Genomic DNA, 144179 nt, shown 5'->3' on the forward strand with positions numbered 1-144179 from the left:
GGATCTTTTTGTGACACTAAGAATAGACCTACTTCTCAAGAAAAAAGACAGTTTTCTTGCACATTTTTGAATTATATTCCGCCGTTTGGGCATTTAGTGAGGTGGAATTGAGGCGAAAGCAGGAGGATGTGTGGGAAATCACGATGCATAAGTGTTAACATTTGTATCCATCCATGTCTCAAGTGCCTACACTCTATAAACAGTCATTGCAGCGAGATTGACAGAAGGCTGCACGATTTTCTTCAATCATCGCATTCAGCAGGATGCATAATACACCTTTTGTGTTGTGAATGACTATATCTACTCTCATGAGATTTCTTTCCTAGGGAAATTAGTGAACTTGATAAGAAGTAATAAACTATTCCATTGTTGAGAAGGTGGGCATCTGTGTGCTGATGGAGATTGCAGACCCGAAATACACCGAGTTGCACCTTACCACGTGACAAAATTGACGTTGACAGCATTTAAATGGCAGGAGACGTGCAAAATTGCAGAGGCGAGGTGGGCGAGGCCGTTCAGATCAGTTAAAGAGACTGAACAGGCGGAGAGGAGATTGCAAAGCTGCGTTAAGAGTTGTCGCCTCCGCCGATGTTCAGTCAACTTCTTGAGTCCAGCGGCTCGAGAAATTCACAACCAGACATTAATGCTGACCACAAGGTACTCTGAAATTACTGAAGGCGGGTGGTGACGATTTTGTGGGGAGAGAAGTTAAGATACGCAGCTTTTTTGAAACAAAACATCCCAAGGAATAAGTTTGACAGTCTTTTACAACTCCACTTTCAGCAGCGAGGTCGTCTTGATGTCATTCCGCTACCGTAAAAGTACACCAGCAGGATGAATGATTCTGTAAGTTCTATCTTGCTGACCATCGACAAATTTATTGTTGAAGCTGGAGCAGCAGTGGATGAAGGGAAGAACAAAGGAAGACAAGTTAATCCCTTTTATTGGTAGTCACCTTCTGATCCATAGTAAGGCTTTCACTCATTCAATACCTTCACTTAATTTCAGTCCACTGCACCTTGTCTCTTTGATACTCATCCAGGGCGAAACCAAAACGTCCTGCTTCGTGAGGGAAAGTGGATAAAGATACCAGTCACTCTATTGGTAAGTTATTTAATGATTCGGACTTAATTTAAGGTGCTACAACTTTTACTTTGTATTATTTTAAGTTGTTTTTAATAAAATGAACAATAAGGACAGTTTGCAAAGGGGATTCCGAGTTAAGTAATCGGGGGTGGCTTTCAACAAGAAGTTGTGAAACCGCGGGTGGATAGGAAAAAGTGAACAGATTGAAAGGCACATTACTAACAGCAATTGGCGTTCGTTTTTGCGTGGTTTCTATTCTTTGGTTCCATTTGCAAGGTTCTTAAATTGATGCTACTGCACGGCTTAAATGCTGGCTGGCATTTGCCGCATCGCCGCTGCTGTTGATGCTGTTGTTGTAGTTACTATCGCTGCTCTGTGCGATTAGCTTGCTCATCCGTGTACCAGTTTCCCGTTCTCCGTTGGACAATTTCTGTACCCTTAAAGAAACACGACTAATGGGATAAATACGATTTCCTACCGGGCTTGTTTTACTGCTTGGCTCCTTGTTTTATCAGCGCTCTACGTTTGGGGCAGCAGGGAGAAGTTAATGACCAGCATCATGAGATCGTGAGTTGTGGTGGACGAAGAAAGGGCAGATAAGAATGAGTGGATATGAATTAATGGATCGTAGAATGAAGGATGCATTCCTGACTTATGGATGAATGAATATGAATGTGTAGATTTGGAAGTGGTAAATGGGCCGACCCGAAATGTGTTGATCCCGGTTGGAGGTATGGAGCCAGGGCGGATTAGGTGATGGACGAGCAGATGAAATCCCTAGAGGATCTGCTCATTGCAGTAGCCAAAACAACTATTAGGCAACTTCGTGGTTTAAGCAGTCTGTCCGTTTTTATTCATTGGAGTGGTCGCAAAGTGATTGCAATGGTCAAACAATTGTGATAAAGAGATAAGTGTAAGGACCAGTCTGTCTCCTTACTTCCTTTATCCATTTGGTGGCTATCCTCGTGACACTAGAAAGGGCAACTGCCATATCAACTTTAAAAATGTTTAAAATCTTTTAACCGCTACGAATTCTGATTACTGTAGTTAAGAGGTTGGACAAAAATGCAATAAACTAGAAGCTGTTTTATTTTCCTAACGCAAGAGGAGTGCACAAGGGAATGTGAACTCCAGATCCCCCTTCAAGAGGGATTGGAACACACCGCCAGTGAAAGAGCATTCAACATAGTCTAGAGTCATTTAATCATCGGTAAGTGTCTTGGCACCAATTCAGTCGGCTGAAACAACCTGAAAACCCACTTTTCGTCCTGATGGACTGATCAAATCTCTGTTTGGCTAGTCTACCACCGCTCGTCTCCCACCTACCACCATCTAAAATAACAACTTCTGGGAGCCTCAAAACAACATGAAGAACTAGTTTCCGTAGTGGTTTGTGAGACAGCTGAGACGCTGCAATGTAACACTTTGGAGACTCCATAAATATGTCCCTGCTGATTCGTATGGATACATAATTTACGTGCTCTCATTCACAAGGAAATCTGCGCACTGCACGCTCCCTAGTGCTACTGTGCGTTAACTTTCCCCGGATTTACCTGAACATGTTTAATGTGTCAAGTTGACACCATGTTGTGACAAGAAGGCGAATTATTTAGCTGGAGTGTCCGAGTGAGATTTTGTGGTACTATTTAAATCCAATTTAGATTTTCGGATCTCGACTGTTAATTGCGAATTTCAAGGCAAGGAAGAGTGAATACCAGTTACCGATAAAGCTAAACTGTTCGATTTTCTTGGTTAAGGTGAATGATATGAAGCATCCTAGAGATCAAAGCAGACTGTTATTGGTGTCGGAAGAAGCCATTTTCGATTGAATAGTAAAAAGGAATAAAAGAAGGTCTCACTGACTTATCTTTTTGCAGGTGGACATTTACCTTCCACTGGTGTAGCCTGAGAGTGGTCCTTGTCCTTCATCCTCCATTTAAAGATGGGTATTTACCTTCTCAGGGATGTCCAAATACTGAAAGCTGCGCGTAGTAGATGACACAATCCACCGAATTGTAAGTAAATTACCCATTCGCAGTAGGTGGATGTTTGTTGTTCGCCTTATAAACATCCGACTTACTTGCCACCATTTATTCGCATTTCCTCTTGGTCACCATCTTAAAGTCGCGACGTCCCCTCATTTCCACAGTCTCCAGGCCCTTCCTGACTGATGTGCATTGACAGGTCCTCAGTGATGCCTCAGAATGTTATAGTCAAGTATAATCTGGCTCCGTGTCTCTTTAGTTCCACCTTCAAAGTGACAGCTATCTTGCATCCCTTTTGAGCTTACAGTAGCACTTACTTCACAATGCCATGTAGGTAGGAGCTATTGACAGGTGGAGGGTGTGGGTAAAGATAATGTGGTAAGTAAGCGCAGTTGAAATGAAATTGTAAATACAAATTGTTAAGGTATTCGCCTTTACTATTCATTGGTTAGTTTGTTCACTCATTCATTCCTTCATTCAGTTTTCTTTTCACTTACCAATCCATTTACCAATTCCTTACCTAATCATTCACAGATCTTCACTTTTCTCAACCTGTGACTTCTATCCACCAAAAGTTAATTTAAACACTTCTGAGGGGAGAGGAAATTGACTACTGTCCACTCTCGTCCCATTGATAGAATTAACAAGAAGGAGTCACTTAAAGTAGGATCTACCTTTAACCACCCATCTCGTGATGAGTTTGCACTGATTGTCGACGTTCAAGGCGGATCTCGACTAACCTTAGAAAACAGGCCTTTCAATGAGACAATTACCTTGCAATGCTCTATGCTTTTAAGCCCCTTTAGAAGTGGATGGAAGGTGCATTTTACCAAGCACTGTTCAAAAATTTACGCTAGGATGGTTGAAGGAAAAATTTTCTTTGAAATGAGTTATTCTCATTTATTGCAAATCCTTAATTCGCTTAAACCTTAAAGGTGGCGTTAACCAAAGAGTTCAAGCACTTTTCAAATAACTTTTAGTTTTCATTTTCAAGATTCGTCACAATTGAAGCATTCCGCCTTCACTGCGATGTGGTGCCAGCGTAGGTCCTGTTCCGTTGATAAAAATGCCTTAAAGAAACGCACGAGATTGACAGCTAAGAGGGTTACATACATGACAGGGTAGTCCCTCGCAATTCAGTCTTAGTGACAGTAGCGTGGAGACTAATGGTTCCGCATCCATGTCTCCAGCCCGCGAGCCTTTTTAAATCCAGTAGTGTGAAAAATACGGAGAAGGGATGTCGTAAAAATGTGCGTCATCTACATTGTAGTTTCAATCCTGACTAAACATTTTCGCTGCAAAGTCAACATTCCTAGCAAACTGTTGAATTCTACTGCTAACTCAATGAGCATAGCAACATACATCCCTTCTGGGTATTATCATTCTGCATCAATTTATCCCGGATCCGTCAATCCAATCACTTTTCCGTCTTCCGTGTTAACCCACTCAGCAATTAGAAAACCACCGCTTAGCTCACTCACTGTCACCTATTCACCAATCATTACTAAGTTACTTTACTTAATTCTTGGAAAGCAGTAGTCATTAAAATTTAAAAACCCTTTGAAGTCATGTTGGAGAGTTGATTGAATCATTTAAACCTGTTCCAATCGTCCACTGCTTTAGATTCTTGGTTTCTCACAATTTACATAACATGCAGCTTTGCAGATCCAGTTCCCAAAACACAGACTGACATCTCGTCACATAAATCAAAACCATTCACTCCCATTCAACCACCACGTTATCCACCATGTTCACTTAACCACCTTGGAAATCCCCACACGATTTTTGGCTTCGTGGGATTCAAAAGTGTCATAACCATCGGACACAGGCTGAGAACTAGTTAATGCCCTCATTAAGCTAGCCAAACATCCACTGCATTTGATCCCAATTTCTCACGTATGGAACCACTAAAGTGATAGCTCCATTTACAAAATTGCATTTCAAAAATTAATCCTCCTTTTTGCTCCCAGGTCGCGGGTAAGTAACGACCTAGGGACGACACTCAATTAGCCTCCCGTGGAAGGATACTGGCTGATAAATCTTCCGGAAAATGTCCACCTTATATAAACCACATATATCTGGCAATTGTGCAGTGAGTTACATCCACACAAAACTCTTTCGCCCCTGCTGACATCGAATGATAGGTGCAAATGAGCAGGATGAAAACTATTGAAGAAAGAAGAATTTGGAGAGACGCTACTTTAAATACATTTGTCTGGACAGGAATCAGCCCTTCCACCCCGTCTCCACGTCCAGCTACTTACTTCTCCTTTTGCAATATATTCATCCCTCTTTTGTTGTTCTATCTCACAATTCCTAGTTAGTAAACAAATAACAGCATCTGAGTGGTTGTACCTCGATTTCCTTCTCTTTTTACGTGTCAGAATGCTACAAGAACTTGCCAACTATTTTAAAACTAAGTCATCAGAACATATTTTTATGGTAAACACCACCCCGAAATTGGCCCAACTACCACGTGCACTTGAGTCCATCAGTCAAATACCCACTGCTAGAAAACACGTATTACAAAATGAATTAATTCACATCTATTTCCACCATCACCTCATCATGAATTGTGCGTCTGGAAGAGGAAAGAGAAGGAAGCAACAGTGATAGCAGATGGACAGCGATCAAGGGAGACAAGCAAACAGTTGACAACACGAAATAAAATCTGGCCTTGTAGATGGGACAACTGGGGAGGGAGCAAAGATAACATCAAGCAATACGACTATCACTACTACTTCTATTGGCATCAGTAGTATGGACACAGGCAGGTAGGTATGTGTGCGTAAGAGTTGGCATTATGTACACAGAAGAGAAAGTTGTTTGAACACAGCATCGTTGCTGTTATTGTGGTCTCTTTGAGGTAGGTAGTGGAGTGCGAAGGACTAGGAGTAGAAGTAGGAGTGTACAATTTAGGGGGCAGTCCGTTGACCTTGTTGTTGACCTTGCTGTCGCTGTTGCTGTTGTTGCATCAAACGAAGACGTGCAAAGTCCTCAAAAATCAGGTCATCTGCGTCCATCTGCTGACACTTATTTGTCGATGCTGCGCCCTGGGTGGAACTGATCGCCAGGGCGGAGGACGTGGCCGGAGAGGAGGGAGGCGGATGACCCTGTGGATGCGTTCCGTTTGAATGCCTTTTAAGGGAGGAAATAATAAACTACCCAGAGACCTTTTTCGAACAGAACACCGTAGATTTAGGAAATAAAAAAGAGCACTTTAGGCCGATGCGTGTCGGTCAAGTGGGGATGAGTCTGGTTAATGCGCAAACTGGAATTCGACTGGTTAAGGCCCAAATAGTATTCATCAAAAACAGAGGTGGTTTGCTGTTGTTTCAACTTGGTTCTCTACTACAGCACCGCGTTGAAATAAATCTGTCAGATGTTGAGTAGACTAACTCAATGCACCCAGCCATTAGTTCTCAGAATAGGTAGTTCAACGTCATCGCTATCCATCAACCGAGTAGAAGTATGGAATATCACGGATGAGACGACGTGATTATCAGCAAAGATACCTATTCGCCATAAAAATTTTATTGTTTGTGGCTCAGATATTAAATTAGGAAATATGGAGATACAATTCAAAAGCTGTATTTAATTCACAGTTAGTTAGAGCCAGTAGTTACTTCGGGAGGCATTAACCATGACCTCCACTGAGGGTAAAGCCACTCCAAATTTAGAATTTGGTCAACTCATAAAACATTTTACCTTTTCGAGACACTTTCAAGGAAAAAAGTGCAGCAGCGTACTTAAACAAGCCAAAACGAAAGAAAATCGACCATGAGAACTGCACATAACTCCGTCCAAGCAGAGCTAACATTTGGGCACCTTAAATGTTGCATCAGTTCAGCCTCCGTGAGAATATGTGGGCACAGTGAATCACCGCGACACTAAAACCAGAGGAGGGGAATGCAGCGACAGGAACGATCTACGAATTCGCTATCACGAGTCTCCACAATTGTTCAAAAAGATCTAGATCGAGTAGCTTTCCAATTGAAGGCTCTCAAAGCGGAAAAAGGAAATGGGTCTGTGGCTTGCAAAAAATGGGCATATCTTTAAGTAATCACGCATTGTGGGGCGGTCGTGAAATCAAGTATTTGTACTGAGGCAAAAGAATGATTCTTAGTTCCAGTCACATCAACACTACTGGTCATTCAACACTTCGATAAGTTAGTTGAAACTAAAGCCTACCCCGAGACTATGCACCATAAAGAATAGATATGCGTTACCGTGTTCTCTACCACTTCTGTCTCAATTTTAAATTCTTACATAATTAACCATCAGGTGAAGTAAAGTGATGAATGACATCCGAGCTTGTCCACTACAGACAAGGATTTTTGCCTGACTCCGAATCCACAGAACTTCCTCATCAAATCGCGCGACATTTGGAGCAGGCTCAGTGGCAATTCGTATCGTCCGAAGGTGGTTTCAACACTTTGATTCCGATGACAACCAAGCATCAAATGCCGCTGCATCACACGCAGATAAAACCACCACTTTGAAATATGAAGAAGTAAAGTAATTTGAAGCTAGCCTGTTAATAAGCTGCAAGTAGTATCAAAAACAAGGTGATTGATAACGCCATTCAACCATTTGGCATGAGGAGGTCGTAATAGAAGCGATGTAGCAAACCAAGTAGGTGCTGCACGTCATGCAACAATAAGTTAGACAATAGCATTGAAAAAATATGAATGGGTTTTTATAAACGGCATGGAAAAGGACGGTACATTTCAGATTGCTGGCTGACCAACCGACTGACTGACAGGCGACGAGAAAAGACTACTATGCCTTTGTATGGCAAAGCTTACTCAGCAAACATATCGCTGGTTATTCCCAAGTGATTTACTACTGCACTGCACCACACAACTCACACCTGCCTTTGAGACACGCAACCCTTTCATCCTCAAAAGACCAACTTTGGCCCATATGTGTGGTGGATCATAAACGCAATTGTTCACCACAAATTGTTCACTCGCTGGAAGTCGAACAATTATGTTTCAGGTCTACCTACCCGATGGGTCGAGACTCTCAAACGAGAATGGGAAAAACTTCTCCCCTCTGACAAACAGCCAGGACTAGTCAACCTGTTGGAAGAAGGTCATACTCTTAGTTGCACAAGGTGATCATCGCCTTAAACTCGAAAAGGGAATTAAAATAAGGCAATTAGATGCCCACACACGAGATAGAATAAACAGTTGGAAAATAAAAGTGAGATAGAGAGGTCTACATTGTTTGCTTCTGCTGGAATCAGCAGCAAGCTTGTGTCGCCACAAAAAGGAACAAGACTGTGGATTTTTTTTTAGAAAGCTTTCTGGGATTCTTTATTTGTGCTTTCAAAAGAGCCAAGCAAACCTATTTCGCCATCCTATTTATTTCATTAAATGGGTTTTTCTTTGGAGTATGTATTCTTCCTAAAAGTGATTGGCATAATGAAAGATGCCATCTACGGAGGATAACTTCACAATAAATCTTCCTGAGTCACTTGCATCGCATCAAAACCTGAGATAGAGGCAGAAGTCTTAATGCTATAGTGGAGACCAGTATTGCGGTACTGAAAGCAATAGGATTGGAATAAAAGGTACCAAGAAGGGTGCAAAAAAGAGGACAAAATTTAAACAGTAGAACGATTTTAACCATGAGTGTACATGATTACGTTAGCCTTTCCAATCTGGCACAAATCCCTCCCCACGTCATTGGCATGGAGATCCCCTGCTAGCCCACTCACTTTTCGGACTCGGATGGCATGCAACGGTCGCAGGGGTAAAGCCAACGCTACACAAGGAGTCCATAACATGAGTTCATTTGCCACGTAATCTTTCGTCAAAAAAATGAAATTTTTGCAGGAGTTTACACCATCATTAGCGGTAAGGTGATGATGCTGAGATGGGCGAGACGGAGAAGGCGTAATAGCTTAGAAGGGTTCAACCTGCAACCTGGTTTTCTGCTTGCAATTCAAATAAAAACAACGTATTCCACCCACATGCAGTAGACTCAAGATGTCACTTCTTTCATCAAGAACACAGTCGAGGATCAAGTTGTATTCACCAATTCTTTTACGACAAATAAAAAATTTGACCTCCAACAATTCCCTCAGAATATACACCGCTTTCTTTAATTAGTCTAGGGGTTCATCATCCTAACGCCTCGTGGACGTAAATAAAGGCAACTTAGAGATTCGGAAGGTTCTACGTTTACCACAACAGTACGGCCATGGGGGATTATTTAGATGAATTTATAGGCAGAAGAATGCAGGAGAGGCGCAAAATAAAAACCTCGTCCCTCTTTTGTGCTATTTAACTATAAGTTTGCCATCTATCTTCAGACACAGCCAACTGCTACTTTCTTCACACCTCTCTGCTTTCAACAAAAGGTTCAAGCGTAAAAAGAGCTTGAAGACTGGATATGAAAGCACTCTACGCAAAAGAAAAACTATTTTCTTTTCCTGTGGAATTACACCAGCAACCAGGTCCATCAACTCGGAAATACCGATTTTTGCATTTACCAAGTACAAGCTTCCATCGGGAAAATCGGAAGTTACACCTGCCAAAATTTGCCCAACCACTAAATCTTCGGCGTTTAATGATCAAATCCACGGCTGTAGGTCTTACAAATCTGGTCTTCCAAGCGTTGTAACATTCGCTCTCTCTCTTGCTGAATTGTCTAAACTTGCGTTGGCTCGCCTTTTAACGGAGGCAATATGAAGGGAAAGCTGGCATCATTTTAGCAAAAAGCTTGCCCTTTCATGATATTCGGGACCAGTTAAATGCCAGTAAATCACCTCAAGTGGCCTTACTATCGTGGTGATGGGGTAAAACCGGATGCAAATGAAGGAAACGCGAAAAATAGTAAGACTTTTTTCCCTCACTTTTTGCCTGTTTCGTGTTTCTGAGGAAAAAGAAGCAGTGCAGGAATGTTTTCAAATTAAGTTAGTTCAATACCTCTTTTTGCGGAACAATGGGAATGTGATTTATTGGCGTGATGTTTGTTAAATCAAGCGTTCCACGCCTACAGCTTGGGGTGGAAACAACTGTGCCGCAGCTAGAATTTGAGATGGTAAAATACGTCCGCTACCAAAGTCAGTTCATATTTGGATTGAAAAATGTAATTACTTTCAGAATAAGAACATCCTGCATCTACTGTATCGTCTTAAAGTCAACCGATCAGTTGCCATTAGCAGATAATCAACGCACGTCACACATTTGTGACGTCTGGGTTTAGATATAGAGGCGTGGGGCAACAATGATTTCGCTTTTAACCAATTACACTTTAACCAAACGAGTAGAGAAAATTTAAGGGTAAGGGAACAAATAAACTCATAAACTTCAATGTTATTGCACGATTTTAAGGTGAGTAACTATTATTACGACAAGGATCTAACCAGAAAGTCAAAATGATGAAAATTTAATGAGGTCAAATCTTTGGTTAATAATATACTTCCATACATACAAATCTCAGGAATCGCATCCTTGAAACTGCAAAGAGGTAGTGCGGAATTTGGGCATCTGCTTTGGCATACAAATGCCTACTTATATCGAAAAAGCGTCTCTGTAATGTGAACGAATTCAATCAATTGGTGTAATTCGGTAAGTCATTAATTGAGCTTCCCTAAAGAGTGTGGTTATTAAATCGTAAAAAACGACTTCGCGATCTCCAAATTCAAATGATTTACCACACTGAATAGTTGTGTTACAGACTAGAATCACTGCCCTAGAATTACCGTTTCGAGCTTATGGGAATCCAAAGAGAAATGGCGGACAAGGACGTTTGACGCAAGTTCTGAGGACCTAAAGAAAGTTAGCACAATAGTTAGATCATTCAGAAGTTTCAATGAGCAAAAGCATCGCGAAAGAGAGACATGTTCTGGATGTTTACATCTGCCATCAAAACTTAGTAGAGGCAGAATAACCCCCGGAAATTTCTGACAACAAAATTGGAGGTAAAGGCGGAAAATGAGGTAGAATGCGACGAAATAGCATCTCCTTGTACCAATTTGTGGTCTGAGGCTATGCAGATACCATTCGTCGCTTGGACCCGCTCTACGCCATTGACCAAGTCCCCTTGAACCAGCACGACCTCATTGGACTGTTAATTAACCATACATAACTAACTCCACCTTAAAAAAAATATTCGCCTATCCTGTCCACCCATTAAGGAAGGGTAAACAGCGGCTTTAATTTGATCACGAAGTCGTCTTCAGAGCATACAATGGATAAACCCTAAGAGGCGAAATGAGAATAGGACAGCCTCTCCCATCCATTGAAGATTAAGCAATGGACTTACTCCCAAGTCAATTGTACTTCCTAAAGCCCACAGCAGAAGGCAACCACTCACAATAATAATCGCTTCAAAAGCCAAATTTCTTTCTTTTTCTTACCAAAAGTCTGTTCTTTCTCCGGGAATTGAGGAGAGAAATAATAATTCACTTCATCCATAATTTTATACTGAGGCACAGATGTCAGGTAAGGGGCTACGATTCCACCTCTACTCCTGCTTCTCGGCTAAGCTAAGTGTCCCATGTCCACGATGACTTTTACGCATCAGAACACAGTCAAATTTAACACAATCGAAGCCCCTAAAACGCATTCAAAAACTACTTTGCTTCCTTAACTCGATTTCATGGTTAGTTCTTCATTTTTCTTGACTATGACCCTACCCAGCTGAAAGTCGGGAATGCCATACCTTTGTTGTTATAGTACAGCCCTTGTCGGGTCTTGCAGTCCATTGATGGGGAAAGTCATTTCAAAATTGGGCACAAACACCGATGGAGAGGAAGCTGAGCCTCCACTATACACCACTCTCATTGTTTGTTCCACTCCATACATCCCAAAACTTGCATTTATATTGTTTTTCCTACCTTCGTAGAGCTTTTAAAAGCGATTCACTGATTTTTGTCACGCTGAAATATGTACTTCATGATTATGTCTTTCCCCGAGTGTTTGTCACTTTCACTATAGCTTTTAGTTAGGATATTAGTGTGACATCTATTCTCTGACGTAGTATTCTACGGGATCCTTCATTATATATGCACTTAACTATATTTAACACAGTCTGAATGACCACTGACTTTCTTGGAGAGCTCCTGTATCTCTAGTGCAGTTTAAGTGCAGCATTACCCCTAATCAAATCACCAGAAAGGCAAATAATTGCGGGCTTTTTCCCTCCACTCACCCATTGCTATTGGAGGGTGGAGGGGACTCAAGCATGCCAAGAAAGGTTTCTAAGACATCCGCAGCATCCGTAGAGGCGCCCGTGGCAGAAGGTGGAGGAGGTGCAAATGCCGCCATGCCATCGGGCATCTCGGAGGCGTGAAGAAATTCGGCAATGTGCGAATTGGGGGGCGATTTCGGGCCTCTGCTATTGCTACCGGCACTTCCACCACCCGCAGCTCGCTTTGCCAACAGGCCCATTTGTGGTCGCGAGGCTCCAGCACCACCGTTGGGTGTGAGCGGTTGGGGAGCTTGCGGAGGTAATGGGGGGAGTGCAGGGCCTTCTACTCCCTCCCCTCCACTACTCTCGTCGCCTGCACGACCCGCTTCGGTGAAGTGAAAGTCTTCCAAACCATCACCAGCACCCTCCGCACCACTGCCAGGAGTAGTAGCACCGGTTTCGGGATTCGGATGGGTAAGAATAAAGGGCAGCTCCAGGCAGACATCACTGAAAGGTGGAAGGATCAAAGGTGCGATAAGATCTGATTTGTGATAATAATTATTTTGAACAAATCTTGAGTCAAATGCCACATCAGATAAGTGGCTTAACCATAATAAGTCTCGTTTAGGAATAGCAGTCCAAGATGACTCCTCTTTATCAGCAGGACTGAGGTTCTGCATTATGACGTTTTTCTTTTTTTGGAAGAGATGAAAACATGAGGGTAGAGGGGGAGTAGTAACTGATCATGTCTGAGCGGGTGACGTTACCTATTCTGTCTTGCAAATTGGTTGCTTCAGTGAATAGTCGACTTAAAATAAAGAAGGCCATCAAACTTAACAGATGAACGTAGACCAGAGAGAAAATAGACCTCACACATACAGAAGTATAAATTTATTTATGACAGCACGTGTACTTCTTACAGGAGCATAATTCTCATCCTCCGCAACGAGGACGCAAATGCTAAATACCAAAGTGGCAGGGTGTACACTCAGTGCTGGAAAATATGAAGGATGTTCAAGTTTAACAGAACATTTTAGTTTCACAGATTCGCGTTACAATAGGCTTACTACCATCGCGGTACTGTACTCAGTAGCAGTAACAACCAGTACGTAAGCTATAGGCTGCTCCGGTCCAGACATCGTTCACAAAGACGGCAAGCAACAGTGCTAGCGCATCCACGCAACAGTGTGTGGTGATGAACGACGCGTTTGACAACGAAGGCGTTAAATCTGAAGATGCACTTCTGCTACAAGACATTTGGATGTAACCGTTTCAAGGGCGGACAATCGTATTTCGACCAATGGCGAACTTGAGCGTGGTGATCATGTTCCAGGCCTATTGCTTTAATTTTTTGTGAACAAACATTCAGAGAGTAGACTTAAGCGGCAAATCGACCTACGACCCGTCGTAAAAACTACATACGGGGCGATCCTCTGTATGCAAAAGGAACAAAATCATTCACAAAGACGAACATTCATAACTTCAAGAAGTCAGCACACGCTGGCTATTTAGTACAGCTATTTGGAAGCTGTCCTAGGATAATTATATTACGCAATAGGATAAGCGAATGAATGAAGCATGATACTAGGTCGGAAAAGAAACGGTTTCCGCTCCTAGAACTGCATTCCTTTCCCTTGCAAACACCAAGGTCCCTGTTCAAATTAAACGACTTTCGTCATTTTTTCATGCCAATAAAAATCAAATTCACAGTTTTGCCAGCAGTTAGAAAAACTTTATTTGCATGCTTAACGCTTGGTTTTGGCAACAGGCCACTTAGGACTCCGTCACTGCAGTGTCACCCAGCAACTTGGCCTCCAAGCCATGCCAATAGTTCACAAGCCCTTTTGTAGATCAAAAATACACATTCTACCCATTTATTATGTCTTTTTTCGTCTTCAGGAGAGTCTTGGAGCGCTATAAACAACTGATAGCTCAATGAGGACTCCTTTAAGAAAGAAAATTTGGACCTAAAGATACGTAGCTCACTTCCCGCAAAAATTGGGGGAATAAATGGGTGGAACGATAAAAACAACTTCCGCGCATTTTATTCCAGTAAAAAAGGATGCAGGTGGAAGAAGAATGCGTAATTCATCTTATACAAGAACATCAATTGACTGCCTACCATTGCATACTGATGAGACCCCCCGGAAGATTGTAGACGACTGCGAAACTTGCAGGGGAATTCCACTGAAGAGGGTCGAACAGTAGGCTAGTTCGTTTGAGCCGAAAACACAAAGTCGGAACCATCGACACAAAAATCCACTTCTGGCAGTGGTAATTTCGAAAATACAAGAATTTTCTTAACCTATGCAAAGCACTTTTTGTCGGAACACTCAACAATTGTCGAGATGAATTTTGTTCGTTTTTTGTGATAGTACCTTCTGATTCACCTAAGCAAGGAGTAAAGTCAAAAATTACTCCTGGAAACTGTTGCCAATTGCTTGAACAACTTCTAAATAAGGTTATACAACTTCACGAATACCAAGAAAATTGTTTTTGGCGCAACTTTGGGCGGAATGGAGTTTTATTTCTCCTTAAGTAGAAGATCACTTTTAAAACTACCGAAAATTAAAGCGCAAGTCTAAATAACTATTGAATAAGTAGCTCGTCCGAATGTCTGGCTCAAGTGTTTGGGAAATTTCAACTTCAAAATAATTGAACAGATTAAAAAATAGCATTTGGTAATCCCACACTAGTGATCAAGGCTGAGCTCCTTCGGCTGTGATAAGTAAACAGTCAATCCTACCAACGCCAAAAATTCATTACAGTTGCTCAGTGACTATACAAAACAGGACGATTTTGCATGACTTCAAAGTTATGTCAACATAAATGTCAATCATTATTGTTTTTCTGCCGACTGTGAACCAACAAGGGAAACTGTCAATGGAGACTTACTTCCTGGGGCATCGACGGAATCAAAGCTGCCTGGCATATCAATACAAATACGGCTATACGGGCATTAGGGATGGAAAAAAATGGAAATTTTTAATTTGCTTTTGATAACGTTAGATACTTCACTGTCGAAGAAGTATAAAATGAGGCCAAGCGTGGTTTGCTCCTATCTACGGGGAATTACCTTTAATCAACTTCAGAGGTCAAGTCTTACACTTAACTACTTCAGATGTGAGCTAAACTGGGCACAAAAAAGGCAAAAATTTCAACGATTTGTCAATTAACAGCGAAATGTTACATTATCACACTTTTCGCGCCCGTTTTGACTGCGTACTTTGACCGCCACACTTCCTGATAAAGTGGTTAATCCAAACCAGAAAACAGATCGTAAAGTTCTTACTTTGAGAAGTCACCATTTGACAATGACAATTGTGACTCCATCTCGTCAACACAGACATGGTTCTGAATACTCAAGCAGAACCAGTGAGTGCCAGCAGTGAACAGTACAGGTAAAAATGGCATTTCGCAAAAAAAAGAGAACCGCGAAAAAGCTGATAATTGGAAAAGACGTGTTGTAAGTAGTGTACCATTTACCTCCTTCGCTGCTTGCGGCATCAGCGCCAGAGGCGTGTGCAAGCCTTTGCGGTGCGATAGACCTCGAATTATGAGGGACGCATACAAATGGATAGGGTAGTATTTTATAACCTCTGGGAAATTTTAATTATTTGTTTATTCAAGGAACTATTAATATTTGTGAAAAGTACACTGATTTGCAAATTAGTCTTTACTTTAAAAACATTTATATTTACAAGACAAATAAAGAAAATTTTGCGGACTTTTCCCCTTACTTTGGAAAAAGTGGCTATTCTTACAGTTCAGTGCAAGGTTTCGCCCTCAAGAGATGTCTGAGAGGCTAAACCAAAAGTAAGTCCAACAGGGAGAAATTATGTTCTACTGCAGGATGGATAGTCAAAGGGGAAAACCTAAGCCACTAGCGCAAACCCAAGAGACACACTCGGTGGGTGGTGCCTAGACAATCGGTGAACAAACAAACGAAACCTCAGGCTAAGCTTCCCTAGGCTATAACGTCTGAGAAAAAATCCAATCAAAAGGTTATGACTTCCTATAAAAGACCACGATCAAAACTGTAGAAACTATTCTTTAATCATCTACTTTACCGTCGGTGGATAATGGACGGCGTTGGTTCTAATTACGAAGAAAATCTTGCTATCTTATAGTCAAGAAGATTTGCTTACAAACTAAATAGGGATTAGAAGTAAGGGGGTTGCAGTGAATTTCATACATGCTTATCACTTCCCACTGTGGCTAAATAGAGACCGCACTCAATTCATATATGAAGGAAACATAGCTAAATTGAGAAGATATAAAAACTTGCACTACAAAAATATGATATCTCCCCACTCACTTCTCTTGCTTTAAGGACACTTAAAGTTCCGTTTCTGTACTTTCGCCGTCTTTGGAGAAAAACTCAGAGTACTAAAACTTGATAGATTTGTGATAGTTCAGACAGTATCAAAGATAGACCACAATTCCATGAATGAAATTAAACAAACATTTAACATAACATTTATTCAGTCCCGACTTCGATAGACTGGGATTTTATCTTGTCACAAATTCATCCCTCCATTCATTTCTTCAAAAACCGTCAAGGTAACACGAGACCTTGACGTCTGCTAATAGTTGATGGATCTATGGATGTAACATCGGTAGAGGATAAATCCATATCCGAAAAAGAATACCCACACCGAAACACTTACATAATCAAACTCTCCAAATTTTTCTCCTGGTAAAGGGAACAGTTCAGATTTGCTCGGGTTTCGACTAGTGAAGGAATGAAACAGACGTGCCTAAACCATCGCAGAAATAATTTAGTGTACTTCAACACTTCATAAAGTGCAAAATCGAAAAAGAATATTTTTTTTGGAGAAAGAATAAAGAATTAAACACGATCCTTGAAGAAATAAAAACAGACGTCCCAAAACCATCACAAAATTCATTAAATTAGCTTCAAGAAATCAACAACGATCAGAATTGGGATATTACGGAAACCAATTTCTAAATTTACTGAAATTGGAGAAACGTAACTAAAACTATAGATATAATCAACAGATTAATAAATTCATGAAGTGACGATGTCGTACGTGTAAGTGTGGGTCGCTGAATGATTTTACAATGTGGACGCGATTTCTCCCACAAAACAATGAACCGCAATTTGTTGATTGAGGGGTGCATGGAGGAGCAGACGGCGGGAAAGAGTTAAGATTGGAGGAGTCTAATTACCCTCAACGGTTCCTGCTGCTGCTGCTGCCGCTGCTGCAGCTGACTCATCCCGTCTCAGAGGCGGCCACGGCAGCAGCAGCAGCAGTAACGCTACGCAAACAGCCTCGCCTAATGAGTACACAACTACCAGGCTCTGGTGTTCCGCAATTCTTGTTCTGTAGCTTCCTCCTCTTCTCAGCTTTGCAACAGCTGTTAACATTGCAAATAATTTGGGAAAAGGGATTCAGAATGTCGAACCTTCTCTGCTGAAAGGAGACGATACTATGACTCTGCAGTAGTACCAACGGAAATCGGGGCGAAATATATAGCTAATCAAAAATGCAGAAAATTAATCAGTTATGTTTGATTACTTGGAACCAAAAATTCGGAAAAAAAAACTGGCAATGAAACTCCGATTTGAGTAGCGACGACTCATTGCTTCAGGCAGCAAATTAAGCAATTCAAAGGATAAGGAAACTCCCAGACTGTGAAGGAAATTCATTTCGTAAGAAAAATTGGCTTAAACTGCCAAAAATAATGATTCTAATACTGAAGTATTCTTGACTATCTATGATCTTTTTTCAAAGTCCAGATGAGCTCCTAACAAATGCTAAAAATAGTACCTCTGAGAAAAGAAGGAATGTATCAATCTAGATAATTACCTATGCCCATAGTAGGCACGTTTGCTCGGCAATTTAATGTTTCCTCACCTTCTCCATCATAGCAGTCTAAATATGGACTCTAGGAACAGTTAATTGCATTGGCTAAAATGATGCTTAGGAGAGGCGCCTCGTGTTTTAGTGGGACTCGCTCCCGCATACATGACCCGAGAGAGGATGACCGGAAATTTTAATGATCATGTCACCTCCCCTCTCCCAATTTCAAACGCTTACACGAATCGAGGGGAGTGCTGAGAGCGTGCACACGTTAAAGTCTGTTAGGATCGGCATAAATAAAGTCCACATCAAAAACCCATTTAGTGGTTTTTGGGGGGAATATAACCGAACGCTTATTTGCCACGTTTATGGGGAGATGCGTGGACCACATGCTATATCCATGGTCTCTAATAAGTATTTTACCACCCTTTGCTAAGCGTCTCCATAGCTTAGAGTGTGATTCCATCCAAAGACACGAGAAATTGCACACACTCGGTTTTCATAAGAAGTCAGATATAGAGGTTACACGTCAAGTTGCCAAGTCACCGTTCTAAAGGGGAACACATGACTGCTACGAGTTAAGATGAAGAAGTGCAAACGTACCTCAATCCAAATCCCAAAACAAGACGAATCTTGACCTTGTACTGCACCACAATACCCAGAGCCTCTCGAGAGGAGTTGGTGGGCACGCTGAAAGATCAACCAAACTATTTGAGTTAACTCAGAAGTGTTAGTTCCCACTTCTTTTTCACCGAAAATACGCTAAAGGCATTCAGGCCAATTTCAAGTTCGGAAAGAAATGCAAAGTAACAGCGAATTAATTTGATTTAAAATCTAAAACTCTGCTCTGGAAGTTTCAGCTCGTCTTGCCAAACAAAATTTTGTCATCCAATCGACTCGTGTCAAACAGCATCAATAATGAGTGTAAATCGCGTGCCAAAATTCTTGACCATGATTACAGTAGGTAAGAAAACGAAAAAGTCATTTGACAGCAAATCAGGTGACAGCGGAACTGGTAGAGCAGTATTGTGTAGAATTCTGCAGGCAGCCAAGATGGTAATCAACTGATATGCTCCCCACAATCTTCTGACAAGAATCGTGACGTATGCCATGTTAATCGAGAACGGCACTGGAATGGGCAGTGCGACACCACCATGGCAGCATGAGGATCTGCTCACGGCGCCTATGCTACCGCTGCCTTACCTGCTCAACACTAATGCCAGACTCATAAACCTTAAACCTCCTTTAGAGGCCAACTTGGGCACGACTGCCTCAACTTCAAGCATTTGAAGGACTGGAAGAGTAGAAGGTATCACATGTTAATGTGTTGACCCAACTTTGCCGATTAATCTCGCCTGCTTATTTGCGAGTTGACCTTTCATTTTATCCTACTACTACCAGCGGAAGACATTCAATGGGTCTAACAAAGACGTGCAAAGTGAAAATCACAAAATCTATTTCCAATCCATTCAATTCATCGAGTAGAGATGGAATAGTAACGCTGAAAAGTCTTTTTAGGGGTGGACGCAACAGCTGCCTTCAATTTAAGGCTAAAACCGTCCACAAAATGAAAAATCACAGAAAAAAACGCCACTCATCAGACTAAACATGTGTGCATTAACCAACCTCCTACACTTCCTTTGCTGGCGCATGACTTTCCCAAACGATTCTAATATTGAAAATGCCCATCACTTACAAGACTTGAAAGCCGTCTGCAGATGCGCAAATTACACAGTTAATTTAGCTACTGTATTCCGATAGAGCACTTTTGATGGCACTTTCATGACAAATAAACCACTAGAAAATGTCATTCAACCGACGATATAACTCTGGTAAAGACAGAAAACGATTCATCTTTGGCAGTCGCAGACTTCACCAAACCTTCCCAGTCTAAAAAAATACATTTGATGAGTCTACATGCTCTTGAATGTTACTTCCACTAGAAAGCTCCTATCATAAAGTTAGATTAGCTTGTCTGGAGTCCCAAAAAATAGCCAAAAGAGGACATTTCCGAAAAAGGCCAGTGTAATTTTAGAAGCTTTATAATGCGTAAAAAGGAACCGGTGGGCAATCTTAGCAGGGCCCCCGACAGGCTTCAATGCGCATGAAGGCTTCCTCGGACTCAATAATCACGGAAGTTAAGTTCCCAATGGGAGTAGAAATTCAATTGAAATAGGTAAGAAATTGGCGAATTCCGACACCATTCGTTGATTTCAATAGGACTCGGACTATGATCTGATGAGCCAAACTTCCAGTTAATGGTTCTACTAACTTTATTTTACTAAATGGTCATCTCCGTGACTCATTCTGCGGAAATAAATGGCATGACGAATACCTCCAAAAATCTTTCGAAAATCAGATAACCTTTAAGAGAAGGCTTAGTGGTGTTGGTGGAGCAGATTTAACTTTTAAGTTAGTACAAACTAGACTTAGCTATTGGCAAATAAATGCTGGCGGCGCCAAATCCCAACTGAGCCAATAAAGTTGGTTAATTAGAAAGACCTTGTGTCTGAGTATCAGAAAAACAGAAACGTATACGACAAACAAATGGGTTCGTGCGTTATTTTACAATGAAAAAGTTATTTACCCATAGAGTGCTTCATAAGGCACTTTCTCCGTTATCATACAATGTCATCTAACTCTTTCCCAATGAGGCACAGGCACGCTATAAATTCTACTTTTGGGAGGAATTCTTTTCTAGAAGCAAACAACCCAGCTCTGGAAAACTCTTTCATTATTTCACTTTTGTTTCCCAACTGTCTATTCTATTTCGCGTGGAGTTGTTCAAGCGGTAGTCATAAGGTGGAGGAATATCAGGGAATACAGAGAAACATCCCATCACCACAACCTGCAAGAAGCCCTGGAACTGAATCACATCCATCAAGATGAATCGACATATTATGGCATGAGGGCTCAAAATAAGGAGAAGGTAGCAGGGGATACAATGGGGATTACTGTACTAACAGACCGACGCATCGCCGTGGCTGATAATTCATGCACATAAACATTTGAATGCATCATCAAGCCATTCCACAGAACTGTAGATTACGAACCGGTTAAGCTTTTTGGCCATTTGATGATAATGATCCCTGCCCCTGAAAACGGCAAGTACTGCTCTTTGACAGAATGGCCCACCTTTTAATTGGCTTATATAGTTTTTCACAAAATGTTACTATGGAGATGGCAACAATTCCAGACTGGGTAATAAGGTATCATAAAATAAACAAACGCGGTTTGAACGTCAAAATTAGGTTTCAGACAGTTTGCGTCTAATAATTGGAAATAAAACAGATCTGCATGGTGGAGTAAAAAGATGAAACCGATTTCTATTGACCTATTCAATTTTAAAATGAGTGCTCGACTTTGTGAGAAGGATTTCGAAGCGAAGCTGTACAGATTACACTTTCAAACCCGAATATCTCCAAAATGCACACCACTTGGTAATGAAAGATCTCGCTAAGCATGAGAACGACCTTTTCAGTGGAAACGAGAATCAAGTAATTTCTTTGACATTGAAAAATCCTCAACTCATTATTCAGCCCTCTGAGGTGGTGAGAATTCCACTTGCTCCTTTATTGAAGTTCAGGAAGTGCTGCCCTTCTGACATGGTATCTGCATGTTCTCCCTTTTAAAATCCCACTTCTGCCGCTTTAAAACCTCGTAAGGCTACAAACAGCTTCAAAGATTCAAAGAAGGTGCATAAAGTTGCACAGTTTTTCATTTAAAAAAGAATTCGAGCCATTAAAGCTTGATAAATAACGACTCTATTTCTTAGTTAAAAATGGGTTGAAAATCTCCTACAAATGAACAAAATTGAGGGGGGTAAATGACCTTTTAATTCTCAAAGACAAAAAGCTACTGTAGAATGCTTCACTGGATTTGAAATGCCAACTCGAATATAAAGTGCTGCTATAGAAGGCCTCTGTCGCATACTTTGACGAGACAATCTCAAGTTTCACAGGAGAGACAGTTTGTAAAAGAATGCGAATTGTCAGGTAAACTTGGATTCTCAAGCTAAGCTCCAGTCGACAAAATTGGACGTTGCGTGCTTGAAGCTCAAATAACACCAGCGCGAAAATGCCTACCTCCATCAGAGCCGTTGATATGCGCAAGCAATGCAAGCAATGACTTTCGCAAGTTCCATATTCCAAACGTACGCTTTCAAAACCGAGACGAACTATCAATCGTGAGTATGAGACTTCGAAATCGAATTAAGAGTACGTCAGCGTCGAACAAAAAAGGAAGAAACCTCATGCTCCTCCCTTCAAATTCGGTGCCACTGAATCTAAAAGTTTTCTAACTACAACTGGGACAATGCCACATTCATTCAATGTTGCAACAATTTACCTTCTTCCAGTCTCATTAACTCAAGTTCTGCCTCATTACTATCTGTGAATGGCACAAAAACAACTTTAAACCCCTTTCTAGATATTCGTAATCCTTGCACAACTCAAATTAAGTAATTCTCAAGACAATCAAAAATGGCATCTTTTATGATTCAGTAACGGAGATTCCACCTGATACCAGAAGATGCCTCTCAAAGCATGGACAGGATAGGCTTCACAGTAACGCAAATGATGGCAAGGGCAAGTTCGCGGTTAAGAATTCTGAACTCTCAAGCCAAATACTACTTGAAGCAATCCCACACCTCGTGCTCAATGACTTAGTGACGCAGGCCTCATTAGCTAAACATGATGCATCAGTGCTGCAGAATTTGACAAATTCAACGCACATAGTGGAGGAGGCGAGATTGGTGTCCTCATTTTTAAGATCGCCGTCCAGCGCCAAACCCGACTTGTCCCGATTGTCCGCGAGGAGGGGGCACAGGCGGTACACCTTACACCAGCCCGTTTGACTTGGCCATATGGGGAAGCCCTCTCTGTGCAAAGAAAGTAGAAAAGCCAGTAAAAATCGCCATAGTCCACTGATTAACCACTGATCATACGTTCTGATTTTGGCTGAGATAGGGAATTTATCACCAGTCTTTTGAGGTTAGGAGACCAGGCAGCTCCAAAAAGCGTAGGGGAGAGACGGGGAAGAGGATGACTCATTGGTTCTTTTGGATTAGTATTTCGAGATAATACAATGGGTAAGTGATCCCTTTCATTATACCTAATTATACCCCCGCAGAGCTTTGAACATACAGCCTGTCTTTCTAGCCTTCTATCTTCCCCATGCATCCATAAAAAGTTATTCAACGACTCCGACGTCTTAGTAAATAGTCAAAAGTAAATTTGATACTCCAGTCCTAGGTGCCTCATTTTAAATCTACAAAGTGGAATACTAAGAAGCTATATACGTTTAAGTTTACTGCTAAAACAAACTACAAGGTAAACAATTTCATTGACAACTATTTATGTATTCCAAGTGTAATAGATTATAAAATAAGAGATAGGGCCTCATGAAAAACTCCACTAAGGCGATCTTATAGAAAACAAAATCACTGAGTATGATTCTAACCTCTCAAAAAAGCGTACTCCGTGTCAGGCACGAACGATTTAGCCTTGTTAAGAAGACAGCAAATTTGTACCATGAATGGTTTATTATCGGGGCTGAGTGTTGTCTACAAGTTTTCCATATTCAACACTTTCGTCACCAGGGCCTCAGGGGACGATCGACAATCACTGAAGCCCAGGTGCTTTACAGATCTTACGGATAACACCAACCGTCCTTAACCTTTTTCATCCTCACCCAAATTTAGGTTCCTGTAATCGAACGCGTCATAAATATGTGACGTACCGCCTAAGGTATGAAATGCGAGGCCTCACACATATGTGATGCTGGTGGGAAGCATGTTAACAAAATTCCAAACACACGATGGGTTCCACTGCTATTCGATACTTGTCAAGCAGCTTCATTGACAATAAGCATAATTTACTGAAGCAAAACCAACGGAAAAGAATGTCAATGATTCGGTTCGATTCTTAGTCATTTCCATCCATTGGAATTCTTTCAAAATCCCCCATTACAGACCAAGACTTGTCCTAATGTTAACATTTTACACAATTTTCGGTCATATTTAAGCAAAATATGATCAAATAATGTCCAAATAGATGTCAAACTATATTTTTAAAGTCCCAATTGATCAAAACACTGGATTTAGTACCACTGCACTGACCGTTAAGCCGAAGCAATAAGGAACGCAGGCGCCCCCTTAGCCAATGGCCTCACACCCGGTGGAGAGGAACGAAATCTTGTCGAGGAAGTAATAAATGACTTTGACACTACTATAGCCGTCAGTTCATAGGTTGCAAGAGGAAAAAAGGGATTCTAAAGTCAAATTTATATTCTTAATCTATTTCGTAGCTATTGGGTGAGCACAGAGGTTGGTGCGATGCTGGTATTGAATCAGCAGGTAATGAAACCCCATGCGGGACCAAATGTCCTATTGTTATTGACGAAGAATCATAGAGCATTAACGAGAATATCAAGAGTAACTCCCAAAGCTGTTCATCGTGAATGACAAAATGGCTTGTTCCAATGAAGCAGTAGTCTGCTAAACAAATCTTTCTCTTGGATACGCTGCAAAAAAACGTCGTACATTTCAGACTACTGGCTGACCAACTGACATGCGACGAGAAATGGCTACTGCACTTTTTGTGGACCAGAGTTAGTTTAACAACTGAGTATAACATTACTTGCTCTCCAAAGCACCACTGTCCAACTACTAAACCACGTAACTCACACCTGTCTTTGAGGCACGCAAACCCTCATCCTCAAAAGACTACCCTTGCTCCGTGTGCGTGGCGGTCCGCACACAGTGGTTTACCGTAAATTGTCCACTTGATGGGGGCTGAACAATTGCATTTCAGGTCTGTCTGCTCGATGGGACGCGACTCGAAAGTGTGTACAAAAACTTCTCTCACCTCATGCGGCCCACCATGAAACATACTCGTGAGATCTCATACCCCACCTAAGGATGGAAGGGAAAGAAACGCTGTCTCATCGCATCCTCTCCCTCCGCATTACATCCTGGTGATATTTCTCCCAAGTTGAAGCGATTATCAACTCTTCTTGGCACAATCGTCAAGCAATCGCAGACGAAATGGAATCAAAAAGTGGGGAAGGAAAGTACAATCGAGCTAAAAGTGATTGAGGCTTGATTTTTTTTGCTTCCAGAGACAAACAACTATTTGAAGTAGGATTCGCGACCAACTTTCCTCGTGATTATTTTAATAACAATCATTTAAGCAGCTTTTGCAGTTTTTCTTCCATCATCAAAACGACGCGAACTTGTTGTCGCTTTACCTTGTTTGCAAAAAACCAGCCAAAAATGTACTTGGATTTAACAGCAACTTTAAACAAATGGCTTGGATAAGACAGACTTTCCAAATATTTCATTCCACTTTGTATTTTGAAGTAAAGATATTTTTTAGCTGCAACAATTGTGCTATGAATATCATAATTGAAAAGTAACGTTACTTAAGGATGGAGATAGAAAATGCTAAACGGAGTAAATGTTCATGCAAATTTACCAAATAACAAAGTCGAAATTCACCGAACAAAACACAGGCACCATTTTCAGCTCATTTGTTTACCATAAAAGATGCAAATTTTGCAAAAGACGGAGCAAACACCGCAACCTTAGAAATGATCGAGTAAGACTAGAAAGCTTGTTTGCACAATTTCTTTCAATTAGGAAAGTTACATTTAGACCTCAAAGGTCCTGAGTCTACAATTTATTAACGGGGTAAGTGGTACGAACAAGCAACTTTTGATCAGGCTGTTACAAAAAGTACTGTCTGGCTACATGTGTTGTAATTCAGTAGCATGAATAGGGTGTGCTGAAATGGTTTCTCAAAAAAGTTTTAATTTGTTTACTACTAGCCAGTCACCCGTGGTACGATCGGAGTTTACACTACGCAGTAACAGCTGAGCAAACGCAAAGTGGAACCAATCAAACCTACTTCTATGAACGGTTTGTGGGTTGAAAACAATGAAATAGATATAGGATACTCTTTATTTGGGAAGAGTAATTGGATGCTTCTAGCTTTTGAGTAGTAGTTAAATTGGTCACTTCAGTGATGCAGATGTTGATTTCACCTCCGAGTCGTGGTGGAGCAGTTTTCTCTGCGAGTTTAGGAGAGAATGTTAACTGAGGCATCCTACCTAATTTCAAATGGGGTTAACACAATGTTGCATTGACGACACCAGCCTAGCTGAAAAAGGACAGGTACAAAGGCGCACACTCCGAAAGAAAAGAATTGGCATTTAACGTGGGGGATGAGGGCAGGGTGAATAACTTACTCGGAGTTAATTTCGGCGACATTGCACTTGTAATGGCCCGCGTTCGGAAGACAGATGACCGTGTACTGTCGCACTGAAAAGGTCGAACGCAATGGAAAGGGCGATGGGAGACAAAAAGCGGCTTCTTGATAGAGGTTTTAAATGATATTTATCAGTTATTGCACCTTCAGGTACAGTTAATGCCATCCTTGGTACCTGGCCTGCTTCGTGTTCAGTGTTAGAAAGGTGCTCTTCGTCTCCTCCGAGAATTCCACTGCTACTGTTCCCAAAAACGGGGATGTCGTGAGAGGATGCCGTCAAAAACCCCAGTTCGAGAATTCCACAACATCATAAACGGAAGTAGCAAAACATGTCGTTTTTTTCCCCTTTCGAAGTCGGAAATAATGCAGTAGTCTAAATCTTGACATGAGAGGAAATTACCAAGTTTTTGACCATGCCAGTCACTCACGAGGGAGCATACGTGATTTGGTAGGGCCACTTTAGCTGCTTGCATGACGTGGGAGTAGATGATCGAAGGAATTCCTAACTATGGCAGACCTTGCACATTTAGTCTCCTAGCTCTCCTGATTTGAATCTCTTGGTGACTACTATGCTCGAGGTGTCGACAAGGAAGGGCTACCAGAAGATATGCCCACAATGCCAAGAGCTCTTCAATGTCTGCTACTGAGAGCGTTGTGGCTGGCACGAATGAAAGGCACTCAAAAGTGGAGCATAGTCGATTTAAAAGCCGCAACAGAGTAGATGATTTATAAAATCATCTTTTGGCCTGTTTATTCAACGAAATATCATAAAGTTTTTAACAATGCATTCATCTTTCTTAATAATTAGCAGTGTCTCCAATAAAAGGAAGTAACTCAGGACAATAATAGCAAACTTTTCCGGTAAAATTCACTCCATGCAAGTTGTTCACGTCTAAACGGGACTTCTGATACCTCCGGCTCAGTGCCAAAAGAAAACTGCAAAGGCAATGCCACCAACCACGTCCCACTTCCACTCACGGTGATCGGCGCACATATCGTGCATGGACTAGCCTAGACCCCAATAAACAGCCAGCCCTCAAAGCTGTTTGTGCGATACCTCGCAATGAAGCCTCTTCACTACTCCAACCAATCTAATTGGAAAGATGGATGAGAAAAAAAAAGACAAAAAAACAAACATTGTAAGCAAAACAAAGAAATGTCTTCAGTTAATTAATGCGAACATGTGGTGGTTAATAGAAGAAATTTACAATTGTAAACCTAATCACAACAAATGAGTTATAAAAAGAACGCAGAGGAACCCCGGCTGCTGGCTAAACCTTGGTCCGACCAAATTATTAAGCAATATACTTTCATTCACATGGACAGTAATTCTCAAGTTAGGAATTTTAGCAAAAAAACTAGCTTTTAAAGTGCTCCTGGAAGAGGTGGATGTAGTAGAGCACGGATTCATCCCCACCGGCACGAGTGCCCTACGTGAATGGATTGAAGATTTCGAAAATAACGCTACTAATGCGATAGATACAGAGACGTGCGGACACTCAGCCAACCACAGCCACGACCACGGATAGTGAAGAAACCTAAAAATCACTTCCTGAAGGGAGAACTGCAATTGATGAAACCTGATGGGAGACGAATGCGAGTAATAGATCTACCTTCGTTCCAACTAAAATAAGTAACGAGGATTACATCTTTTTTGGGAGTGATCGAAGTACTGATTGGTCCCTCCAGCATCGTTGTAAAAGCCAGTTTACTACCTTATCACTTCATAAAAGATGCATCATAGGGGATAATTCATACGCCCTAAAAGTAATCCCAAGTTACCTCGAATGGGGTTCAATTACATCAAAAATCAAGTAGTTTGAATGAGTGGAATCATTCTGCTGTATCAAACAACGAAACACTATAGATTGGGAGGAACTAGCAAGTCATAGTTATGAGCGAGGTTCTTACAACAGATTCTCATTTCGTTAAGTTGATACTTATTGACACTTCACCAATGAACTTCCTGATCCGCTACTTGAGATACCAAGCCATCTTTCCGAACGGAGTCAAAAATCCCACTCGCTTTGTAACGCTTTGCAACGGGCTCTAACTCTCTCCGACAAGTATGAATGAAAGCCCATATAGCGGTCTTAAAGTGGATAATACTAGAACACAATATCAAAGTGATTATAAACCTGTATGCTGGTTCGGTAATTCCAAATGGAGGCAACGGGCGTTTAAGTTGCGATTTGGTCTTTAAGGCGTCCAAATTCAAAGGCGGCTTTAACCAGTAAGAGGTGACTTGTCACTAGAATCTATGATTGCCGTTCGAATGACAACCAATGACGTGTTTAATGACTTCTTAATTAGTCAATGCAACGTGTTAGTCCATGGAGAAAATGAGACATTGTGATTTCAGTTTTTTCAATGCTAATGTCCATTGTTATCGAATGAAGCTTAGAGACGACGAACTTGGTCAATATCGCCGCTAGAAATTAAAAAAAGAAACTTACCTATCAGTTTAACCTTTTTGACAGTTTTCGTGGAGTTATTGTCCACAAGCACATTGACAACTATCGATTCGCCGTGGAAGTATTTCTAAAAGAAATATGTAACAACTAAGAGGTTTTCTAAGGAAATGTGCCCATTCCTGCCTCCATCGAATTGTTCGCCACACTAATGGCACGACTTTCTATTCATGATTGCCATACTACCATTCCTACCAGTCCTTCCGTACGCTGATAACAAGGCAGTCCACAGACTTACATGCAGTCCCAATTTTGCTAACTGCATGCCACACCAAATGAAGAGACACCTGTAGTGGGTAGATGAATCTATGGAGACTCGTAAGAGAAGGGCTATAGCAATCGCGTCAACTTTTCGTGACTACTGAAATTTTCGGTCCCGTACTATGCTCAGGAATGGGGGGAGACCAGATTGGGACAGAGTGAAATCTGCCTTAGCAAAGTTCTTACAATATTTTAAGAATAAACTTAACCATGATCAAGATCTGAAGACTGAGATAGCTTAAAATCTTACCACACTGGACACAGTTGTTGAAGAACATCACTTAATCTTCAGAAATGCGACAAATAAATACCCACCATGACATCCGTAATTAAAACAACCACCATTCATCGAAATCCATGGGATGCATCAATTTCGACGAATCTGAGTCTCTCCACCACCGCAGAGAATCATTGCGTGACCTACTTGCCTATTTCACCCAATTACTTTGTGAAAGTCAAAGTAGAAGAACGACCACGGAGAACATTAAGGGTAGGAGGTAGGAGGCAAGATGGGAAGTGCCTACGCAGAACTTTTCACCCACCTACGCTGCTCGTCTCCCAGCCCCTTTGCACGTTGATGGTAAAGGTACTTCCAAACATTCGTGACTAGTACATGCTGGGAGGTTAACCGGAGAAAAACTACGTCAACGAATATTCGTCCTTTTACGCAGAGACAGAGAAAAGTTCTGCGCTTTTTAAAGGTCAAATCTTCGACTGAGCATCGACGTAAATGCAGTAAAGTAAATTTGCCTGCAATAATTCAAGCACAGCGCACCACCTCAGTGAAATCGCAAATTGGAGTGAGCCTTGAGCCGGGAAGGACCTACTGAAGCCGTTTTTAACTCATATAACAAAACCAAAAGTTACCCATCATATAGGTGATGGAGTTTTGGTGATCAGAGAAAATGAGATACCAACCTGCTTGTCGAGGGAGGCTTCGACGCGCAAACTTCCAAGACTCATGAGAAAGTCGCGAACAACCTCTGTTGTCGGTTGGGGACCTGCCTCATCGGGTGCAAAGGTCAGCTTGCGCACAATCATGCGCACCGAGTTCCTACAAATAAAGAGACGAAAGGAAAACAAATGAATACTTCAATGCATCACCACGTATTATTCAGCTATTGCACAAAACGCTGTGCAGAGACAACCTGCCCGATGGCAAAAAAATATATCTGTGACAGTAGGACAAACACTATTTTTGCAACCGCTTCGAAAGCTGCCTCAAGACCTACACACCATACTGATTGGTACTGCTATTATGCATCTGACTTTACCTCGCCAGAGCTCATTAGCATCCGCCACCTTGGTCCCACCTCAGGCTCCCTACAACACAGCGGGCGCAAGTTAGCTACCTACGTCCCCGCTAGCGCGAACGCACACTCAAAGACTTGAAGATTATCAGTCTACTTTTGTGGAAGAACAATGGAGTGCTGATGTGGTTCACCACAATTTTAGGCCCCTAAGTCACGCAGATTGATCAAAGATAGCCCATATTGCCATTAGAATAGTGATAGTAGTTAACTCTAGTGTTTTGTGAAGGTGACTTGGATGGGCAAGAGTACAAAATTTTACGCAATATTTGGTTCAAGTGTGGCATTTGATACTCTGCCGTTATTATGTCAAACACCTGTCCAGAATAGTTTGCCTTTTGCCTTGTAAAGGCATTAAAAAACTCTTCTACTATTTGATCATTTAATTCAATACCTCCAATATTACCGATGGATGTGACAAAGTTAACCCTTGTTTTCGCTAATTTCTGAGTAATTTACCTATGTCCATGCTCAATTCCACTGCAAATCTTGGATATCCAATAACTCCATCTCACCTCAAGCCTATGGTGACGTATTTTCTCGCCCACTGAACAGTTACAAAATCATCAGCTTCGTTCCTGGATTCTTTGAGTTGTTTACACCACCAGTCCGTGAGTCTGTGACAGAATTCATGTTTGAGAATGAGGCAAGTAGATTGAGAACACAGACTACAAACTGAGGTGTGGAACCGAGGTAGTGATGAGAATATATTGAGTGCTTGGGTTACTTATAGCCTAGTGGCTTGCAATGCTAGGTCATTTGCCTCATAACGCTGTAAATGAGATCCGAAAGGGGGAGGGGAGGAATTGAATCCATAAAAAGACATTTAGCCTTAACAACAAACGTAACAACGTTAATGGGAGTTGAGTATGCAATGAACAGGACTAGACAAAAAAGTAAGGTTTAATCTAACATTACTCAGTCATTAATAACAAGCCATAGTCGAAGGAAATGCCTCATTTCGTGGATGAATAAGACACGGACACGTACCTCCAACCTATCGTTACGGCAAGACAAACTACCTTTCTTTAAACCTTTACTCGTTTAATTCAAGGCCTCCTTACAATTCAGAATAGTTTCACATTACCAAAAATCATTGCTGGGATAACAATGCACTCCGAACCTCGTAGCTGCTAATGTGTATTTATTTCATCCTTCTGTATGTCATTAATTTCTAGCATCTACCATGCCTCAGATACAATGGAGCCCTTGACTTATCCATGTTTTGATCTATTTGTGCCGCCAATTATGTGATAGAACTCACATTCACAAACATAGGGAAAACCGACTTTTTCGTGTTTCCAATACAAAATGTTCATTAAATAAGGGGCTATTCTGCAGCCAAAACATGAGTTAGTTGCAAATGTAATGTCGGTAAAATTGCCGCGTACAAGCATATTTACCGACAAAGGTGGGTATTTTGAGCACGACTACTAAATGCCTCATAAATTGGCCATGAACATCTGCTAAGGGTGTACGATTTCAGGAGCAAAAGTAAAGTACACTAACACTCAATGATGAAAGAGGAAGCGTCAGTGTAGCATCAACGGGTAATAAATATGATGATTTCTCCTTTGTCATCTGCTCCGTTAATTCAAAACTCCTTGGCTCCATCAATTAGTTGCAGCCACTAAAACAGTAGCAGACGCCAAGATCGGAAGCAGCCAATGGACGCGGGTTTACGACGCAACGGTTTCGTTCAAATTTAGGGCCTTGACACTTAACCCTTTGATCTTAACCCAGGACAGTCTCCTGTGCAATAAAAACCTCCTACTAATTCATGGTTTAAGGCTTTATTAAGACATTTCAAAATGCGCTACTGGAGCCCAGTAGATCCATTTAGTGTATAGTCTTAGTTAATGCCAAAGCCGTGTTTTCCATGCAGCATTCTGCATTAATTTTTAATGACTAACTATTTGCCTCCTGATATGACTTTATTGCTTATGATGGAAAGAACAACATTCGCTCTCCGTGGAAGACGAGAAAACGATAATGTGGTGTAAATACGTCATAAATGGGATTAAATTACGTAATGGTACATTTTTATTTATCCCATGGACAGAAGGGTCTCTGATCTAGCAGTTGTGAAAGGAAAGCGGATTCATATTTCACTTGATACAAACATCTTCCTACCTGTCAATATCGCCTAGGATACGTGTTAACCCTTGGTCGTGAATACTATCTAGTAAAGATTTGGGAAACGAGAGCTCTTCACCAAAAAACAAAATACCCAAGGTTGTGATTAGCAACCACGATAAAAATATCTACATACTAATTAAAATACAGCGAGCCATTTCGGTCTGCCGTAATTCAACCTTCGCAACGATAACATGAGGCGTTCCAGTTCTTCGCTGTGTGTAAGAAACCTACGTCAGGACTCATACACCTTATGAGGTCTGCAAAGACGACTTGGGCACTACTATTGGTGACAGTTCGGGAGGATGTATCCTGGCGTTTCAATTTTTGCAAAGAGCATCCTTGCTATCACTGGTGCCTTAAAGGGCGCACACTCCTAAATGAATGGGAAAAAAGACTATAAGAGATCATGGAAAAGCCATTAAACCCAAGCCGACATTTGATGAAGTTGTACATCACAACTAGTAGTGGGAGAGACTATAATTAATCGACACGAAACCATTCACAGAGGCTACTTACAGCATCTCTATGGTAGCAGTGAAGCATGAATAAACTTCGAATATGGTGGGGTAGCAACGAAGTAGAGCAAAGACACGAAGTCTGAACGTAACTTCGGCAAGTCATATGGTAACATGTATCACTGTTACGAAAAGCGAAAAGCACACAAAATGACTCCGCTTACGAAAATTGTCCAATCTCGACCCATGCATACCAAACGAGTCGTTCCAGTAGGGTTAACATAGGCAAACCCAACAAAATCAATTATGCACAACAATCGCTAACTCCGAAAGCTTTCTTGCTGTGACAAAGGTTGATCTCAACATAGGCGAGGAGTGCCAGAGATGATGCCTAAAACGAGGCTGCGACTATGTAGGAGGGCGAAATTTGTTCTACCTATGCACACGGGTATTTGGCTCTTTCAAAGTTCTGTGGTTCGACATTGAACCATGAGATGATAACAGTAAAGTGAACACCAAATATCCTATGCCATTAAACGTTTGACAGCTGAAGTTAGTTTCTTCAATTTGTAGGCTCAGTGCTGTTTTGAATTTGCTTTTAAAGTCTAATCTATAATCTTGCTTCATGGGACGAGACGACTGGAGAAACTCAGCATTTATGCCCTATGAAAGTTACGCGTGGGCTGTAATTCGACCACTAGCAAACAGAAGAGTTAACAGCATGCGAAAATCCACCGAAGCAGTCAACGTCCGTGGTGTCGACTAAACGGAACATAAAATTATGACATGCGGGCGTCCATTAAAAGTCGGGGCCATTTATGGGTGATCTGGATAAATGAATGTCTCGCAGCCTTCATATGAGTAGGGTAAACAGCATGGTTTCCTACAATTTTAAATAGGCAGAAACTCAGCTTAAGAGAGCAATATGTGAGAGCACAAGATGCTTCCGACAGGGAATCAAAAATGAAGACGATAGTCTGCCCTTTAGCATTACATTATACGAAAGTTTGCCTCGAAAAGGACTTTACTCAACTAAATGCGCCACCTTTGCTAAGTGCAAAGAATTTCACCACTAGCCATATCAAGATATGGTCATCGAGCGTTAAACACCACATTAAGCTAGTGTGTTTACACGTTCCCCGTATCTTTAATGCAGCCATTAACAAAATTAACCCATCACAAATGGACTGCTTTAGAAGACCTCTGGAACCTGCAACTATGGTGGACTTTGATCCAAATTGGACGATGATTTAGGAAAGAGACAAATTAAATGAAACATTCATGGCAATTTTTGTCGAAAAATCGCTGATGAAACATAGGTTACCTTGGATGGTTGAGAGAAAACTTTTAAACACCAGTTTGGTTTTAAAGCAAATTTCATCTCCCTCTCCGGCCTCCGCATAAATGTTTGATGTATAAAACTGACATCATTCACATTGCTTTAACCACTAATCATAGGGATTATGGGATTGAATTTCTTCTAAATGACACCAAATCTTGCGTATTTAGTACCAAGAATAGTTTGCCACATACGTTGCATGGTTATCGTTGTGGCGAGATAAGAAAACCTTTCAAAGTATTAGATATTACCAAAATTACCAATCTTCCTCAGAAAATCAGAATGAACTGCTAAAAATGGTAATTTCGCACCCCACATTTCCCCAAGAACTTAGAATAAACGTGGCGCCCGATATCAAAACATTCGCAGCAGTTGCCTACCTCTAGGTTCAAAAAAGCACCCAAGAGACATAAGTCTGCTCCTTCGCGCAACTTTCATGATTAAGAGGCGGATAGTCGAAAGTATGCACAATCATGCTACTACAAGTGCTTTGCTTCCTAGGTCCCCTCATTCGAAATTCGCTACCAAAAAGCGTACAGAGTTGGTCCTGCAACCATGATGCATTTAATAATGCGTCTTTCTCAAATAATCTTGGGTGATTTTCCGCTTTGAAAGGCAAATAAGAACTCATTATGCCTGTCATAAAGGTATTTCCAAGGGCATGGAAAAAGAAGCACCACCGATGAAAGCGGACATGTTTGCGTTACCCATTATTTATGACAGTCGAGGCAAATTAGTGGGAACAATGTTACAACTCCCACATTCCGTAGAAGATCTAATGATCCACATACTTGGAACACTCAAAAGGAACCATACATGCTTCAGCGAGATAGCTTCATCACTTACAGCATGCATGGATTCCTAAAATATTACACCATGGCTTCCCAATTTGATTTAGGTGACACTAAGAATACAAATTACCTATCGAGAAACTAGATTGCAATAGAACTAAAACTCGTGACCCAGGGAAATCACCAGTACTCAAGGAATTAATCAAAACGTTAATTCTTAATTGCCGACGCAAGAAAAAAGGAGGAGGTGATCGAGTGTGGGTTAATATTGTCGTGTACGTATATCCTCTATCCCACCAATTTCATAGCGTGGGCGAAAAAGGAACGGAGGGGAAACAGAAGACAAAGCACCATCGCAAACAATCAAGACAGCAACCGCCGCTACCGCGGGAGCTTCAAATAACAGAACATATAAAGATCAAATAACTCACCGCTTTTGTACTCGGGAGCCATCCTCGTCTACCACGTAGACTTTCAGTTCGTAGTCAACTCGGCAGGGCTGAAAGGTGAGGGACAAAATATGCCAGTTCGGGATTTGCGAATGTTCCTGTCCATTTCAAAGGAAATAATGCATAAATTTCGATGTGCATCTTTAGGTCTTGCATATGTCCTAACCTGCAACTCGGAATCAGGTGTGGTGGTGGTGGTTGTGGCCAGTTTACAGTCATTGGCACACCAGAGGTGATAACTCACACGCGAATCTACATGCTAAAGGCCGCAGACAATTTGTGCAAACAAAACCAATGTCGTTATTATGGCTACTGATAGCGCTATGGGAAACATGAAAGGTGGAGCACCTAGCCCCTCCTCACAAAGAAATAACTCACGCTTTTGCTTCCTTACTTGCTTAGAATAACGCGTTAACACATCAAGAGCTAGAGGCTGTGGCAAAGTGTTTCAAACTAACCAGACATGCGAAAAGATGAGCTAACGTATACAGTAGGTGGGAGGCACGATCCACCAGCGGGAAGTATGCCTTCACATTCTAACATAGCAGTTGATGATGTGATTTCGAGAAGGAACTGATGAGAGGTTAAAGAACCTACTAAAAAAATGCCAACCACGGAATAAGAACTGTTAAAAAGGGGACCACAACAAAAGTGAAATCACTATTACTACTGGAAATTGTAGGGGTAATCACAATATTTTTATGCCTGGCAAAAATTATAGAGTCCTAATACATTTGGTCATTCCAGCTATTACGTTTAATTTTTTGCTTTCTTTAAGCATTGACTTCTGCAAGTTAATTCATGCAGATTGCAGAGTGGATGGTTCAATGATAATAAATCTGTTTTTCGACCTCAACAGAATCGCTAATGATATACCTTCCTTCATTCCTCAATCACATATCCTGTCAGCAAGGGACAAATTCTGCAGAATAATGACGATAGGGCTCTTCTGTAGGGCACTCACGGTGAAATTAAAGCCGCTAGTGATGAAAATGAGCGGCGAACTTAATCGTGCCAACCGAATAACACGGAACTGGCAATTTTGGCTTCTTCAGAGGAAATTCTAGCCCACAAGCCTGTTTACGGGCTGTAAGACAGACGGTGGACGAATTAACTGTTATAACGACCCGGAAAGGTGTTTTTAATCCACTCAGTTAACCTTTCGCTATACCTCACCTCATACCTCGTGTAATTTTGACAATAAACCGGAGACAAGGCAAGTGGACATGCAGAATTCCTAAGTTCAACCGTATATGGAGTCGAAACGCGTAGAAAACTCGAAGGAGCGAGGATGATGAAAAGCGAAATCCTAAAAGTATTATGCTGATACATGAAAAGGACACTGGTAGATCTAAAGAACATGGGAATGAATTCAAAACCGGTAAATGAAGATCAAAAACAGTTCCAATGCTTCGATTGTTTGCTTAACTCTCTTTTGGTCATGCTCAGCAGCATGGCCATCGGGGAATGCCGGCAGCCCCTCACCCTTTCTGCATGGCGATAATACATATTCTACCCCAGTGTCGCCTTTTTCCGTCTTCAGAAAAGTCTCAGGACGCTACAAAATGATGTAGTCAACGCACTTATTTCGCCCATTCTAGCCTGCCCACTGAGTCCAAATGAGAAAAATTCGAAACAACGATAGCAAACATTTTTGCCACGGAAAGCATTAAGTGGCTATAAGTTAATAAATAGCACACGATCAGGTAACTTAAATGAACTCGCAGCTTCGACACAGGACTACCAGTTCCTGCTTCCGGTCAGCTCCTTTTAATGTCCGAATCTTTTCGGTGAAGTTAAGCCCACGACTGTCAAAAAGTAGCTTCCAATGCACTAAAGCGGTGGTAGAAGGGAGAATAGATGATTTAGCGATAACGAATCTAAGCTCAAATCACATCTGATTAGTTGGCACAATTTTTTTGACCAGGAATTTCAAAATACACAGAATTTAAAATTGCCCTCAAAGAAGAAATTAAAATGTAAACGAAGTTAAAGAGGGTTTCATTGACCACAAAACAAGGAAAGAAGAAACCTCATAAAATTTAACGGCTAATTTGCCTCCTTGTCTACCTAAAAACCAGCAATAGAACCACTTTCATTCGTTTGAAGGAAATACCAATGAAGAAGGGCTTCGAACAAAGAAAAATCAAACAGTCTAGATCAGATGAGCAATGGATACTGTGTTCAAAGTGTTTCAACCAAGAAGAGTCAAAGTAGGATAAAAAAACCACGGAATGGGGATACTGCACAAACAACAATCTGGTAGAGTCATCCTGGCAGCGTTCTCAACTTGTAGAGACCAGCATCTGAGACTAGTTGAGGAAAACGCAATTACTTGGGGTAGCCTCAATTTTCACGCCATGGTGACTTAAAATGTAAAGAATTTTGGCAGAATCGCAATAAAAAAGTCTTCAGGAAAGTAAATGAAGTGAAGACAAATTTTTTTATCGCTATGCTATCGCTTCTTTCTTTCGCCTACCTGCAGTCAAATAGTCATTTGGGAAAAGCCTAAAATGAAGTATTTTCGAGCTGCTCATGAATACCTAATGAGTAAAATACGTTTAAGAATGATGAAAAAGGAGCTTCCGGTGCAGCGAAGCGATGGTGCAGAGGTCAATTTCCAACCACGCATCAAAATCCCAACAAGCAGTTTTCTGAAAGCTCCTGAAATAGTATTCCTAAAGAGTTTGCAAAAAGTGCCCTTAACTTGTCCGCACATACAAAACAAATGTTTATGAAAGCGACGCGTTTTTTAATGAACGAAGAGCACTGTGAAGTACGTTCCAAATAAACAACCGAAGGTTTGAATCAGTGAGATGAGTGATCGTGCATTGACTGGCACAAATGTGGACAAGTTCAACAACTTATCCTGTGATAGTAAGAGACATTCAGAAGTGCACTAAATAGAAGTAAAACTGCTGCTTCTACGAGGAATACAAGATAATGACGATCTTATTGCTCCCACCGACGATCACGGAACACCGGTGAGTCAGTAGTTTTGCTGTACTAATCGTCACATAGTTTGCGTGTGTGCTTGAGTAAAAAAACCGCTTACAAAGTTACATATGGACTAAGCATTTACAAAAAAGAACACGGACACTTGAAAGCAAAAAGCAGTTTCTTTGGATTCGGGTGTGATGGCAGAGGTGGATAAAGGGTGAGATGGGGGATAATAACTAGGTATTCAAACCTCAACAGTGACTCTTGACAAGGATATGCAAGGATAGGTTCAAGAAACACGTTGGAATCGCAAATTTTAATCAAAACGCAAGTCAAGACACGAAAGAGAATTTGTGACAGCCAGAAGCATGGGGGGTACTCTAAGGTGGAATGAAAGTGAATGAAAAGGGGCTAAATCAATGGGAGACGTGAGACGAACAGATAAGCGTACTTGTCGATGACAAGACACGTGAGATATGGACAAGTCTGAGGCTTTATCAGCATCCTAGAGTTTTGGCAACCGCGGTTCCTAGCAGAGACTTGATAACAATAACGCAAAACGTAAAGTTTCTGGATGAAAAAGACTCGATCAAAGGTCTTGAAATGGCTGCATAATCACCATTCCAAACGTGAGTCAGTTAGTCGGTAGCGGTAAGTTGGAATGAGACCGATTTCTGTGTCAGAACAAACACCACAAAAAGGGGCGCCCCTGTAAATGTGCACACGACAGCGCTGCTGTTTGGATAGGGTCTTGGCATAAACGCTTACTGTAAATGTGACATCTAGAGTTTCTCGCCTGAGCTCGGCACCACAAGCATGCTTTGTGTTCTTTGCCAGCTTATGGCGACCGACTGCATAAAGCTGTGCCACAAAAAAGGAGAGCAAAACAATAAGGTGGGTGCAGAAACGCTTTGGACTGAAGATAATCATAGTCTAGCAGTAACCAAACTGGACTCCTCAACACTGCGAAGGTGGAAGGCGGTGATGATGATTGACTCGCAGATAGCAAAAAAATTGGCACTACGATATCAAATGCGAAACCGATATTGAATGAGGAATATGCGTTGATATAGTATTGTCGCGTGTACGTAGCAGAAAAACTAATTTTTTAGGAAAAAACCGGTCAAACACAGGGGGAATTGGAAAATGCAGTCGTTCATCCATCCACTCATCGGAATATTTACCAGTTTTTTCCACCATTCGTCCACTTAATTTCGTTCAATTTAGTCATGCACCCGTCAACTGAATGCCTAGTTAGTGACAATCAGCTACCATTTGAGGCAGATGCCACACACACATCACGTGGGAGACAAGCATGAACGTTAGGAGCAATGAACCGCAGTAAAAGTGGATCAGACAGTCCTACAGTATCACATGATAATGTCGATGATTGGACCACGTCAAGCGAATCAGCAGTGTCAGAGGAGAAGTCTACCTTCCTCTTCAGCGAGGTATTAAGATGATTAAATATTATTATCACTTGGTGAATGGGGATTCCATCAACGGGCAAAAGCGAATGACGCTGATAACGATACATGGACGCAACAGTTCAATTCCTACATTTGCAAACAAAACACGCTCCATAACAATTATCAAGAAGGGCAAGTATGCATCGTCAATGACCCTGAGATGATATACTAAATGCCACTGAACGAAATGCAATTCGCTTTCATTACACATAGGATCGCAAGCCTGGAGCGTTACATTAGTGATAGTGGAGTAAGGCAGTGTCCGATCACTACAAGTCGAGGACCACACAGGAAAGGCGTCTCCCATGGATGACTGTCTTACCAGATACACAATGGAAGGGTATTTGAAACCGACTTCAGATATCCAAATTGGTCCATAATCTTCACCATAACAAAGGAACAAGACCAGATTTGGAAGTACTATAGGCTTCCATAAAATTGTCTACTACAATGATGGGAGCATAGTTCGCAAGAATCTGATAATGATACCAGTAGGCGATTAAGCGGCATTGAAGCAGCGAAGAAAGTCGAAGACGAAATGGAACATGGAAACAGCTGCGAGAAGCCACGGAAAATTTTTGAAGCTTTGTTTACAGGAAAAATTTCCTCGAAAAACGCTTTGAAAACGAAATATGCCCCAGCTTTAGGCATTACTTAAATATGGTTATCCGTAGTCCAATTCGCAAGCAGGACTAGGTGATCGGATTCAGTGAAATCGACGGACTGCCAAATGCCCTTGAATTGGGAAGGCTTCTCGTTGCTATGCTAATTTGTTGAATGGTCCTCGTTCGCACCTCAACGCCTTCAACCGCAGTACAAAGCTCTGGTCAACCCATCTGTGCTATAAGTTTCCCTATGCTGATGCAATTTTAAAAAATCTACTTCCAGAACTATTTCGTATTGCGTCTTCAGAGCGAAACTTGGACGCTGCATCCCTGACTCTGAAAACAAGGGGAACACAAGGCACTCCGTACAGGTCCAGTCAAATGCAAAAACCCAAATCAAATAGCGCGACTTCCTGCCAATTCGCAGACTGATTCACGAGGATCAGGAGGACGAGGCATAATAAGATGGTAAGCCTGACTCATCAGGAGAGGAGCATGACAGGGGGGAGGGAGGAAGCTAAGACAAGGAAGGGAAAGAACAAGGCGAAATTTGACAAGAGCAAGGCAGACTATTTGTCTGACAAGTCTTGGAGAAATACGCAGAGCAAGTTACTTTTTTGACAGAAGTGAAAGTGGGCAAAATACTCACCTTCCCGACATCGGAGGAGTGCAGCAGAAGAGAGACTGAGGCAGGTGTGTAGGTGGGGAGCTAAAAGCGACAGAGGCATCTTATAAGGTGTCCAAATAAATGTGTGGTTATTATGACAAAATTAAATAACTGAAGAGGGTCACATGAACAGATCTTTTGCACCGAAATAACTATCATTCTAACCTATAAACTAATTTCCTCCCAATGAGGCAAACTTGCTGCATATTCCACTCTTCCACAATTTTTTATCTATGAAAGCAAACAATCCAACCGAACTCAACCCATCAGCGACCCCACTTTTATTTCCTAACCGTCTATTTCCCATGGAATCATCGGATTTCCTAACGTTAGTACCAGCAGAAGACGGAAATTATTCGGAAAAAACACCTGGGAAATACGGAGAGGGTAAGGTGGTGCCGTTCTCCCATTCCGAGGTGCAACTCCTTTCATAGACAGATTTTTTAGGACTGAGAAGAATTTCTTCTTCGTGACCTGCCTACAATAAGGTTTTCTTGGAAACCTTCAAGGTGTATCGTATCAAGTAAATGAACCTGGAGCATGAATGTTAGGCCTTCGGAAACTGAACAAATCGTCTGTGGTCCACCACCCACGAAGCAAGCATAGCCATCTGGGGATGACAGATGAAGAGGCACTTGGCTCAGAACTGTGAGAGGCAGTGGATCGCTTGAGGTTAGCCAGTGATACATTTGATGGATGGACAAACAATGGAATCCGAAAGCACAACAACCAGAAATCCACAATCAGTCAGCATGTGTGAGCGAGGAACAAATTGTTACTTTTAAGCCCATCATCTGTTCCCTCTTATTGTGTGTCATGTAGAATTTATCGGCTCAGCTGCGTGGCTTTAATCACGATTTTCTCTTCCCAAAAGGTTAGCGTAGATGCAAACGAAATTTTTTACTGACCACCTTGAGGCAAACATTGCTTACAATTCTTATTGAAACGCCGACTTCAAATTATTTTAATTCTCCGTGTTCTAAAATGGAGGCCTCTTCTAGGCGTGATGCATTATCTTATGGTAAATGGCCGTCACTAGAATCAAATTGTTTGAATCATTTCCGGACGATACGTTTTGCCACACAGCGAAATTGAAGGGAAGCTTCTGAAAATCTGCAGTCGGTTTAAGCTCAGTTCGCGAAGCTGACAACCCCGGATCACAACTATCAGTTTGATTCAACCGACAAGTGGTGATGCAAGGATAGAAAACAAGAGAAAAGTAGTAGAGGGCACGACAAAGGGCACCATACCGGACGCATAACCTCTCTGTCCACCGGGAAAAAAAAGGCAAATTGCTTAATTTTGCAGTTTTTACGTACCACATTTACGCATCAATTGTGTAAGTTGTGACGGAAAAATGAAATTAAATGAAGAGAGAAGATATGAGAGGTAAATTAATGCATGCCTAGGTACTTCAAGTATGCAGGGTTTGGGTTTGTGAACATGAAGTAATGTATGTCATAAATGCCCAAAAAGTTACTAAATATAACGTATTTGAGCCGAATTTAGGAATCAATTAATCAGAGTTCGAAGTTTCCAAAGCCAGAAGGAAAAGAAGTCTGCACAGTCTTTTAACTAAAAAGTTCACGACACCTTAGCATCTCATATAATATACAAGGTGTCCTGCGTTCAGAACGACAGGTTGGAGGTGATGCTGCCTTATTTTTTATTGGTTAAATGAACAAAATAATGTTTGGAATATGAAATATTTGAGTTAGAAGTTAGGGAGAAGAGTTCTGAATGCTTGAAGATAAAACGAAATTGGGAGCCAGTTCGGAGGGAAAAGTGAGTGAAGTCGAATATCACAACAACCTTTATATTACAACACTAGTTGAGGAAATCTTGTCTTGACTTCGAGGCAATTTTGTGAGTATGAGGAAGGAAAAAAGTTACTAAAATCACAGAAGAAGTGTTAGGAGCTGAAATGGTGCTGAAAAGCCAGCAGCCAATCAAAATGCGCTCTCATAGGCCACTCGATTCGTTCCCACATCTAACTTCGTGGAATAACACAAGATGTTCTACATCCTGGGTACCTCTGAGAGCAATCTTTGTTAACCATTAGGTCATAAATCATATTTAAGTCAGTCAGTCGGAGGAAAGGAGATGAACCAGTAAGTTTTTGCGTGAAAAGGGTCAGCAAAATAGTCCAATAAAGTCAATTTTGATAAAATTAGGGAATCTAGACGACACGACTTAAACTGTATCATTCAGATTTGGAGAAAATTGAGCAAAACAGGGAGATTTAGTGTGATAATTCTAATGGCAATTAATCCCATACATCTTGCGCAAAGTTAAAGAGGTAGGAAAAAGACCTTTTACCAGCGGGCAGGGGGCAGAGAGCTTTCTTGAAAATACTGACAGAGATAATAAAACAACACCTAATTAAACATGGTGATTGGCTAATGAAATATCCCTTTCTCTCCCTCCCTTTCCCATTCTTACACGACAGTTGTTCTATCAATATTCGTTTTCAGCTTTAGTCGCGTCGATGTAGGTCTTTAAGTCGCCCCTAATTCAGTCTTCACGACGGTGGTATGGGGCTCTGCTACCAGTCCCCCAATTTCTCTGTTCACTGAAGGCCAAAACCAACCTCCATATGTGGATATCTCAATGTTAAAGGGGTAATGTGAGAGTTACAAAACAACCCACTGAGAAGGGTGAATACTTCTCGAATCTTTTTGAGTGACATATTAGCATGACTATTCGGTTAAAAAGGGAAGCACATCCAACTTGAAATGGGTAAACAATGCACAGGAAGATAGTTTCCTTATTGTCTACAACATAAGATCTAAAGTTGGAAGCAAAGAATACAATCTTGTGTAAAACCCAAGCTGGCTGACCGACACTCTCATTCTGTCAAGGCGACATTTGATTATGGGGAAAATAGACGCATGACTACAAAAATTCGCGTGTTTCGACAACCCCCCCAGACCGCTACCCCCACAATGTTATCAGTGAAATCCCCATCATTCATAAATCTTCCAACGCCAATCTGTGTGATTTTGGGTTCGCAATCAGCCTTGAAGTAGGCGGGAAGGTGAAGCCCTTTTCTCCCCGGCAGATTACTCGTATTTCGATCTATCAATTAGGCCACCTCGAGGGATACTGAGATAGTAATTATCCAAACAAACACAAATGGACACCATAAATAGACTTATTTAAAGGTGACACAAAACTCCAGAATCCGTAATCCTCATCTTTAGCTTAATGATAGACCCTCTCATAATACCGTAATAAAAATGGATGTGTAAATAAGAACTCCTTAGTCGCCAGCCTGAGGAATGAACTTTGGAGAGAGGAAGTATTTCCGCATTAATGCAGGTGATAATTAGCACATCTGTAGATGAGACAATGAAGACAAACAAGTTGGCGGACTTCGATTTGAGTTGAACAGTCGATTGACCCTTCCTACTTATGGAGGTGGGTAAATTAACTGGATCAAAAGAGAATTTGATGACGAATATGAAAAGACAACTTGAAAAAGAGGGATAGCAGACTCGTCCCCTTGAGCCGAACTTACGGAATTCCAGCCTATCAAGTAAGTCATATTGCAAAAAATTCCCGACAATTTGAAGTTTAAATAAGTTTAAAAGAGCGTGACTATTCCATCAAATCTAATTAGTAAAGAGGATGAGCGATTTGCAAGATGAAATAATCTCCAGCCACAAAATATGGGAGATGACAAATCCCTGTTTCAATTAGATAAATGATGTTTTACCGAACATCTCACCACCTCGTTCAGAAGGGAATTTAGCCTCGAACGCGATGGGTGCTTCAAGGGTTACAGAAGACGGCTGCAGAGCCCCGTGAGCGCGTCCACGCACGCAGGGATGCATGCTGGGGACTAGATGGTCTGCAAACCGTGTTCGTGTATGAGCGGATAGGCGGTGTTCGCAAAAGTTGCCGGCAATTAGAGTTCAAGAGCGGTGAGGAAAAAAAGGCACGCCTACACTCCCTCTTACACACACACATTACATGTGAGCGTGTTCGATTACGCACCCACCATAAAAAGAGAGGATGGGCCAATTGAATGCCAGTTCAGATGCTGTGATCACCCACTCTACCCTTGCTTTATTTATAGGTCATTCCAATTGTATTAATTAGAAGGAGGCCTTGAGGACCAGAACAGATGCAAATTTCTCAACCTTTGACAAAACATCCCTTCCTCTGAGGTAAAAGGAAAACACTCAGCTTTTAGGCCGAACTTACATCACGCATAATTAGAGGTATTCTAGTCTACCCATACTGGAACTCAGTAATCCCATTCAGTTGTCAAATAAAGCGAGAGGGGGCCGTGCCATTGTCTTATTCCTTCTTTTTGAATCGAAGCCCTCAACAACATTTGAAAGAAGGCACATTTTTATTTTATTGACAAATTTGTGCCTACGAAGGCATATTAAGCCAATTTTTCCCAAGAAAGAGGTTGACACACGGGAATTAAATTAGGCAAGGGCACTATGGATTTCAAGAAAAAAAACACTAAACTGAATAAAAGTTGGAGAGAGTAGAAAAAAATGAGACAAATAAAAGTGGGCAGTCAACGTGAGATATCAGTGATTTTAATCTCAAATCGGCAAAGCTAAAAAATCATGCCTTAACTCAGCTTCTAACTGGATTTAAGGGGAAAAATATTCCTTTTAATTTAAAAAGAGCAGAAAAACTAGTCCACTTTACCCAGTGTTAACAGAAAACGGCTAGATGCAACTTGTTCACCCACAGGCCCACTTTTGACTTGATTGAGTAAGAACAAGCAGTTGTAAAAAAGGTAACCACCAAGTTTACATTTAAGCACAGGAGAGCAAGTGTTTTGGACTTGTACGAATTTGGAGAGGCAAATTACAAACGTGTGCAATTGAGCGAACTTGTAAACATCTGGAAGCAAAACGCATCCAGCAGGGAAACAAAAGGACGAAATCTAGACATGGCGAACGACTGTTAGAATTTTGAAGTCGGTTAGCACAAAAATAAGCAGTTTTATTTAATAATTTTAGAAAGTGGGTAGTCAGCCACTGGTTGTAACAGTAGAACCAGCAACAACCCGTGTTAAGGCCTAAATTGGGGAACACTACACGTAGTTGATAAACCTGCATTAATGTCTCCTCCCAAATGAATTATATTAATAAAGGCCTCTTTATTCGCAATTCCACGATTCCATGCTTAAACCACGAAGTACATGATCCTGAGGTGGTGTGATGCCTCGCAGAATAATGACCAATACAAACTGTGCTTCGCTAGACCCTGAATCTTTCCGGTCACCAGTAAACACGTAGATGGCATGGCTTCTCCAAGCCACGAGACGAGAGCTTTTCATGCCAAATCAGCCAGACTGTACCCCAATAACCTTGTAAAATTCGAAAAAAAGATTGGTATTTTTCAAAACGAATACTAACGCACATATCCGCAAAGAATTATTGTGACAGCAGTCCTTCCAACACAGCTCAGATATTTTGCATTCAAACCCCAATAAAGTACGATTAGTTCAACCCTTAGTTGTACTTTTCACCGAAGATTGAAAAGCTGAGCTATTCCAACTACCTTAGTTGAAAAACAGATTTTGAGACTGTGCCCTTCTTGAGTGTCATGGCTATATAAAAGGTACTCCAGTCTACACTGCTAAAAAGGCTTCCGTGGCAAAAGCAAAGGGCTCATTCTCGACCATTATTTGATGTCAGGTACGTCAGCCTCTTGTCAACGAAACCGATGAGAGTTGTGCCATGCCTTCCCGATTTTTTTGATAATAGTGACAGTTATCAAGTTCCCAGTAAAAAAATTTGCATATTTTTTTTGAGTTATAAAGCTCGGTTTCACCAATTTGTAAATACAAAAACAGATTTCAAAAGCTAGTCAATTTAGCAAAAGGGTGAAACTTTTCACAAACATCCAGTCGTAAAAAAGCACATCTGCCAAAACTCCTCCCATTTCAATGCTCAACTACTTCACTTCAATAAAGAAAGTGACATACCAAAAGAGAAGCGAATTGGGCGCTATTTTACCTGTCAGTAGGTTGGCCAAAATGAGTTCTGCAATTAATCAAGTTAAACTAGCAATCACGCGAAGCCCTACTCGTAGACGGGACGGTTTAGCGCCCAACTTTTACAAGAATGGTTACATCCAAGCCCAAAACCACGCGTCAGCAGGTTGGATGGAATCTCAACTCATTAATATGGTTTCTCACTCCTTCCACAAATTGCTCTCACCTAGAGCAAACTTCCGGTCTCCCCACTAAATGCAGAGCGAAGTTGAGGTTCTACACTGAAGGCATCGAATAGTGTTTAGAAGATCGGCACTGCCCGCCAATACGCATATCTTCTGGAAGCTGAGACAGAAAGCACGATACTGATATCATAAATCCTGCTTTCTCGATGTTTGCCACCGGTGTTAGCCTAGTCCACAAGTCAAAAATATGTGATGCCCTCTGTACCAGTCTGTGATAGCTAATATGCACCAAATTGGGATGCAAACGGCTTGGCTGAATCAGAAACAATAAAAAATGTTGGATGTTCTTGATCAGAGAAATAACTATATTTGAACTAATGGGAAAAATGAGTGAAGTTTGGTGTCATATCAAGGTAGCCAAACGCTATAGTCTGTGGCAACCCTATTTGCCTTTGAGCCCTTGGAGGCAAATGTGATGAAAACTAATTGATCAGGACTAGGTAGTGAAGATCTTTGCAGGATATTACTCAACACCGCCGACAGGGCTTCAATTCGCCAGCCCACAACACATTTGGATCGCTTGCACTCCGTATACAGGAGAAATCCACTATGAATAGTTTTTCCCTCATCCTTAAAATCACTTACCACTTCGCAGACCAAATAACCAGCCAGTGGAGCGGTGATCCAAGTAAAAAGCGGAAATGAAGCGCTTCGGTCAACCGCAAGTGACAAAATGTTGAGGCAAACTAAAAGCTCCAGGGCTAGGATTTTAACCCAAAAAAATGACTTGTCGTTTTGACAACCCACACTTTCTTCCCTCCCCTGCATAAAATTCATGTCAGCGTCTCCCTTTCCCTTAGCAAGACAAGCGACTAAAGCTAGTTCAAGCGAAGCAGATACATGGAGCTGGAATTGAATTCAGAGAACAGCCGAAAGTAAGATTGTGGGAAAAATAAGGAGTTATCAAGTACGGGATAGCCAATTTACCTGCAGAATAGGTTCAGAAGCATAATCTGTTCCAACGACTCCAAAAGTTCCCTTTGTTCCAGGACTACTTCTCAACATGTCCTAATCCAGTGCGTTAGCCTCAGGCAGTTATAACCAACGAATGTCGAATGCAGTCGGAAGGATAGGTAATACTCTTGGAAGACAACTTAGCACCATCGCTGCCCGTGATTACTTGGAGACATTGTATCCACCAGACAATGCAAAAGCTCTTTAAATTGGTGAAAAGCGCCTCGCTTTCGCTCGTAGAACTAGGGATTGCTATTTGTTTACGTTGATGAGACAGCGAAAAGCCATTTTTTCTATAATTCTACCGCCAACTTGATTCTTTTTTTTCATTTATAGTAAAGTAAATCAACCTCCCATACTCATTTTTGAATATTTTATTCCCTAACTACCTAACGTTTCAGTTGTTTCAAAGGCATATTTAGTACCGAACCTATTTTGTAAAGTGTCCTAATTAACTACAGTAGTTTCAAGGAATTCGACCATTTGACTAGCAGATGAGCGTCTGCTGTACCAGGTGCACCAGAATAAAGTGATGAAGGACAGAGCTGCCCAAACTGCATGGGGTCAATTGTATTTCATTGGAAACTTTGCCAAATGAGTGTTGATTCTTCCAGGCAGAAAATCACCTCTTGCGAGATGTGTAAAACGCCTTTCAATGCAATTTAATCACTTCCCGTTCTCGTTGCTGAGGTGGTGGCACCAAAACAACCTCTTCGTATCCTTCATTAAGCATTTTAAGTGAGATGCTCCAAAGAGCATAATATGGCGGAAAAAATGTCAACAAGCAAACGTTGGCAAAAAGCGTCGTAATTGTGAAAGGGAGATGGGAACTTAAAGCAACCGCGAGGATTTAAAATTATTTCCCCAAATTATACCACGCCAACGCGATAACGACGGTTGTAGTAGGTCACGCACGTCAAAATGTTCACTTGCCGACGCAAGGGAATCCGCGTTTTTGCCTTCAACAGCTGGCAGACCTGCACTAAATCGGAAATTTATTAAACTTTTGGCAGGTGTAATAGCCCGGATTTGGGCAGTGAAAAGCTGATTACACGGTACAAATCAAAGTTTGACTGATCGGCCCATGTTCCAGCCTAAAACAGAGCGGCAAGAAATTGTGTAACTATGTATTTGCAAATTTTACAATACGATAGATTTACATATGGAAAAACAGTTAGAGGAGCAAATTTTCTGTTCATTCTAAATTCACAGAAATCAAAGAAGTGTGGGTTGTACCAAACATTTAATTATAAAAGCTGGGGACTTTTATCCTCCCCTCAATGGGCTAATTAATACGACCATCAACCACAATTTACAAAGGTTTACGTCTAGAAAAGCCATTTGAAGAGCGAATTGCTCGATGGATTTGCCCAAACTCAAGATATCTAACTACGTTCACAATCAAATGAAATAGCCTGAGTCCTACTTTCTCCCCATACTTCCACCAGTGCTGCAGTTTTAACACAACTAGATGTAGTCTTAACAAACGAGAGATGCTGGTTAAATGACACAGACAACACAAACAACCCGACTGTCATTCTGTTTTGAAACAAGGTGCGAGTTAGAGAAGGCGGTTTTGGGAAGGCCTTTAAAGAATCACAAAAAAGTGTGCATAATAAGTGCTCATGCACACCTCAAGTGTGTTGTCGCACTTTCCCGGAAGTCCACCTAACTTCTGCTTTAGGGGGTGAGAGCGAATGTGGCAAGGTGTTGAATTACCAGCATTAGTTAGTGGACATTGTGAACTATTCCACCGTATTTCGTTGACTCTCTTATCAAAGGAATGGTCCTCATTAATGAACAAGTTAGCTGTTTTATACAGATTTAAAAAACTCTCCTGGACTTTGAAAGCACAAGCAAATGCAAACTTAACACAAGCCGTCACCGAGATCACGCCGACTCCAGTCCAAGTTCTATCAGATAGATACTTAACAAAAACAAGACAATGACTAACGCCTCCACCCTTGTGCTGTTATTTCTACAACGTCCGCAGCCTGCGAAGTAAGTTGACTTGGCGCGTCCTATACAGCTGAAAAAGTATAACTATATGCATGTTTATGTGATAAGGAAATCTGCTTTATGACCTCAAGCTCGTGGTTATGAAAACCAGAACTCTCAAGCCATAATTCGTTACACCAAAAAGCATTCGAAAGAACCAGTCTCCTAGATCATGTCAAGCCCCCTCCTTACTAGAATTCTTGTTAAAAAGACAATAATACTGTTTTTGTCATTGCAAACGCGGTAAAGAAGCAATTTTGATCGGAAAATTCGCTCCCAGCAAAGTAGTAGATGGTATTTGTTTAGGGACTAATGAGAGGTGCTGGCCAATAAATCCAACTCACCAGCAAAGGCAATGTGTAGGAAAAGGACTAATCAACAGGAATTTTAAAGAAGAAACACATGATTAATAGATAAACAAGCCCCGCTAAATGTAACGAAACACACCCCTAAGCTTGGTTTCAATACAGAAATGCCCGATTGTTGGGATTCTTTCCACCGCTTACAAGGATCAAACACGTCAAGGAAGTCCGACCCTCGGATCCCACGCATTCGTATCCAGCATCGATATTGGAGGTGCAGTACTTATGGGGAAAAGTAGAAATCAGGCTGCATTTACTCTCGGGCGAACCGGTTGTAAGATAGACCTAGGCTTTCACCAAGACTTGGTGGGAATGATTCACTAAAACGCAACTTCTACCGGCCAAGTATTAGGGCATAGTAGACCTCTTCTGGATGTGCGTTGATTACATTCTTTCGCAGTCTCAGGTGGGTGCCTTTTAGCGTATTTATGTGTGCCATTTTTGCGAAATGTACGCATCACCCTGGTGGAGTATGCAACAATCAGACAATTCTGCCTACTTGATTTTCTATTCGAGGTGAGAAAGGCTGTCGAGATGTCAAGGTGATAGAGAGTTCAGTGTTGATATCACCATTGTAAACAACAGTGTGTTATCTTACTCTACTGAGAAACCATGAAAACGGCCATTAGTGGCATCAAGTTCTCTCTTCGTAAATAATAGCGCCAATGTACTAGGTTGTGGGGGGGGGGGGGGGATCAGGCTATGTAGAAACATTTGTGCACTTCCCACCCTGTTTATGCGATTTTGGCATCAAAAAATTGGCACGAGGCACAACGAAAAGATGTCCGAAAGGTAGCTGGAATGCCATCGGGGTGGCCAAATAGGCACCAAATACCACAGTAGAACTTGGTTACTAAACGACAGTTTGGCTGCAGTGACAGAATCAACTAACAAACTGGGAAACGTTTTGTCGCATAGGCCATGAGAGATAGTAGTCAGCAAAGTATTTTTCGGTATGAACAGCTTGAATGTACTAAATCGCCGTGGTAAGCACTCTACTTAGTGCTATCTCAACATACATGGTCGTATGATTAAATACCAGAGATCTAACTGCACATTATCGGATTGTAAGATCCACTAAGTGCTTAAAAAGGACGTATTAAACAAATTTATTACCGACGCTTTGCACCACACAAGTAAAAGCCCACTCAGTGATAGGTACTTATGCCAATAATTTGCCACCGTCGAAATCCTGATGAGATGTGAAAAGCCGGCCAAAACCATTTCAACTTATCCTAAGAAGTAATGGAGATACGTAACGTTGTAGAGAATAGTGAGAACCTAGGAACAAGGTGGTCTCATTCATCGTCTGAATTCCAAAAAAAACAAGTGTAAACGCTGGAAATCAGCCACTTGGGGGGGGGGGGGGCAGAAGGATGGCAATATGCTTCTATCATCGACTTGTGTTTATTACAACGAAGACCCGCGGTATCAACGCGAATGAAAAATCGAAACGCATTACCTACACAGCTTGAGGAGTGTCATGTAACCTTGGCAGTCTTTCATTATTATGAATTATGCTTACCGACTTAACTACTGTCTTAAATTTCTGCTAGATTACGGATCAAGGAGGGGGTAGAGTTGCTTATCAAATACTAACTTTCTTAGAAGAATCGGAAGTGTAAAAAACCAGGCATCATTGAAAGATCCGGGGAGAGTGTTATGGTTGAACAAATAGATAAAGTAGGAAAGAGGCTAACCAGCCATGCGAAAGACAGACCTGGGCTGCGACCAAGGCATTAGAGGATAGCTATGATCAAAGCTCAAACCAATAAAGATGGGCGTCAAGGTTGAGTTGGGAAGACTATTGGGCAGGTCAGCTGCATAAAAAAAATAACCACATTTACATGAAAGAGCTGGTTAAGTGCCGATTAAGAACGTATAATCGCACACCTCATATTGATGAAAAAGTAAATAATTCTAAGTTTATAAACACGTTCTACAGTATCGGTGACAAATTTGCGAAGAAGCCGTCTTTTTGAATAATAACTTGGTAGAATTAATGAAGGAATGGAAGTTGGGAGCATCAATGAAGGATTCGATGGCGAACGAATGGTGACTCAAAAGGAAGAGCCTCTGTTCGGACGGGGGATTTAAATTTTTATAATGAACCAACAGCATGGAAAGCAGTTCTGAGATGCAAGCAGCTGTGTTGGAAGGAATGAACACGTTTCCCCCAAAATATGTGCGGGTATCACGAATACAATGGCCAAACTTCTCTGCCCAAGCTTCGATATTTGCACGGGAAGGGGAAGCGAAACGTCCCATTGCGCCCAGTTAGCTGCTACTAAGGTTGTGATTCCATGCGCGTTCAAATGAGTCGAAGTAAAAGGGAGGGGGGATGATTCAGAATAAACGTAACTGACGCCTGTGTGCCCACTCCTACGCACTCGCCTTCCCTCTGCGTCTGTATACCATGATGAGTCACTGCAACCTTGGACGGCCATAAAATTGTAGACTGTCCAGACAGCACAGACGCGGCACAGAGACCAGACGCACCCAAAAAAAGGCCCTCTCCTCCTCTCCGTCTGGTGTGCGAGCCAAAGCACAAACCCAATCACGCACACAGTAGAAGGGCACAGCATAAATCAAAACCCCGTCGACAAATTAGGAATAAAAGGACTCATCTGCCAATTTTTGGGCGGACTGGTTGATTGTTTGCACTATATGAAACAAGAGACGGTAGAGAAAGATACGAAATCTGGATACCGTCACGCACCATCGTGACACGGAGCTAAATGACATCATCTCATGAAGTACTTCACAAGACCCGTGAAACGAGAAGAACAACTTAGACGTGAGTGGGGTAAACACAGGTGGACGGCAGGTTTTGCCTCACTGTGCAGACAAGATTTTTGTGGATGGCTCATATTACGTGTAAAATGACCGAATATGATTTCACACTGAAGGGACACGCGATGCAAACAGCTTAGAACTATTCCTACTCGATTCTTCAAGACGTTTCTGCAGCACTTTGTGACCGAAATTATGGAGGATAGATTTATTTGCTATTAGAATTCCAAAGCAAAGTCAACCACCACAATCAGGGTGCTTTATTGCTCTAACACGACACCAACACTTGTACACTACCGAACCGACCGATTTAACCGCGGCTCAACAACTAGAAGATGTAATTATTCTTGCAGCAAGACCAAGTAACAGCCGAATGGGTTGAATCAGTTGCTGAGCTGATTGTTAATTGGACTGGCGCCAACAGCGGACTTTTTACTCATAGGGCGATTTAAAAATGTAGCATTTATTTACTGCAGGGACTATTGTAACAGAACTAGTATCTAAAGTCAAAGCCGAAATGTGACAAATGGGTACATGGGAGAGCAAAATATCACGACTGAATATAGCACTCCGTGCCGACGAGGCACTGGATTCGAATGGATTTATTCAAAAGTCTGTATCATTAAATAGATCATAAACCGAAAACAGCCAATAGACACAACAAAACGAATATTTGCACAAGTGTAGTAGCTTATTTCCGTTTACAAATATAATAAATCTACAGCAGTGATGGATCATGAGCGCAAAATGTGCTCAGAATCAGAACCACCAGAACAGCATACCATCCAGTAATTAACTGCAGCATCAACGCTAACAACCAGACACAAAATGAAAAGTAAAAGTAAGTTGAATTTCAATGACAATGAATGGTCTACCTTGAAAGTAAACGGATAACTGTCTGGACCCAGCTTCCGAATGAGACGCTCCTGGAGACGAGAAATTTTCAAGTGCAGAGTGCTTTCGTCCGCCGGACCAGGTGGTGGGTAAACTTGTTTGGTGTTAAGAAATAGATCTCTGTGCCAATCAATACCGTGGAACTCATCTCCATCGCGACCGTGTCGAAAAGCGCAGAGCAGGTGAATAAAAACCTTGCGACCTTTAACGTATTCTGCATCGACTAACACAACGCCTTCTAAACGAAGGGGACAAAAACTCTCAGATACTGGAAAGCGCAGCAAACCAAATTTAGAGGTGGAAAGACAACCAGTACGACACAGTGGTATAAAGGAGGCCTACCGATGGGATCCACGTGAGTTAGATGGTCGACGAAGTCGCGTTTTCCAAGATAAACAGTCACCTGCTATAAGCGCCAAAACCAAAATGTCTCCTTACCTTCCCATTCGGGGTAGACTTTTTAAAAATCCTTAAGAATAGCCAAATATCAATTAGGAAATACCTTGTTCCATGCCTTTTGGACTCGTTCATCATAAACAAGTGGGTTGAGAGACTATATGGGCTTCTTCCAACACCAATTGTCACCCAAGCCTGGGCAAAGCTTGATCAGGGTGTGTAAATATGTTGCTGAAAGATGAGTTAGTAAACACCCCAGTTCCGTCAAAACCCGGGACCAAACTTTCTTTAACCGTTATGGACAGTCACGACACTCCAATGCAAGGTCGAGTAAGGGCGGTCTGTTTCAACTCTTGAAATATGACTTCACGTTTTTGCAACAGTATGACGAAATTCTAAGAGACATAGTAGATCACTCATCAAAACACAATAAACTCTTAACTCGGCGTCCTTAAATGTCAAAAGCGCTTTATTAAGGAACCAATACCTAGAAGCATAGATGCAGGATAAATTAGCATTGATTTGCAGAAAATGTGACTAAAAAAAGAGATACTTGTGCAATTATTTAGGGTAAAAGCTTTTTGCCCATTGAGGTGAATTTTAGAGGTGAAAGAAGCCATAATACTTAGATGGAAAGCATATATTTAACATACAGAAGTTACTGGGCGTAATTGCAGCGTCCCGAGACCCCCTGGAGACGAAAGAAGACACAATACTCGGGCAAAATATGTGTTCAGCGTAGAGAAGGTGTCTGGGCTATTGACCTAGCGAGGTACAAGGAGGCTAATTCAAAGTACAAAAGTGGAGCCTCACTAGAACCGGGGGATAAACCACCATCGTATTACACTATCGTACTACATAATACTTTGGTTGTTTGCTTAACGGCCAGTTTTGTTAAAGAGCTACTTTGTCTTAGCTGTTGTACCTCGCTAAGTGGGCTAACTCCTAAACTATCCGGATAGCCCTAATACCTTCTGTATACCAAATATATATGTATATTCTTCCCGAGTATTACCACTTCTTTTGTCTTCAAGGATGTGTTAAGGAACTACATTCGGGGCCACTTGCATGACCCTTAGGCCAGCCTACCCGGCAATGTATGATGACTAAGACAAAGTGACCGTTAACTAAAACCGACCTCTAAAAACCACTAACCTATCGCAAAGGCATTTAATTATTTGGGATACTTTACGCTTTATGCCAGAGAAAGTATGTAAATTTTGCACAAAATAAGCACTTTCCAGAATGTACAAGCTTCACCAACATTAACTGATATTTAGAAGAGCCGTAGTAAACCAAACATCCCTAGGGTTTGGATAAAGTCGCTCTCATGTTTAGGAATGATTAAGAGGGTTTGGGTTGTCTAGGCACCTAGCGCACTTACCTGTTTAGGTGTGGGCAATATCAGTTATCTATTTTATCTTACCCAGCCATTATTAAGAGCAGGATTTACTAGCGATGCGGCTTGATTGAAGGACCCAATTCACTGAGATATTTTTTGGTTGTAAATTTGTCCTATTCTTGGGTTGAGGCATGGCTGCAGTCCGTGTTCATTTTACCCCTTCATCTATAGATTTCAAACTCTTCGTACGAACAATTTGATTCAAAGCTAACAGCAATAAGTACAAGTTAAGGGGAGTCTGGGTACTCAACTGTGATAGGATGGTGGCTTATCCCTCGGTATTGGTGAGACGCCACTTTTGTACTTTGAATTAGCCTTCTTGTACCCCTCTGGGTGGGCTGGCCTTCAGGCCATACCAGTAGTCCAAGCACCTTCTCTGTGCTAGATGTAAATTTTGCCCTAGTATTGTATCCTTTTTCGTCTTCAGGGAGTCTGGGGACGCTACAGAAAGCTTCTATGACTTGTGTAATTCCGATAACTTTCTGTACACATGATTGAAATTCAATTCACTTTAGTTCAAATTCATTTCAACTAAGCGACATAAGCACTATGCAATGGTCGCACAAGCGTAACGAAAGCAGAGTTAGAAAAAGACCATGCATTAAAAATATATGAAGTTTGTGCTACGAATAGGCCTCTTGAATCCTCTGAAAGACCTAAGGGCTACACTAGACCAACGCATTGTATCGAACTGTCACATAAAACAAAGCAATCATATCTTGTCATTTTTCCATAATGCTTCCACCCTGTACTTCGTATTTTCGAGGTGAAATTTTGCGAAATCATCTGCATACTGTCTTGTGTCCCTCAAGTCACCCACACCTTTGCCTCCAAATTCACGTTTGATAAATCTTTCTTTTTAAATTTCTGAATGGGTGTTACTCGGCACTGCATGAAATGATTTCTTCGAATTAGATAGAATCATGACTGGGCTAACCAGATGAAATACACCACCGAATAATAACAAGGCACAGGATTGTGTGTTTAGTGTGAACTGACGTCTTTCAGAGCTAATGTATGTGATAAATATTAGACGTAGTGTAACGAGTTATTTGATTTTAGGGCATACAACTCACCTTTTGGAGATGAAAAGTAGGTTTTGTTTGTTCTATGTTCTGCCTTAAGAATCATATGTGGCACCTACTTGTCCTTAGTCGTTTATTCCTTGCAACTCGACCTTTCTAATGCCATTTAGGTTCCCCAACACAATTGTTTGTTTTGGCAAAGGTGACTTTGAGTTTGGACCCCAAATGGATATTCTGGATTTTGGTTAATGTACTTCTTGGCTATTAATGATAGTGCTTCACCTAACTTTGTTATCGTTACACCGTTATTGTTTGCGAATCAGCGTGGATGACTCCTACCATGTATATGCACAAGGAGTGTTCGAGTTTTTATAGCGCATATGTAGTTTTTATATTTCATTTGAAAGAAATGCTGTATGTATTTACCGAAGTTTGCCGTTTATATTCATTTCAGTACTCAAGGTTATGCTTACTCCGGCCAAGACAGAATTCAACAGCAACAGGCTGAGGTGAATGAAGTTGTTGGGATCATGAAAGACAATGTCGCACGAGTTTTGGAAAGAGATCAAAGACTGTCAGATCTCGACCATCGAGCCGGTGAGCACCGAAAAGTTTACTGCGCTGAGTTTTGTGCTCTTATTCGCAGTCAAGGCCAATTAATTATTCAATCTTCTAATTTTTTTCATTTGTTGAATCGTCACATTGTTGTGTAAATCCATGTTTTTTTTTGCTATATTTCGATTGAATGTATATTTTTTAGATGAACTTCAAGTGCATTCAAGGGAATTTGAATCGATTTCGCGAAACATCCAAAGGAAGTACTTTTGGAGAAATATGAAGGCGAGTTAAAAAACCAAAATCTGCGAAAGTATCCTTGCTTAAAATCACCGTTACGTCCCTTTGAATAGCACGACGGTTTAAACAAAGCTTCTGTCATATTAGAATGGTTCTAGCTTCATAGTGCTTTGTTTGTTTACCGAATTTACTAACCGCGAGTCAATCAATTTTGTTTTGTCCAGATGTGGGGCATCATTGCTGGCGTCGTCATTGTCCTAATCGTCGTTATTATCAGTAAGTTTGTACTCCCAAGTCTAGGCTTAATCTTAATCTGCAGCAGATTATATCTCGCAAAGACATAGTTTTCATGATTCACGCCTGTAGACCACCTTTATTTATCGCTCAAACAATTGATGTTTCAGTAGGCACGGTTTCATACAAGCGAAATCGTATAGGCTTGCTAGTTAGAGATACAATGTGGAATACCTGTCATTGAGTGTTAACGGTAATGCCATCTGCGCATGCGATAAGTTAGTAACACATACTTCAGTATTATTTCCTCAGGGTCTGGAAAATCTTCGGCGTTAATCATTTCACATAAACCGTCAACTTATATCGCTTTCTCACGAGGCCTTTAATCGGGTAATTCGCAGACAATCAGATGTTAGACCTTCTTTTTTGCTGTCAACTCTACGCAAATAAAATATGATATATGTGTGATAGATCGATCATATTATACTAGGTTGGTGGTTTCTCTTGATGTAGTCTGACGAAAATATAAATCTTTTTTACAGTTTGGGCAACTGCGGGTCACTCGTAGAGGTGTCAGGATTTATATTAACCCACCATCATTGCCCTTCTCTCCTTGTCACTGTTTTCATTGATGCACAATGCCGGAGGACGAAAGTCATTAGAGCTTTCACAATACATCCTCCTTTTCAATTCCCATCTCTCCTCTTTCTTGATTCGTTCTTTCATGCGTTACAGACTGTAAATTGTCCTGCTTTATTATGCTTGCACGGTGTTTCTTATTGCCTCGGTTTATTCTGATTTTGTGCCGCTGGAAGGTGTTCTCTGGGCAAAATTCGAACCTTCCACTCATGTTTCCGAGAATCGCCTTCTTGCCTTTGGGTTTTTGTGCAGCTACGGAGTTGATACGTCGTAGTGGATTCATTTCATTGGTGGGCCAAAAGGGGGGGTGAGGTGCGGCGGGGGACGCCTGTACTGCGCACCTTTAGCGTCTCGTGTGGGCTTTAGAAGGATTTGTGGTTATTTGATGTTGGGTCTAGTTAGTCTTTCGTCTGCGGAGTCAGACTGTCAGCGTGAGATGCTGTAATTGTTGAATCAATCAGGTGGGGATTCGACCATCGTAAAGTTTGCTGGGGCAGTTCATGGGTCATGTGTACCACTGATATTTTAAAATGTGGGAATGGGAGGAGTCTAAATGGACAGGTTTTACTCAGACCCTCATACAAGTCAGCCGCCATTTTCGGTTACAAATGCTCTCAGGCCTGGGTGACATAAGCACGGATAGATGGGAAGGCAAAACCGTGCGTCTTGGGTAGATTCTTAACCTAAGTTTTCGTTTATTTGTGTTTTGTGTAAGAAGTATTATTAATTAGAGCAGAAGTACGGAATTCTGACTAGGATGCAGAAAAATCAGAGTAACTGCCGCCAAGTACAAATGAAAACGCAGTGAATTGAAGCAGCTCTGGGTCTTAGGTGGCCCTAATCATAGAAAAATGGCATATCCTTCACTCTTGTAAAACACCATGCACTAGAAATTGTGGCTCGCCTAATTTTCGATTCAGAATCGGCTTAATCACCAAATCTGTTGGAAATACATGTGTTGAATAGTAAGTGGAAACCGAGATTGACTAAATGATTGCCCCAATGACCTAAGAGGATGAGTCCTCGTGACTCAGAATAATTCATCAAATACTGCCTACAAGAAGAGATTACTGGGCAGAAAAATGGTAGCCGAAGTGCAGAACTTTATTTTTTCATTTCATTTAACAAAGGATTATTTGTTTATATTACACTATTTGCTTCAGGTCGACCTTTTTTGGACAGAATATTCCGCCGTCGAACTACGTATATTTTTCTGTTTGGTAATTAATAACGAGCCTAAAATAAAGATACGTATTTGCTTGCATTAGCATTACCATAAATATGGCATATATCCCTAAGTCACCTTAATTTGTTCATCTGATTTAGATTGATTTATAATCCTCTTACGGAAGCACTTTGAAATCTTCTCCATGTATGGACATCGTAAGGGAGAGCATTAGAAAGGATATTGAATCCTTGGACAAAAGCATTTTGGAGCTTCATCAAATGGAAGTTTTGTCAAACATAGAAAAGATAGAGTTTATTCGTCAGCTACGGGCCAAAAACGAGTCGATATTGGATTACTTTGTTAACTGCCGCACGGGTAGATCAGGTGACCTTTCTGCAGTAAACTTCATTTGCTTGGAACATTTTTCACTACATTTATTGATGCTCACTGTGGCCTTTAAAATTCCAGCTAATTTGTTGAATTTGATGCTACCTGTGATTTTAAAGCCCTGAGTAAAGCGGCTTGATCAATTTAGGAATGATTTAGGGGCAAATTGAAAAATCGTGGATACCAGCTTGAGTGAAACATTTTGCTCTTTATAGTTAAATCAGTGCATTTCACAAAAAAACACTTGGAATACTCTTTTTCGGCATCTTTTGAAAATCACCACCAATAAAAGTTATTATTAAGAGTGTGACTAAATAATCCATAGGAAAATCTAGATTTTGTTAAGACTCGATCTATGTCGTCTTTAGGATAATTCCAGGCATTACATAGGTCAGTTTATTACAGATATCTTGCCACTCTTTGACTTTTAACCCAAGTTCCTGTATTCATTAGAATTGCGGTTGAATGCAACGGCCCCTTTTTAGAAGCATATCCTTTTTGAAGGCAGCTTTTCCTGGGTGTTTTTAGAAATACACTCAGGGTTTCTAGGGTCTTAATCTAATGCAACCACGATTAGTTCATAACTCATTTATAAGATATTATAATCAAAAGAAAATAAACCTAAAAAAATCACTAAACGGAAGTAAACTATCTGTATGTATGTCATTTAGTGTGTAGAGACGTTCATAAAAAAGCATTCTTTAAAAGATACCTGACCAAACCACCCGTCGATCTCTAACTGAGAACGTAGTTAGCTTTAGTGAATATATTTCAAAAATTTTAAGTATGACAAATTGCAAAGGAAGTGCAAAACATTATAATGCAGTAACTATACTTTATTAACTGCATTTATTATAGAGGGCAAAAAATCAAGCAAAGCTAAGTCTGACAACGAAACTTCATCATGTCTTCAGAGGCGCTGCAACTCGCAGTAAGTTATGTCGTTTCCCACAAACAGCTTTTTGTCTCACAGTCCTCGATGCGTTAAATTTCGAAAGGAGTATTTGCAAGAGAAAGAGAGACGCGATCTCGAGGAGTTGGAAGAGTTGAGCAAAGGTGAACAATTCAAAGCCAGACCCCCGCCATCCCACATTTACCTAAGACTTTACTCAAAAATGGTTGATGAGAAGCAGAAAAGAAAGTCCAAACTTGGGGAACAGTTAACCACCGCCAAGGAATCGTGAGTGTTTGACTAAAACAAGTCAATTTTCCATAAAATGCATTTTACTTATAATGTTTAAGTAAATTATTAATAATCAGATATCCACTGTTTTGGATCAGTTGAAAGTACTGTGGTCAATAAGACCTGTTAGACACGTGTGATTTTTGTGCAGTCAGCGCAGGATTTAGGGACCCGAAATATGCTGGTGGAACCAGTTGTAGGTCTGGTTAGAATATAGTGTCCCTTTTATGCCTCAAGAAAAAGAATAGCGGATTCCAGGACTTAGTCGTCGAATAGTGTAGAGCGGAGTGCTTAAGAATTAGATTGCGAAGTCCTTCTGCAATCAAGCAGATTTTCCGCCTAAAATAAAGTGCATTTTCTGCTGAACGATGGAAACGCTAAACAGGAAGGAGGCCAGAATAGACCTCCTTTTAAAGGTCAAAATTGCTTTTCACAAGAAATGATTTGTTTTGCTCACAATGGTAAAACAAAGTTTCATGTCAAAAGCTAGCAAAAATAAATTACCAGAATCATATGTGGATTCATATTTAATTACAAGAAGTGACAAAGTAATCTGTAGGTTGACTCATTGATTTACAAAGCTTTGTCCAATGGCCTTTTATATTAACTTCGATGTAATTAAAAAAGACGTAAGTGTGAAAAAATGTTGGGAATCCAAATATATGAAAAGGTTTGAATTAAGCATTGTATTTAAATTAACCAATTTCAAGTTGATGAAATTACGGCATCTCGCGCCACACTGTTAAACCTGAAATCACCTACAATTTTGGTGTTCACTTTGTCTTACTTGAGGGACTCGAGGTCTTCCTTACTATCTCTCTAGTCTTGCAATTTAATTAACATGTATGCGTCTGTTCCTTAGGGAGATTTTCTTCATTAGGTCATCGCTCGGATAGTTAGTCTTGGGTTCTAAAATTGCTGTTTTTTCGTACAAACATTGCTCTTGTCACCCAACTTTGGGCGACTTAATATCAGTGCAAATCTTGGATATTAGCTAAAGCTCACGAAGTGAGTGCAGCCTGTGTATTTGTGGATAAATATCTTTTTGCTGGATCTTTGTATTTTATTAGCAACGTTTAATCGTATTGGGGGGACCAGGTTGGATCCCACTGAAAATGAAATACGTATGTACAGGGTTAAGCTTTGAGGAAATTTTGGATTCGTGTGACCGTATAGACCCTCAAGCTTTTTTAACTGTTATGGTAAGACGCACCATGGGAAGAAAGATGCTTTGTTGTTGATTTAGAGTAGTGGGGCTGGGAGACGGAATCAAGAACCACGGGTACTGAACCGACCGCTTAGTTAAACGGTCAATTAAAAAAGACATTGGCATTTTAATAATGCACAAATCTCGTAGTGCCTTTGTCCAGTTTACATGTAAAACCTTGCAGTTAGGTTTTAAGTCCCTTTAAGCGTACTTCTGAATTAAATTATGTTTCTGCATGCCTGAGTTTAAAAGTCAACTTTGTACTTAAAAATTTTAAAGTGGTTCAAATTTATGGTTAGCTTAAAGGAAAAAAGAAGACCACACTAAGAAAATAGCCAAAGTCAAGCTAAAGCGCGTTAAGTCTCACAGGTCTGTTTGGAACACAGGATGATTGTGCTGATTTGGATCGAGGAATAACGGAAAAGCAATTGGAATGCTTCACATAAACTCTTTTTTAGGATTTAGAGCAATTTTGAGTATTTTTTGTAACAAAAATGCTTCAGCGTATCACTCCTGCCGATTTTTTGAAGGGATTAACTCTTTCCTTTCTCAAAAGCATTAAAACTTATACTCGAGATCTATTTGAGGACGGATCAACACCCTGAAGGAGCATGAAAGAGATGCAATTTCATTCGGAATTCACGATTAATAAAACTTATTCCTTGTAATTTGCTATCATTCATAGTCTTTACAATCTCATTATAGATTTGAAGAAAGCACTTCCCCATTTAACCGACTTCCCCATTCCTTTATTATAACAAGATATCTCTTGACGTCTTCGATATTGTGTAATGCAGTCAAGAGGTTGCATTCCTGCTTTCCCTTGCCTAGTTTTCTTGTTTAGCGTGTTCATCTCCAGCGTCACCGACTTTATCATCAAAGTCCGTGCACCACAATTGTGTGACTTGGCTATTCTTTATTGCCCCATGTTAACCATGATGGCACCAAACCGTGCCCCAAGCAGTCTCTTTGGCCTTCAAACAATAAAAAAGTTGGGGTACTCTTGATCAGTCGTGATACATATTTTTTTTAGGTGTTGGGAGGTAAAATCTCGAATGGAACATATTTTTGACGATCTGCAAGATCCGCTTCCACCCAAGACCTTAGTGGAGAGCATGTTAACGCTTTGTGTAAGATTTAAGGCCACTTTTTGGGGCCAGCGACAAGGAGCCAAGTTTTCTTTTACAGTTGAAGGGCTTTTTTGCAAACTAACACTGTCAATAGACTCGACTGTGTCAGTTTTTTTTCTCACGCATGGAATTCCTGTCTTTATTCTCTAACCACGCCTTGGTTCTATTTTTAGCTGTAGCATTCGCTTTCAAGATTGGAAGTATAAAAGCTCCACATCATGGGGTTCTGGAGGCACTTTTGAAGCTGCTGAAATGCTGGAAATTTCACAAATATCCAGTATTACATTTATGCCGAAAGACTAAGAGACTAAAGCTACTTGCTGTTTACCAAAAGCCGACAAACAGATTAATACAGGTAAGTGGAAGCTCCTACAAATATGTAGCAAATGCCTAGAAAAGGTAGACTTCGAGCCAATCTTGCTAATGGCCAAAGTTGACAATTACTAAGCTGCCAGTCGGTTGCAAGCGATTGGGTCCAAACTGCTTCTTCCTCTTCTTTCAAGAGTGAATTAAATCGGCACTGGCAAAATGTCTATTCTTAACCTGCCACTCGGCAGATGGCAAGAGGGAGAAGTCGGCGTGACATACAAAAGGCTTATTGTACAAATCTAGTTAATGGCTTAAATTTAACAGGACGGTTTTCGGATGAGGTGAAAAAAACATCAGCAGGGATATTCGTCGATGTGTAAGTATTCACAAAATAAACCATGCATGAAGGGTGAATCAAATAAATTATTTTAAAAAATGGAAAAACCGTCGCAGCCCCCTAGACTTGCCAGAAGTCGGTAGTGGCCATAATACTAAGGCAGAATATGTATTGTCGGCTTGGAGAAAGTATGGTGGGGCTACTGTCACGACCCGTCTGGAATCGCATTGGGGTAAGGAGAATGTGCTGGCCATCAAGTATATCCATCCCTAGTCATGAGAACACTGGCCCAAAAGCAGGTTCATATAAAGGAGGATGAGGATTGGAATAGTTTCGTGGGGAAAAGGTTTTGCGCCTATTCCTCCTTGCTGCTTTCTTCTCACTTTAGCGTTGCCCAACCATTTTCATTTATCTGAGTTCTACCCAAATAATAGAGGTGGAGGAGGTACTGCATGTTCACTTCATTGACATCTTCGTACAGATACCGTAGGCAGATCTGTAACGACCTTTTCAGATGTAACATAGGTAGCATTTCTGCAGTTGTTACTAGCATTCGTGTAGATCACGGGGCTGGTGCAGTTACCAAAAGCAGACGCCGTTTTAAAACCCTTCTGTTTAGGGTCGTCGAAGATTTTCCCATGCGCGGCATGTCCCCTTCTTCTGTCGCGTTAAGGTTTAGCAATCAGCAAAGGAATTACGGTTGGTACCCTTTAGAATCGGATTCGCTTTCCGCTGTCCACTAATGTAGCGCCCAGAGACTTGCCTGAAGTCGAAAGAAGATATATCACAATGGCAGAAAATGTACCGCTAACGTGGGAGAAAGCTGGGGGGTCACTGACTTGGCCTTGAGTACCCTCGTAATCAAAAGGAAGAGCTAAACAGATATTCAAGTTTTCGAGTAATAAATATGAAATCTTATGCTTAAATTAAAGCATTTATCAACTCGTCTTTCATTACAAGTTGCATAGGTGCTACTATTCCACCGCAATTAGACCAATGTTACCAATTTTTTTGATTGACATGCTTACTCCGCATATTTAATAAAAGGGAGGAGTTATTGTTATTGTTCTGTGAAACATGGTCATACGATTGGACCTGAAGACGGCTTTTCACTCTATCTTAAACAATAACTTTACCTTTCCCCTATTACAAGAAATGGCTGCAAAATTAGTGCAAGATACACGGAATTTGTGTGTAAATCACTTATTTTGCTGTTCAGTCGCGGAGTCGCATGATCACGTGTAATTGCGACGAGAGGCTATTTTTAGGGTCGACCATTTAGAAGGTTGCCATTTGCCTTTTGTCCTTCACAGCCTGACGCAGTCCGACGTGATCACGCCACCTGAACACAAAGCGTGTCCGCACCAAGGTAACCCTTCCGCACTTTCATTACCACTGTTAGGCGTAAAAGCACAAATTTTTTGCTTGAAGTTTAGTGGAAATGAATATTCAAATCGTACAAACTTTAGGAAATTATTAATTCGGCTCCACTCCAACCAAACAGTAATGTTTTGAGTGTCGCGACCACCCGTAAACAGGGGACTTATTTCCTATTAACTAGAAATTCGCTGCAACTATTTATATTAACAAATGAACCATTCATGGACATTTTGCAATTTCTGGAAAGCAACCAATGTGTTAACAAGACGATTTGATACAATCAGTTGTTACAAACTGATAGCCAACCTATGTCACATATTTGTGACTCTCGTAGCGAATGCATTAAGCAACATCATGTAAAGCAGTTTGTGAACAGAAAAGGAGACAGATTAAATGCAAATGAAACCTATGAACTTCAGTTCTATCATTAAGTGAAAAATTTTGCTTCGCTGCGGTGAAGCAGAAGGACTGTTTTGAGACGAAACTTGGACCAAGGTGAAAAGACCGTGAAGTAGGATGTTATAAATATCCACACTACTACAACAGCCTTTTTTCTTCCGCTAATCAGTCTTCTTGTCGGTAGCACAGAACTCTCCCCTTCTTGATGTATACGGTGAATGTACTTCCCGCATTGCCAGCCAATGCAAAGGTCGAATCACAAAGGATTGAAAAGTCCGCAAAGCACCGAATAAAAGAAAAAAAACATTGGGATTGAACCAGTACCCATTGGGAATGTTTTTTAGGCATCTCACAGTGCACAGAATATACTTACAACTTTTTGTCGAAGTAAGAATAAATTACAGGATAGGTGAGGCTTTCTTGATTCGAATCCAAACTAATATCTGCCTGTTGGTTACCAGCGTCACATATATGTGACACGTTTGGTTAATCGACCTATGAGAATTGGTTGCAACAAATTGTGCTGCAAAAAAGGATTGACTGGGTGGGAGGATAATTACATTTTCTTCAAGTTTTTGAGTCGATAAACTTGATACGGACAATGAAGAGTCTTGAATATAGCGGTCGATTTGCCTTCGGGACCTTGATTTCGATGAAGTTTTTAGGTCCCGCTTCATAGTTATTTATTATCTATTCTGAAGGACCACTTAAACTGCTCATATAACAGAATCTAGTACAAAATCAGATACAAGACCCGCATTGCCATCAAATGATAAAGATACCTCCAAGTTCACAACCTCGACTACGCTAGTGACGACCAGGCGTCCCCAAGTCACCGCTAGTCTAATGGTGAGTGGGCACACTTGCAAGGCATTAACTACCTGAACTGTTATAAGGCGATTACTTTGTCTATGTAAAGTTAAGTACAGTCTCGAACAATCAAATATTTTACTCCACGAAATGTCAGTACGTCAAAAGCAGTCCTCTTAACCCGTAAGCCCGTAAGTCTGGCTAAGAAGGTTTTCAAAATAATCGACAGCGACTTAAAAAACCAAGATAAGACCTTAGTACTAATAAAGGCAGCAGCGCCCTACTACAATAACCTGACGCAGTTATCGTGATCAAAGACAATTTTTCACATCTTTGGAATAGTAACTCTTAGTAAAAGTCAAAAAAGTAGTTGTCAAAGCTCCAGATGAAAATATCACCCCATTTCAGTGCCCAGTTGACACGGAATAACAGTATCACTTTAAGTAGCGTAACTTTTTGCAACAGATTTTCCCCCGGAGTGACAGAAATAGAGAGCCTCAAGTGGTAGAATGCCATTCTTCTGGGACACCCGCGCACCAGAGGCATCCATACCCGGGAAGTGGTGACTCATCGGCTTTTAATGGATTCATTTCCTCCCTTCTTTTCTTGACCTTTTTTTATTTTTGAATCTTACCGAGGCAGGACGCATCCGAATTTTTTCTTAAAAAAAGAATCCCTTCATAAAACTTGACTTTTTTGCCAAAATATAGAACTGTCAAAGACAGCGCACTTATATTTTTATGTGTCACGTTCAACCGTGATGTAATACTAAAATAACTGTAACTTTTGTAAGATAGTCCCTATTCGTGTCAATTACAAGGATTTTTGAGCATGTCCTGGGAAATAAAACGATCATGCTCCAGCTCACCTCCTTCCTGTTGAACTATGTGGGACTCCTCAAGCTAATCGAGTGGAGAAGTGATGAGGTATGACCAGACTTTCAGTGATTCACTCACTGTGCTTATTTGATAACTTCAAAATTGGTGACATCATAGGGTAGTCAAAAAATAACTTAATTTCACAAGTCTGAAGGAACATACTATCGTTGGTGGAACTGCGCGCAGTTAGAAGTGGTAAGTGTAGCCGTTCGGTTATAACCGGTTCACATTTCCTGCACCAGGCTTGACAAAGTTAATTAAGGTGGCGGACGACAGCGATGGCACATGTGTGGTGAACGAGGCTTCCCGTGAACAAGTACACGAAAGCTAATCAAGTGGAAGACATCAACCACAGTAGAGCACAGTGATGGGACGCTCACCCACTCCGTAGTAAGCCATTTGAATGGCAGCTTTTGGTTCCACAGCCTTGGCAGTCGCCCTTGTGAACGCTCAACTGGCGCCTGAAAAGCTTGTCTGGCTTTATGGACGTCTGATTGATGTGCATTCTGGCGCGTAGTTGTGCGAGAGACAAAATCCGTCTGTTGGAATGTTGAACTCAAACACTTGTGGCCAAAAAATTGGTGCCTGATGAGTACAAAGATAGCATTTTGCTTGCAACTGTAATGCTATGATTACTTAACTCTATTTTGGTTTAGCGGGCTCTTAAGGCTCTGCCTTCTGTTCGCCGACAGTACATATTTTGCCTAAGTATTATCCCTTCTTCCGTCATCAGGAAAGCCTTGGGGCGCTACATAACCACCACAGAAGAGTCGAATGAAGCATGGCACTGAAGGAGCACCTTGACAACCAGCACAAAGCATCTCAGGATTGCATTATTGCATATGAAAAAATATGAGCTCATGTAATCGTCTCAGTCATGGCCTGAGCATAAAAGCTGCGGAAGCGTAGGGATCCACTGAAGCTGAAAACGTGGCAACAATTGCGTCACTTTTCTTTCTTTTCAGGAAGACAAATTCGAATTCCTATTCTGCCTCCTAGTGGACGCCTTCCCAAAATCACTGCTATAAGTAACTAAAGGACATGCTTTTGTATCATCTGCTTGATTTTACATAACCATGTGAGGACTTTTGAAAGGAGAACAAATTCTTGCTCACTTTCGCTACCAGCGGCGTATGTGTATGGCCGCGCACTCTTTATTAGTTGGTTTCACCGAATAGCGTCGTAGTCAGATTACTTATGCCTGAAGCATTGAAATGGACATGGAGAGGCTCTTGATCTGAGGGTATTTAGTTTTTTTTTTTTTTTGTAGTTTTTGAGTGGCAAATGAGCTAAGCCGTTCACACAAGGACAGCAAACTGCATCCAGGGTGTAGTGGTCGAATGTGTGGGGTAGTGTTTTAGAAACAGTCAAAAATAATAAATCCTTTCTTAAAAGGTTTAGAAAGGCAAAAATTTACCAAATCTACTGACCTGCTTCCATTACCTACTTATGAGGTCCTTTTAAGCGAAATATCCCCACAAATTTTACCACAGCCTATTTCTAAGTCTGATAATAACATTTTAAAAGGTTTTAGTAAAATTACCCCACTCACTTTTAGCAAATTTTAAGATGAGAAGTGTAATATGCGGTTGTTTTAATACATTCTCGGGCGAAACACGGGCAAATCGAACCGGTCTTATAACAGAGAGAGGGAGGAAAATTGTGATCCCCCACAAAAAATTTGATTTCTCTCATAAAATGCAGGATCACGTTCTGTAAACATTGGTTCATATCCAAATTGGCAAAATGTAGGAAGGAAGGCAAAACAAGCGGAAAAGCTGAGGCAAAACTAGTGCTTTTTTAAGATTGTATGGCCATTATGCCTCATGATGACTACAAAAATGAGACGCGCTTCTATTCGACCCTTTGTAAGTGGCCTTCCAGCGTCTTTTCTTCTTAACGCACCTCACCATTGCCTTGAAGTTGCATTCTGTATGTTGATTTGGTTACCTCTGTCAGATTCATCACGCACGACCACAAGAGCGCTACACCTCAAATGCGAACTTGTGATTATACAGAATGCACATCAAAATGTCTTCCATGAGCTTTGAAGTATTCACACGGAATACGAGTTAATGGGAGCGATTAAAACAAATTGGTGCAGTTGATGTGCAAGTGGAATTTTCGAAGCGAATGCGAGAATTGCGGACTTCTTTTGGTAGAAGGCAGGCGACTTCTCCCATTTTTCTCCATAGGTGAATTGCGTGCTTAAAGGACAAAATATCTAATGGATAGAGATTGAGTTAGAAAGACTAGAAATTGTGACTTTTTAAATGGCAAAAATAACTAAACTTTAGTAAATGAAAAGTCTATTTATTATACAAATCTCCCATCTGTGTACCTATTTATTTTTTTGGAAGTTGCAATAATAGGTGGGCACTTTCATTTTGAAAAGGAAACGTCATTTCTCGCAGGTGATAGAGATTTGAAGCCTTAGAAAACCTGAATTTAAAAGGGTGCTTTTAATTCCTTACAATTTGGGAAGCAGTTAAACCAGTTATTTTTTTTAAGTGCAAAAGTGTAACAGGAAAACTTGAAAATATAAAATAAATTTTACCAATTCGCGGCAAGCAATGCTTTTTTGCAATTATCGCCGCTCAGGAACACCGTCACATGGCGCCCATGTCTCTTGCAATGTGCCACAGTGAAACTGTTGAAAGTATTCAAAATCACCCTCAGCATGATCTGAACTTAAAAAGTACAAGCAGATCAGGAGGTTACACGTTGATTACTCGACATTTTTAACCTAAATTTGGCACCATTTCTTCTAGACATGGGACTGTCAAGAGCATGCTTTTGAAGTGTTCGACAGAGAAAGTAGTTGAGGGAATTTTACCAATCCCCACTGGTCTCGGATAAGGACAAGCAGAAAAAAAGGTATTCCTACACATTTTTAACATTAGTTCAGCCTTCAACTGAAAGAGTGTTTATGGAAGACTTATTTTTGCAGACAGCCCACTTCGTAAAGTACATAAGGTGTTGTTTACTATACATCCAAATATAGCAAGAAAAACAAAGTTTATTTGGCCCCTTTTGATGCACATAAATTTAAAAAAGAATACGCCAATTACTTAAGCCAATCCGGTTTTAGTTGTTAACGACGCAAAAGTAAATACCGCGGGCTTTGCTTGCACATTCTAAATGTACCAAAGATTGGGATATCCGTTTCTTGATAGCTGAACAAGTGGAATCTGTTTTATCAACAGTTTGACTTCACTTTTACTTAGTTACTTGGAAAATACTTCTTTTGCGGGATAATTAATACCTCAGAATTTTATCCAACCGCATTTCTCATTGTTTTATCGCTTATAGATAATTCGGTTTTGAATCCCTTCAGTTACAACTGGACGTAGTAGTACGAATATTATTGGGCCAGTCCATTTAATGTTTTCTTTTAAACAGCCTTTCATTTTGCATTTTTCATTCCTTGTGAGCAAACATGACCCCCAGATTGTCACTTTTTGTATTTCAAAAGCGTCAAGTTCGGTTTCGCAGATGTGCATGCTGTATTTCTACAACCTTTTTGCAAAAAAGAAAGACACATTTCTCCTTCTGTAAACGCGCACGTCGTTCCCACCCTTGTGCTGCGACATGAAATAAACACAGCGGAAAGTCAACACACCGGAGCTAAGTGACGGTGGGTGGGCAGGCAAGTTTAAAAATACGCATAACGAGCCTGTAGTTTGTGTGGCACAATGCCAAAGAATTACCTCTTTATAAAAGTAAAGCTTCATAGGACTCAGACGAGACACTGTGTAGTTATGCGCGCTGAGACAGTAAAGAACACCCAGACAGATTTGGGAGGGGTTTGGACAAACTTTATTTGATCATTTACATCAGAAAAAGCGTCAAAATCCATCTGAAAAGATGGCACAAGAATGGATCATTTCAACTTGCAACGGCATCCTCAATTCTAGTATCTTTGTATCCACATTTATGCCGGCAGTCACTAATTCCTCCTATACGCCAATTATAGGTATCTTTACACATAAGGAGGGTTTAAGAGGTGTCCAGGAATGCCCTGGAGTCCTCCGTTAGTGGCAGTGTAAGTAGACCCGACCTAAATGGACAACAGCCATAAACGACTCATCAAAGTGGAATTTCCTAAACCGTGGCATATTTAAGCGGGCAGTCTACTTCCCAGTTCTGTACAATTAAAACGAGATGAGGTATGCATCCCTTCAAAATGCCTCTTCAGAGCTTTTAACTGTTCGTAAACGCGGGGTGGAGGCTGTAATAGTCCTCTTTTCTGCTTGCTTGTAGGTAAACTTTCTTGCAAAAGACGACTAGCGCGCGGAACATGCTTGCTAAAGGGCATCCCTTAGCCTTAAGCAAACTTTTCCAAATAACTCCCCTCCAAGTACAGTATGCATGGCCGGTAAGGCAATAAATCATAGTCGCCTCCCTGTTCAAATCTATTCCGTCATTCCCGTTCCTGACTGGTTACGGCTGACCAAGAAGAAGTAGAAAAGGAATTAATAGGGGTAGTGTCGAGGACAGACCTTAAAAGTAGAATAAAACGGGATTTGTTTTAAGGATATATTTGTTTTTCCACACAACCCCTTCAGTCTCCGCGATTTAGTCGTCATCGTGGTGTCAGGCCTTCGGAGACGCCGCGGGGCTCATCATCCCGCTCAGCGAAGGTGGAGGTTTCAGACATACGGGATAAACACGCTTGGCGTAAATCAAAGCCATAAATGGATAATTAATTAAATTAAGTGAGAAAATAATGTCGGTTGTCAAATGAATGTCATGACATTAATTTAAGTTGAAGATGAGCGCAATAATACATTGATACTTAGCCGCTGTACAATATTTATGTGGGAAAAAACGCCTATTGCTGGATCACTTTCATCTTCGGGAAGGCAAAAATTGTTATTATGAACAGGTTTTTTAATCAGTACGTACAGGAAACCAGTGGCATTCGCGGATTCGAGGCATCTAGAGATAATAACACCGCGTGCTGCTTCTCCGACGCAGCTAGTGAAGACTTAACGGTGTTTTGTGGGCCAACAGCTTCGCTCCTTTCTCGTTAGGTCAGAAATCCCCCACCCTATAATTTTCTCTGGGCGAGTTACATCCTTGCCAGTTTCCCACGGCAACACTGCTGTTTTTCGGCGCTGGAACAAAATTCGTGTTTTCTCTCTGTGAAGGAGTAATTACTGAGAAAGCAGCTTTTTACACTATCGAATGTAATGTTACTGCTTAATTTATGGTTAGACTGACATTTACCACTTATAGAAAGCAGGAGTGTAGATGTCAAGATGGCTATACTTCAACTTAAATTTGTAACCGACCCAATTAAGTCATCATATCGGTTCCCAATGACACTAAAACAAAACATGGCGCTCGCCTTAGTTCCGAGGATATTGTAAAGGGGCGCAATTCATGAAGAAACTTTATTATAAGCATTTAAAAGGCCTGAGAGGCTGGCGGTAGCGGAAGAAATAGCGGGAGGCTGTGAAATCTCGTTTAGGCCAATATTCGATTGAGATAGGTGTCATCCGTGTGACTTGGACACGTGTTGAATTCAATCGACACTACTTTGAAATGTGAGCTTCAAACAAGATCAAGATAGTGGAAAGCATGCATACAAACGCAGTAAATGAGCTCGACCTAAAACGGCATAAACGTCTTTCCGCCAGCTGGTGATCCGAGTAGTCTCCTTTTAGACCTTGTAATCGCGATAAGACGTCTTGAGACGAATTGCCAGACCATTCATTTCACTCATGAACAACTCTGGCAGCTGGAATCTTACTCCATATTCTGGATTCAAGCCTCTGTCACACAGTTTCTGCCACTTTAAACGCTGTCTACTCCTCTATGGACAAATGGGAAGTCCAGCTTTGGAAAAATCAGTGTGCTCATTGGCAGAAATCCGGAGGAAAATTTGTGAAAGTCGGGTAATTTGCTTAATTTTGCGTTTCGGTTGGGCGGACACTTCAGTCTTTCCCTTTGAACTTCTGCTCGGAGGCATGACGTTCAGGCCATGTCAGTAGCTATTCAGCACTTCCAAAAGGCTCGGAGCACTACAGATCATCATTTAATCAATTTTATATACCTCTCCTTCCTCAAATATGTCACATTTGTGTATGATATGCAGACCCAGGCAAAAGAGGTCAAAGTTTTGTATGGGTGAGTTACCTAATGCTTGTTTGGTGGGCCGAAACTCATTTTGTTGTGAATTGAACCAGACGGACTTTTCAGTCTTCGCCGTCCCAATGGCATGGCCTCTCAGCCATCTCAGCTGGCTCCCAAAACTTCTGCCCGGTAATAGCTTAGAATTCACTTATGTACATATTACGAGTGTAGGGGCGACTCAGGGCGTTGCAGCTTCTCCCGCACATTCACTAACTAAGGCGAGGGAATAAAATGGTGGGAGTTTTTAAACTGACCACCACTTCATTTTCCAAATGCTACGAGAGACGAATATGGCGCCCATGAGACTGTAATGAAACTGATGTCGTTGAAAGTACGCAGGTGTCAGGATCAGCTGGTTTGAACCGTATGTGCCTTGCTTCCATCAGCGACACTAAATTTGCACGGTATTCTTGTTAAATGTGACATAAGATACAACTACTCCTAAAAGGAATCCTCATTTGCTGCCAGCTGATAGAAAAATGAAGGCTTCTCTTACGTTGCGACAAAATATTGTCGACGATCGGGCACTGCTGACAACATCAAGCCTGTCAAAAAATACGGCAACAAAACAGCGAAGGTAAAATGTGCAGTGGATGTAGTTTGTGTTACCAGTGCTGGGGTAGTCGGTGGAAAAGTCAAAGGCCTGTGGGACAGGCAACTTTTCATAGCACACACCAACCGCGCACCGAGTGGTGATGACGAAACAAGGGTGACCCCGTGTGTCCGGTAGATGGGTGGGGAAGGCTAATGGCCGAAAGGCTAGAGGTTTATGATTGCACCTCAGTCGTCTAGCCTCACACGATTCATCCATATTTTAAAACGCCGCAACTGTCTAGATGGGGGTCATGTCTAACCCGCATGTAACCTTGTTGGCCTACCGGAACGGCAGCTCCGTCTGAATGAGTCAGTGGTGATCTTATCAGCACCATAGAGGTATGGCGCTTGAAATTTTAATGATAAACTAGAAAAAGAAAAGATTGTCAAAACCCATTTTAGGAGGGTTGTCTCTGCAAAACTAAAAAAAAATTGCCCAAGATGTTTAAGAAACGGAAGATTGACTCCACTCACTACTACGAGAAACCAGAAAACGTTTTTTCTTTTTTTCGGATTTTGGAGTGGAAAGTCTGAATATCAACAAGTCATCAAATTCTACGAGGCACGTTTAAAATGAAGCGCGAAACTTTAGCCATACACTTGGGATTATTTTTTTCCCCTTTTTTTTTGACTTAGCGACCTTTTTGGAGTCGTTAAACCTACTGCTAGTGAATCATCACTACATTCGTGTCCTCATTACGGAAAAAATTCACCTTCTCTGGAAAACTTTTTTGAGCGGTGCAAAAACAGGCGAAAAACCAAACAATCATCAACTTAGGATTTTCCTGAATCTAAAATCCACTTCACTTTTTTCAACTAACCACGATGTCTGCCTGGGGATATGCATAACTGCAAAACTGCATCATCACGACACAGGAATGCAAGACTGAGAGCGTCTACTCCCATCTCGGCCCTAACATCCCGATGCTGCTAGGGCTACCAACACGTATTTTCGGTACAACCAGCCGCAAATTGATGGGCGTCATTAAAACGCTTGCTACTTGGGGCCCACCTCGGATGATTTACTGTACCATTTCGACAGCAGGTGGCGTCAGTTTCCCTTAGGCAAGTCAGCTGCTGCTCTGACATTTATCACTACTGAATGAGAACCAGAATCTGTGCGATTTGATGGGAACAGGCAGATACGTCGCACATATATGACGGTAAGAGTGAGCCTGTTGAGCGTGATCAAAGGCCAGCATTTTTGAAGTTGAGCAGAGACTGTTGATTTATTTGTTCAATCTTTATATCTCTCAAATGCTTATTTTCCATTCTTTCTGTTAAAATACGTGTTTTAGTGTAAGACACACTGGAAAGTCTTAGCCAATTTTCGGCCAACTGGGAAGGCATTTGTTTGGGCAAATGCCCTGAAACCTCTGCCTGTGTTTAGGCTGACATGCCATTGGACATTTTTAAAGCATTCAAAAGGGGTTTTTACATAAGAAAAACCCCATGAACAACTAACGCAGGTTACAAAACTAACAAAACTTCATTGCCTACGGTTTGAACCCGAAACTCCTCAAATTGGTTTAAGCTATTGCTTTCCCTCTTCTGCCTGCATCTTAGGTGGCAAACAGCCTGCAAGTGAAGGCACGGGTGGTGTGTTTCATCTTTTTAAGAGGATTTAATTTCAATGAGCCAACTACGTCGCTTTTTTTTCTGCTTCGAACTTGCGCGTCCTCCCACGGATTGTGATCAACTGCGAGACGATATCGTAGACGATATTATAGGTTTCCACTTAAGAGATAATACTACTTATTGGTAGTGGTAGTATATGCTGCACGATTGGTGAGTTTCCAAAGCTAGGTGCCATTGCGGGGTGAAATGCACAGGAGAAAGCATCATTTGGACAGTAGTGCTAAAAGTTGGGCTACAAGAGTAAAATGTTAAAAAGTAATTGATCTATTTTCGTGACAAGAGGATCTGTCGTACTTCACCTTCCCAACTGAAAGTGCCTCCTCCCATTCGCCCTTGCACATCATTTTACGAGTGCTTGTTTCATTTCCTCGTCAGAAAACCAGTCCATCCAGTTTTACAGTCCTGGATAGCATTTCGGCCAAATTTAGCAAGCCATAGAGAGTAGTCCTTTTCACGACACTGACAGATTTAAGTGGTTCAAATGGAAGATCTGTGATCCTTGTTTTAGTTAATAGATTAAGTGATCAAGGAAATATTCAAATTAATTCCGATTCTAGGAGGAACACTGAATACACCACATCCCACCTGTGTTATTATTGTTCAAACATGACCTTGTTTGGTGGATAGGATAGGGGAAGAGGGGTAGCCCTACTTCGCCAATCAGAGAGGGGACAACTCTCATTTTGTGGAAAGAGTTTGTGCACAATCGTAGCTAACACAAGTGTCAGGGTCGTGGCTGTGTTTTAAACGTACCCCATAGTTCCGGGCGTCTTCATGGTCTGTCGGGTCTGAAAATACCTCTAAACCCCAACCGATTGTCATCCAGACCGTCTGAAAGACCCAATAGCTACTCAAAAGCAAAGAAGGGCGTTTAATTTCCCCCATATAAAGAGAGAATTTTAGCCAATTCAACGATTAAAGAGAGTTTGAAAGGTATTGATACGTTTCAATGCTGTTTGCGTAAGCCGTTGGCCTCCTTCTATCAAGGCTAATTTAGTTATCTGGAGGGTAATAAATAGAGATGAAGTGACCTGAAATCCCCATCTTCATGATAACATCAAATCAAAAAATTATGGGGTTAGGAAAAAAATCATACAGTATTGCCGCAAAAAATTTCGTCATCTTCTTTGAGATGACTGCTCTTAATTTGTCCAATATTCTACCACCTCTAAACGAAGGTGTTGTCAAACAGAATAAGTAATTATTCAACTCCCTTAATTGCTTATACAAACTCGATGGAATTAGTGACGCCTTAAAGAGTAAAAAACTGTACTTTCCTCTACCAGTCTTTATTTTTACCCGCCTTTCTTATTAAAGCAGTGTTTCAGGTACATAAAAGGATCAAATGACTTGGCAAGTGAATTATCTGTTGTCAGTTTGAATCTTTGAAGAAGATATGTCCTCATGGAGCAGGACATTTCCAAGGCATGGGCTTGACATCTATTTGAAAGGATCGCTACCCTAATGAAGATGGAGAGGACGATAAGGATAGTAAGGAGGTTAAAGGCGACCAGGTAAGTTCAAGAAGTATTTCGTATTGAACAACACGAGAAAAAAGCTTTTGAAAATATTTTATTCAACACAAGCTACCTGGAAATCCCCTTTTTAATAGGTTTTATGTACAGAAGAAAAATTTAGTGTAGTTATAGCCCCTTTGCTATTTATCTATCCACCCATTCCGTATCCGTTCATCCTTCCAACTCACTTTTATTTCCAAACAAAATGTCTATTTCACTTCTCGCATGGTCATGGGATTGCCAAACGTTACTTGCAAGAAAATATTATCACAGCTTTGACATTGGAGACAGCGTTAGGAGAACAGGTGGACTGAATACGATTTGAGGTAATGTTTTCATTTTAAGGCATGGTATGAGTTTGAGGTCTTGTGTTGTCTCGTAAGAATAAATGCCTTCTCCAATCGACTGGTTCCAGCTGTCTTTGAAGGGGAAGGTGTTATTCCGCAACTGCGAAGTGTACCGCTTCGATATGAGCAATCCCGCCTGCGATTCATCACAAATACCCACCCGAAATGATCATGCTCTTAGGGGACTAAAGTGGAGGCAAGATAGGCGGTGAGCGGGTCGCGGAAGGTTGACCGATTATGCGTTTGTTAGCTTAAAGAGTGTTAAAATGCAAAAAAACAGCAAATCCTGACTCTGCATTTGTCATTCTGTCAGAAAACGCTCTATTGTTCACGGTCCATTCTTTAAACGGTTGTGTGAAAGAATTGGAGGTATGATTGACGGATGTCCTGCGAATTGGGTCTATTCGCATGAATTTCACAAATTGCTTTATAATTCACTTCAAAAATTACTTCCAGTTCCCGACCAGTCCATCTCAAATTACCTTTTTCATTATCAGTGAGGGAGCGTCTTCCTAATCGCGTTGCATCCTTAAGTGAGCCATCTTTGAAACCGAGTCGGACTGGGTCTACACAGCGGGCGAGTTTAAATTGCATGTGTCGGTAAAGTAAAGGTATTGGAAGAAGTCAGAAAGTAGTAGAGAGCCCAACGAGGAACACTGCATCGATAGACTGAGGCACACCTGTCGAAGCTTTGGGAGGCATGCACTGGACTGGTTATTGCGGCACAACGATGTCGCGGAATTTGAAGAGGCTAAGGGAATAACAAAAATTAAAAAAATGAATATCTATGCTAGAGCATAACGTATGAGCCTAACAGACCGCATTCTCTATAAATATTTTTTGATTAATATCATAATTTCATTTAAATATGTTTATTTTCCATCCACCACTGGAATAACCAGATTTGGGAGACAATTTTCACGCGGATTTTGTGCCACAGCTCCACGTGAAAACGAACCTTCGAGAAAGAAAAGCGTTTATTTAACTTTAATTGGCATTTTTAAAAGTAAACTCTAAAACCTTTTAAAAAAACTCATTTTCCTCACCCCATGTCGAGATTTTTTCTTTGAAAGAATAGACAACGTATAACCACTTTTTACGCATCTGCAGCACTCTTTTTGAGGGGAAGATTAGACAATAGTGGATCCTGATTCAAAACTGGGTTGATTGTTACTTTTCGTTTACTTGGGTATCTCTTCAAATAACATTTTTCAGTTTTGATGTAGTTTCTGGGGCCTTCTAAAACATTCTCCATTGTGGTCGTTGCTTGCAGGACATTTGAATCTCTCTGTGTTTGTCATAGTCAATGCAACCGTTTTTGAGTTACCTCATGGATGGATTCATTGCCATATCTATCGCAATAAGTTCTTGGGTGACCGAAAAGTTTCTTCTTTTCTCGATACAGTCTGACATTTAAAATCCGTGAGATGTTGCATATGAATGTTTCGTGAGGCAGTGATAGACATGCGTCGGTCTTTCGGGATCGTACTCCCCACTGTGGTCCCTACTCCTTACTCTCTACTAACTTTCTCCACATTCCATTAAAACAAATCTTGGTTGCGACTGGTCGGTGGATCCATGTGATTTCACCTTGCCTGCTTCCTCAACCAAGTTTTATTCGACTTTACAGATGCAAAGACCTATCGATACCGACCAAAATGCGGTAATAAATTTCCCATAGATGCAGATTTATCGTATTTTAAGAACAGAAGTAACGAAGCAATTGAATGGCTCCAACATCAGAACTGCGAGAGCAAGTGGCGGCAGCGGTGGTGGTAGTGGACATCGTTTCGTGACCAACTGACCGACTTGTGGTGGGAAATGGCTGTTGAACTGTCATATCCCATCGTTTGCTCGGCAGGTAGATTTATCCTCCCTGTAGATAACAAGGAAAACGCCGTTCTTCCTGGTACAAATAAGGTAGACTTTTTGTAACGATCTCCTCCAGGGAATGAACACTGCCGTACACCTTTAACGTCATACTTCATTCCGCCATTCAACAATATTTTAATTGCTTTTCCTTTTCGAAAACCCAATGTCGGTCAGACTGTTCCGAAGTGCGGATAATTGGGGGAAAGATTTGAAGATTCTTGAAGCTTGCCTGCTGATTTAGTCCCTTTTATCTATTTAACATGATAGGTTTATAAAAGAGTAGGTAGTTGGAATATAAAGCCATTTAATTTAAAGCCTCATGTGCCTTCAATTAGGATACGACCAAGACTTGATTTTATTCTCCTCAACTTGAGGCTAGCAAATGCTAAAAGAAATCGTCCACTGGGATTTAAAATAGGGTGTTGGGTGTGTCACAGGTAATACACCAATTCTCTCTATAGTGTGGACACAGTATAACAAAAAAGGCGAAGAATAAAAGATTGAGTCTTGGATGACAGAAGGCGTGGGAGACAGCGATTTCCCTGAGATCAAGAAGATACAGACCGATAGTAAGTGTGTAAGCATATCAGCATTTTTGAGGCAATCTAGGCCTCACAAGAATGACACCACTCTGCGATAAAGTATTTCATCTTCTCCTCCCCCTTCCACACCACATCGTAGAGTTCTGGCGCAAAAGCTCTCGGCTCTTTGCCTCGACGACCCGAGTCCAATCGCATCTCAGAAATGGTTTCTGCAGTTCTGCTTCGACGAAACTCCAAACAGCGAGAGGTCTCCCTATTCGCGATCGTGATCCATCTCGCGTTGGGAATTCGTTTGGCTAATCTACTCAGCTCCTCCTTGCTTAGGCATGGTTGGTAGATGCAATCAATGTAGAGGTACTTCAGTGTCCATGAGCGTGGATACAGTAGGTGTTCACAGGAGCTACTGCGAATTCGAAGGGAGTCTACAAGTAGACACAGGACCTCCAAATTGCGAGCGGAGAGAATTTCTTGAGTGGCCATTGCATAGGCTTCCTCGGAAATGGGCCATCTATTAATGTAGAGGCGTTTTAGCTCCGGGCACAGTTCCACAGCTTCTTGAAGATCTTCGGGATCAAGGTGACTGTCCGAAGTAATGAAAAGTTCTTCAAGGTTAAGGAAGAGACCGCAGACGTTCTTGAGGGGTTGAGTGTGTGGAATATTATCTAGACAATGACATGAGTGCCACTGAGAAAGATTGCAAAAGGCAAAAGCAGTGGGAGATGTGATAGAGACAGACTTTACTGATGAAAAGTAGCCTCGGTGATAGACTAGAAGAGCTTCAAACTCACTGTCCACATCCCTGGAATCGATCAGTTCGACAGGAAGTTCAATCACCTTTAGTGAACGGGAAGTGAGCTTTATGATAGGAAAGAGATAGAGGTGACAGAGTGTTTTAAACCTTTTCAAAAAAGCAAGGTATTCGGTCGAACTTTCAGGAACGACAGTGTGTTGCACGGTGATAATTAGGGTTTCCACCATATGACCGAACTGATTCAAAACTGCTAAAGTTGTTGAGCTAGAGAGGTTGATGTTATCTGGAAGAAAGATAAGTTCTAACATGATCAGACCCCTCCCAATAAAAGCCCTTCGACCGACTTGGATAGCTTCGTTGGTTGGAAGCGTGGAAGAGATCTCCATCGGTTGACCGAAATTAGAAAAGTCAATTTCCAGAGGACGAAAGAAGCCGTTTTTGAATGGAATGGATGTTCTCGACCTCGAAACAGTGCTTATGTTGACAGATTTCAGTTTGGGGAAGAAGGACCACTCCTCACTAAAGAGCATCTCGTTTAGAGCCTTAAGAAGATCACTCTTAGCGTGAATTTGAAGAGTTTCAAGATTGGCAAAAGGACCGACTCGTCGCAAGTACTGCAGCCATGGCGTTGCACCGATCATTCGTTCACAAACTGTCAAATTAACGACGTTCTGCATGACCTGTAACAGAGCTGGAATATACTCTTCTCTATCATCGGCTAGGAAGCCTATTAAATGGCATTTCATCACTTCGAGTTGCGGTGGCGCAAAGACGGGAAGAGGCGCTACACAGACAGGATTCTGCCCACAGTCTGGTTCCGTGGGCCGAACGGAGAGATAGCGAAGGTGGGGAAAGGCAGGAGCTGCAAAAATCGCCAGCAGACGGTCGATCGGTTGCATCTGGACACTGAGATCGAGGCGTTCTAAACAAACGAAGGCGGAAGGGTTGGAGAGGATGCACTTGTGAATGCTCCCCACTGCACCGCCTTGAGCGATGGGTCCAGGGCTGGTGAGGCGCAAAGTGTGTATGTGCTTGGTGAGACGGCGGCGAAGGAGGAAGAGGAGGAGGGGAGATCCGTTCTCGGAGAGCAGGATTTCGTGAGGGAAGCTGTAGTTCCACCTAGGGAAGGCACTGACGAATTTCAACCACTCGTCCAGTGTTAGGTAGCCCAGAAGTCGCTGGACAATCTGTGGTTGACAGAGTATTGTTTCCTAGACAGGAAGGCAAGAAGAAATCCTTTTCATAAGCCAAATTTCCTACTAATTAAAGGAGGTCAGAATGTTCCACCCATGCTCTCGTGCCTTACACCGTCCTCAATATCTTGCAAGGAATCGCCATTTATAATGAAGACTAACGTATCTAGGAATATCTATCCACCATGGATCACCAAGCACCTTGAGCATACATAATGAACCCTCTTTCGAGGATGGTGAAGTTCCTGCAAATAACTATTCTGCTTTTAGACAATCGCTAAAGTGAATTTTTCCCTGGATGGCAAAGCAAAGCGAAGCAAAGGATGTGACTTTTATCCCCCCACTTTTGACGTATATTAACAGTTGGGGTTAATGGCAGACTTTCTTAATTTGCGTAATTCGCGAACGCAGACACCGGTGAATATTTCCAATCATTTTGCACTTTTAGACCTAAATAGCAAACACGCAATTAATCCTCCAGCCGAAAGACACTTTTTAGACAAAAACAAGACTTTCCGTGAACCACTGCACGCTCATCATTAAGCACAAAGTTGAAAGGCATCATTTTAATGCGATCACCGCTTACAATTTTCAAATTTTAGTAGCGAACTTTTAGCTTTGTTGGAAACACCTTACCATTAAAGTTATTTACTTTAAATGGGGGTCATTTGCGCATATTTGGGGCTACAGCAAGAGGTATCAGACCCCTCGGAGTAAGGTCATCACTTCAAGCAACTCGTGGCGGAGAATAAGTCACCTGACAAAAAAACACCAGCCTGACCAAACCAAACATTGCTTGCGTGTACAAAACATTGCCAAACATTCCCGGTTTTTGTATTTTTATGATTCCCCTACAAAATATGGAACTGACTTTTGGCTTCTTGGTGCCAATGGCAAATTTATTATTTTGAGTTACATTTTATTTTTATTGCAGAAAAGCAAAAAGGGTGAAAAATTAAGCAGTTAAATTTAAATTCTTATTCCCAGCGACCAATTTTGTTTTAACACTGAACCCTAATCCACAGAATCTCATTTTTTCGGACAAATTTTTGGGAATATCCGAGCAAAAAAACCAATTTTTATTCATAAATTGACGGTCTCACAAACACCTTTTGTGCATTGCACAAACAATTTACATCCAATAGGCTGTAGGAACCTTGAAGTTGACCAATCAGACATCAACTTGTGAGGTCTGCTAGCTCACAGTAAAAGGCGTAGGCAGACAAGACGGGGGCAATACTTGTTAACAAAGTAAGGTATTTTTGTCAAACCAAACTTGTTACTTAAAATCCAACGCTGAAGCGACTTACCAAGCTTTTCAGGCTGTTACTATTTTCCATCAGATAGAGGTGAGTGAAACGGGCTCAGTTGCGGCGCATTTTATAGGCACGATAGCGAACACATGCACACGTCGTCCAGGGATATATAAGTAGTCGCGTGACCTTGACGTACTCGGCGTTGATTGGTCAGCCAGATGGATGCCTGTTCGGATGCTTCCCTACGTGCATGTCGAGATCTGCCATGAATGTTTTATTAGCATCTCGGTGAAATTTCGACTTTTGTCAAAAATATTCACACCCTAAAAGTGGTTTATGATTTAATTGTGATGCTATGCGCTAAAGCAATTAAAAATTAAAAATTTTAGTACCCAAAAAATAGAGGACAACTACTTGAATAGGAAATCTTTGGACGAAAAAATCGTAACTTTCCGGTGATCAAAACATTTGCGTCTTCTGCATTTATCTGACCATGCACCTGGTTTTAATAACTGGAGTAATTTTTCTACTCTAGTTCCAAATATTCTATGTACCTTTGATTATCCAATTACCCGGAAACATTTTTTGCTGGCGAATTATTTTGCACAAATTGCATATCACTCTTCTTTAGACAAGCGTAATATAAAAGCTAGTTTTATTTTACCACACGAAGAAGCGTAAATGCAAATACATTTTTCCAAGATTTTGAGTTTCCAGGAAATTCACTAATTTACTTTTGATATAACGCTTATTTTTTAACGCAGTGATGTGAATTTTGCCTATATACAGAAGCATTGCTTCCTTCTACTGACCGCTTTTCGATCCGAATTCCTTAAGCCACGTTGGTAATCGCAGTAAAAGCGAATTGTTGAAGAACTAAATGAAAATAGCGAAAAAAGTAGGGACTACATTGTAGCGGCCCAAATGCTTCCTAAAGATGAAAGAAGTCACAATACCAGGACAGAAGATGTATTACCGACTACTGGCACATAGCACAGATGCCATTCCACCCAGTGGAAGTGCAAAGGTGGAGCCTAAGGTTCCTGCGGAACCGAAACAGAGAGTTAAGTGTCAGCCATTACAATGTAGGCGGTGTTAAAAGGAAAGACACTCATGAACCGACCGCGCCGGTCGTTGAATTTGCGTGCAACTGCGAAGACATCTAACCGTAACGTCACTTATCCCTCTTGGTAATTCCACTGGACGTGGACCTTCATCTCGTTTGGGAACCGAATTAGGGGAAGGGAGAATGTACAGGCCGCCTTGTAGTTTCATCGCTAGTCATAAGAACACTGGCCTAAACTTAGAGTTATTTAATAAAGGGTGGGGTTAAAAGTAGTTTCGTGTGGCCAAGGCTTCGCGTCTGTTTTTTGCCTTTCCACGTTGTTCTTGCTTCAGTCCTGCCCAGACATACCTATCAGGGTTGCGTCCAGATAGTAGAGAGGTGGAGGAGGTATCGTGAGTTTATGCGTTTGATGTCTTTATACAGGTACGGTAAGCAGCTCCTTAATGAAACTGTTTCAGATGGTTCACGGGTGGTGTCGCTTCAGTTGTAAATAGCATTCCTGCGGAGCACAGGACTAGAGTACTTGCAGAAAGTAGATGTCACTTTCAACTCTTTTGTTAGGGGTGGCCACAGATTCCCGCATCCGTAGCATATGCCCTTCTTTCGTCACGTCAGGGTTTAGCAATGAGTGGTAGAAATCAGGCTATCTGCCCTTTAGGGTTAGATTCGCTTTCCAGTGCCACCAATTTGGCTCCCTGAGACTTTCCTAAAGACGGGGGAAGGCACGATTCTCAAGCAAAAGCTATATTGTCAATGTAGGGAAGGGCTGGGGGCTAGTGGCATGGCCTGGAGGCCATTCTACCCAGCGGAAGTTCAAAGGCTGAGCCTTAAGTCCCCACAAAGCAAAACGAAAATGTAAACAATTTATCAAAGCACTGCACACAATTTTAATTGCCCTTTTTCTCAAATAGACATGCATATACTTTTATGTACGCTTATTGTAGCACTCCTGATCATTCTCGAGTTTGTAATGAGCCCATGCAGTATGAGCGAACATGCTACTTACTAAGGTGCGGAAGAGGTGGGCAAGGGGGCTATTGGCAAGTACAACTTGCAGGAGCTCAGGTCACCGCGAAGCTAAACACACACAGTTAAATAAAATATTATATCCCAAAATTTACTTTTTCGCACTTATAAATAAACTTTGAAAATTGTAAAAACATGTCAGATTCAGGGTTAGAGGGTGCGACTAAGCTTAGAACTAGAGCTTTTTTAAGTAAACAAATTATTAAATAAACTATTTATTTATTTATTTTATGCTCATTAGAGGCCCTAGTTGTGAGTATGAATAAAACGTTATTATAAATGTATGGAAAGGCTAATGGATTGCTAACGGAAATGGGAAGAAAGCAGGGCCATACAACGAAATGGGGATCAAAAGCTCGTGTGATTTAACAAATGTTGCTTTTTCGTGTTACACATGGTCGCAAGGGTCTTTAAGATCTCTTGCAATTCCGCCCCCACCACGGTAGTCCAGGGTTCTGCTCGTACTACCCACTTTGTTGGCCTTCTAGCCCTTCCATAATCCTGTAATTAACCTGCTCTCAGATTCATGCCCGAACAGAGGTGTCTCTTCGTTGTCCAATTCATACATAATCACTTCGATTTAAACCAAAACTAATTGTCTTGGGTGGGGAACATTTGTATATTTTAGTTAATGGAGTGGCAGTGATATAGCATTCCATCTCTCCTCTGGAAGCTCTTTTGATGTGTGAGTCCGGTACGGAAGGACCGTTGGGCTGTTAGCGGGAACGACACGGGCTCGGAGCCAGACCACTAAGACGGTGGTCAATTATTTGGAACAGCCATCCCCTCGGGAACGAATTCGAGAAGAAGGGTTGATTACGACCCTTCCGGAATTTGTCAAATACGATACATTTTTCAGGCTTCTGATTTATGGGCTAAAGCCAACGTTAAATGTGGTTTCTGAGTTCTGCCGAAGGGAAAATGCTAAAATTTTTCATAAATTGGTTTTGTTAGGTACATAAGCTACTAATAGAAACGACGCAAAGCTAGTGATGAAAATCCATGAAAATTAAGGATGACATGGAGGAATGCATGCAGCTTAAGCAAGTAAGCAAGATGACCACTGAATTCTCCTATTTACTGATACGTTCAAAAGAAGAATCGCCCTCGTCAACATTGATATATAAACATTTAAAAATGGTATGTTAATTCATTTCTTTGAAATAGTTTTAATATTACCGGTTTTTCCAGCAAGTTTTAAGAAAATATTGGACTCAAGAAACAACATTTTTCGTATTTTCCTTTGGTGTCCTCCATTTTGTATTAACATCCTACAAGTCAAGTCTTCTAGATCAAAAACAAAACGGTCTGGAGCATTAAACAGACAGTTTTCTTCCCCTCCTCCTCCTCCTCTCCCTCCTCCTGTGAACGTTGACGTTCAAAACAATGATAGCTGACACTTCAGTCCACCCACCTTGTCAGTTCTGTTAAGTAAAGGTCATATGACAACCGTAAATTTCGAGTAAGGAAGGCGTCGTTTCTTCATTTACCTATCATTGCTGACTAATTTGATGGCCAGCTTACTTCACGAGGGGAATTTATTGCTCTTAAATTAAAACTCACTTATGATTTATTTCCGCAATTTTCCGTGAATGTTGTTACATTTCAGCGCATGCCTCCCAACTTCAGTAAACATGTCCTGTCGTATTCCTTTTTTACTGTTGAGAGACAGATTATTTACAGCCAGAGGTTAATAGAAATGGCCAATCTGTTTACTGAAGCACCCAGAGTGGACGCAAAAGTGCTATTTTTCGTATTCTAATTGCATTTGAGCGCCATGTGAAATTAAACACTTTTCGTTTGTGTTTTGTCCCTTCTAGTCCTTCAGGTCTTACCCAATAAAGCTGTTCTCTGATTGCTGCATCTCTTAGGATATTTTGGGCTAGCTTGGACGCTAAAAATCTCCAAGTTCTAAAGTCATTTCCAAGCCAAATTAATTAAAGTGAACGGAGGTTGGATGTTGCCCACTGCAACGAATTCTCTTACTAATGAAATATATGCACCTCTCATCCGGCATTGATAGACGTGCGTCGGTCTCTCGATGACGTACTCCTCATTGGGCTCTCTACCACCTTCATCCTCATTCCATTAAATCAAACTTCTCTTGCAAGTGGCCAGTGGACTCGCGTGACCCCACCCTGTCTGCTTCCCCGACAGACCTTTACTCCGTTTCACTGATGCAAAAAAACCTCTCTATACCGACTAGATGGTGGTGATAAATCACACTCAGGATACACCTCTACTCTCGATAAGGAAGGATTGCGTGTCACTGCCGATAAAAATGAGTGAAGAGGGTGTCAGTAATACTTCTCAGTAGTAATAGACGTGACAGAAGTAATGAAGAAGCTGATTGACACCAGGGAGAGTGGTGTTGGTGGTAATGGTGGTGACTGTGATTGTTGTTTTAGCAGTGGTTGTTGTGGATTCCATATGAATAGGGGATTTGTACAAAGGACAGGTAATAAACGCAAAAAACGGTAAATTTTTCCTCCAATTCTCCCTCACTGACGAAAAACCTACGGAATGGCTTCAAATGTTTGGTGAATAAATGAATGACTTGTGGCAAGAAATAGCTGTTGCAACTGCGTATTCCAACGTTTGTTACGCAAAGAAATGTAGCGATTCTCCTTAGGTGATTCACTCACGTCTAAGGCACGCGTCACTTTGTCCGCAGCAGACTCTGGTCGACTTCTTTGCCTCTAGGCGCAAGACGGTTAATAAAAGTGGAATTCATACGTTTCTGCCACATTCTAGATTGCAGTCGGAAGCATCGCACAAACCCATTTGATTAGCAAACGTTTAATCTAAAATAAAGTATTCCTGTGGAGGTTTTTGGGGCCGTTTTTACTAAAGATATTTTTCGTGCAAAGTAGTGACCCATGAGGTCTTCGACGTACTGCATTGCCCCTACAGGGTCAACACTTTGGTGTTGTGTCTAGATTTCCTCCATAACCGAAAGCTGTTTGTGCAGGTTGTGTATTTACCGTACGGTCATTCAGTGTCTTCAGACCCCAAACACCATTTTAAGGGAACGGCTTTCTGCTCATGTAGTTGTCGTTAAAAGTCTACCAGGTTCTCTATGTATTTGCGACGCCTTAAGGGAAAGCTATGATCCTCTAAACGCTTGAAGTGCTTTTTATTTGTCAAGAAGTTGGAGTAAACCCGGCCAGAAGAAGAATCATTATAAGTTTTTGCCTTCTTGGTACATGAAAATCGGTGGTCTTTAACCACGGCATCATCGAGCTGAAAAGGGGCTCAATGAACGATTGACTAGGTCTTCAATGGTAAACCGATGGGTTCCATTTAGATGGCATACAAGAACAGGTAATGCCCCACTCACTCACAACTCATCCAGCAATTTTAAAGCACTCCCCACTGAATCTTCACAATACTGTGCCTAGTCTATGTGTGTGCGTAGTTGACAGGCGACATACATTTTTAACTTTGTATTTCTTGCACAAGGTCGGAAGCAGTTACTCTAGAGCAGGAAAAATTTGTCCTTTCTCAGAAGCAGTCAGGACAGCCAAAACGAATGAAGAAATCAGTAGTGCAAATGCTCTACTCTTACAAGGCCGCAGATTTCAATCTTCTTTACACCTACTATCTCAAACCTGACCCCCATGATAAGATCCGCACCCATCTTCGTCTTCATCTCGTAACAAGTATTTGTTACCAAGGCAAAAAATGGCACACCTCCTACATTATTCAAGAAGATGACTGTTGTAGAAGGATGTTTGGTTTAACAATTGGGCTTTCACATCGGTAACATTGAGTCCAGCTGAAGCAACCAGCAACCAAAACCACCTATCCTTCCTCCTCAACGGAAAGTCAAAATAATATCTTTGCCTCAGTTTTGTTTAATTCTGGGTTGGCGATCAGGGGACGAAGCCCAGGGAGGGGGAATAATAAATAACAAAACACCTAGTAACGCCCTCTAGGATGATTTGGGTGCAAAAGTACCCACGCTGAAGAAAATTCAGCCCGTTCTAATATCAGTTAGTATTTTACTTCTAAAAGTTTTTCCATTCGTTTCTAAACGCACACACCATCGCGAGCAAGTGGGCCAGATCTCCTCCCAATGCGGTAGTTAATAAGCAATAAAAATTTATTGTGCATTTAAAATTCGAAAATAAGGGTAATGTAGATCATCCAAAAAAAACCATATTGATGCTAATCTATCCTTAAGATAATTTTAAATCGTTCCCACTTTACGTTTGGTTCTAAAATGGTAACGATCTCTTGGAGTCAGACCTCTCTTGTTGTTAAATTACAAAATTTGATGAAGCTACGAAGAAGATGGTCCAATAGTTTAACCTTAACGTAGACCTCTTTACAATCTTATTGCTTGAGAAAAATGTTGCTGCACAGATGACAAAATATAGCTGAGGTGAGTAATTATAAAGCGATGCTTTTTAAGTTATGCGTTTACTTACGTAGGCTCTTCACTCTCCACGTTCCATTTGTGGAGAGAGCTGACCCTTCTATGCATTCTCAGTAAGGTAGCATTTAGTCATGAAGCCAGAAGCTAATGAGGGGGTGATTTGCTTAACAGAACACTAGAAAGTAACCTGAGATAACGTAACATCTATTTTTAAGTTACTTTTTACTACCACCACCTTTTAAAGAGCAAAAATCGCCAGGCAAATATGCAACGCTACTTACAAAAATTCAGTAGCACTTTCAAATTTGTACAGTTTTGTGAAATAAAAGATTTCGCGGAAGGAACCCAGGGTTTACTAACGACCGATTTACACGCAGCATGTATCACTTTGGAACTCGCGTGTTTTTAGCTACCACTGTTAAAGCAGCAAATAATGTCACATATAAACGATGCTCGGATTTTCTCTAGACCCTCATGTCACACATATGTGACATGTGTTCTACATCATTGCATTACTAGTTTAGCCCAACCGATTGACCACTTTTACAAAATCGCATTCATAAAACATTATCTTGGATTTTGGAAAGCCTTTGAAGTTGAAATATCTAGAAATATCACTTCCGTTAAAGAATATGTATCAAGAGAATTTTGTTTTATTTTACACATTTCTGGTAGACATCACTTTCCTTTTAAAATTCAGCAGTTACAGGTACATTGGGGCCCAAATATAGTCATAATAATTGGGAACAACTGCTTTAAAGTTTATTTTTAGTTTGAAATTAGACAGCTGTGTGAGGTCTTTAAAACAAGCATGAAAATATCAGCAATCCTTGATTTTCGTGTAAAACTGCACTAGAGGCAATTGACCAAGCGACAAAGGTGCCCTGGGGATGGCGTCTTAATTTAGAGATCGAGAGGTGCTGTGTCCTTTTATTGTAGCCCATTTTGACGCCCAAAGCGCATTTGGTTGCAATGATCAATTCCACGAATAAAAAATTCTGTCCCCCCATGGCCCTGCCCCTTCTATACTTCTGTCGAATGAAAAGGACTAATCAAAGTTTACTCCATTGTGTGCAGTTGATTCTTTTCTTATCCCAATCATGCGAAAACCGTGGTTTCCGAGGGCATCATTATTTGATGACATCTCTAACCTATTCCTATTCCATTGGAGGGCAGAATATAACTATCGACGAATGAGAAATTCAAAGAATGGCATCACTAGGCAACACTACTTAAACATCAGAACGAGATGGGATTAATTCTATCCAGGCATCACTGGTTTAAGCTAAAATGAAGTCTACAAAAGTAAATTAATCACTAATTAGTTCGTTGTTTGACTGTGTCATTAATTTGTTGCTCATTTAAAGTCATAATTCCTAAGGTAGTGCGTTTTAGTACTTTGATTTGCGTCGACTGGGTGGCATTTTAAAGTGCTTCACTAAAAGAAAATTGGCACTTATGAAGATCTTTCATTAACAGCCAATGAAAGTGGGAGCTCGGTTAGGCCTTGGCGACTAAGCGGGTAAAACGTCTAATGAGGATTTCATACCTAAAAGTATGATCATGGTAGTTGTTAACAACTGAGTCACCAACCCTAACAGACCGGAGCTTCTGTGTTCGTTTAGCTTGGCTCCGACAGATAAGGACTTGAGAGGCGATGCCCAGATTAAGCGGATACAACAAGTAAGCAAAGGAGGGTACGGACATTGCCTACGCGCCTACTGACTGGCCAGCAGAGACTATCTAAATGTATGTGTGTCTCGGCAATTTCATCCAGACCTTTTTATCGTAACTGCTTGACCTTTGCCTTGGGGCGCACCTCTGACTGATACGAGCCAATCAGCTGTGGGGGTGAGCGGGAGCACGATCCTCTAGAATGTTGGGCGATTAGTCATCCGCCAGAATTGTAGTCGTATTCGTTCCCAGCGGGGACGAAGGAATTTAACCTTTACCTCATTTCCGCCGTCTAGCTTCGTCCATTTGTCTTGAGCCACTTAAACATTCCATGTGAATGTAGTGGATCATGTTCCCAAATACTATTTAATTCATGCATTCCTTGATTTTATTCGTACAAAGGCTTTGTACAGCTATTTTAAAGCAGGAGCACTAAAGTGGGAAGGTCAGATGCACAACCGTAGGAATGTTGTCGTTTGAACTGATTGCTAAACTGGGTCTTATTTAGCCAAATTCTCAGTCCCACCACAGCTAAGCGACGACTCGCTAGGGAAGAAAGGCGTCCACTGAAGATGGCTTGAATAGTAAAGATACACTGCAGGGAGTGTGAGAAAAAAAGACAAACCCTTTTAATTAAGTCTTGTTAACAATTCAAACGTGGTCTGGCATGTCAAATTTTTTCTTCACTGGGAAATCGATCTCCTTAATAATTCTGTCAAAACAAGAACCAAGATCTGCAACCTTCCAGATGGAGGCTTATCAACACTTGGTCTACTACTGGAACAGCAGGGAAGTGGGACTCGCCCGACTCTACTGCTCAGGATCACATCCTGTTGTAATGTCTGAACTGACGAGATAAGCTACCTGGTTTGGGGACTGTCGGACTGTAAAGCTACCGAAAAAGTCGGAATTTGAGGCCTTGTTCTACATTAGTGTGCCCAGCCCTCCGCCTACTTCAAGGTCAAAGGAATGCATTGCATGCATTGTTCTAGGAGTGCTCTGTGCATTAGCAAAGCAAATAGAGACGCTGAAGACGGTGTTTAAAATACAACGTGAGGTGTTTACTTACTACAATCCCGTAGGTTTTTACACGACTCTTCCTTGTCAAAACCTCGGATAGGAAAGGCCAGGGCTCTCTTCAAGGACGAAACGCGCTTGAGAAACTGCTAACTCCTAAATAAATGTAAGTGGCCAAATGTGACTATTTATGAGTCCAAACCATTCATACATTATGACTTGGTTTTGGCGTTTTCGTTGCCTGCACACACCCATTACTACTATTACCAGTCATACTGACTTACGTTGTCTGGATTGAACCAAGTGCGTCGGTCACACACTCAGTGGAAAAACGTCCCACTTTGTCCCAGTATAATTACAAGCACCAATTTGACCCGAACTTTTCAACACATTAATCACACCCAGCGAATCCAAGAGAAAGAGCAAAAAATAACTGCGCTATGAGAGAAAGGAAGATATGCATTCAAGTAGTAGTAGTAGTAATAGTAGTTACATCTTCATAGGCGGCGCGTATTGCCGATGAAACCCATTGTCACCAAAAGTATAAGTGACAGTGTTGACAGTGACAAGGCAAGGAAGATAAGAGAAATTAGTGTTGAACAGATCGGCAAGAAAAAGCAATGCTCTCATTTTGATGACGACGGGAAGGAAACAAAATCAACAGGCATAGAGGGAGAAGCGTGGGCCCTTTCTCTCTTCTACAAGACAACTATTGCCTGTACCTTATTATATGTTTGATGAGAGAGAAATACATACAAAAATAAACCAGTCTGGCGAAACGCAGACAGACAGGCGAGCTAAGGGGCGGGCATATTTACACAGGTGAGTCGTCGCAACGATGGTAGGGTGGAGGAGGAGGGGGGAGCGGCACCATGTACACGCATTTGGTGGCGGAGCACAACTAAAGGGTATCCGAGGCGCTGGTCAGAGTGGCGGCATTGGCGGCAGGGTGAGGCGGAGGCAGCGAATCGATGCGCGACTGCAGACAGGCGGAGGGAGGCGGCACAGAGGAAGTAGAAGGAGGCGGTATGGAGTGATGCGAAGTACCGCCACCACCGGAAGTGGGGGTGGTGGCGGGACTGCGACACTTCTTTGAATGCTTGCCGAAGAAGAGGTTAGTAAAGACCTTCTTGGTCTTTTGGAAACCCACGGAATTTCGGTTCACATCACACCCCGAAGACTGCAGTGAGAAGTACAATAAAAATTCCAGTTTGAGACTAAATGCAGCTGATGTTTCACATTAACCGGATAAAAGCACTGAACTGAGTATGTCTATTTTCGCACGATTGGTAGACCTCTCTTTTATCCCATCCACTACAAAGTGGGACTATTTTTTTCACCTGCCCTAAAATGAAGGTCAATGTATTCGCATAGCTTTGATGATTAATAACCGCACGCTAAACAGATAAAAAGTACAAGTAATTAGCCACTAAGGCGGAGATAAAGGACGTTCAAAGGAGCGGAGCGTTCATAGGTAAGTTTTGAATGCTTTAGCACTTCAAATAGAGGTCAAAGCTAATGAAGAACGATGAAATGACTATGTTTGTGGTACACTTTGAATAAGAAGCATTCGAGGTACGCTGGCAGAATTAATTTGAAGAGTAAACGTTGCTGGTATTCCATCTTGAAGAAACTGGGATTTAGGGACATCATTTCCGCTCTCATCCTTTTAAGGCGATTTTGTCAGATATCAAAGGATTAAAAATGTATCAAGATACCCTAGATAACTCATTCCATTAAACAAATGCTGTTTGCTAAGGCAAGATGCAAAACCAAGGTGGGCCAGTGGTGATAAGATGCGGTGATGCTAATAATGAACTATGTACAAACTGGCAGTACCAGGATCTAATTTGACCACTCTGCCAACAGTGTGGATAAAGAAAACAGATAGGCATAATAGACACCTTTCTAGAGCTCGACTTCGTTTTTTATCACAACAAAGAGATTAACCATATCAACACATCCTTACACCCCTTTTGTTCTGGGTAATGAATTAATAAATCTGAAGCACTGCCTGTACGGTCGTCGATGTTGACATTGCTTCGTTAACTGCTTCGTTGATTTGCCACGTATTCCACCTGGAACTGGACATTTCACATGGCTACAATAAACGGATCACACAATCCCCACCAAGTCAATTTCTTGCCACCTCTGGGACAAGGGACTCAAATTGTCACTTCCTCTTGACTGCCTTATGATGGCACAAAAAGCCTACAATCTTCTAAACTGCTGGTCAGATGATTTTCAATGGTTGATGAAGAGATACCTCCTGGTGATACTCGATATAAGTTGCTTCATCAACAAGAAAAACTATGCCAGAAAGATGGTTCTCTTTCCCCTGTTTATAACCCGAAATGAATAATTTGCCCCTTCTTAACTGATTGTCAGATAGATTTGGTGATTCCGGGTTTCAACATCGCCGAGTTTGGATAGAGAACGGTCGTTAAGAGCGACACAGCTTTGAGGAGAAATCAGAGATACAAGCTTACAAACAAAAGGGGTGAACTCCAAAATTTTAGCATAAGTAAAATGGTCAATTATACTTCTGACTGTTCACTATTGATGAGACGGTAATAAAGAGATTTTCCGGCCACCGACAATCCATAAGTGTCCGCCACCATGGATTCAATAAATGAGGGTCTTAAACTGTTCCATCGATTCATTTCATGTTTTATTCGTTTTGTACCTCGTCTTTAGAAAGTCACTTTGATTTTACAGCCTTTTACACAGATGAAGTAGTTCCATTGCTAGTCTATTTTCAGGCTAACTTTATCAAGATCTTCCGAGAGAACTGGTCCAGAGGATGAAGATCCACAGGAACACGTCTTAGTAAAATAGACGGATCTTAGACACTAAAAAATCCTTCAGTGAAATTTTTACATTTGGCATTCCTCACACGACCGGGATGGAAATGCAGCAAGGAATGTAACACCTCCAAACCAGTCAGCAATATGGGAAAAGAGTTGATAGATAAACATCTTCAGTAGGAACTTAATTGCCCAAGGTATTCAATTCAGGGAGGCCTCTTTTAGCCATGAATCGACCGAACCCGATAGAATTTAAGTCAACAATCGGACCAGAACTTTTGAAAGGGACAAAGATGCAATGGGCAAACTAGGTGAATTTCGGTTAAAACCAATTCCTCCAACCTTAAAATAGTAGCAGTGTCATAACGTCTGTCAATTAAAAATTTTGGCGATATTATGATAGAGGATTCCAAGATAAACAACGCTATTGTCGTTGTGCTATAATTGGGCTAACAATGAAAGCAACAAGGGGGACAAACACTCTGCCTCATTCACGAAATTTCGATATCGTTCCTCTTTTCTAAAAGGGCTGTCAATCAATCGACTCGTCATGCATACCTACGCGACTTCACCACCATAGCCAACTCTTAAAACGGTAAAGTACTATGATAAACCCTATGATTAACCCTTTTTGGAGGTTAAAAAATACATCCCCGAAGCTTTTAAATCACACTCAACTACTACTCAGAGGGGGATAGAGGTGGACAGACGGGTAAGGAAAGGAGATAAGACACCAGCAGTAGTGGCAGCAGAAACAGATTGAGCAGCAGAGGGAGTGGCGCGACAACAGCAGTAGCCAATCAATCGACCGCTAGCTCAATCCACACCACTGTGACCTTGAAGCCACGCACCAATCAGCACAAGGGCATTTTGGCCAAGCTTTGCGGAAATAATATTTATTACTATCACCGTCATCAACACCAACAATGAAGGAATGAAAAAGTTGTCACGGCCTAAAAAATGAATTGAAAATATAAGGTAAGGAAAAATATTCAGTTAGCTTGTAAGAATTCATCCAAGTTGTCTAGAAAAAGAACTAATTCTCATCTCTATTTTTACCAGTCGCAGGGAACTTTGGGAGGTAATCCCCAAACAAAATCGATGAACAAACACCACCTCTGCATTTAAATTTATCGCAGTGGTTCATGGTTCAAATTCTCGCTCCTCCATAGGATGAGCAAATTTACTCACGAATTTATTCAACTCACCTCCACCGAATCGACCCTATTCACAGCAGCCAAGCCCGGATCACACCTGCTCCCATCACCCGACCCTTTTCGATGGGGCGAGCTAGCGGAGCGCACCACAAACGGCTTGTGCAGACTGCTTGCCGATGTGTTGGTTGGTGTAGCCGGATCCACAGTACAGGCGGGCGTGGGGCTCACAACCCGATGCCTTTCAGCCGAAAAGGAGCGCAGTAGACTCCCTCCTAAACCGTCCGTACCACCTCCCCCGGTGAGTGTGGTGGGCTTTGATTTGTCCCCACCACCACCAGCAGCATTGCTACGAAGACCTTGCGTTGAGGTGGGCGTGGAGGCAGTGCCGGTGAGAGCGGAAGAGGCGGAGCTGAGGCGGCTCGACCGACGCATTGAGAAGGAGGGCCATTTACGTGTCTGATGAGAGGTACCCGAAGAAGAGTGTGGTGTCTGGGTCAGCTGTTCTCGGGGTACCTGACCACGGATGGTTGGCACCTCTGTCACTGACGCTGGTGGTGAACCTAAAGCACGTTACTGAGAGATAAGTGGATGTGTAGGATGGAAAACGTGTGGATTGCGGCTCACTGACGCCAGGCATTTTACACCTACTGCGACGACCGTGTGGAAATGGGCCACACTATCAGTGCTAATAAGCCCTTGGCTCTTCTGAAGGTCGATAGTAAAACTATCCCTAGACTCTCGAACAATGTGGCAAACTTTGAAAACAACCATATTCATCCCACTTTTATTCCTTCTCTATTTATAATTAGGTCATCGATTTATAGATGCCTCCTAGGACACCCTAGTCTAATTCCAGTAATTTCTCTTGGTGATTTCATAAAGGAGCAATTCTGCCAAATGTAGAACAGAAAAACGAAAACAACTTATTCTAACATGTCCAAAAAAAATTTGAAGGGAGTACCCTTCGTTCCATATTCGTTCATACGCCTGGAATCCCGCTTGTTCTTTACCCGTTGAGAGTGCAACCGAAACTTGTACGTAGCCGCCGATAACAAGCGATTCCAAGTGTTTAGCAACATTCATGACTAAAAGAAGTGCCAATAGGACTATTAAACTCATTTCGGAAGGTAGAATGCGCTTGTCTATGGCCTGATCCGAGAAAGTCCCAAATTACATCAAGACCAGATGGTTATCTAAGCAGCGAGTAGAATATCCCAAGAGAAAAGTCTTCGACATTTATTCCCATTTCCTAACGTGATATCTTGCGAATGATGATAAGCTCCAGCAGATGCAATATGCCTTCAGCAATATTAGCCCGAAGGCATTCCAAGGCACTTACTACGACCATGAACGAAGAAATTCAACAATGTATTTGTTGACAGCAAAACTGACACCGAATGCAAAATAGCTGTCGTACCAAGCTCCTGAAGCCTGACAAATCCACACGAGGTCAACCATCTCCATTCAGATTCTTTTGTCAAACTGAGGTTTTGACTCTTCCCGAAGCAGGGTGAATTCTGTGCACCAAGGTCAAGGTTTTGCTGGAATCTTCAGCCTTGCATAAAGAAGTGAAATGGCTTTAAAATAAGCCCTCTTCCAGCGTAAAGCGATTAAGCTGGATTGCTCGGTGTCCTAAGGTACGCTGTCCTCTCTTGACTGAAAATAGAGCAGTGCCTCTAATGGGATGTGGTAATTATACCCAGCACTGGCATTAGCCCTCCCTAAGACAGCGGCTTTCGGATCTCCAATTCCAACTTCAGGTGGAATTTGAGGTTTTGCTACGACAGCAACAAGTGTGCATCAGCATCTATCTTGAGATAGAGGCCAGAAACACTCCAAATAGATGTACGGAGTAGGAGGAAACGGAAACGGCAAATCATCTCTCGATTGCGAAATGGATTTCCGAGGGATGAATCAGCTTCACCAACCCATCTGATATTACTCTTGAAGATGAATAAGATAATGAGATTTTCTCAAGCTGAGATTCTCGCAAATTACACCAAATACCATTTAAAAATAAAAGAGCAGTTTCTAGAGTTTTTGAAACGGAGAATTGTAATTCTCATCAGGTGTCATTTGATTGGTATATGCACACAGAATGCAATACCAATCCAATGACTTTGGAACACCTGATTGGTTATGCTCCGATCAACACTTCCGCTCCTCCGATCCTTGCTTACATGGTTCATCTTCAACCCTTCTTTTTATGGAGTCTAAACTTTATTTACTCTCCTACCTAGGACCAACGATGGATAATTTAATTCCTATAAAGCCTGTGCGATAACTGACACGATTCAAGTAATTAAGTTCCCACGTCTGCATAGGTCACGAGAATATGAAATAGAATTTTATGATGAAAGGAAGGAACAAAGGAGAGAGCCAGTGAAGGAATGTGCATAAGGCCACTCCCTTGGATTAAACCGCTAATTGTAACCTTACCAGGCAAATGCGCACGCCTTCGCGAGGGCCAGAGATCACCTGTTCCGATTAGAACTACTAAAGTACATTTTTTTTCGCATGCGAATCGACGGACGTCCAAAAACACGGATTCGTTAGCCACCAAATAAACCTGAACTTACTAAACCCATTAAAAGAATTGTGGTTACTAAAGGAGATCGCTTCCTATTCACCTATCTATCTACTTGTTAATCAAAGGTGGAATGATGTCCATGAAAATGTGAAGGAACTAAGAGCAGAATCGATAGACACCAGACCTATGTCGAATTCTGGAAGATTCTAGTCGGCGCCCACACGTCTTGGCAGTATCCAACGGATGAATTGTTGATGTCTTGGTTCAAGTTGATTCGCTGTAAACCTATGCATACATGAGGACTGGGAGAGCCTTTTGGATGTTGGTCATAAATTAGATCACGGTTGGCGAGAGATCTGTCTTGAATCCCCAAGTCCCACTGGAAAACAATTCTCCTAAATTTATCTCTTAATATTTCACTTGGACTTTACTGAATTTCAGTGACCTAACCAAATATGGTCAAAAAGGCATCAGTATATCTTGTCAAAGTTGAATGACCTCTTTCGCAGAGCGATTTTAATGCGAAGCATCAAGTCCGGGTAAAAAAGCCTCGTGTCATTAAATATTTACATTAAATCAGCTAAAAATATACTAAAAATAAAGGCTTTCAGTGAATTCAAAAGTACCCATGAAGATTTCTGCATTTTTGGTCTAGCAACCCATACCGTTGGCACCAATCAAAATCGGTTTCAGACAAGGGGTCAGCACAGAATAGGGACGATTTGATCAAATGATAGGATGTGTTAGGAATCTCAACTACGTTTGCAACATCAAGATCAGCAGAAATAAACATTTATCAAGAACACGTAAGTCTTTAGACGTCAACGTGATGTTCTCTCCACCATCCCCATCAATCGGACAAAGAAAGTAGTAGAAAGTAGTTGATCTCAAAAGGATATCAATGTAGCCTTCGAAGAATGATTCCATGACTGCAATTATTTAATTTACCACCGACAGAAATCGCTATTTGGTCCTTACTTACTGGCATTACTGATCAACCAATTAAAATCAACCCCAAACAAGTGTTGTCAAATGTCTACATGCAATGAATCTCGCCCACAAAGAGTGTTAACCAGTTACTTAAATTTAATCCTCGTACAAGTAAGTAATCTGAGACACCTACATGTTTTAAAATTGCAGGAAAAAAGACCATCAGAAGTCGAGAATTGTTGCACCTTAATGACTAGCCAATCACATTCAAGCTCGCACATCTGTCCTCCAACTTACAGCTAGGGTCAAACAAGAGGGCCGAAGTGGACCATGCCTCAGATATGCACTGGTGTGTGGGTTAGTGCGGATTTGAGGGGTTAATGGCCGGCTTGACCCAGGTCACATGGCACCCAGAAAGTGCAGTGGATAGTCCAACTTGCGTAAACATTACCACCACTACCGCTTTTGCCAAAGCGGCCTTATTTACATAGGCTCACAGCCACAAAAAGTCAGAAAAAGTGAACGACAGTTCTTCCCCAACTTCCACGGGGGAAATGCAGAAGCCACCGCGACTAAAAAGTAGCGTGAATGGACTGTCCAAATGGATTTTCAACAGCCTCATTTCACGAAAATGCACCAAAAAGAAAGGGGAGGAAGCAGCTACGGGGAATGGAAGCGGATACGTGCCCAATTCATGACAGTAAGGGGTAAGCCGAACAGCTGGTGAACCCCTTTACCTATAAAAGGAAATAGTTCATACAATGCTAGCTATCTACTGTCAACTAGCTCGTTCAGAGTTTTCGTGATTGGACAGTACCTGAGGTAATTCTTTTAAATTTCAGTGCATAACGAATAAACTTTTAAATATTCCTCGGATTTCACTGATCATTCAACCCCTTTAAACCTTTGAAAGCTCGAAGAGCTGATAAACAAAGGATGTAACAGAAAAGACAAATTTCATCTAGGAGGAAAATTCTACCATCCGTCGGCTTGCACTTACAAGTTTAACGTTTGAATCCAGAAGTTAACTTTGTTTCTGAGAGGATGGAACTACACCTGCTGGTTGCGAACCATCCGTGAAAGCCAGCATTATTTGGATCTTTCAAAAATCAAGTGAATATTCACTTGCTGTAGGGATTCTAATTTAATTTCGGTGATGCTACCGATCGTCAATTCGCTCTCTCCAAATCGCCTTGTGATTTGAGGCCATTTTGAGATATACAGGTTCAAAAATTCGCATTAATGTGTGAATTTTATCCCTACCTCATCCCACTCACCATTCCTCACAATTTTTTATCAGGGAGGCTAATGGGCAAGCATTAGGGTAGGAACTATTTGCACAAAAGAATGGGATGTCTCCAAAAAGACTGAAAGCAAAGAAGGGCTTTTGGCCTTTCGATTTCGTTTTCTGCACCGATACCCAAATGCGAACCACACAAAACAACTTTTGCAAAGATGAAATAGTATCACGTAGGCATTGTTATCCCCTCTTCAAGGAAGAGGAGACAAGGAATTTCTTGCCTTTTGTCATATTTGTTGGAGGAATGTCATTTCAATACATGATGACAATAATGAACTTCCAGCTTTGTGGGGTCGCGTAGGCATTGACACCTGAAGAATGGTTTCTAAGGCCCCAACATTCAGTCTTTAATCAACAATAAAGTCATTTATAAACTTCTAGCTGCGCCCCTTATCACGCTGCTCGTACATCACGAATGACAAACAACTTCATGGGCATACATAGGGGGAGATGCAGTGGGCCAGTCGGCTGACATTGCAGTGGTGCGTTGTAAAGTTTGCTGCTGCGTTGCATTGCTTGCACGAGATGATCTTATCCGCATTCACACTCGGGTGTTGATGGCAAAATCCAACTCCAAGACGAGCTAGAACGTAGACCAGGCGCTTAAGCTAGCGCCGTCCCTCATAGGCGGGCAGGTAGGTAGGCAAACAAACCAGCTATCCATCTAACCAGCCAGATAGGTGGGTTGCATGATATTCACCTTTTCTGCATAGAAATGACAACCAATCAAAAGCTGGAAAGGTAATGGCACAATTTGACGGAGTGCTTGCCTGAACAAAACGGGGCAAAGCAAACAAGCTACGTGGGAAAACTGATTTAAATTAACACAAAAAGGAATGGCTGAATGGGATCGTAGATTTCGAGACAGTCTCCTCCTTTAACGATTATAAAACTGTGAATATACCGTCTTGAGGACAATTTGCTATTTAGGCTGTAGGAACTGTGTTTGTTTGCCTTCCTGCGAAAGACGATTGAGTTACGGATGCGTACTCGCACTAAGCATAACTACACTTTTGGGCTAAAGATAAAACTGCAAAATTTGTGTCAGAATTTTGACAATCACATAGAAGTTTTATTGCTTAACACCCAAATTAGAAGCATACATATTCAAGATAAATGTATAGCAGACATGTTTGATTCTCGCTTTTGGTAACAGGACAATTGGGAGCTCCATCACTGTGACTTTGTCGGGCGGCCTGGCCTCTGAACCATGCCAATAGCCCTCCCAGCCCTTCTGCACATCAACAATGTACATCCTGTCCGAGTGTTAGGCCTTCTTTCGTCTCCAGGGCAGTCTCGAGGCACTGCAGACATAACGCCAGTTCGTAGCAATGGTAGACTAAGGTCCCCATTTGAAAATCAGTCGCAGAGCAGTGCATTTACACAACCAAGGGAGTAATGGAGAAAGAGTGAAGTTGGAGGGAACGAGTTTAATAACTGACAGAGATTCATCCTCCGAGGATAGCTACGATAATAGCGAACACATATCATATGTCAAAGACGTCAACTTCATATTTTGCATATACAATCCAATTGAATTTCCGGTAGATAAGGGTCTCAACTACCCCTCTACTCGGTAAGTAAGAAGTGATCCCACTTTGAAGCAAATCGGTTCAAAGACTAAGAAAGATCGAGAAAAAAGTGTGGATATTTTGTAAATCCCCCTTGATTTAATCCCGCCAGTAAAGGTAAGAAATGATTACTGACCATATTAGTAAAGGATGGACCAAGTTCCGAAACTATGCGCAGCTGCTAACTCACTTTCGGGAAGCATTTTTCATACAAAATAAAAAAGGAGAGAATAAAGAGAGGCCGCTTTTTAGCTCAAATGAGACGAAAATGAAACAGGGAAGGTGCGAAATGGAAAGGAAGGGGAATGTGTCGAATACCCAGCAAATGGTTACCATATTCCATCTTATCCTAAGATAAGAAAATGGATAGAGGTACCTATTCCGGCGGCTAAAATAGGAACAAGGGATCTGTTTAAATTTTCGGTAACTGTTTTCCCATTCTATCCCCTTACAAACGATAGGGAGGTACCATAATCTACATAATCAAGGGCGGTTATCATCATTGTTTTGAATTTTCACATTCTAACGCATGAGGAAGGAACAACAAGACTAACTGACAAATTTTTACCTGATTCCATTTTATCACAAGGAGAGAAAAAGACCACAATGTCTGTCTATACGATGATCGTTTTCAAAAGGAAACCGTTTCTTCAACTGAAAGTAATGTAAAGGCGACCATGGAAGAAAGCCAGCAAATAAGCTAGGCGAGTGGTAGACATTTCCTCGATCCACTCCTACCACATGGTTACAGAATACAACGTGGAAATTATCTCGAATAAAAAATAATTTTTTTGCACTACTGAGATAGAACTGAGAGGATGAGAGGAGGGAGATGAAAATAAGACAAGTTGGACAGATTACCCTGCCTAATATAAGGGGTAGCAACTGTTTGTGCTGCTGCTTCTGATACCGTTTCGTAGCATTAAAAGCAACACACACATATATGGGGAGGAATGAACACCAAAACAAATGGCAGACAAATTCGCATAGGCAAAAGCAGTGACAGAGAGGCAGACAGAAGACGCAGCCGTTGGTTATGAACGTAGAAGCAGCACTGGTCAGCCTTCCCGACGAATCCGCGATCAATCAAGACCGGAGTTTGATATGGGTTAACAGCTGAACTCTCGGGTTCTCGGTCTCCTTAGGGCTAAGTCTCGCACTCACCAACTGATTATCCTTTCATAGTCTCCATAAAAAGCCGTCAATTTGGGAATTAAAAGTGGGCCAGCGATGTGGATACTGACAGATGAAAAGATTTTGATTGACATTGCTGAACAAGTGGAAATAAAGCAATTTTCATGGAGAGCAACATACAGATACGATGAGACATTCACGGGGAGCATCCACCGACTCAATTCCGTGCAGATGCAATTTTTTTTTGAGAAATAACGTCTTCGGATTTTATCCTAAATATGCCACATTTGTTTCTTTCGACAATTCCAAATTCACGGCTCTTCAACTTTACAAACCCATCAAAAGCGGGTGATAAAAATTGCACATTCCTGTGGTTCTCCTTCTGAGGACCATGAAGCTTTAGGCAAGGAAGGGAAATATTCACGTTCTTACCAAAAGTGCAGACATAGGGGAGCGCACAAATGCCTCTTACAGAGGCAGCACAGAATGATGCCGTTAAAAAACGGTAGTTGAATGCGCTATCCCGCCTGTCTTTTTCCCTCAATAAAACGCAACTGAAGCCGCCTTCTTGTCTGCGTTAAATCGACTCGGTGATGAGGTTTAACACTGTACGTTCCGGTAACCCGTCTAAACAAGCAAATCAGTGGCTTTTTTATGAAGTAATATATTTTGAAAATTGGAAAAATCTTGATTACATCAGTGGCCAATTTGCTGAAATCGTAGACTGAAAATTAAAACTGATTTTTTCGCTTTAAGTTTGCTGAGGGGCTTTACCTTGCCTTTACAAGAAACATGACATTTGGGGCTGACAGTTGGGAAAACAGTGAAAGTTTCTTTGCACTCCCTGACCCGTTCCGCCTCCGGTCCACTGTGGATAAAGTCACGACTTACTGCCCTTGGGTGAATCGAGGGGCAATGGCGGTAAGACCCTCGTCCCCAATCTGTTCGGCGCTTGGGAAATGGAAAGAAGGGGCAAATTAAATCAACAGTAGGACAAATTTGTGGAACGGGCTCCCAAATGGTGCTAGAAGCGTTGACAGCGAATTTCCATTCAAACCTACTTCAGACACAAGAAACTAGAAGAACTCAAATAATCACAGGATTTGAATTCGTTCCTTTCTTGTAGAACCTCTTACAGCTCCGAACAGAATAGCGAAAGAAAAATGACGTCCAAACGACTGCACAGTTAGAGGTAATACATTTTCATGAACCCGCCATAAAATTTAGGATAAAATAGGAATCAGTAAAGGAACCACGAAAAGGAGATTTATGGTGCAAAGAAGCCGTTCATATCGTAGAACAGTAAATGGAATGCGGACGCATTTTTTTCCAAAAATTTGAATCAAAACCGTCAAGTAGAGATGGCATTCCTATTGTTTACGCCAGCAGAAATACCTTCATTTTTGGGGGGGGGGGGGGGGGAAATATTTGTTTAAATTAAATGGGAAAACAGGTGCCCTATTACGGTTGGACAATTGAAGAAGCTACGCAGAGCAAGTGAGATCCAAGTCAATCGAGTGCAGAGGGAAATTCAGGTAGAGGAAATGGGTAAAGGGTCAGAATCGAGAATCCGATGAATACAGAGATTACAGAAACCCTAGAGGATCTAGAAACGGTTCCGCTGATTCGGTATGGATCTCATCACCTTACGAGGTCACTTCTAATTCAGATACAGAAAAAAAATGGACTTGGAAAGCTGCAAAATCCGTCAAAGAGTGCGATCGAAACAGATTTTTAAAATTTTAGTGCATTTGAACTTCACATTTACATTCACTACTTGAGAAAATAAATGAAAAAGGAAAGCGATTGATTCTTGAACCTGCACCAAAATTTGCCAGTTCCTAGTCTCGGCTATGGCAGCCCCTATCGCATCCAATCGACAAGTCAAAGGAGAAACGATAAACGTCATAAAAAAGAATGCAATCTCCAGGATAAAAGAAGGTTTATAATAGTCTTTTTTTATAGTTCAAAACAAGTTGATCAGTCATCCAAGAGGAGAGGGAGAGAAGACAAGAGACAAAAATCCTAGAACGAGGAGGGCACGTAAATTTCAGTGATTTGTGGTTTTACCGGTGCGCTTCAGATAGCAAGGAGGGCGGAAAAAACAACAAGAAATAGAATGCACACAGGCCAACTCGTTTGGTGCTACCACCGGTGTGGTTTTCAGTCCTCCTTTTCACCTCAAATTTCCCCATCTGAACTTTTACAAAGTTCTTAACCGCACAAACAGTCCATAAAACAGTGACCTCCGAAAAAGGCAGCACAGAATCAGATCCTCGAGTTCACATACAGAATCTTGGAAGAAGTTGATACATACACACCCACCTCGAATGTAGAATGCATGTGCGCGAGATCGGTTAAGGGAATAATAAAGGCTGGAAAGGGCAACCAAGATCCCCAGAAAGGTAAACAGTCAGGTTACTTGGGAGATCCATTGAATTTTTCTGGTCGGCTGGCCACTTGGGGTAGTGCTAGAAAACGTTTTTAAGTCTTCGGTCTTAATTGGGGATTAAAAAGAATCATTGATATTGAGAAGACTGTTCCTTGTGAATAGTCTTACAACTTTAACCTCCATGGCAGACTTTCTTGAATGGAACTCCTTTAACCATTTCGCAGCCGCTTCTACTAAAATACTCGCTTTAACCGAAGGCTAGAGGGAGAGTTTCCTTGAAGACGTTGAGGCACAAGAGGGTCAAAAAGTTAAAACTGCTGTTGTGAGGATCGAATTGCAGAAAAGTAGGCTTGTCAATAAGGGAAAATGCATCTTGTAACAATAATTCTGGCTCAAACTTCAACTAGCAGTTCAAATCGGTAGGTTGAATCTGCATTAATCCGGCCTGGCGCCATATCCAAGCCACATACGTCTTGAGACAGTAGTGAGTGCGTAAGTGAGTGAGCGGGCGAGAGTGAATAACTGGGTTGGGGAGTGAATATTGTTATTACGACAACGTCTGATAAAACCGTCAACCAAGCAGCGCTCGCGAAGATGGCAGTTGATCTCCGAAGTCGTTATTTAAGACAGCTTCCAAGTGACTGACATCGTGATGGTATTACTCGATATAACTATCGGGCAAAAAGGATCCGCTGACCCTATTATAAAGCGATAGTTGACAAACAGGAAATAATCGAGTTGTATTAATGAAAGGGACTGAATTCCCTTTACCTTTCGCTGAACCATCAACTCAAAAATTAACACCGGTATTTTAACACTCAAAATGGAGCACATGAGATCCTTGAAGGCTCAAAAAGGCCTAGGAGAAGATGGCGCAATCACGCGCATGCGAGCATGTGTAGGGGTTCGAAGCCCTCCTCGCAACGCATTCGCGTTCATTGAGCGCATGAGCCAGCACAAACGAGGGAGAGAGGAGGGAAGGAGAAAAAACCCAGCTCCCGTTAACTCCTCCTCTGGTTGGCTGGGCGGGCAAAGTACTTCCATACGCACAATGCAAAACACGGCGCCTGTCCACTTTCTCGCTTCCCACTTGCCTGCTTGCCTCACTGACACTGCATTTACACCGAGAGACTTAGAACAAATTAATCCATTCGAGTGGGCAAAATAGGTGTTGATTAAGTAGCTATGTTAATTCAGAGTTAGGGAAGCAATTCAGTACTATAATTGATACGATTCTTACGTACGGATTTGCTTACGGATTTGCCTCTACCGGTCTATAGCCTGTGCATTTCAGCAAAATCACCAAAAAAACAAGATGAGCCGACTTCCTTCCAAACAAATACATCGCATGTGGGTTACGCTGTTAGCAAACTTGTTAAGAATGCTCATACCAATTCTACTTTCCAACTGGCTATCCTATTATTTCCTCAGGGATGATTCCACTACTAAAAAGAAGATTCCAATGGGGTAGAAAATAAAGTACCCCATTCCCTTTCTCCACCAGCAAATCGTGTGGGATCCTCCAGCGCCATAAGGAGTTGCTGTTGCATGCGTTGGATGTCGCGCAGATGCACCACCCAGGCGGAGCGCGTGGCGACAGTTTGGGGGTCAATGATGTAGATAACATCACGACCCGGTGTCTGGTCCCACAGCGCAAAACGCAGATCGTCCGACGCCACGAATTCCAGGGCCGCACGCACCGACGCCCAATCAGTGCCGGAATACTGTTCATTTCCCGATACCATCGTCGCTCCAGCTGCGCCCATCGGTATCGCATCCGCTACTCCCGCTCCTGTAGCTTCCGTCGTCGCCGGCTCAGACGTGAAGGTGCACATGAACCAGTGTGGCTGTGAGAGACAAGAAGGGGCTGGCTGAGAAAAATTGTCCTGCTGTAGCCAACTTGGTCTCTAAATCTTCAGCCATTTTTCGATTATATTCGAAAGGCGACTAACCTCTATCCATCAAAATACGGCGATTCAGATGCCCCTCGTCGGAATTATTCTTATCTTTCTCGAGGAATGTAGCAATTTGAATAGCGCTGATAGAAAGTGAACTTGTGGTTGTACTCAATTGTTGCTGGGTACGCTCCGGTAGCAATATATGGTATTGGTGTTGATGTGGCGGACGTTCAAGTCAAAGCATGACTTATGATTTTGTAGATGTAGAATGGGTGTCACCGAGGTCAGGTCACATCCTGTTAATCAAGACAGCAGCCACGGTGCCATTGAATGTGTTTGTCAATGGAAGCGGAGACTATGAGTACTCGATAGGACAAGGGGATGGTAGATAGCGTTATAGCACGTTATACCATGCATATTCGTTCCGATCATGGCAGCTACAGCATATTAGTCATTTCTGCGATTGAACATTCAGCGTATAGAACGTCCCTTTGGTTTTTGATGTCTATTCTACCTGTACACCCCTGTGAAATTTCAAGGGAGATGACCTGCTCTGTGGGAACGATGGAGGCAACTTTCCACGATTATTTGCAATTTCCGAGAGTTAGCAGATTCTGGGTACCAAGACGGATCTCCAGACCACCCCATACTACTCACCGCAGTATGTACGCACAACACCGTTGCGAGTGAGACATATTAACACCTCTTCCTCACATCTCAGACCTCGCTTCAAGAGATTTCCACCTGTTTTGACCGTTTGATTTTTTTGCCGTTTAATCAACACAAAACCTTCCATGCCAAAGCTTTGTGGATGTTATTTCACCGCTGAGATAAGTTTATGAAATCAGCAAGGGACTGTGTAAAAAGTTAGCTGAATCGGTGCTCCTTGAAAGTCGTTCTTCCTTTTTCCCCATTGACCTACAAAGTCCTAACTGGGCCTGAACGATCTTCGTGGGAATGGAAAGCCATTCCAATAATGGCAAAATCTTAATAACTTATTGGCCAAGAAGACTACTGGTAGAATTTCCTCCAACTTAGCGAAACAGAACTGGTATTGTACATGTAAAAAAAATAGGGCCCTTATCATCTTTACCCAATGACGACTACTCTAGATACGTCCTGCTTAAGTCAAATTTCGGGCTTGATTTGAATAAAAACTTACACACACGCATAAGGATTGACGCAGTAAGTCTACCTGGCAAAGCTAGGTTCTAAAAGAAAATCGACCGCAGGCCACTGGATGTTTTATTCAGGGCGGCACTCCGCTGAAACTAAAGGACATGCAAATATATTTACACCGAGTAAATCCTACACCTGTTTGGGTGTGTGTAACCCAAACAATCTGTTTACAATCCGACCTAGAAAAAAACAAAAGTACACGTCACACGTATATGATGCTGACAGCGACTGCGTTTGGCCCAAGCTGTTCATCACCGACGGTGAGGCCATATGGCATGACGTATACGATATCCTTGGACGCCTGGCCAGATATACCAATCGCTCTAATCATATTCCACTCTAAAAAGTGCTAAACTTTGAGATAAAAACGATTTTTTCATCAGTAACAGACAGCCTAAAGCACCAAAAAGTTCTTAAACGACTAGTAGGGATGACCTGCTACGATTCCGACGCAACTATAATTAAGGTCGGCAAATGAATCAGTGACAGCAGTAAGATTCGGTGTAATTCCGATTCCAACAATATAGGAAGGTAAGGAAGTAACAATCGTACGGTTTCACAGATTTCATTAAAAAAATTAAATGAGTGAACTTCGAAAGTATCAATTGACGCTCTGGTTTAACCAGAAATCGTCTTCCGTACCACTGCAACAGAACTACTCTTATTCTACTTTACAACTACGAAGACTCCTTAGTCCTTGCATTTTGCATTTTCTTTGCGATGCCACGCCTATGGCCTCCAATCCTTCTTCCGTACTGGTAATGGCTTATTACGCTTTCAGAGGTGACTTGCGGCACCGCATCGTAAACTGATCACAGGGAGCAAGTGAAAAGTCCCAATTCAGGAAGTGAAAGTGGGGTTTCAGCATAAACTCAAGTATACAAGGCCATATCGCTATCCACTAGCCGAAGACAGCAAGCCCCGTTCAATGCGTATTTATAAACAAACAAACCGTAGAATACTACCAGGGAGTATGATTACGGAATTTTCACATCCAAACCGTCACCGAGTGCACAAAACCATGATCTTACCAAGTAAACTCGGCTCGCACACTCCGAGTGTTCCATTGTTCTAACAAAAAGTGTACTATATGCATTTTACTGTTTTTAAATCAAACTATCTGTCTACGATGCACGACTGGACGCCAATCAGGTTTCAAAAACGGAGGAAGGTCTCCTGCCATACACCCGTAAAACGGATAGAAAAAGAGTTAACTCGCCAGGCTAACTAACAATTTTAGCGATTACAACTAGCAAACCTGATGCTGGTGGTTTTAAATTCGACGGCTATCAGTGTATCTCCAAGAGCGTTGAAGTGTTTAGCCGTTGGCAAACTAGTTACCACCCCGGGTCAATTGTCTGCGCTTTAAAATAATTCCAACGAGTCCAAATAGCAGAGTCAATGTTGTTAGTCTTATATTCGACGGCTATCAGTACGAACATGTTTTCTATAGCAATTAGATGCCTAGCTGTTGGTGCAGAAGCGCTTCATAATAGCGCACGTACACAAAACTGACGGCGAATGAAAAACGGCCCCAAGTGGTTGGCTTATTTTTTGGGGGAAATACATGTATGCAAAATCGCACCTCAGTGTAGCGGAACCACACACATCCATGCACAAAAAAATGTAGAAAATCTCCTTGATAAGTTCGTTAGTTTTTCAATCCAAAAATGGCTTGCCGCTCACCTCAAACTTCATCTTGTTGACATTGATAGCAGCCCTAAATTGATAGGTCGACTGCGCAAAGGCGTCTGCACTTGTCCCCTTTCGTTTGGCCTTCACCTCCTCCGTTACGAGGAGCATACGATCGAAGAGAAAGAGCCGCGAGACTACAAACTTCTGGCCTCCTGGAAGTAATGGCGGCGGTGGCTGTGTCTGAAAAACCTCCCCCACCTCCAATGAGCTTCGACTTTTCTGGTGCAGCGGTAGAGACGGAGGTGGTAGGGGTGCAGTCGAAGCGTTCGGCGCGAGCGATGTAGGCTCGTTGGCGAAGGTGAAATTCACTGGGCCGGTGTCAGTGGGAGCGGCAGTGGTGGTAGTGGTGGCGGGCGCCTCTGCCTCTTCTTCAGGTGTGGAGGAAGATTGGAGATGCAGTTTGGTAAGGAGGGAGAGGCCTGAGGAGTTGCGGGAGGCTGGATTAGAGGGGAGAACGTTGAGAGCTTTGGCGTAGGAGCGCAGCGCTTCAGCCAACTCCGAGCGAGACAGCGAGGCAACCAGAAGGTCTCCGCGAATACGCAGCGTTCCTAAGGCAGTTATTACCCCTGGAAATCCGTCAATTCGGGCTGCCTGTGGGTTTGAGAAGACAAATAGATGATGTTTCTAATGATCAAGGAAAGTTTGCATGCTGGCCAATGGCTTTGAATAAAGGTGCCGCTCTGAGAGGCGACTTCAATCTAACCACGTTAGAGGTCAAGTCGAGTTCACGGTTGGAATGGGAAAAAACGACTCCTAATTGCAACGCTTTTTCGAACTGCCTAATCTCCTTTCTCAGAGATGCAGTTCCATGAATCGCCTATTTCTTCTTCACATTTTCATAACAAAGCTCCATTTTAGTCGTTCGTTCGATTCATTTCATTATAGCCACCAAGATTAGACAACCCACTTCCAATAGACTTTGGAGTATGGAATTGGCACTCGGCTCCTAATCCATTTCAACAGCGATCATTTAATCCAACCGTGGGAAATGTGAAGCTTAGCATCAGCACCCGCACAGTAACTGATCTTGTTATTGAGGGCTTGTCAGGCAAAATAGGCACTACTGTCAAGTGAATTAATCAGGTAGGGTTGAGAAACGATCATAAAACTAGGTGAACTCGTACCAGCGCCTAGCATTTAATGCGGGACCAAATGGATTTCTCTTGGGGTATTTCTAAAGGATGATGAATTGAAACATGTAGAATATGTCCTACTGTAAGGGTGGGATATGAGTATTCGCATGGTTTTCTTGCTTAACATCTACTTTGTATCTTTGAAAAATGGGAAAAGCAACATCTGCTCGACTTGAAGGAATGAGTGAAAATTAGACGAAATCCAGGAATGCTGCAACGCCAGCATGCATAGCGTCGTTACCGCAGTCGCGACCAGAACCTCTACTTTAACCTTGAGGCGCAGCGCCACAAATGGTATTCGGATGCCGTTTGTTCTTTTTACCTCAAAAGCGTAACTCCTTTTCGTTTGCCGCCTGAGATACTGTCACCGAAAGACATAATGAAGAGGTCCGCAGGACAAGCAAAGACTTGTTTTGGACTTGAACTGAATGTTGAGCACGAATTGAAGCTCGGCAGGCTGACAGATAGCGGTCCACGCTGAATAAAGCATCAGACATGACAGTTTCCAGCATCCCGACGCCAAAGAAGATTGTTCTATAGCATCAAAAATAGATGCTGCAGACGCATGCCCATATCAAAGCGAATTCCAGACGTAGAAAATAATTTCAGCTGAAGAGAGCAATTCGGATGCTTTCGCCTTCAAGTTTCACACCACTTTTTGCCACATCTGAACTCCAAAATGAAGGCTTCACATGCGAGTGGCAGTGCCAACTTCAATTCCTTTCTTGCCGTCACAGGTGAGCGTGAGGCCACCGTTTCGTGTGAAACGCTTATCACACACAAAGAACCGCAAAAACTGACGTGCATTTTGGAATATTCGCATGAGAGTATAAAAAAAAGAGGCAACATCGTGACCCACACAAATAGACGCTGCCAGTGCCATCAAATTCTGGTTCGCAAACACGACCGCTGCCAGAATCGTTGACGAAAGTCGAGTACTTTGGTCCACGAAAGGCGTGTACTATTTATAGTTATGGTATCTGAAAGGTTATTTTTAAAACAAGGCGGTTATCCTTAGACCAAGGAAACACGTCATTTGCAGACCTCAATCAGTTGTTTGGAGCACATCAGCTGGTACAATCAAGTGTCAGAAAGTGGCAAATGATTGCATAGTTCATACATTTGTGATGTTAGAAGGAGAAATGTTAGAAGCCAGGCCAATTTTAATGGGTTTCCTCATCATCATTTCAAAATTGCGCTAGCGCCGCGATCAAAACGAGTGATTGTGAATACTCAGCCAGATTTGATGGTAATTGGCATTAAAATCGGCGACAAAATCTACTCTCTCCAAGTATTAAAACAAATAAAACAGTTCAGTAATGCTGACTGCCCTTTGAATGCTTCTTACACGAATGTGCCTGACTTCTCACCTCAAGACGTGTCCAGGATGCGGGGTTTCTTGGAATGCTAAATCACTTATTTCCATGCTGACAAGCTAACTTGTAGACCTGCTATTTAAGGCTGACTTCAGTGGAAAATCCAGGGCCCACTGTTGTTAGTTATTTGATGACAATCGGCAGAGAGGATACGAACCTACACATTAACAGGCCACCTGAAATCCCCTAATTGGCAGTTTATAAGAAGCCACAGACAGGTAGTGGCAAAAAATAACTTCTGTTAAGAAACTTGTACTCAATCGAAAGCCGCTTTTTACCTGTTGTCTTGGCAGTAACAGGGGATTGACGTTTCTAGAGGTGGCGGTGTTTAGTACTTTTTCGTATTATTTCAGATAACTAGCGGTTAAATATTTGAATTCCCGAAGAAAAAGCCAGTGACAACTCGTCACAGAACGACAGTTCCGCTATTCCAGCAGTGGCTCGTTTGGATCCGCAACAAATTCTATGATCTGGAAAACATTAAACTGACCGGCACGAAGTCTAAAGTGGTTCTAAAACACCCCGAAACTTCTCCAAAAGAGCACAAACTTCCAAGACAATAACCCTCTTAAAGATCAAGACCGTTCTGCTTGAAGGAAAGTGAGGAAATCCTCAGGTTCAATGGGCTATTGATAAGGTCAGTTTTTTACTTCCACTAACTACCAATATCCGGACGTTTTGACCTCACTGACCCGTACTTTAAAAGCACAGGGCATCATGCAGCTGCACCTCTTAAGGACAGGTGGACTTTTCACAGAATACGAGTTATTGCTCCTTTCATTTCGCTAAAAGCAGGAGCCAAAATGAAATGTTGGTCAAAGGGAAGCCTATCAGCATTGTCATCTTGGAGTATATTGTAATATGTATAATGCGTTACGTTTTCTAGGAGAAAAATTGGTCGAGAAGGGTATAAGGGGCTCGCTGGGCTATTGCTTGGTCTCACACGAAAAGACAGAGAGTATTGTCATTTCAACGACTTCTGTTGGATCAAGGATACCTCACTACGGTGTGGCAAATAAACTATACCGACTTCTACAAACTGGAAGAATCGCTGAAAAGCCCATTCTCTAAAGGACGTGATTCCAATTTAGTGGCATTTCCACTTTGCAACTGTAGTGGATTGGACCTCCACGCTGGTGCCGCCCATGCCAGTACCCCCACTTCCTCCCCAAGAGATTTACTTCCAGATCTGCTAAATAATAACACGATAGGAGAAAAGACTTTCCATGGTGTGTAAAGTAGATCTTGTCCTTTTGTAATCATTTTTTCTGCCGATCAAACGTGTGAAGACGGTTTGACTTGATTCAATTTGACAGTAAAATTGATGACTTTGGAAGTGAAAAACCGGAACATTTGTTTAAATGTTAAACTTTTTTATCTGAACAAAAAATAAAAAACTCGGCTACACGTGTTTTCCTTAAAAATCAGTTCATTTTCTTTTGTTTTACCCCATCCCGAAATCCCAAAAAAGTACAAATACAAGACCGAGGTACAGCCATCGAGAGCGAAATCAAATCTGTCAAGGAGAATGATGAATTACTCAGAATAGGAAAACAAGTAGAAAGGGAGAGGTGGTTTGCGCTTTTGACACAAAAAAGGCCCCACCCAACTGCATTACATTGCCCTTTAAATTCACCAGTCTAGGACTGAAAGAAGTAAAAGTTACTGCTACTGCCCCCGCCACTACTACTACTGCTGCTTCTGGTGGTGCTATTTTTGGATTTATTTACCAAGGCGATGCCAAGGCAAGGGGGGAGGGAAGGGGGGCAGATAAGGTGGTGAGGAGAGAGGGAGAACGAGATGGCTAGTCAACTAGCCAACTGTGGGAAACGGAGTGATGATGCGAGGCTCTCGTTAAGATTTAACACACTCCCACACATAGCATACACCGCACTTAAAATTAATGAAGGCGTAGAACTGAAGACGCTTTACCTTGCCGCTATGGTGCTACATGAGGGGGAGGATTTAAGGCAGCCTGAAAATAGGGATATGCGTAGTAATACACCTCTGCTCATCAAAAATCACGTGGCGTATGACTTCATCACTTCAGGAGAACGTGTAGCAGTTCAGCATTCGAAATACAGAAGCGATTTTCCCCTAGTGTATTGATAGAACAAGGACACCTTTGGTTGGGGTTAATGCGATTCAAGAGAGTAGGAATGGAAGTAGCCACGCCCATTCATCTACCAGTCGTTGATTCAACTCTGATTGAAAAAAGGCCTTTCGTCCAGATGTGAGGCTGAAAGGAAGGACTCTAGTGTGCGAAAATGTTAAAAGTGTTTAAGGGGCGTCCAGAAAATAGGGCTCCACATCGTAACACCTCAGCCCGCCCGGTTGTCCAAGTGTCAGTTGGTGAGAAATGGCGAGAGCAATCCGCCAGTGGGAAGGGGCGAATGCTCGAGGCTAAAATGATGTTTCTGTTGGGTCATTGGTAGCAAATGAAGAACACTATACATCTATAACTGAAAAGATAGCCGATTTTACCATTGCAATAAGACGAATAGATATCAGACCGTGGAGAAACGAGTTATTCCGCTCTTGTTAGGTGACGAGGCAGTATCCTACTGCATCACTAGAAAGGGAGATTTTGACCAACAAAGGTGTGAAAGGCGTTCAGTTAGGGTTAAGGGAATAAGAGCATACACTGAGACACTTGTCTACCTGCCGATCATCAATAAGGGGAGGAAATTTAACGACGCAACGATACTGAAGGGTAGGGGTGACTGTCTACGATGAGGCAATAGAGTAAAGTGGAACAGCCTATGACCCCACCACCACCAGAAAACCACTATTCACCATCCAAAAACCGTAAAAAATGACTACCCGCGCATTGGCTAGGAAACGACTTTTCCAGCACTGATTCGCGTTATCACCAATGCTAAGGTAATAAGACTGGGCAAGCGAACTTTGACCTCAGTCCTAAGTTGAGGCGAGTCATGTTCGTAGTGAGTATCTAAAGACGCGGCGGAGGTGAATATCTTCGTCCAAGGTTGGACTAGCCAAATACAGGTACACAGGTACAACCTCGACATGCTCCTGTCAATATCAACACCAGACCCTAGAATAGTACCGTGGTGCAAGTTAGATAAGAAAAAAAGGAATTCCCTGTCAGAAATACATGCGTCAACTGGATCACTGCGTATCATCGTTTTGCCGATGGAGCGATGTAAAGCAGTTAAATTTAAATTCATATAACTCCACGAAAAAAAACCCTGGCATAGGGTTTGATTGTATTAGGTAAAAGAGGGAAGGAAATAACACGATTTCCTCTTTAATTATCACACCAGCTTATCACTTTAGTCTTTCCTTTTACAATCTATCTATAAGCATCAGTATATATTTCAAGTCCGATAGCATACGAGTGTAATATGCGACCAGGATAGCCCGCTTAATTTCGCTTAAGCAAAAGGTCCCCGAGATGATTCAAGGTGGCATTGCCCATTATCATTGAATTGACGAGTTGTGGACAAAAATTCCGATGCTACACGACGAATAGAGAAGGCTTGACAAAGCGCAGTGATGAGAAAGCTTCAGAATTAGTTAGCATTGCCTCGACGGTGGGAAAATACAACAAGCATTCTTTACGAATTCACAGTAGAAGACGCGCCAGTGTGTTAATGTGTGCACTAATAATGTGAGCCCTGCTCAAGAGCCATCAACCTGACGGCATTGACAGACAACAAAGAGAGTGCGCCAGAGCTATTCACTATGCAGCTCGGTTAACATAATCAGTGCAAGGCTCAATCACCCGCAAGAGAGCAGAAAAAGGAACTAATTGTCACGGCTATTGCTTACCACTCTCTCTCTCTTCCCCCCGACTGCGCATATGTACCCACTAACCTGCATACCAAAAGAAGGCGCGTACGGAGAAGAGAAACTAAACCTTACACAGAAGCGACCATTCAGACAGTAGTGATCTTTGTGCTTTCCACCTGATCTACGGATGATTCAACTATGAATTTGCTAGATGGGTAGCAAGTGAGGCAAATAGGGTAAGACGCCAACGCCTTTTAGTTATGAGGGATGAGATGCTGAGAGGCTTGTGGCGAAGGCATTTACGGTGTACTTTTGAGGGGCTTCGCATCAAAGTGACACCCGAGATCAAATAAGGGGCTACTTTCAAGGCTACTTAGAAAATGAGTTTTGCACAAATGAATGATCCAAACGAAACACTAAGATCGTAAATTTGGGGAGACTAAGTCGTTCTAATAAAAAGAAATAAAGACATTATTAGTTTACCAAGGAGATGTAATTGGCAACTCGGTACTGAGCTCGTTAGACAGGTTGGAATCACAGATCTCAGAAAGCATCTCCGCTTCAGTAAAATCGGGGAACCTATCCGGATAGGATTTATGCTTATGCCATGATAAGCCGAAATGTCGAGAATAAGAGACTGAGAATCCTGAAATGAAAATATCCAGGATGTGTTTAAAGTACTCCTACAATAAACTAAATGTTTTTAATGAAAAGAATGCAAATTTCCTATTTCTCTTTTAAGCTAATTTTTGAGTGACTGCGAGAATGACGTGAGCATTCAATATAGCTGCCAAAGGAGACGGAGCCCCCCTCCCCGCCACTCTCTTCCTTATTTCGAAGAGTTCCTCAATTATTCTTGAAAAGAATAATCAGTGTGAAGCCAAGCCAACACAAGAAAGTCGATTATTTACCTGAATAAGGTCAGTGAAAGTTGAATGTCATAAAAGGGGGACGACGCATTCACCCTTTTAAGATGAGAGATTCTATCCGTCTCAGGAATCAATAGCTGCTAAACACCAGCTTTCTGCATCGTCATAAATGCGTTTGTTTAACCCAACCGAACCTGCTAGGCCGTCCCTCCCTCCCTCCTCCCTGGTTGCATAAATCGCCCACATTTGAGTTCAGTTTCCCGAGAGTCCTGTAATTTTGGACACACTTATGAGTACCCAAGTTATGATGCGTGTGTGTGTGCGTGTGAATGGGTCAGAAGGAAGGCGGCAGGACTACAATTTGCCTGAGCTTCTACTCCCCTTTGAAGTAGGGTGGAAGGTATACATTTTACTTTACTGATCCTGTTCTTTTTTCCTCGGTGGGATGTTAAGCATGATTGAGCAAAGGTAGGAGATAGTTCAGCATACAATGACGAAAAACACTTGCCAGAGGTGAAATTAACACCACCGCGAGCAGCCATCAACATGCTACCCTCCAGAATTTGTGATCTTGCCTCATGGGAGGCAAATATAGTGAAAACTGTACTTAGAAGAGTCATTTCTGACAAGAGCATTACGAACAAAGTCGGCACTTCTTGACTTGCAACTATTTCCTCTTAGTAGAGTAAAAAACTGGGATGCAATTAATCACTGCACCTACATTTTCGCTATATAAATAGTAGACCGTAAACAGGATTCCCTCCTTTCTTACAACGACTAATCAGGCATACACTAGGCTTGTAATTACTGGTTGGTGAAAGAGGGAAAAATTGAGCGTTACCAAAAATAGGCCTACCTCAAGAATGAGTTGTGTGTCCTTCGGAATCTCCTTCATTATGTCCAGGGCCTTCTGCCACAGGGGCAGGGAGGGCAACTTCGCTCGCTCCGTCCACTTGACGATCTCCGAGATGGGCAACTGGTAGCGCATAATGCGTTGCACCGGTTGCATAAGTAGCGAGACCACATCCTCCTTATCCCCCACATGCACACGCCACTCATCGAAGAACTCCTTGTGTTGCTCTGCAATGTGAGCCGCCTTGATTTGATTCTCGCAGTATTTCGAGTAGATGGAGCGGAGACGAGCGCGCGAATCAATGAAGAGCTTGGGAATGCGATCTGGATCCTCTTCTAATAGGGTGCGTAACTTCTCATAGAAGCCCGTATGCCACTCAAATAGTTGCATCCAGTTACCCCAGAGGATACGCCATCGAGCCACCAAATCCTCAGGTACTGCTGGTCCTCCTGGAGGTAGCTTACTAGCGAGTTCCTCAAAGCTCGAAGGGCTAACGGGAAGAGCAGAGGAGGCGGCGGCAGTGGAACTTGTGGAATCGGAGTTTGGAGGCATCCGATAAGGCGCCGGCATGTAGAGCTCATAGACCACACGTAATCTGCGTACGTAGCTCTCTTCCGAGTAGGCCAGTTCCATGACAGGTTGCTTGCGCTTTTCGATGGCTTCCGCGATAGCCTCGGCTTCACCATTTACATCGGCTGAAGCGTTATTCTCCGTGGTAGCGGTAGTACTGGCTGGAGTGGGTGAGGGCTGTTGATCACGATCGTTGAAGGTGGGATCATCAGTGCGAAGGACGTCTGCCGTTGGATTGGGGCTGTCCGCTTTCGCACACACTGACTCACCGTCTAAGAAATGAGCCTGTTTTTCGTCTGGTGGCTTTTCTTTGACTATTTCCACCGACATTTGTGCGTGCTGAAAAATGAGACAAAATATTTAGTAGATTTGGATTCTGGAGACTATTTCTCAAAGCGACAATAAAGGGTTTTTACTGCACGAAAAAATAAACTAAAGGCGAAAACATCATTTAAATAAGGACCACGCCTGTGATTTATAAATCAAATACGGGGTTTTTCTGCTCCGCATGGGAGAAAAAACTGGATTTTGTTTAGCAAACGAACTCTATGTATTTGTTTTGTGATAAGTCCATTCTCAGTCAATTATACAAACTGGATTCATAGGATTAAGTTTTGTTGCCACTCTGCAAAAATGAGGCAATAAATCTTAGCTTTATGTTATTTAAAAATGTATGAACCAGCTTTCCCATGTTCTGGTGCACGACATTCTACAATGTGGATTGTGAAAAAAGACCAAACGGTTCATGTGGTTCAAAAATGGCTAAAAATAGATTAGGCGCACTACTTTGGAAGAGCCTAATAAAAGGGAGAGACGTTGAGGTTAACTAAAGTCAAATGTACGCAAGCGAAAAAGGCTGTTCAAATAGAACTATCTACACTAAACTTTAAACTAACGATAGAGCTGCGAATATGCTATCAATATTGTGTTAAAGAAAATATCCTAATTTTAAACAAATCTACTAAGGGGCTTGTTCTATCAAGGGGCCAAAAGGTAAAAGCAAAAAGCTACCACCGTATAGCTACGGAAAACTATGAGTTCAAAAACAGCGAGGGACATAAGAATAAATACCGGGACAGAAGGAAAATAGATGTCTCAATTTTTGTGCAACCGGTGAAATTAAAAAAAGCAAAAGTGCTAAAACCCGATTGTGCCAAATTTGAAGAAACCCATAGTTGGTACAACATAAAGCATAGTTTTAGGAACGCAATGTAGAAACTATGCATAAAATTGATGACACAGTTGTACATTGGAATTGCAATCCTGGGATATCTAAGCAAATCTGCCACGGATTAAGCATCACGCTCATGCCTGCGACGAAATATGCATAAATGTTCACCATGCTGCAGAGTGCAACCAGCTGATACAAAAGCATTTTCAGATAATATTACCAACAATGGTCGCAAACTTTAAAAAGGAGAGAGTCGGCACAAATTAGCACAAAAGTTGATGTACCCTGGGCAAAATGGGAAGAAATATCGCTTGAAAGGGGTGGAAGGTGCCAGTCGGTATTTTGTAAGGGAGCGTTTATAAACAGCTCATGAAGCTATACTACTATAAACAAATTTGTAACCTTGAGGTGTTATTTGTGTGGAGTTTGTATTAGAATTTACATTAAATTGTATCAAGTTACTTTTACTTTTGTTATCATTTTTTATTGTTTATTTTAAATACAAACTGCTGCGTGTGTATTAACTCTTGATAGGATTTATTAAATTGCATCTTGATACCACTGTCTGTATGCGACAAATATCAAATAAATTTGCAGAAATTATGTACACATCAATTTTCTTTGTGTAAGCAACTTTGTGCAGTAAATCATGCAGAACTGGGTGGTTGAAAAATTAGCCAAAAGTTGTTATGAATTTTGAATTTGTTGTTACTGAAAGAGTGCCATTATATCGTAGAGCCCCGAGACTTCCCTAAAGACGAAAGAAGGAGCGATATTTAAGCAGGCTACAGCAGGGCTTGGGGCTACTAGCATGTCCCTGAGGCCAGCCCACCCGAAGAATTTACAGTAGAGGAGACACAATGTGGTTCTTTACCAAAACCAAGAATTAAACCCCAACCTGTTACAATTTGTTTGCCACTTATGATTAGCAATACTGTCAAATTTTTGGTCTTAATATTCCTCCTCTGTAGATCCGGAAAATGTTTTCCCTTTTGACTTTGGTAGTTTTATTACAATGTTATTGTTTCTACCTAATTTTTCAGTATTCCATGTCTATTGTAGCATATCAAGTCATCGCTAGTGTCCTAATAAACTGAAGTAGCAAATCAGAATAGATGTTAATAGTGTAAATAGGATCTGGTAGGCTTTTAAAATGCCTCGAAGTCCATGCCGCAGAGCGAAACTGGGACTTGTGAAGACCACAATGCATTTGTAATTAAGAACACAATTAAGTAAACTAGAAAGTCACTATCCCCGCTAGTCTTTGATCCACCACTTTATTTACTTCTATGACTTCCCGAAGTAGTCTTTAAAGGAACCTACTTTATTGTACCTAGATGAAAAATTGCATTAAAATGCCATTAAATGAGACTACATGCTGTGCGCCCGTAGTTCATATTACCGGTAAAAGTAGTGGTTTTAATTACTATGATACCATTACTACCGTTACCATTTCCGTTTTATGGGAGACAATATTTCACTGGTTGTATTTCATCTCAAGGAAAGGAAGTTATTTTCGCATCATTACTCATCTTTCAAGCATCGAAACCGTGATTTCCGGGGCATATTTGGCAAAAAACGGGAATAATTTTCACCTACTTCAATTTCCCCCCTATTTAAATGACCATTAATGATGCTTACAGCATTAAGTACTATCAAGTGTAATCGACATTTGTTGAACAACAACGTCTGGGTAACGCTGTCAAAGAGAATGTGGTAGTGCTACTAATCTCATGGAGGCGATGTTGTCCGGGCCGCAAACTTACCTAAACAACAACAGTTATATAAATATGTATTGCATAGGTGTGGTTGAATTCCAAGAATGACAAAAATCGTTTGGGTTTATTAAAAGCTAAAATGGATTTGCACTGCAAAATAACGTAATTCTTTAATTGTTTGTTTGTTCGCAAGCACCTGAGGCACCGCCCTTGAACTTCCTTTTGGAGGCGTGGCCCAGAGGCCAAGCCAGCGGCCTCTCTAGCCCTAATGTACGTCGGCAATACGTATTCCGCCCTATCATTTGATCACCTTTCGCCTTAAAGGAAGACTTGGGGCTCTGCAGTAGCTCTCAAAACGATTTGTAACTTTGCTAAAGGTGAAGAAACAGGACTCAGACTTGCATCAGGAGCAGATCCCCCAATAAAAGGTTTTATTAAGAGGTTTTCTCCTCCCGGTTAATGTTAATTGCTGAATGCTATAGTCCCACAGCGTCTCCACTGGGTGTGTTATGCAAATGAGACGACTTTCCTACTGCCCTTTAAAAGTTACTGTGGTGTAGTCGTGTTTACTTTACCCCATAGAGTTATACATCTGTTGATCAATCGTTAACATCTATGAGTCAGGCATTTTCCCAAATTTCAATTAGGTATCATCAGGAATAAATTTTTCGGAACCGGTTACATGACTTTGTCGGTCACGGAGACTTGTCCATGTCCAAAAACCGCGGTGCTTTCAAAAAGTTACACGTTTGTCATCAAAACACTAATGAAGCTCGTGATTACTGAGAGCCTTACATGGTTTTCTTTGCGTGATTTCACGATAAAACCTATTTTGGCTTTTCCGAAACCCCCTTTAATTTTCAAGAACGCTTTTGATTGAATAATTTGCTTACCTATTTAACTTAAATAGTACGTATATTTTGGGCTTGCAAGGCGTTATTGGCATTACAAGATCACATCATTTACGCGCTGACGCAAGTACCCCGACAGTTATTTACCTCTTAAACACGAGTTTCGCACCGCATTTTTTAAGAAAGCTCTGACAGAAGTGTGCCGATAACTTAAGTAAGCTCACGTATAATCAGAGCAAATGTGGAACCACGCTCCGCCAAGACTTCGAGGTCACTCGAAGGTGACATCGATCAATTTCCCTGTGGTTTAAATCACCCGCCAGAAACGCACGGAGTGATGTGTGAATGTCGCTTGGGCGCAGCCGCATTTGGTAGCGTTAGCCGTAACTCCCTCACCACGAGTCAGGAGCGGCCAGACGTGCCCTGTGATCTGGCCTTCAAGTTCATCGAAATCGAGCAATGCTGTCACTTGACGTTTCCCGATCGGTATAACTATAACGAGTTTCCTCGCCTCTGTCCTGTCCATGGATGCCTTTCCAAACCCAATGTACAGAGAGAGGTCTCCTGTTTAGAGAATTGTCTTTTGCACTGTCAATCTAAATTGCCTCAAAAATTACCCAAAGTCGAAAATGGACTCCCTAAGACTTTTGACAGTGTTGAGAGCTACCTGAAGCACATCCATGACTGTGATTTTGCCTACCCCCAAACATCTCCTGGTAACCCCGGTTCGGCAGCAGATCCATTCGATAAACGCGTCAAGGCACTTCAGGTCGATTGCATGATTTCTCGACCCAAAAGCCCTCCTGTCATAGAAACCTTCTCATTTCGATCACGCAGACCGGGTGAAGTGGGGATGACGAAGCCCACCTTTTTGGAGGGGGTTCGCTCTCAGGCGTATAAATACTGTCGTGATCTTGGATTAGTAGACGAAACCGCCAGACTATTCATTGCCGAATTGAGACACACATTCCCCGAGGGCTACGTCGAGCGTCCCGCATGGCAACATGTAACTCTCAACTTTCGACCCAACACCCTTGAACATCTCATGCTGAGAGCCTTCCCAGGGGACAAATACTTTGTGTGTGGAATTCGATATCAGGACTTTAACACCCCTGTTGATTTACACTTTGGAGACCAGGTTGTAGAGATAATGCCAACCTGGATACAGGAACAAACAACAGAGGCACCGAGACAACAAGGCCACGCGAGTAACATGGACAACTTCCAAATCATGATTGTTCCCTCACCTTTCCTGCAAAAGATCCAACTGCGAGTCTATGATTGTCCCATCATTAATGAGTTTAACATCAAGAAGAAGACTCGGGAGAATACAAGAAGTCATCGAGATTTGGGCTTCACTATCCACCGTGGTCGCATTGTCTACATTGATAGGGCTTCGCCCGCAAAGATGTCCGGATTCGAGCCGGATTATCAAATAGTTGAAGTGGCTGGCGAATCGGTGTTGGAGTATGATGACTCCCACATCATACGACTTATTCGAACCGCTATCGAGAGGAGTTCCACGAGAGCAACGGAGTTAGCGTTGGTTCCATCGAGAATCTACGATATCCTAATGGATCCTCGAAAGGGCAAGGTCTGCACCATCGTTCGCGATGCCGAATTCGATGTAAATGCGTGGAGTGACAACAAGGTCTTCGGTGTGAGGTAAAGCTATTGTTCTTCAAAAAACATTCATTAAATAACCAAATATCAAAGGGAAACTTTTGGAAAGGTTAATAAAAGAAGTTTTCCTTGTTTGCGGGGCTGAAGTGCTCCGTGCCCTTGATTAGCAAGAAGCATTTAGCGTTCCGCGTCAGGAAGATGGACTGGGTGGCAGATCGTAGTCGTAGTTTCAGCTGCTTTGTCTGTGCTGGTCAGGGTAGGTTTTGTAGACATCCTCTCAGTGTATACGATTAATAGTTCTCATGACATGGCGATGGCTAATGACAGCTAGAAGCTGGACTGTCAGCATTGAACGGATGAATTTCGTCACGTTGATTTTTTCATTTATTTTTTTGGCTAAATGTCTACCGAGAAGTTTGTGCCGAGGTTAGTTAACTAGCTACTTATAGACCTAATCCATCTATGCATTTTTGCATAATCTACCTATCCAGCCGCAATTTGAAGCTCTTCCATCCATCTATCCAATTCGGGAGCGGTCATGTATTTAGTCATGATATCATCCCGGATTCGTCCGGGCTAGATGCATTCATAAATAATCCACAAGTCCTCCGATGATTTGCCTAGTTATCTAGATCAGTTTGACCAAACTATGAATCACTGATCGACATTTTTTGGTTGGTCTCCAAACCACCCACGTACTTTTTAGTACATCCATTCCTCCGTTCACATATGCCTGATATATCCGTAAGGTACCGGTACATTCATTCATTCATTCATTCCCAGTTCATCTATCGGTCTCTTCCTATCAATCGCATTGACGCCTGATTACTTAATCCATCCATCCCGTATCCATCCATCCATCCCGTATCCATCCATCCATCCTTTCATCCTGTATCCATCCATCCATCCATCCCGTATCCATCCATCCATCCATCCTTTCATCCTGTATCCATCCATCCATCCATTTTTTGTGATTATGAGTGTGAAGCACTTGCTCGCACTTCATTCCTTATTAATATTTGTTTCAACTCAGCTTTCCTACACGACTCATTTAAAACAATAAAATATGCCTCCCGAATTGGGCCTTTTCTAATAAACGACGATGTATTATGCATTTATTAGTGTTACAAACTAGCTGCACACTTATACTGCTTCCATGCCAAGCGTCACGACGGAAAGCAGCATTTCAACTCGATTTTAAAGGCACCCTTCTGAATATCATCAAACCAAAATGTGTTTTTGCAGCGCTGATGACGACGCGACTGACCAAATCCTCGAACAAAATTAGAACTCAAAAAATTATTTTTCACTTTCAAGCATGCCCATTGCAAGCACAAACGTGACATGGCCGTGTCTTGACGTAACACGAAAGAAGTTAAAAATAAGTTTTATTTTACCAACTCAGCAGAGTCTAGCTCAGCTTTTCCGAGCGCATAGAAACGCATTTCTGATAAAAGCTATTTTTTGGGCCAAAAAGTCTAATAACCATTCAAGCAGCCTAGTGAACTCCCCACTTGATGGCATGGACGTTCAGCAAGTCACGTTAGCCTCATGTGACTTCCATTTACTGCCTGAGGTGAATTTTTGCCTCGAAAAAGGCCTCCTACACCAAATTACGGCAGTAGATCATTTGTAAAAAAAAGCATTTTGAGATTAATTAACACTTTAATGGCAAAATTGCCAGTGACTTGTACATATCTTAATTTAGTAACTGCATGACACGTGACGACCAAACTAAACGAGAGGCAACGGATACAAAAGCGACTAATTAGATGTTTTGACACTTTAGCCTTTCCTTCAAGCTAATCCGCTTCATTCAACTATTTTCAGCTTTTGGGCAAAATACTACTGACTTGACACCATTAACGCATTACTGTTGGTCATTTTTAATTTAGCAAACGTCAACTATTGAATTAACTGATAATTGCTTTTCCACTCACTGATCCAATATACCTTAGAAACTGATTTCCCAACACTTATCTTCTGATTTAATTGAAAAAAAAATTGGGGCCGACTGCCCACCACCTACTGATTAAATCCAGTTTTGGATTGTCAAACATCACAGTCAAAACGGCAATCGATTTTCTATGGTTAATTACACCAACCCTCCTTCATCGTGCCTTTGTTGAAGCCGATGTGGGGTATAACAAGTGGCCGAGGCGCCATTTCATCCCGTCAAATTTCTACATCCCCTATTGGTTCAAGTAGCGAATGGACCAACCAATCAGATGGCCTCTGTGGGCTAAATTTAGCAGTTCAGTGATGGATGGCTCTGCGGCTGTTAGTAAGTCCTGCTGACCTGGTCCTTTACCAAATGGCAGGCAGCGCGAACTAGATACTGTTTCAGTGCACTACGTGAGGTGCACGCATAAATTTCTAGCTTTCTGAATATTAGGGTAAGGACCAGGATACAACAATCGTATAGTCATTAAACATACGCGTACCGTCCCGTGCCATCGGTAGCTTATATTTGAGACATGAAAGTTTTGCTCAATCTAACCAAAGGTAGAGAGGTGGGATTCTCGGTCTTAGTTTTGTGAGTAATAGACAGGGAGGGTGAGATGTGGATTTATATTGTTTTAGTTTTGTGGGGCGGGTAATGAGTTGCAACATTAGCGGCAGCAGCAACAGAAGGAACAAGATAGGAGAGTGCGGGCCAAACTTATCCCCTTTACTCATTCCTCTCTCGCCTCTACTAATGAGCTTACTCCTCGGCGGCAGAAATCGCCGGCAGCAGCGTCGTGGATTTTCACAGCGACAGCGCGTTCGATAACTCGCGTGCGCACGTGCATCCTGCGTGCATGGGTTGGTGCATTTGCCTGCTGGTTGCATGCACGCACCCATGCACTGAATGCGTCCCTGCAGATATGTGGACATATGGGCCAGTGGGCGTAGCCACACGCGCTTTGGCCAATAGCGTGCGGTGACTCATAGTTCAGCTAGATGCTGCTGTTACAGGATTTTCCGTCCCTCGCTTACTTGCCTATCCGCCCGCCTGCGCGCCCTCTCCCTGCGCCCACCCGCTTGCCTGCCTCTCTCACTCCTCTTCGTCAAGTCATCAGAGATGCCGAAGCATTTGCATAACTGCTGCTGCTGCTAAAGCATGCTAATTTGGCTTGCATAGGCACGAGGATTAACAGAGGGGAAAATTTAAATAGCGCTATTGCCCGCCCACAACTCTAAATGTAGCATTAAATCTCACCAAGTAAAAACACTGAATCGCATACGCCGACTGCCACCGTCGCAGCCAAGCGGTGAAAAAGCCGAAGTATCGATTTTAGGGCATCGCATTTCGCGCAGCAATAGCGGCCACTCCTGTCATCACATGATAAAGAATTATTTTAAACCTAAAAAAAGATCCTTGCAATTATTAGCCATTTTTGATTGTCACAGTAGTCTAGACGTAGGGAACAGATGTTCACGCTTGTGGGGCCTTGTCACCAGCATGGAGTAACTGCTTGGTCTGCACTCGACAAATGCTTTTTTCCCCTTTAAAAGTAAACGCTTCAGCACTGCCGTCTGAAAGTAAGGAGGCAAATCTAAGGCCCCACAAATTTGCACCTCTGGTAAAATTTAAGCACACAAGGCGAACATGCTATTCCTCCACCTGTACTTCCTTGTACTATTAACGAGAATCACTTTCTTTGTTATTTCCCATTCTAGTCCGGTGGAGAATCCAATCATTTGATGTTAAGACCTCGGAACATGCCCACCCTCCCCTGTGCCTCCCAGTCTTCATTCCTTCTTGTGGCAAATTTTCCAATCAACTAGCCAAAGCAATGGAATGTTTCCTCAGTTTCCATGCCTGCAGGTTGGTGTGTCGTGAAGCGATACACGGCTAGTAGTGTGTTACGTTTGCTTGTTCAATACATTGTGCGCTTAAAGCGTGAGAGGGTGAGATGACGATATGACCTCCATTCCAGCACGGCAGCGGCTGACCAAAAGGACTTGGCAAAATGACCTCATGGGGGGATTCAATATCTATTTTCATTTGAGGGCGCAAGAATGATAGAAATTGGCTTGGGTATGGCATTCGCATGGTCACTGGTCTCCAGCATATGCGTGGTTGTGCTTTCTTTCTTTCCCATAGGATAAAGAGAGTGCGAGAGGGTAGGCATTACTCGCATGCATTTGTCTCCTAGCGATAGTGTTGCCACGGTAACCAAAGTGGCGTTCTACACCGCACAACACTCGCCATTCCATATTTGTCCCATGATGTGGCGTTTTTTGTCCTGATGGCACAATTAGTTGGGGAGTAAGGGATAGTGGCAATAGTCGTAATAGGGGTGTTCCGCCTCCTTGCATCACTCCTTCTCCGACTCCACCCAAAGGACTTTGAGTGGGGTGGGGGAAGATGGCACGCAAGTCCGTACGTGCATGTCCACACGCCCTTTTAACAACGACCAACTGCATTAGCCGTATCAAAAACAGACCAGTCGATGGGGGTCTAGTTGTAGTGCTATTGCCATCGCGTATAGAGTCAAACGGAGTATAGTCCATTTAACCAATCATGTAGGGAGCCGTTGGATTTGGTCTTGGGCAAACCAATCGAAAACGGTATTGGCGGATGAATCCCCTCGTCTTGATAACCGATTTTGTACCGCTTTTCGTTGGAGATACCTGTAAGCTAACATTTGAATACCGACTCAGCAAATAATAACGATACTAATTTTGGTCGCCATTAAGTTTGGATTCTTGTTACCCAAAGGCTCTTGATGTCACAAAAACTTTGAAAAGGTCTGAGAAGCCCTTCGAATTCGGTCATTTTTGTGTCGGCTGAAAGCAATGTGACCACGACGGTGGGAATTTGGGCAGTTCCTCTGGGGAAATCAATCTGAATACGCTATAGCCGCCTAGTCAAGCTACACGCAGCTCATAAACTTAATTTGGGTTGGAGAAGAGGTGAAAAGGCTCTGGAACACAAATAACTTCGGAGCAGCACGTTTATACATTTACAGGGCGAGCTTCAACGCAAACAGGAAGCCATTAATATCTGTGTGGTCTTGCAAACAGGCTCTTTATAACTTAAGCCTTTTAAAGCCACGATGGATGTGAAACGGAAACTATCGCCTGCCGGTTGGTTCAGTTTTGCGGACTCGTTGGATAAGCGCCAATCCAAGAACAGGAGAAACTCAAGCCCAGGAAACCCTGGAATTGCTGCACCGTCTGTCGGGGTAATCCACCCAGAGTTCTGGGTGAATTTAAGAATTTGGCATTGGCGGTTAAACCTTCGTATTAAAAAGGTGGATTCAGTTATTTTGAGCTTTCAAAGCCCATGAACCGATTAAAATTATCTATGAAACATGGAGATGGTAAATATTCAGAGCTTGATTTAGATCTATTCGATGAGCCCATGGCAATTATGTCATGAAGATGGTTCACTTAGCAAGAAATATCCTGGGGCCGTCAAAACTCACCATTATGACTTCAAAGGCCACTCCAAAATTCCCACCTGTGTGACAGAAATGGGGGATGTACCAGGGATTACATGGAGCATGCTTCGAACAAGACCACACACGACCTCCTTCCCCACTTTAACCTAAATGAATAACTTCACAGCCGTGAAACACCGAAATCGAGACGCTTCCATTAACGGCTCAGTGGTAGCTCCATTAAGGAGACATCGACTTTTGTTTCTCCACTGACTCGATAAGGAACCTCCCTATGCAATCATCAAAGCGAAATTTTGTGTCGCAGCAAGGTGCACTGCGTTTATAGGGCAGACTAGTGCAACTTCTGTCCCTTCTTTTTTTTACCTTGGAGGCTATATCGTAGAGCGTTTCACAATTGCCAAGTCCCCAAACTCCTGAACACACCTCCGGGATATTGAGCATTGAACCCTCCTCGCAGTGATTCGGCAGTGGGCTTAGCGATGGCAAGCACGTTGGGGCACGGTAGGCTGAACGTATATCTGTTGTTCTGTTTAAGAAATAACTTTCTATAACCTCTGCAACCAACTCCACAAATCGCAGTATTGACAATAATGACAGCAGAACAGGCAAACGTTCTCCCAGAGCACATGTGCCTGGAGAATCCTCGGAACGTAGCAATTTCTAACGTAGAGATGGATTTCAAAGCTAGTGAACACCAAACTACCCACCTTGACTCATTAAACAAATCCTCAGCGACTGGGTAGCTTACCACCTCCATTAGCCCTGCAGTGGTAAGTGAACACAGGAGAAGGTGGATGGCGCCTATGCTCGTCGCTTCGGTAAGCTGCGTTTCCCCAGACGCATCCAAGCGCGATCCCGTAGACACACAAGCGACTCCGTAGAAATTATGAGCAATGAGGACTAAACTCCATGGGATGCCAAACAGCAGCCCCAACTACTCGATAGATGAGAAAACTGCTGAACAAGGAACTCAACACTAGGATTGGCTAAGGCAAACAATCGGGGTTAGATAGCAAGTGCCTCTCCCGATAACACCGTATTAGTGGATACGCAAGGGAATTAAGGAACTGACCTGATTAAAAACATCCTCCAAAGCCCCTCAGCCAAGACCTCTTTTCATAGTCTCTTCATGAGCTATGTGCACAAGAGACCGACTTACCTATCCAGGGAGCACACTGAGTGAAACTACTTACCGCCACTTAACTGCACAGCAGTTCACATTTGCTACGACTTCCAGTTCTTCCAGGTTGAAAAACAGACACCCAACTGTATCCCTACCGTTTGGGTAATGAAGTAACGTCCGAGAGCTCGGCACAATAGGGGCAGGTGCAGTACCTTGAAGCAAGAGTATAGCCTGAGAATAATCAAAATCTGGTTCCCTGACTTGATAAGAGATCCTCAACAGATCCATTCTCAAATGATGAAGGCAAGACACTGACTAAAGAAAACCGACCTGCGAACTGTCTGCATCTTAACAAGGATTCCGATTTACAGACAAATTTCTGAGTTACTGAACACCATGCATCCAAATCCCTGACAAGTACGCAGTAAGTGAGACAGCAGAAGGCACAGACGGGAACTGTTCTGCTGAGAACTGTTCCAACACAACCACTTCACGCTGCTCCATCCACCATGAAAGCGCAACGAGGACAGAGCCACCGAGGAAAGAAAGCACAACGGACACACGCGTACATTATTTTTGGGTCAACAGCTTATTATAGAATCAAATTCACCAAGAGAAAGAGGATCTAACGCAGTTTTCCTTGCTGCGGGACATTTTACAGTGAGATTGAGTTAAAGATAGGGAGAGAAAAATGCAGAAACATCAAAGGTTGTTGTGGTGGTGGCAGTGTGGAGGCGGCGGAGGCAGCAACGAAGAGGGGAAAGAAGAGACGGACGCTCTCCCCTTTCACCCTCAAGGTCACCACTACGATAACAATCACCAGAAGAGGTCTGTGAAGAGCGCGCATACACAGGCGGGGGTTAAGAAAGAACAAGAAAACGGAAAGTAGGATCATATTGCACTGAAAATTGGGCAGTGTGGGGTGTGGCAGCCATGTGAATGTATGTGCTTGTGTTTGTGTGCAACCGCGCAGTTTGTGCTCTTCATTGTGTACGTAGGTAATGTAAACGGTTTTCTTGTCAAAAATAACAACGGCGAGTGGGCAGGGTATGGGAGGAGGGAGGACCTGCATTCCTGTGTTTGCGAGGCGTTTTCTCTAAAGGACGCGCGGTTCCACAGGAAATGAGACAGAAAAAACATTTATCATTATCACACGCACACACCTACACACACACGTTGAGAGGAAAAGGGAAAAGGCACGGATTTCGGATCGCCAGTGCTTGAAGAGAAAAGAGTGCGGCTTTTTAAACCTTACGCGTACGATGGTGGGGTGGAACGATGGAACAGGGTTAACTGATCGGTCAGGTCGGTACCTAAGCACGTGTATTTTCGTCACCAGTGAAACCAAAAACCAACAAACCAACGAACGAACATCAGAGGCGATGAAAAATAAAATAAAATGAATAAATGTGAGAGAAGGACACAGAAGGGGAAAAAAAAGAGCAAAGCAGAACGACGAGGCGTGTACGCGTGGCAAAATTTACATTTTCATAGGGCGGCACACCCCCAAACACACGCAGAGAAATACGTCAAGAAAGTAGAGAGGACCAGAGGAGAGACGGGGCAAGAAAAAGCGGTGCGAGTGGAAAACAGCACCGAGGCGAGGTCATGTATACACAGAAAAAGGGTGGGGGGAGGTCAACGACATGCGAGAGGGAGGGAGGGGAAATGCAGGGCCGGCGGCGACAGGTGTGGTTAAATGGGGCGTCATCATCAATATCATCATCACATTCGCTTTACTCGAAGAGATAGAGCCGAAGACAGAGAATGTGTGTGTGTGCACATGTAGTTCGATGAGAGAGGCGAGCTAATAGCACCTGGGAGAATGAAATGTGATCGAAGCGAGTGACTGAATGAGAGAGAGTTAGCGATTGAAGAGAAGGAGGAGGAAATGAGCGCGCACACCACACGAACACACACACATGCACACACTAAGAAAGATTGAGACAGACGCCGGCGGCAGCAGCAGGAGGAGTGGTGATTGTAGTGGCAGTAGTAGTAGTAGCAGTTGTTAGCAGCGACGGTGGTAGAGTGAATAGTCTAGTTCCAAATTCGCAGAAAACTGTCCCAGGAGCCAGTGCAAACTGCCATCCCGTCCTCAGAAACGCCCAGACAACTCACACGGTTATCGTGGCCCGCGAGAACACCTGAAAGTTGGCACACACACACGTACGTGCGTAATAGTGGAGATGATAATTTTGCACGACCTCACCGCTAGGCCTATGTGGGCCACACAGGGATGCACCCGAAGGCATTTATAAAAGGTTAACTCGTCGATGGTAACTACTAGGGGCACATGACAAGCGAAGCCCCAATCCCGATACAGCGGGGGCAAAAGTGATGTAATGTAAGGATAATATTTATATTAATTCCTCACTTAATCACGCAGACTTTGGTTATCATATGTAGGTGGTATGGTATCCCCTTCAACTCACATCCAAGTCTCACCAACCCCTCTGCATCCTAAGGTTGTTCGGGAGGTCTTGGTGGTTAACACATAAATTGATTGTGCAATCACATGTCAGTAGTCAGACTCCTACAAAACAGACCAAGCACAATGTGGTTTCGTGCTTCCCGAAAACAAAGCCTATAAAATATACTGGCTAGCGAAACACAAGGCCAACATTGCGTTGGAGTTTAATGATAGAATTCAGGGATAAAAGCCAACATTTTACCTCCAAAAATTTCGTATCACGAAAAAAATGCTTTAAAATCAACGAATCCAATTAGAGAAGTGGGTCCGAAAGGGAGTGAAAAAAAATTTAACGCAATCAAGAGACAGGATTCAGTAAAACTAGAGTTAACGAAACTTTCAAAGGAGGAGGGGGAGAGAAGCGAAAAAAGGTCACACCGGCCTAACCCTTACTCAGTACTAAACAAGCTCTTACTATCTCAAGTGTTAGATATGCGGCAAGAATTTCATCTAATCGACGGATAAAGTCCAACGAGACCATAAACAAAGTGAATCCAATGTGAAAAAGGTATACTGACCAGCCCGATCTTGTTTGAGCGTGTCCCAGACATTGCAGTTGAAGTCGTCGTAGCCGCCGAGCAGGAGGCGCCCACTCTTGCTGAAGGCGACACTGGTGATGCCGCAGATGATGTTGTCGTGCGAAAACATACCCACTTCTTGGTCGGCGCGAATGTCGAAGAGGCGGCAGGTCGCGTCATCACTGCCCGTGCCGAAGGCAAAGCCGCTGGGGAAGAAGGTGATTGCATTGATATCTGACTCGTGACCGGGGAAGGTCTGCTTGCATTGACCGTCTCGTATGTCCCACAACTGCAATAAAAGAACCACTGACAATCAACAACCGATCGTCTGCTCTTGACACAGCCAGATAAGTCAAAGTTCCACTTCCGTCGGGAAGCTTGTTAGGCTAATTTGCATACTCTTAAAACTGTTCCTACTGCGTCCAACTACTTCCACATTGAGTTCAACCTATATTTGAATGTTCTGCTTTGGGAGAGATATGCTACCTGATTTGATAGTTCCTAAATAAAGAAAAACTTCACGTGAAATAAGGCACCACATTTGATTCGATACCAGATGCAGGAACAAAGCCGCCTCGCGTGGTCCGCAACTGCAGTAGGGCGAAAGAGCACTCGCTAAAAACAACTAGTTAATGGGGATCTTAGTTATCTTTACACCGCGTTTGATCAATGATTTAAGCATTAAAGTACAGAGTGAGCTTACAAGAAACATTCATTTCCTTTTCCAAGAAATAGAAAACGAAGAAAGCGCCATTTTGGCCACAAAGTTGATAAGACAAAACCTCCTAATTGCTACTGGCCCTACCAGCTTTCCTCAGGTTAATTACGACTGGCGTTTGAGCATGCTGCTTTTAGATCAACCGATTTTTGAGTTCGATAAAGTATACTTGACCTACTTAGCACGACGCATAAAGCCACAAGACAAAACCTCATATCTGCCATAACACCGGAGTTAAAAAAAAACGACTGGTTATAATATCTCGCAAGTCAAACAACAAGAAACCCGAAATCCACGTACAATGAAGACAACTGCCCCTACATCAAGCCACATGAATATTTGGCACGCTGAAAAAGAAACAGGGAAATTGCGAAGAATCTTCTTATTGGACCTAACAAAAACAGAATTAGCTGAGTATCACTTTTGACACGAAGCTAGAATTGGGGGAACGAATAATTTACTAGCCTCCACGAAAGTGGATTAGGTAGAACTTCAGCTAGATTGACTTAGTGAGAGCCGAAAGTTTCTCGTAAAAGGGAAAGATGCAGAGTGTAGGTTCTCGTAGTACCGCTTTTAGCGAAACTCAGGGGCTTAGCATTACCAATTAGGTGGACTCCTAACTTTCTTCAAGGTGCAAGTTCCTAGAAAATTGTCAGAATTCAGGATTTAACCTTGGGTTAAACCAATAGGTTTACACCAAAAATCACCCAACGTTTGCTACCTACAAGAATAGCCTTTGCCGTACCCAATCACCACCCTACTGAGTCAGATCACTTAAGTAATTCCAAACTTAGTGAGGCTGAAAAGGGGAAAGATCGCTAAGTCTCCTTGTCAAAACCAGCAAAAGCGCATAATAAGATAACCCCTTCGGCATGATCTGAAAATAAAACCGCTGATCTAACAGAGGCTGACACTTTAGCTAAGTTGGACAGAGGGCAGTATATAATAGCCCTGATGCGTCATCGAGAAAAGCTGAGCAGAGCTTGAGGAGCAAGTGTTTCTCTAGCAGCGACGGCAGCCGCTGCTGCTCGAGCGGCAAATATGGGCGAGAGTGCGTGCCCGCGCGAATGCAAAGCACAAACGCACGCACTTGGGAGGCAGGCGGGCACACGAAGAGGAGTCTGGCCAAGCGCCAGCTGGCCTGGACACAACCTAGATAGGACTCTTTCTCTCCGCCCCCTCCTCCTCTTTTCGCCTCTAAACACAGTGAGCGAGAAGGGGGCAGGGAATGCAGGGTAGCATTAGCAGCAGCAGTAGGGTGAAGTTTTTGCTTGTGCCAGCGATAGCACTCGATGCAACGCACACACACGCGTGGTGGACAAACGGCCTACTAGCCAATACGCAGCCAGCGGGAACGCACTCGCGCATCAACACGCGAACCTACCTTTCCCCCCGCGCGTCCACCTTGCCCAATCGATACGCGCACGCGCGCGCGCAAGCATACAATGCAGAGCGTAGCAGAAGCAGCAGCAAAGGCGCGTGTGCGCAAGTAATGCACGCGGCTTGGGAAATTGATGTCGTAATCGTCGTAACAGCAGCAGCAGTTGTTGTAGTCCTCCTCCTCGTTCAAGTCTCTTCTTTACAGGCCGAGACGATTGGGGCACATACGTACGCATTCGCCTGTGTGCGTGCGTGGTAGCGAGCGGGCTTTTAACCCCATACACATACACACACACCCCGCGACCACGAGGAAAACGCACTAGGACTATTTTTGGCTTGACCCCAAATGGGCAAGCGAGAAGGCAAATAAACACCCACAGACGCGAACACTGCGCGATTTAACTACCTCTCTAGCTTAGCTTCACTTTACTTTAGTTGATGGACTGTCGGTTGAAACCGCTGAGCTTCATGGAGGGGTAGGGTAAACAACTGCGCAGTAACATGTAGGGTAAAAGTTATAGAGAATTAGAAATGAGGAAAAACCGACCTTGGCGGAAGCGTCACAGGCGCCCGAAACGAAAGTGCGCATGTCTGGAGAGAGACTGAGGCTCATGACGTCGCCAGTGTGACCAGTGAAGCCGCACACTTGTTGGCCAGTTTCGATGTCCCATAGAGCGCTAGACAAAGAAATTGTTTAGCCACTGTAACCAAGAGCCTATCTCATCCCGTCCCGTTGGGTCATTAGAAAGTTAAAAGAAGTCTGAGAAATGCATGACCCAAATAGGGAAGTCATCGCATCACAAGTCTTGAGAGATCCTCTCCTGGAATCTACTTTATTTGATCAAAAATAGGTTCTAGAGGACTGTTCATCTCGATTTACTGTTTATTTTGCAATTCAATAACCATACGAGGATGTACTAATACACCTCTCCATAACTGGTGGTTTGTGAAGTAAGCAGGATTATTACACATGTGAATATCAAAGCGGTAAACTCAATTCAACGCAAATTAAGCACTGATGCCGCAACTCGAATCCTTTACACGCAGTCAATCAATGACGGAGTAAATAAAAGAAAATACAATGATAAAAACATCTGTTGTAGGCCACCATGATTCGGGACCGAGTAGAGTGAGTTGATGGGTATCCTTGGACAGCAATCAAATAGTTTGGCTACGGTCCAATCATTTGAAGGGAAACGGAACAAGCATAAACAATAACAGATTCACTGTAAATTAAGCAAGGACTAGACAAAGAAATGAGTCAGGCGCACCAGGTGACATCTCCGGAGCTGGTGACAATCTGGTTGTCGTCAAGGAAGCGGCAACAGGAGAGGTAACCTGTATGTCCAGGTAGTTCACGGCTAACCCGGACATTGCCTTCACGAGTCTTGAGGCAATAGATGGAGCAAATATTATCCAACCCACCGCAAGCCACGTAGCTCCCCGACGGCGCGTAAGCACATGTCATTACCCAGCTGCTCCTTAGAGGTATCGCGTGCACCTTTTAGAGAAAACCGTATACAAGTCAAGCATTCCCAATTGAGAATAGGATCTGTATTAACACAAAAGGGAGAAACGATAAACAAAGACACGATAGTGAATTACCTCACATTTTTGTTGTCAGAAGGAAGGTAGAGGGGGGACTCCTTCAAAGGCATGCAGAGAAAAATCACTCTCCTCGGTAAATTTGCATACTGCACAAAGTCGTACCATCATTAGACGAAACACATACAAGTGTGCACATGCAACCACGCGTTAAATATACACACTCATGTATATACAAGAGCTTTTGGCGAGACCGCAATTATACGTGGCTGGATAGCTGGCTGTAAACGGTTTTTACACAATTCGACCGTGGTAATCATTCACAAGGATGAACTGTCAGATCTAAGGAAACTGGAATGAAAATGATCTACTCGCAAAACGATCTGATGTTAACGAAAAATGCTAAATTCCCCGAGACGGAGACACAAAGCTACGACCACGAATGTTGGTTGTTTTCGGACCTACTTTGTTCGTGGTATAGCCATCCCAGACAATGAGCTTGCCGTCCTGCGAGGCAGAGACGAGGTTACGCGAATCCGTAGCCCAGTGCATCGCGTAGATTTTGGCTAGGTGGCCTCTGAGGGTGCGACGCGTGCGCATTTGGATGCGACCGACAGGGTCTACATTGGCCGCAGCCTGTGCCAACGTTGTATCCGCGGCAACCTTGCGTGCCTCCTACGATTGATAAAGGTGACGATGATGAAGGTCAGATCGTAGGCCATTAAGAAGACCTAATTATTCGCAAGACACGAAGCCCCTCCACTAGCTAAAAAATGCTGTTGAGGCAATGCTGATTCCCATTTTGGGTCACATGAGTTAATCAGTTAGATGACGAGTTGGGATTCCAGAATTAACAAAAAAAGGGAAGTAGATTAAGAGAAGGAACAAACCCTGATTTGATTCTTCAATTGCTCACTCTCCTGCCGAAGTTGGTCTAATTCACTCATTGTAATTTGGCGAATGAGGAGTTAAGGGCTGCAAAGAAATACATTGGGGAAACTAAAATGAAGGCAAAGTCGCTGGTGTGCAGATTTGTTTTTCAACGCATGCATAATTATAGGGCAATGACAAACAAACCAGTCACATCGCAATGTTGAATGTCTAGATTGCATTAAGTGATAAAGGTTGAGCCAGATAAGTATTAAGGGAAACAGGGCATATAAACAGGCAGATAAAAGCAGAAAAAGTTGCTTCGGACACAAGTCTGGTAAACCAGAAAAACAGCATCATCTAAGTATTTGATGAGATTGGATATCAAACTACCAGGTAATAAAACAAATGCAATAATAGAAACTACTTAACAGTGTCAAATAAGTGCCAATAACCTGGAATACTAAGGAAGCATAACAGCCGATGAAATCTGCGATTGTCTAGTAACAAGTTACCCGAAAGAGTAGCAGAATGAATTATCTTAAATTTGATGACTAATTTAGAGAATTCCAATAGAAGACTGAACTGACAAGGTAGCGGATTAGTTAGTGATGAACAGTATGCGCTACAAAAATTGGTACAGTGCAATAGAAATAATATTGACCCAACCATTATACCAGATGACGATAACAACTGTATTACCTAGACCAAAAATCACAATTTTTAGGAAAAAGGCAGATGAATAACCCAACTACAGTGACACTTCGAATACATCGCCCAAGAAGATAACAAATTCACCGGAATTAAAAAGGCAAATGATGTACAGTGAAAAATCTCTTCGACGGGATGAGCAACCCCATATACTGATAATAAACCCAAAGGCCAAACAAAACAGGCACTAAAGCCAAACAAGACGTATTGAGAAAAGAACCAAAAACCTCAAGGGAAATAAGAAAAGGTGGAAGACGTAGTAGGAACGACAAAATATGCCAAGATAATTACCTTAAACTAACGCGAAATATATCCAACACGATGGCAGAAAGAAGACTTTCGAATTAGCACCACTTCGGCCAGATTTTTGTTTGTTATAACAAACAAAAATCATAATGGCGATTCCATATTCAAATCGCATTTAAACTGCGAAAATTTTACCATAATTTTTGTTTATAAAGTAATTAAAATATACAATTCGTGCAGATCTAAGTGTTTTAAAATGAACCAAAGTGTACATACCTTTTCACAATAATTGAAACATACACAATTTTGCCAATTATATTCAGCCTAAAGGAATTCTTTTCTGTCTTTCAAAAAAAGTTGCGACAATTTTGTAGCAAAATAAACACAAAAAACAGCACCGATGGTTTAATTACTCATTTAGCAATTGAATTAGCAACGCGCCGGTTATGCTGTAATATTTTAGTTTGTTTAATTTTGAGATTTGATAAGAGGCTGTTTTGGGTCACCAATATTAAGATACTGATGGGTTGGATGGCCTTTAGTGCAAGCCACAACCATCAGTCCTTTCCATATTGCGGATATAGATATAATCTGCTTTAGCAGATTGGCTTTTCGCCCTCAGGAAAGTCTCAAAGTTTTATAAAACTAAATTACTTGGATGTTTTGCAGTGCTTCAAGACTCTTCTAAAAAGAATAGTACATATAATGCTTGGACAGAATACAAACATTCGGCACAGAGAGGGTATTTTGGCTACTAGTGTAGCGTCTTGAGACTTCTCTGAAGACCAAAGAGACACAATACTCGGGTAGAATATATATATATATTCAGCATAGAGAAGGTGTTCAGGCTACTGGCATGGCCCTAAGGCCGGCTCACCCAGCGAGGTACAGGAAGGCTAATTCAAAAATTCAAAAGTGGTGCCTCAACAATACTAAAGTATAAACCACCATTGCATTACAACTGGCATAGCCCGAAGGCCGGTTCACCCGGCTCAATGGAAAGGCCAAGTCAAAATTGTCTTCTCACCAATATTGAGAGATAAGCAACCATCGTACTACAGTAATACGATGGTGGTTTAACTCTCGGTATTGGTGAGGAGCCACTTTTGACTTGGTTATTGTGGCGCGCCGAGTGGGCTGGCCTATGGGCCATGCCAGTGGCACTTGTGCCTTCCGTATGCTAAATATATATATTGTGCCCAAGTATTATGGCTTCTGTAGCGTCCGGGGAATCCGTGAAGACGAAGGAAGACAAAATACTAGGGCAGAATATATATTCAGCGCAGAGAAGGTGTCTGGACTTTGGCATGGCCCAAAAGGCCAGCCCACCCAGCGAGGTACAAAGGGGCTAGTTCGAAACACAAAGGTGACGCCTCACCAATACCGAGGGACAAGCCACTATCGTATTACATTTGGCACAATTGTGCTGAAAATGTGCTAGTTCTATGGTACCTGATTCCTAACAATATTTCATTTAAATAGTACTCTGTTTGCTTTGGGATTATTTTCCGATAAATATAAAAACTTTAATCTGTACGCCTGATTCGTGCTTTTGAACTACCTTTTAAGTTGTTTTATATTGCATTTTAAGACTTCCTTTAAAGTCGAAAAAGGCACAATGCTAGGGCAGAACAGGTATTGTCGGCCTCCAGCAGAACTTGAAGCTACTGGCGGCAGCAAAGGCCTAGTCACTTAGTAGAGGTGTAGAATTAAGAATTAATCAGACAAGCAAAGTATCACACTCATATCATTGTTATCTTGCTTCATAAACGGTAGAGTTGAATCCAAGAAGGGTTTTAACGAAGTTCAGGAATATTTTATGAGGATTACGAAAGTATATAAAGGCAATTTTCAATTTGACACCTTTTTTGGCTAAGTGGTTTTTTGCTTTAATTGACGGAACTTTGTGAGTTGTTTGGTTTTTTCGTTAAACCAGCGTTCCTTTGAAAGTTCATGCTTGTGGTGGGTTGTCTTTGTTCATTGATGTCTTAACTGCTCTAGTATTCCTTTTATTGCATGTTTTCTTTGTCCGTCAGTATTCTTGCTTTTTGATGTCTTTTGGGACTGTTGTTAACTGTCACTTCGAGTGTTTCATCACATGCGATAATGGTTTTGTGACCTTAGTAGTTCATACAGATCTTCAGTCTGGTTTGCCTTCTTGGCTTCTGATGCTGAATGGGTGACAGTCTTATTCTACGTAGACTCCGTGCGATCATTAAATATGACATTTTGCAAGAAATATTACTGGACCTTGAATATGAAAACGCTTTTGGGGGATTGAGTCCTAACGAAGAGGAGGTACCACGCAGATGTTTTCAATTCCTTAGTATCTGACTTAGTTATTAAATGTATATCGTGAAGCGTGGATCGACTGCCATATGGGGAGATCCAGGCTCTCTCGAATTGGAAGACCACACAATCCTGAAATACGCGATCTGTTTTGGAGCAGATTTGAGGAGAAGGTGGACGAGAAATTGGCAGCGATCGGTGAAGACTTCGTGCTTGTTGAGGACCCTGAAACCATTCATCAAGTTAACAAGGTTTGGTGGGGCAAACTTTGTCGGCAGGTCACACGTCTAACAGAGGTAGGCTCTGTTTCTATCGCCTCTCCTAACTAACTATATTTGGCACATCAAATTGGGCCCATTTTTTAAATTTAGCTTGCTTCCGAGGCAGTTTCCACACAACAGGAGTTATTTACTCGAAGAGCTTCTTTTCAGAAGAACCTAACGCTTGCCCTCGGGAAGGTTTTGGGACGTGAGGTAAAAGCACTAGTAGTTCGGGCTGCTAACTTGGAGGAAAAAATAAATACTCATCTCTTGCAACCCTCTCAAAGATCCAGCGATCTCCGATGTACGTAGTACGTTTTCCCGTATTTCTATCCCCATTTCTTTTTTGCACGAGTTTAGTATCTGTTCTCCCTTTAACCAATTGATACCTTCAGTGAACGGCTGATACGAGAGAAGGCTGAATTGGAGGAGCAAGTCTTTAAACTCACCAATCTCTTAAATGCCTACAATGCGCATGAACAGCGATTTCTCGAATTGGCCTGCCGGAAAGCCGACGCTCAACGCCAGATGGACCTTATTAAGCAACTTAAGGAAACTGTTTCTTCAGCTAGTAGGGGGCAATCAACGAATGAAGAAGACTCGAATGATAAGGTTGAAAAACCGAAGCAGAGGTTTATATACACCAATCTCTGAACTTTGTACATATCTGTATCTGGTTTATTAGGCGTCAAATACATATAGATATCATTGTGCCTTATTGTTTCTCCATCTACTCTTGATTTTGACCTTGTGTGGATGCCGTTTAACGGGATTTGCCTGTGCTTGCGCAGTTTTGTGTAGCTTTAGCAGAGTTCTGAGGCAAGTCGACCGTGTTTTGTTATTCTGCCAACGTACCTTTGCGGTGTCTTGATGGGATTGAACATTTTTTGTGAATCAACTCATATTTACCCCTGGCTTTTTGGTACTAGTGCTCCCACGATGTGTCAATAAGTCTTGAAAATACTACAGTGGAGGAAAGGGAAGAGCCGTAGTGCCGATAACTTTTAAGAAGTCGCTGAT

General features: G+C 42.1%; 7 protein-coding genes across 7 annotated transcripts; 3 read left to right on the forward strand and 4 right to left on the reverse strand. All coding sequences in view use genetic code 11, as the record gives it.

Moving 5' to 3' along the window:
* Nucleotides 1-5986: 5986 nt before the first annotated feature.
* Nucleotides 5987-54957, reverse strand: EGR_04002 (putative beta-arrestin; the record flags this gene model as incomplete). The annotated part of the gene is made up of 21 exons (XM_024493251.1): nucleotides 5987-6209; nucleotides 12240-12759; nucleotides 15114-15166; nucleotides 16889-16952; nucleotides 17412-17600; nucleotides 17649-17719; nucleotides 18650-18736; nucleotides 22779-22994; nucleotides 26294-26366; nucleotides 28770-28854; nucleotides 29964-30099; nucleotides 30871-30972; nucleotides 35511-35578; nucleotides 39237-39329; nucleotides 41192-41251; nucleotides 49255-49356; nucleotides 50884-50961; nucleotides 54408-54664; nucleotides 54769-54829; nucleotides 54865-54895; nucleotides 54929-54957. The coding sequence occupies 21 exons, from the start codon at nucleotides 54955-54957 to the stop codon at nucleotides 5987-5989; spliced, it is 2598 nt and encodes an 865-aa protein (XP_024352350.1).
* A 2352-nt stretch (nucleotides 54958-57309) lies between these two features.
* Nucleotides 57310-59076, forward strand: EGR_04003 (Synaptobrevin-1; the record flags this gene model as incomplete). Its single annotated transcript, XM_024493252.1, has 5 exons — nucleotides 57310-57316; nucleotides 57712-57846; nucleotides 58010-58093; nucleotides 58269-58320; nucleotides 58821-59076. The coding sequence occupies 5 exons, from the start codon at nucleotides 57310-57312 to the stop codon at nucleotides 59074-59076; spliced, it is 534 nt and encodes a 177-aa protein (XP_024352351.1).
* A 3037-nt stretch (nucleotides 59077-62113) lies between these two features.
* On the forward strand, nucleotides 62114-72143 carry EGR_04004 (hypothetical protein; the record flags this gene model as incomplete). Its single annotated transcript, XM_024493253.1, has 9 exons — nucleotides 62114-62203; nucleotides 62237-62325; nucleotides 63059-63156; nucleotides 64166-64347; nucleotides 66108-66273; nucleotides 69501-69632; nucleotides 70403-70519; nucleotides 71443-71534; nucleotides 71946-72143. 9 exons carry the CDS (start codon nucleotides 62114-62116, stop codon nucleotides 72141-72143), a joined length of 1164 nt encoding a protein of 387 aa, XP_024352352.1.
* An 8676-nt stretch (nucleotides 72144-80819) lies between these two features.
* Nucleotides 80820-84040, reverse strand: EGR_04005 (hypothetical protein; the record flags this gene model as incomplete). The annotated part of the gene is made up of 2 exons (XM_024493254.1): nucleotides 80820-82718; nucleotides 84011-84040. 2 exons carry the CDS (start codon nucleotides 84038-84040, stop codon nucleotides 80820-80822), a joined length of 1929 nt encoding a protein of 642 aa, XP_024352353.1.
* A 9981-nt stretch (nucleotides 84041-94021) lies between these two features.
* EGR_04006 (Triple functional domain protein) lies at nucleotides 94022-121645 on the reverse strand (the record flags this gene model as incomplete). Its single annotated transcript, XM_024493255.1, has 6 exons — nucleotides 94022-94300; nucleotides 97136-97644; nucleotides 108425-108788; nucleotides 111705-112304; nucleotides 119704-120609; nucleotides 121610-121645. 6 exons carry the CDS (start codon nucleotides 121643-121645, stop codon nucleotides 94022-94024), a joined length of 2694 nt encoding a protein of 897 aa, XP_024352354.1.
* A 2702-nt stretch (nucleotides 121646-124347) lies between these two features.
* On the forward strand, nucleotides 124348-126921 carry EGR_04007 (hypothetical protein; the record flags this gene model as incomplete). Its single annotated transcript, XM_024493256.1, has 2 exons — nucleotides 124348-125675; nucleotides 126879-126921. The coding sequence occupies 2 exons, from the start codon at nucleotides 124348-124350 to the stop codon at nucleotides 126919-126921; spliced, it is 1371 nt and encodes a 456-aa protein (XP_024352355.1).
* Nucleotides 126922-134189: 7268 nt separating this feature from the next.
* Nucleotides 134190-140758, reverse strand: EGR_04008 (Guanine nucleotide-binding protein subunit beta; the record flags this gene model as incomplete). The annotated part of the gene is made up of 7 exons (XM_024493257.1): nucleotides 134190-134296; nucleotides 135141-135429; nucleotides 137786-137915; nucleotides 138510-138739; nucleotides 139249-139458; nucleotides 139674-139725; nucleotides 140667-140758. 7 exons carry the CDS (start codon nucleotides 140756-140758, stop codon nucleotides 134190-134192), a joined length of 1110 nt encoding a protein of 369 aa, XP_024352356.1.
* Between the last annotated feature and the right edge of the window lie 3421 nt (nucleotides 140759-144179).

The sequence above is a fragment of the Echinococcus granulosus genome (genome assembly GCF_000524195.1).
Source record: "Echinococcus granulosus chromosome Unknown EG_S00023, whole genome shotgun sequence".
NCBI lineage: Eukaryota > Metazoa > Platyhelminthes > Cestoda > Cyclophyllidea > Taeniidae > Echinococcus > Echinococcus granulosus.